The sequence below is a fragment of the Dama dama genome, chromosome 18 (genome assembly GCF_033118175.1).
Source record: "Dama dama isolate Ldn47 chromosome 18, ASM3311817v1, whole genome shotgun sequence".
Lineage (NCBI taxonomy): Eukaryota > Metazoa > Chordata > Mammalia > Artiodactyla > Cervidae > Dama > Dama dama.
Genome location: NC_083698.1, coordinates 58,425,222 through 58,569,400, shown reverse-complemented (window position 1 = coordinate 58,569,400; position 144,179 = coordinate 58,425,222). Strand labels below are relative to the sequence as shown.

The 144,179-nt window shown below is 37.0% G+C and overlaps 1 protein-coding gene, 1 non-coding gene and 1 pseudogene across 2 annotated transcripts; 1 reads left to right on the top strand and 2 right to left on the bottom strand.

Moving 5' to 3' along the window:
• Nucleotides 1–18,510: 18,510 nt before the first annotated feature.
• TRNAG-CCC (transfer RNA glycine (anticodon CCC)) lies at nucleotides 18,511–18,583 on the bottom strand. Its single transcript has one exon. It is a non-coding gene; the product is annotated as a tRNA-Gly (tRNA).
• A 45,341-nt stretch (nucleotides 18,584–63,924) lies between these two features.
• Nucleotides 63,925–65,352, bottom strand: LOC133072288 (large ribosomal subunit protein eL33-like; annotated as a pseudogene).
• A 23,511-nt stretch (nucleotides 65,353–88,863) lies between these two features.
• SEPTIN7 (septin 7) lies at nucleotides 88,864–143,651 on the top strand. The gene is made up of 13 exons (XM_061165379.1): nucleotides 88,864–88,902; nucleotides 90,012–90,114; nucleotides 103,494–103,600; nucleotides 115,543–115,643; nucleotides 116,472–116,606; nucleotides 122,674–122,791; nucleotides 125,785–125,877; nucleotides 126,898–126,994; nucleotides 128,254–128,305; nucleotides 132,597–132,722; nucleotides 137,098–137,233; nucleotides 141,449–141,588; nucleotides 142,590–143,651. The coding sequence occupies exons 1-13, from the start codon at nucleotides 88,879–88,881 to the stop codon at nucleotides 142,627–142,629; spliced, it is 1,272 nt and encodes a 423-aa protein (XP_061021362.1). The 5' UTR covers nucleotides 88,864–88,878; the 3' UTR covers nucleotides 142,630–143,651.
• The last annotated feature ends 528 nt before the right edge of the window (nucleotides 143,652–144,179 follow it).

The following is a 144,179-nucleotide window of genomic DNA, read 5'->3' as shown; positions in this document are numbered from 1 at the left end:
GTCAACAGGCCCCTTGCTTGCCCATTCTACAAATATGTATTGAGGGCATCCTCTGTGCTAAGCTCACAGTGGTGAGGAGAGTAAACATGAACTCTGCCTTTATGGGGCTGTAAGGAGAAAAGATAAGTAATCAGCTAATCAGCCAAGTCTCTAATTACAGGACTACGAAGGAAAAGTTCAGGGTCCTACTAAGAGTGTAGGATGAGAAAGCCTAGTCTAGTGGAGGTGACAGGAAAGACTGAAGGATTCCTTCTTTCAACAGTTATTTTTGAGTACCTACTCTGTTCTTTCAGTCCTAAGGGCCAGGATAATGGTAAGGAAGAATTGCAGCTTCCCTGCCTCCCTCCACCTCTCTCTCCAGGGGGAGGCACTTTCACAGAATCAGGTTGCACCTATCTGTAATTGACCATCTGATGGTGGCCTCCATGAAAGCATAATGCAGATGAATATGTGGGCATGTGTGCAGAGGGTTGGTACAATAGGACAGGCTTTTTGAAGGGGCCACAGTGCCATGAGAACCAGAGGCAGAGTTAGCTGCTGGATGAGAAGGCGGAAGGGCTTAAGGATATTCTTCTAAGCAAAAGGAACTGTAGGAGGAAAGGCCTGGGGACAGGACTTAGGACAGAGCACACGGGGAAGAGAAAGACGAACGGAGACCAGTGTGGCTGGGACAGCTCCGAGGGAGGGCAGGTATGCCTACATGGGGCTGGAAAGATAGAACAGATTCATATGCCTGACACAGATGGGAGCCAACAACAAAATAAATGAATAAAGGAACAAATAAAACCAAACAAATACAAACACGTAGATACAGAGAACAGAGCAGAAGGGAAGAAGGGAATTGGGGGGGTGGGCAGGGGTGAAATGGGTAAAGGCAATCCACATCTGGTGACAAATAGAAACTAAATCTTTGGTGGTGGCATGCTGTAGTGTATACAGAAATAGAAAAATATTGTTGTACCCGTGAAGCTTATATAATATTATAAACCAATGTTGCTGTTGTTCAGTCATCCAGTCGTGTCCGACTCTTTGTGACCCCATGGTCTGTAGCCTGCCAGGCTCCTCTGTCCATGGGATCCTCCAGGCAAGAATACCAGAGTGGGTTGCCATTTCCTTCTCCAGAGGATCTTCCCGACCCAGGGATGGATGCTGTGTCTCCTGTGCTGCAGGCGATCTCCTGCATTACAGGCGGATTCTTTACTGACTGAGCCACCAGGGAAACCCCAGTGTTACCTTAATAAAAAAGTTATTAAACCTTAAAAATAAATAATAAGTTAATAAATAAATCCGAAGATTCTGAGGAGTGAAGAAGCATGGCCGAACTGGCACTTAAAAGGGTCTCTGTGGCTGCAGAGAGAATATTGGATTACAAGGGATGCTTTGCCAGTAACTGCATCTTAATTACTTCCCCCTTTCTCACTTTCCTTTCCGGTAGCTGCAGAGATTCAAATAAATGCATGCCCGATATGCAGTTCAAAGCTCCCTGACACTGAAGGGCTGGCCACGTAGCCTGGAGAAGAGCACACTGCCTTCAGTCAGGCAGACGCACTTTAGATCCCTCCTCTACCTCCAGTCCGCTGGTGGGGCTAGACAAGTTATTTTCCCTCTCTAAAACCCACTCTCCACCTCATCTACAAAGTGGAAGAACAATGTCTACTCCACTGAACTGAATGAGTCACAGAACAACTGTGTGCAAGTTACCAGGCATTGGCAGAACTCAAGACCTGCAAGCTGTTATTGGAAGTAACTGCAAGATGGTTAAGATAGTAAGAGTAAGATTTCTAACCAAAAACTGTACTAGTAAAAGCCCTGGGATTACAGCATGTTCTTGCCTATTGAAAAATATATAGGGTTTCACTGATGGTCCAGTGGTTTAGAATCCGCCTGCCAGTGCTGGGGACGTGGGTTCAATCCCTGATCTGGGAAGATCCCATATGCTGTGGCACAACTAAGCCCATGTAGCACAACTACTGAGCCTGTGCTCTAGAGCCCACGAGCCGCAATTACTGAAGCCTGTGCGCCCTAGAGCCCGTACTCTGCAACAAGAGAAGCCACCGCAGTGAGAAGCCTGCATTCTCAACAAGAGAGTAGCTCCTGCTCACTGCAACTAGAAAAAGTCATCCCACAGCAACAGAGATCCAACAAAGCCCCCCAAATTTTTTTTTAAAGATTCCTCTATGTCTTTAAAAAAAAAAAAAATATATATATATATATATATATGGAAAGTGAAAGTGAAGTCGCTCAGTTGTGTCTGACTCTTTGCAACCCCTTGGACTGCAGCCTCCCAGGCTCCTCCATCCATGGGATTTTCCAGGCAAGAATACTGGAGTGGGTTGCCATTTCCTTCTCCAGGGGATATTCCCGGCTCAGGCATTGAACCTGGGTCTCTCCGCAGGCAGACGCTTTACCCTCTAAGCCATGTATATATATATATTGGGACTTTCCTGGTGGTCCAGTGGTTCAGAATCTGTCTGCCAGTGCAAAGGATACTGGTTTGACCCCTGATTCGAGAAGATTCCATATGCTGTGGGATAGATAAGCCTGCAAGCCACAAACTACTGAGCCTGTACTGTGCAACAAGGGAAGCCACCACAGTGAAAAAAAAAAAGCCTGTAAAAGGCAACAAAGACTAGCCACAACTTCTGCAACTAGAGAAAGCCGCACACATCAATGAAGCAAAACCCAGTGCAGGGAAAATAAAATTTTAAATATATATAAATACATATATATGTAATATTATACATTTACTTAAATACTACATTTTTAATGAGAGCTATCTAATGAAATCTTCCTAGTACTGGTGTTGGAAAACAAGCCTATATTATTTATGCAATTTTAAAAAATATATATACCCAATAAAATTTAAGTTTCTGAGTAAATTATATTGTACATGAATTGCCTTATCTCTGGTCTTTTCCTGTAGGCAGTTATTTTCTAAAGAAACTGAACCCATTTGTTAGCCTGTCCATCCCCCAGACTGAACATTAGCTTCTCAAAAATAATTTTATTTATCTTATTTCTCCAGAATCTACTGAGAGTCTAGCACTCACTCAGTAGTGGGTGCCCAATAAAAACTTGCAGAATGGAAAGATGAAGAAAAAATTAATAAATTTAACTTATGAGTCTGGCAGCTGTATTGTATGAATCAAAATCAAGATACATTTGTCTGACCTACACAGTATGAGTGTCTTAGAGAGAATTTGGCATGGAATATTTGCTATCCAGACTGTCCTGAAAAGTTCAGGATGTATGACAAAAATATACCTCAACTAGCTGCATCTGTTTTAAAGGAGCTACAGCAAGCCACTATAACAAATTCCACTGTCTGTGTTCTACTAATTTTTTATTATAAAAATTGTCCCATGCTCTTTGTTCATAGTAGAAGGAACAATCCAGAAGATTTTAAAGGATGTCTGTTTAACCTTTAACACAAGGACTCTGGATTTGCTTTTCTCTTATCTCACTCACTATTATTAATTAGTTGCACTGCTCAGACCTCTTCCATCACACACACACAAAACAGCCAAACATTTTGTTTGTTAAGCACAGCTGAGGCTGGCTCAACAGAGTGTCTATTCAAGAGAGGGAAATAAAATATGCAGCAAAGCAAGGAGACAGGGAACAAAGAACCCAGTATGACAATTAACAGGAGAGCTAAACAAACATTCAGAACACCATCAGGAAGGTAAAAAGCCTCAAGTGTCTAGAAAAGAGAGAAGCTGGAGGGGAAAGACTGAGAGGACCTGAAAGGACCAATTTAAGTCAATAAAGAAATTTAGGACTTTGTTATAAAGGATTATTTTTTTAAAGTCAGGTTTACTGAAGTATAATTTTTACACAGTAAAATTCACCTTCTTAGAGTATAGTTCTGAGAGTTTTAAACATCACATATAGATGTGTAGTTACTATCACAATCAAGATATAGAATAGTTTCACCATCTCGAAATTCTCTCTTGCTCCTTTTTAATCAACTCCTCCCTCATCCTTAGCTCCTACCAACCACTATCATGTGTTCTGTCCTTCTTGTTTTGCCTGCTTTAAAGGAATTTAATAAGAGAACTTAAAATGGGGGAGAAAGGAACTGAGACTTTTTTTCCCTATACCCACTCACTTTCTATACCCATCAATATATCATTTGCTGAACTTTTATTTATTAAGTATCTATTATTTGCCAAAGATTCTACATACCTCATCTTTCATTTTTATAGCTTGTCCATGAAGGAAGTTATGTCCCATTTTCCAGATGGGAGCTAAGAGTCAAAGAGGTGCTAGTAAGAGGCAAAGCCAAGATTCAAAATCAAAGTTGATCAAAAATGCCACCATGGCTTATCTCTGGGTGTTAGGATTATAGCTCATCTGTGCTTTCTTCTTTGTACATTGTTTGTACTATAAAAGTTTTCAACAATAAGTTTATATTATTTTTGCAACCAGAAAAATTGCTTTCATAATATATATATACACACACATATGTATATTTGTACTACATACATACATACAAGGTTTGATTCTCTGTTGAGCAAAAAGGGGAAAGGTAGAAAAGAGTTTAAAAGAGGATAAAGAAAACACTCCTCTTAGCAACTGGCACTCAGAACTGAGAAACCAGAATCAAATTTACCAAAAGAACCAGAGCACAGCTTTGTTTTGTCTCTAGATCTCATCAGAGTCTAATAGCTCTACCTTTGAAAGTTCTGTAGCGCAAACGCCCTTCCAGAGCACTGAGGACAAGCCCTGGAGGCCTGTAAAAACCCATTAGGCCACTCAGACCCAAAAGACAATCCTCCTAAGCTTCTTCCTGCCCCATCTCCGTGAGATCCAGTAGGAACAAGCTATCGTGAATAAGTGAGAGCACAACAGCCTTTCACCACTCCAGGAGAGGCAGGAAAGTGAATAACTTAAGGCCAAGGCTAAAAGGGACACAGAACATCTTTTATTGTGGTAAAGTGGGGAGTTCTATTTTAATAGTCTTCGTTGGGAGAATATTACCCATCACAGCACTGTAAGAAGACTCATGAGGGCATCCTTTGGCCTTTAAGCAGAATCCAGTTGTTGCTTGTTTCAAAAATATTTGAGTAATCTTACAAAAATGTATAAAGTACAAGATTTTAAAAAAAAATAACAAATTGGGTATTGGGACTAGGTGCTTGTGTGCATGCTAAGTCACTTCAGTTGTGTCTGACTCTGTGCAACCCTATGGACTGTAGCCCACCAGGCTCATCTGTCATGGGATTTCCCAGGCAAGAACACTGGAGTGGGTTGCCATGTCCTCCTCCAGGGGATCTTCCCGACCCAGGGATCGAACCCTCATCTCTTAAATCTTCTGCATTGGCAGGTGGATTCTTTACCACTTGCACCACCTGGGAAGCCTGGGACTAGGTTCAGCTCAGTTCAGTTCAGTCCAGTCGCTCAGTCGTGTCCTACTCTTTGTGACCCCATGAATCGCAGCACACCAGGCCTCCCTGTCCATCACCAACTCCCGGAGTTTACTCAAACTCATGTCCACTGAGTCAGTGATGCCATCCAGCCATCTCATCCTCTGTTGTCCCCTTCTCCTCCTGCCCCCAATCCCTCCCAGCATCAGGGTCTTTTCCAATGAATCAACTCTTCGCATGAGGTGGCCAAAGTATTGGAGTTTCAGCTTCAGCATCAGTCCTTCCAATGAACACCCAGGACTGATTTCCTTTAGGATGGACTGATTGGATCTCCTTGCAGTCCAAGGGACTCTCAAGAGTCTTCTCCAACACCACAGTTCAAAAGCATCAGTGCTTCTGCACTCAGCTTTCTTCACAGTCCTACTCTCACATCCATATATGACCACTGGAAAAACCATAGCCTTGACTAGATGGACCTTTGTTGGCAAAGTAATGTCTCTGATTTTTAATATGCTATCTAGGCTGGTCATAACTTTCCTTTCAAGGAGTAAGCATCTTTTAATTTCATGGCTGCAACCACCATCTGCAGTGATTTTGGAGCCCAAAAAAATAAAGTCTGACACTGTTTCCACTGTCTCCCCATCTAGGTACTGAAATAGAAAAACAATAAACATTGACACCCCACCCCACCTCACATGACACAATTAATTCAAGAGGGATTGCTGACCTAAATGTAAAAGTGAAAACTCTAATGCTTCTGGAAAAAAATAGAGGAGAGTATCTTTACAACTTTGAATAGCAAAGTTTTCTTAGATAAGGTAAGCAAAACCATTTAAAAATTGATAGATTATACCAAAATTTTAAACTTTTGCTCATAAAAAGACAGTGTTAATGGAATACAAAGAAATATATCATAGACTGATATAAAATATTGGCAAGACATACCTTTGACAAAGTTTTAGTATCTAAAATATGTAAAGAACTCCTATATCTCAAACATTTGAAAAACCATACAACTCAATTTGGTTTGACTTAGACACTACACAATGGAAGATATATTAATGGCCTATAAGCAGTTTAAAAGATACTTAATATCATTAATTATCAGGGAAATATAAATTAAAGCCACACTGAGATACTACTATGTGCATGAAAAACTAAAATAATTTGAAAAAACAGACTGGCAACACTAAATGTTGGGAGAACATAGAACAACCTGAATTCTCATATAGTGTTGATGATACAATCACATTGGGAAAAGGACTGACAGTTTCTTATGAAATTAGACATGCATCTACCCTATGACCCAGCAATTCCACTCCTAGGAATGTGGCCAAGAGTTATGAGAGCATTTCTCCAAAGCAACTTGTACAAAAACATTCATAACAGTTGTAATTGCTAAGCAAACTGAGGTATATTCATACAATGGAATAATAATCAGCAGTATAAAGAAACAAATTCTGGTGCACATAACAGTGTGGATAAATCTTTAAACATTATGTTGAATGATAAAAGATTTATATAAGAATACTTACTGTGTGATTCCATTTATATAAAGTTCTAAAACAGGTAAAACTAATCTACAGTGGGAGAAAAAATCAGAACAGTAGGTGCCTCTGAGGTTGTAAGGATGAAAGAAAAGGCATGAGGGAATTTGCTAGACTGATGGAAATATTCTGTATCTTGATCAGGATTTATGTTACACAAATATATTCATTTCTCAAAAATCTTTGAATGGTATATTTAAGGTACATGCATTTTGTTGTATGTCAATTTTATATTACTCAAAAACAGAAAAGAATTATAATCAAATATTGAATTTGTGTTAATGATATGCATACTAAAACATATAGGGGTAAAGTGTATAGATGTTTGCAATTTACTTTGAAACACATCAAAAAGTAATTGAAAAGAAGGATGTATACATGGACAGGCATGTGATAAAGCAAGTACAGTAAAAGGTTAATCATAGAATCTAGATGGATGGTATATGGATGTTAATATAAAATTCTGTCATCTTTTTCTAGTCAACAAATTTTATAATGAAATATTGGAAAAAAATAAGTTAGGATTTAGGAGAAAAGAAAAGTTCAGGCAAAAAGGACGAAACTGAAGTTAGGACCTTATAAGGAAGTATAGGTCTGTCTTATAGTTTCCTAAGAGCCAAAGCAAAAGGGAAAAGTGGATGACGTGCAGGAGAGGAAGAGGAAGAGATAAAAGCAAAGGAGGAAAAGAGAGCAAGATCTCATTTACACAGTTAGCAATGCCCATATGGTTGAAAAAAAAATGTTCTAGTAAAGCACCATTTTTTCCTGATATAGGCAAGTTTTCATGAAGAAGGTACTGTGTGCATGTGGTTCTATTAGTTAGGATAAGGACTTGAAACAGAGATCTTTACTTCTTAAACAAGTAAAAAACTCATTCCTCTCTTGTATAATAGTCTACAAGTAGTGCTCTAGGGGGCTTCCCAGGTGGCGCGAGTGGTAAAGAACCCGCCTCCCAATGCAGGAGACACAGGTTCAATCCCTGGGTTGGGAAGATCCCCTGGAGGAGGGTATGGCAACCCACTCCGGTAGTTTTGCCTAGAGAATCCCCATGGATGGAGGAGCCTGGTGGGCTACAATCCATCGGGTCACAAAGAGTTAGACATGACTGAAGTGACTTAGCATGCATACATAGTGCTCTGGGGCCAGAATGGTGGCATTATTCAAAGGAAAGTAGGTGGTTGGAGCTCCAAAATTCTACAACATAGAAAAAGGCTTCAATTATTTTATCCAAGAAGAAATTATGTACAAAAATAGACTCAAGAATCTCTAAGAAATACTCTTATCACTTGTCTTATTGATCCACTCCATTGTATGCTGCTGAATCCATTCCTCTCTGAACTGTATACTACTTAATAGAGCATATGTAGCAACATACTCGGAGAAGGCAATGGCACCCCACTCCAGTACTCTGGCCTGGAAAATCCCATGGACAGAGGAGCCTGGTAGGCTGCAGTCCATGGGGTCTCGAAGAGTCGGATACGACTGAGAGACTTCACTTTCACTTTTCACTTTCCTTCATTGGAGAAGGAAATGGCAACCCACTCCAGTGCTCTTGCCTGGAGAATCCCAGGGATGGCGGAGCCTGGTGGGCTGCCGTCTATGGGGTCGCACAGAGTCGGACACGACAGAAGTGACTTAGCAGCAGCAGCAGCAGCAGCAGCTACATACTAGAATGACAATACTTGCTTTCTTATACCATATTTCAACAATTCTGAGATGCATAATTTTTTCCCACATTTTGACATCTCTGAGACTGACATGGATCTCACAGTCAATGGCATGTCATTTTTTAAATTTCTTAATAGTATGTAAAATAATGGTGTTTCTTAAAATCAATGGCATGTTACATTTAATAAGAGAATTATCCAGTGCTTCATGGTTCAAAGTATTTTCATCCTATTCAATTCTTACAACATCATATTTTGGTGAGGTGGGTAGTTATTCCTATTCCAAATATAGACATTGAGATTCAGAGAGTTTAAATGACTTCTCCAAGGTCCTCTGCTAGTTATAATGAAGCTATAACACTAATCTGAATTCTCTAAATTTGAAATGTCCTGCTTTCTCCCAATATTACGTAAAATATTTAGAGAATGAAATCTCCATGGAAACAGGAATTTTGTTTTATTCGCTACTTTAGCACCAGAGCAGAGAACATTACTTGGCACATAGCAGATAGTCAAATGTTTATTTAGTGAATTAGTATTACAGAAGGGAATGAGAGGTCAGGATGGGAAGAACCTGTGGACTGTGGTGAGCTGGGAAGTTTACACAGAGGGTAGCTATCCTGCCATTTTTTCTCTGCTTTGATGAACTTATCATGCATCACGCAAATAGCATCTACTTCATGGTGCCTTCCACAGGTTGAGTTAAACATATTAATTCCCTAATAACTTGAGAGGCAACCTAGTATAGTGCAAAGCATCCTGATTTTTGCATGAGAAGACCTTTGCATGAGAAGATTTTTGCATGATTTTAAATTCCTTCTGATTTTAACTACGTATTAGCAAAAAACTTTGGGAGAAATTACTTAGCTTCAGTTTTCTTACCCACAAAATTAGAAATAATAAAACCTACTGGATTGCATCATTGTGAAACTTAAATGAGACCAGAATGTGAATGTACCTGAAACATAGTAGGAGCTCAATAATAATACTGTAATTCTTTTCTCTTTCTTACATGTACGTGCTCCACTTGAACTTGATAAATACTTCCATTTTTTAACTTCATGTTTTTCTCCCCATGACTGTGTTTCTAAAAGAACCGCACCTCTCCAGAACCCAGGAGAGTGCCAGACTCATTCTAAATGCTCTTAAGTATTTTCAGAGCTTATTCATTCACTTATTTAATTCATAAATATTTATCATATTCCTATTATGTGCCAGGTTCTTTTCTAGTTGCTGACACTCCACCAATGGACAGAACTAATGAAAATCTCTGTCCCTTTGGAGGCAGATAAACAATACAGGAATAAATAACATGGTGATAAGTCCTGTGGAGAGAAATAAATAAAGAGAAAGGATAGGGATAGGAAGTGTGGGAGATGATCAGGGGTGACTTTTTGTAATATTAATATTAGTATTAAAGAGTGTTAAAGAAAAGCCTTACTCATGTGGCGATATTTGAGAGAGACTTAAAGGAAATGAGGGGAATGCCATGCAGTAATCTGGGTTAAATTAGACGAGCAACATGAATATTTGTAGGAAAAATAAATAGCAAAGCATAGAACATTCCAGAATGTGAGAACATTTGACCAAAAACCTGATAGACTTAAGTAGACGGCTTGCTTGGGCAATATAAAATGAACCAGTCCAACTGGAGTATCAGGACTTTGAATGCCAGGAAAAGAATCTGTATTTTATCTTATAGACAATGGTGAACAGCTGGAGCCTTTTATCCTAGAGGATGTGACAGAAACCAAACAGTACTATAGGAAGCTTAACCTGTTAGAGCAACCCCTGCAGAAAACGTTAGAGGGAAAGGATAGCAGTTCCAGCATGGACATCTTGAGTTTGATGCCACCATGGGTTTTCAAGAAGATCATGCTCAGAAAACAGTCAGAAATGCAGGCCTGGAGTCAAGAGAGAGAGTTGAGGGCTTGAGATTTGAGGGGTTGTAGCCCATCTAAACCCTGACAGCTGATTGTAGTCATCTTCCAAGAGTCACCGACTCTGTGAGCAACAAACAGACCTTGTTAGAATTTTACTTCTGGCCTAAAAACTGGTAGGACATTACTCTCTGGAATTTTCCAAACTTACGCCAAGACTACAGATTCAGTCAGCAGTAATGAGAATGACATGCAGGATCTGACAGGGAGACATGCCAGAAAATTAAGTAGGAAAAAAACCTGAAAGGTGGGGCACAACGTGCCTTGGGAAGCTCAGACTCTTGAGAAATCTGGAAGAACATATATCAAGCCAGATGCTTCAGCCTTATGGGAGGGCTTTTGTTTAAAAGTGTGCTATGTGCAATGATTTAGAAACCCTTCAAAAAGCAGCATGCCAGTGATTCATCCTGTCTGAAAAAACAAACAGCCCCTCACATTTGACTTTTCAATCTCACCACTGATTGGAAATAACAAAAGTGATCTCTTTGCTATTTGGAGTAATTTCTCTTTCACCCACCAACAAGCAGGATGGGGGAAGGGATATCTCTGAAAACCGAGGAGTGGGGTTTATACAATTTGGGGAGAAAAGTTGCAGGAGGCAATTGTACCCTTATGTAAGATCCTTGTATAAAGACCACTCATGTGCCTGTGGCTATGTGACAGTGGAATCTGTCACTGTGGGTTTTCAATTGAGAAAAAAAGGGGGAAATTACTTTATTGAAATAAACTTGATTCCTATCCACAAAAGCAAAGGGCTGCCATTATTCTGGAATCCTAATCAGGTGTCTTGTGTGCCTATAATTAGCCACTGGCTCCTAGAAAGGAAAAAAGCAGGGCCTCCTTTACTTGAAGTGTATTTTCTTAGCCCAGGAATCTTTAAATATGTTGCTTACATAACCCCCAAAAGAATTTTTAAGACTATGTAACTCCTCACATATTTTAAGTTGTCATTGAAAAATTTTCATCAGAGGATAAGATGATGATAAATTGTAATTAAGATAAATATTTCATGACACTATTTGGTAAAATAGGTTATAACTTCCCAAAGAATAAAATACCTCAAATCTTAAGGAGGTCATGTAAAAATTTTATAAACCAGTTCTATCCAAATCCAAAAAATTTGCTTGTCTAGCAAGACATTCCAGTTAACTTTAAGAGAATCAGCATCACTAACTTACACTGTTCAGCTGTTCCAAATCTAGAGCTTCCCCACAGAGGTTCCCCAGTTATTCTACTTCTAATGCCAACTTCACTCATTACAGAAATACAAGTAAGACAGGCAAAGGAGGGAGGCTCCGTGCATGTAAGGAAGCTTGATTAATAACAAACAAACATATCATTACCAAACCAATATTTCTTTCTTGATTTTTACTTCTATATGTATCTACAAAAAATGAATGCTTTCCTACACAGCCAAAATAGCACTGTAGCCCTTAACGAAAATAGCCTGTCCATGTTAAAATTTCTCACATGTCCCCCAAATGCCCTTTATGAGATGGTTTATACAATCCAGGATTCAATCTTGCGTGTATATTGCATCTGGTTGCTATATTCCTTAAGTCTCTTTTAATCTAGAACATACATTCTACACAGGGGTGATGTTGTCCACAAGGGAGTGAAAATTGGTTCTTAAGAGATGAAAAAACTGTTACTCTTTTTATGTAGAAAGCACAGTACATTTAGTCATAAACATATACACAGTATGACTGTGATATTGGATGGTAGGGAGACAGGAAAAAATGTCTAAAAAGGCCTTTAAGGGGTAGGGGAATGAACAATAATGAAAAAAAGGTTGAGAAATACTGATCTAGAATGATCCCTCTTTCATTACACCAAGGGATTGATGAATTGGTATCTAAATCAGTATTTCAGTGTATTCCCTCCTTGGTCCTAAAAGGTTTTCATAGCCCAGGGCAATACCCTATTGTAAGATTTGGGTTGAGTAAGGTGGCAGACATGGAAATGTGCTGCTCAGATATCCCTCCAAGAAAAAACTTGCTGCCCAACTAGGAGGAGTGTGTCTAGCTGAGATTCCTCAGTTTCTCAGTGGAAGTCATACTCTTTGGGGATGACCCCCACCAATAAGCAAGGCTGCTGCACGGGGGCCTGGCTATTTCCACCCTACAGGAATACTTCAAAGGGGCAGTCTTGTCTCTGGAGCTCCCCAATTATCTGGCAGAGATGTTGTGGGATCCTTATTATAGTCTGGCAACTCCAGCTGCCCAATCCTGCTTTCTCCTTTTTTCTTTCATGAGTGCTACTTCCCTGTAGAACATTTGCACTCTGAACTCTCAGCATCTTCTTCCTGGAGAACCAAACTGGCTTATTCTTAGCAGATCATATTTATGAACGAATTAGGAGGTTGAAGATTTGGAAACTGATTCTCTTGAAACTGTATCCTCGAATTCTTCCCCTATCCCAGATGTAAGGAACTAATCAAGGTTCAATTAGAAAAGCAGAACATTAGGAAATATATATATTTAATATGGGATTTATTATAGGAATGTAATATCAAACAATTGGGGGACCTGGTTACACAGCTTATGTGAGCCTTTTGGTTCTGTGTTTGGTGCTGAAGCCTGAAATACTCAGAGAAAGCATTTGGGAAAGAAAACTGTGAAGTGAGGAAAGCAAGGGCCTCTGAGCCACCAGTTTTCATGATGTGGTAATCTCTAGGAGAAGCTGGTGTCCTTCATCAGGGAGCTAAACATGTATCTGGCCCAGGAGTTGGGGAGGTTGGAGAAGCTGGAGGCCTGGCTTCTCTTCCATCCCAACACACGCCAGCAGGTCAGCCACAACATGAATCAACTGCAACGGCACCTGTGCCTACAGCAGCCTTCCATGTGCAAAACAAATCAAGCTGCTGCTCCACTGCGTTACATCCCAGTTCACCTAACGTGTCTCTCAAAGCCCACACTAGCCTGGGGCTATGTAGGCAAGAGAGTGCTGGGTGCCCTAGTTTCAGTTTAGCTGAGTTGGTATGAAAATCCACCCAGTAGGGGGTCTCCAAATGCAGTTTAAGGACCGCTGACTAAACCAATGGCAAGGCGTCAGAGAGCCTTTCTAAAAGCTGTGCTTGGGAGTTTAGGATTAAATTTCTAGCTTTGTTGTGTATCCCAAAAGTGAATGTGCTAAACCTAAAACTCTATCAGCAAGGGAGGCTGTTAGTCATTTACTCCAGGACTAGAGTATGTGGAGGGGTAAGGGGAAGTTTTCAGTCTTACAGGCCTGGGTGTGGCGCTGTTGACTATTAACCTCTTGGAGTTTCAGTTTCTTCCTCCATTAAAGGGGCTAATAATCCCTACTTTGATGGATTTGATAAGGATTACATTACAGTAGCCTATAGGAAACCCAGGTGTACATTACCTGCATATAGTAAATGCTTAGTAAATGTCAACTATTCTTTCAAGTATGTCAGAGCTTCCAGATTAATAAAAGCACATTGAGATCTTAGATCTGCTAACTCTCTAGAGGATCACACAAGTCAAAGTCTGCCTAAGCCATGGTTAGAACTCAGAGAACCATCAGTTTGTGCCCCATAAAACCAGAGTTCTCCATGTCCTTGAGTTTCAAGAGTAGGAAGGAAAACTCAGAGGGTCTGATTGGTTACCTTTCTACTGATGAAGGCCATCAGTAGCTGCAGGCAAAGACAGCAGTCAATAGGAAACCAGGCTTCATGCTGCTATTGCAATTCAATATTTCCTGAAGGCAGGGGCCTCCTTCATGCCTCAGAGAGTTGAAATTGACCTGAGAATTATGGAGGCAAATAAAGTTATGAAGGATGAAAGAAGGTCATGCCTGTCCTCTCATAATTTGATTCTCTTCATCCCCTGCTCTCTTACACCAATATATAACTTAAGGGCCACAAATATCCTTCATGGTCAGAATGCACTTGATCCTGAATTAGTCAACAATCTGGTTGCAACAAACAGAAACCCAGGCTTCCCTGGTGACTCAGTGGTAAATGAATCTGCCTGCCAGTCCAGGAGACACTGGTTTGATCCCTGATCTAGGAAGATCCCACATGCCACAGAGCAACTAAATCCGGGTGCAACAACTACTGAGCCTACGCTCTAGAACCTGGGTGGGGCCCGCATGCCCTAAACCCAGGGATCCCCAACAAGAGAGACCACCACCGTGAGAAACCTGCACAGCACTAGAGAGTAGTCCCCGCTCTCTGCGACTAGAGAGAGCCCACACAGTAAAAAAAAGACCCAGCACAGCCAAAAATAAAGAAATAAGTAACATTATTTTTTTTAAAAAAAGAAACAGAAACCCAAGTCAAACCAGCTATTAACAAACAAGTAAGTAAACAAGGATGAAAGAAAAAAGGAAAGATGGAAGAAAGGAGTAAGATTACCATTTATCAGTTTATTTTTATTTGGTTCATGCAATTGGAAGTCCAGGAGGAGTGGACCTCAAAGGACTACAGAGACTTAGCAATGCAGTTATATCTCTGTCTCTGTTTCTCTCTCTTTCTCTGTCCACTTGCTTCACCTGTCTGTTCTGTTTATATTATCTCTTACTACAGATGGGCTTGCCCTACCTCGCTGTGGGGAAGAAGAGCATGATTCAGACCATTACTGGTTTTATCATCTCAGTCTAGTGATAACAACCTCCTTTCCCCAAGCCTGATATAAAGTCCCAGGGAAAGACCCGAATTGGCTCAGCTTGATGCACCAACACATTTCTAGCCAATCCCTGTGGCCAAGTAGATGGAACTATGTTGGTCGAGTCTGGATCTCAGGTTCACCAGGCTGAAGACTGGTTTGGCAACCCATTAAAGCTACAAGAAGGGGTGGATCATTTCTCCCAAATGAAATAATATATAGTACTGGAAGAAGATAGGGGAGGAGATGCTGAATAGACACAATTGACAGGTATCCATTAAAGATCCTTTGTGTTTCAAGGTTTTGTTTTCAAATAAATGTTTCTTTCAGAGACAGAGACTTTTACAGTTGCAAAGAAGAAAACTCTTTGTTGGTAGAAAGAGGAGAAAATGTGCAGGAGGGAGGAGCTAGGGGAATAAGGTTGTCATTAAAACTCTTTTGGAAAGTATATCATCTCTTTGACTTCAGGTATTTATCTGTGGGAGTATGACTCTCGTATTTTCTTCTAGAGCCTTTAATCCCAGTATCTAAGCCTCAGGGGATAAAGGTAGCACCTACCTTATAGTACTTCTATGAGAAATACATGAATTAATCCAAGTAAAATATGTAGTGTAATACCTAATACACGGAAAGCTATTTTTACAAATAGAAATGTAATTTCTGTTTACTTATGTAGCACCGATTTCCCCACTACACACTGAGGGCTCTTGGTTGCAAATAGTTGCAACTCTCTTCTTAGGATTCTTTTTCTGGCCCAGAGAGACTCATTTGGAGAGCGAATGCCCCTCATATCAACTCTCAACTGACAGGAGTTAGTGGATAAATACTCTAGCTTCCTCATCTCTCAGTGAAATAACTCTGAATTCCCCAACATGACTGCACTCCAATTGATTCATCTGAGAACATACCCCTTTTTTGGCTTCTTTTCCTCCCATCTTACTACTTTCACTCCCCTAATGGTGTTTTCTGGAATCACCTCCTAAATAAACTACTTGCACTTGAATTCTAATATCAGGATCTGCCTCTGGGGAATCTAAACTTTGAAAAAAAGTTTTTGAAAGAAAATGCACCACAATGTTCTGCATCATTATTCTGTGACTAGTGGGATTATAAAATATAAATTATAAATCCTTTTGTCATCTATGTCTAAAACATTTGTTCATAAATATGAACATGGATAACAACTAATTGATTATTGGAACAGTCTGAAACATTACACTTACTTTTAGTTTCTTCAGAACCTGAGCACCTTTTCCTTCTGTTAATAATTCTAATTCTTTGTAGCTAATAAATAAATCTTTTTTTACACTCACTTTTTACACTAAGTCCATGCCCAGCCCTATGCCTTTACTCATACTTTATCTAACACTTTCTATTACCTCTTCATCAAACCCCCACTTCCAATTCATTCCAGCCCATAAGCCATTTTGTGTCCATTTATTCTACGTATTACTTAATTGACATTATTAGTTCTTCCCATACTTTGCATCATTTTAAAGAGATACATGTAAAATACTGCTTTGCTATAGGCCTCTCAACTTTCTAGAATATTTGGATCAGCAATAGAACTACTTTCAACACAAAAATGGTGTTAGACCAATTCAAGATAAAATACTCCCTCCCCAATTATTTACGATAATATCTGAGCTGCATCTGCTGTTTCAGTCTTTAACAAAGGAGCTGTTTTATAGAACCACAGCAATGGGGGAAGAGAAGGAAAGAACAGAAGCTGGCTCTGATGCACTCATTCCACCATCCATAAATGATCTTTTCATGAGGACACAGCCGATAAGGAGAGAAGGAAAGACAAAAAGCATTCTTGACTGTGGAATGGAATAGCAGCTCCCCCTCTGTGTCTGATTCAGTCGCTCAGAATGGCTTTCTTATGGCTGCGCCTCTTGTGAATTATGAGTCTCTCTCCCTTTCTCTTCCCCCCAGGCTTCATATTAAAGACAAGACGCAGCTGCCAGGGCCTCCAGAGATTTCCCAGCAGTCTACTATGGTGAAATAAAATACCATGTTATGCTGGAAAACTAGCCAGTCCTTTTTTCACATGGGCTGTGCTATCTCATGGCCTGGATAAAGGATTCCAGGCCTGGACACTTGCTACTTTTTCTGAGATTTGTGGGATGACCTTCTAGACGACAGTACTCAATCTTTTGGTGTTTCAGCTTCCTAGCATAATATTTATAATTACCTCTTAAAGAGACTATATACATTTGTATACCATTGGAGCAACTATTTTACTTCCAAGGAGGGAGAGGTTCTGTGGCCCTGTTGCCGCAGATGATTTGGGACTTTGACAGGCTTGTGATCTTCTTTATTTGCATCTTTTGTGTCATTACTACCAGAAGGATTGCATTATATAAATGGGCTGAGGTTTATACATAATGATTGGTTGAACTGCTTCTGATATTTCAATCTTAGCTTTATCTGCCCAGAGGAAAATAAATCCAGCTAAAATAGGTTTGTAACCTTACATGGAGATTTGGAATACGCTAGTAAAATGTTGGAGTATGCTGGTGAAATCAAACTGGAGACTATCTTTAGTTAAACAGTTAAAACCCTATCACAGACTGAGGCCGAAAGTAAATATGATGCCCCATGTTTTCCTCATATCCTGATTTCAATCTTTAAATAATAGGATAGATTTCAAATCCCAGCAAAGGCTGGGATAAGTCTATAGACAAGGAGAAGGAAGAATGTGAGAAATGACTGAGTTGTTGATGACAGTAGCTCTCCGAGTGTGGACAGACAGTCCTCCATGCACATTCCTTTCTCTCTCTTCTGTTTCACCCTGCTTATTAGCTAGCAAATAGAATAAATAAACACCCTTCCTCTTGTATATACTTTGTTTTCAGAAGCCTTTAATAGATTAAAATCATCAGGTGCCAAGTATCGAATTTCTTTCTAACCTTTTTGTGGGGTGTACATGGAAGAATAGGTAAGGATCAAATTAGTCATACAAAGGTTAATTTTTAATATGCAATTGGATAAATAGGTCCCTTTGGGAATACCCAAGTAAAATCAGAAAGTAGTTCAATTTACCAACTGATGGGTAAAGATGGAATCTTAATTATTTTTCTATCTTTTTGTAATGCATGCTCAGTCACTTTAGTCGTGTCTGACCCTGCAACCACATGGATCATAGTCCAGCAGTCTACTCTGTCCATGAGATTTTCCTGGCAAAACTACTGGAGTGGGTTGCCATTTTCTTCTCCAGGGGATTTCCCAACCCAGGGATTTTTTTGTAATTAGTGTTCAATAAATATAGTTGGGTTGAATTTTTTTTAGTTTTTAAAAAATATTTATTCATTTGGCTATGCCAGGTCTTAGTCGTGGCATGCAGACTCTTAGTTGTGGCAAATGAGAACTAGTTCCCTGACCAGGGATTCAACCTGGGCCCCTAGCATTGGGAGTGCAGAGTCCTAGCCACTGGACCACCAGGGAAGTCCCTGGGTTGAATTATTAAATTGAAATTATCCATGCCTATCTTGGAGAACATCATCTGCAAGGAAATATTCTATTAAATGCAATGAATATATAAACTATACCTTGAACTTTTCTCCTTTTCAATTGTGAGGTTAAAATGCTTTCCAAGTATAACACTGATTTTTCAAACTATAACTATCTCTAAGGAAGGAAATTAACATCATTTCATTTTACAGATGTGAGAACTGAAGTGTAAGGTGCTCTGGCCAGCATGAGTCAGTCAGTCGGAGTCAGAATAGAATGATGTGAAGATGGGGACAGAGGGAGCAGAAATGAAGTCTATCATCTACTTTGAGGTTCCTTTCTCTCTCTTTCCTCACTGACTATATAACAACTTGGGAAGGCCTAGCATTGCCTTCTGATACAATGGGAGAAACTTTCTCCTGCCATCAGAGGGGTAGGACAAGGAGGAAAATCTTTGGACTCAGTCAGGACAGAACCTCTGTTTAGTTCCCCCCATCCACCCCATACATTCTGAGGCCTACCTAACTTGACACTTGACTTGGCCCTAGTGAACCCTGGTCAAGTGAAAGAATGAATGAATAGAAGCCTTGTGACTCCAATTTAGGCATTTGAACCATTGAATCAGTATTTTTAAAAATGGTACAGTCATCCCCTTTAAATGCCCCCTAGCATCATTTATTTTCAACTGTCCCTGCAAAAACAGCAATGAGAATCTCTCCATGTGTTAAATAGGACCATATACATTAGATTCTAGTGATACCCTTTTCTAATAAACAGATACCTAAGTAAATAAATAAACACAAATACCATATATGAGGAAGGGTCTTCAACACAGTATGAAGTGAGAAAGTTTTAAAGCAGTCCATTCACTGGGCTATATGCTTTTAAATGCATTATCTCATTTGATCCTCACAAAAATCTGAGATGGGTGTTCTTTTTTGCTCCTTTTTATAGATACAGAAACTAAGACTGAGAAGTTAAGTAATTTGCCCAGAATCACACAGCTTGAAAATGAAGATTTAAAATGAAATCTGTTTGAATCTAGAGCCTGGCATCTTACTTCCTCTCTCTGGTTCTTACCCCTATGCTGGCTTTTTGAATCCTCTCTTGCTTCTCTTCTGTCCCTTTTTTCTCAGTTTCTGTATCTGTCTATCTGTTCTTTCTCTCTCCTCTCTCTTTTCTCTCTCTGTTTCCCTCCTGCCACATATGATAAATAGCTTTCTTCACATTCTCCAAAGGGTCCATGATTTAGAAAAGTTTCATTGCCAGAGAGCCTTGCCAGGCCCAGATTCACAGGCCCAGCAGGGTGTCTACAATTCCAGCCACCAGGTCATTGCCTCAAGTCACTGCCCAGCTTCTGAGCACACCCCAGCCTCACAGATGCTGCCTGGGCTGGGGCTGTTCATGCATTTTGTCACTGGGATTTAAAAATGGCAATTATTAGCTTTAGAAGCAGTGTTTAGAAATGGCTGCCACTTAGATTTTGTCAACTAGTTTGTATGAACATGGGTTATCAATATAAATAATTTGCATCAGAGATTTGCTTGGGTTCTCCTGTAAAGACCCTCTTCATGCTCCAGAAATTATGAACATCAAAAGATTATCCAAGCAACAGTGGCATGCCTTGCAGAGAGCTCTCCAATACAGGTGTGCCTCAGGTCACATCCTCACGTCTCAACCCTTCTGCTCTCAGTGGTGGGGGCTTGACTATCCTTGACAGAGATGAAAACAGCTCAGCATGGAACTTGGAACCCAGTAGCAAAGATTTTTTAAATGTTCACAAGGATAACAATAAAGGATAGAATGCAACCTAATATTACCCTCTCAGGGCAATGGATAAGGAGTAGTAATGATTAAGGAGTAGTAATGATTTCTTTAAAGAGAGAAAATCCTTAAGTTGTGTGTGATATTCTTTTTTTTTTTTTTTTTTTTTTAGGAGGTTGGAGAAAAGAGGAAACCATAGAGCATATTCTGAGATGGGCAGCCTTCCAAACATCACAATTACTTCTGTGGAAAAGCAGAGTTAAGACTGAGAGGGTAAAAGTCCAGAAAGTCAATGGCTGGTCTGGATTTAAAACTTGTTTTGTACATCTGGAGATAAAGAAGTCAAGGGGCCAAGGAAAGAATAGAGTTAATGACCCACATGGCAGTTAACGAGTGATACTGGCGGTGTGGCTGCTGCTATGGGAAGAGAACAGAGGCTGAGAATTGCAGAATTAACCACTAACACGGAAGGGTCCTTGGGCTGAGACCTTTCCATGGTTTATTTTGTTTTAGTATAAATCATTTACTTAATACACTGTAGTTCTTAGGATAGTACACTCTGTATTAATTTATGACCATTATCAAGTTGAAAGAGAAAACACAAAGTTTGTATATGAAAGAAAATATGTCTCAAATTGTTTTCTTTAGATCCAGGACTGAATGTAGGAAATCAATGCCAAGACTCATTATTTAAGGGTTGCCTAAACTCTAGCAGTTTTTGAATGATCTTAAACCCTAGTCAAATTGGCAATAGAGTAGTTTGCCCCCCTCCCCCCCCCCAAATCCTACTTTTTGTAAATGTCTATCCATTCTGACTTTAAAATATTCTCAAACATTTTGGTAGAACACAGAGCTAGGGAGTTCAGTAGCTTGGTGAGAGAGTTGTAAGAACTTGACCCTCTTAAATATATGTTCATCAAAAACTCAGTTTTTTCAGTAGAACATTTATTCAGAGAACATTTATTCTTCTAATTCATTTTCCACTTGCAATCCTATCTCTTAGATGGGATGTTTCAAGGAATGATTTAAAAAAATAAAAAAAGAAAGCTATAATGCAAGCATTTCTGAAAAAGAAGTTTGTACTACATTTGCCCTTTATCTGATTGCAAAAAAATCCAAAAAAATCTTGCTAGAACTTGCAAAGTTCTACAGAAATTGGTATGGAGTAGTCAGGCAATGGCAAGTACAAGAGTGAAAGAAAACAGCAAGTTCTGACTTTGAAAAGTATTTACATACATTCCAGTGCATTCCAAACACATAAAGAATAAACTTAGTAGGGAAAGGCATTCCATGCCCAAAGCTGAATCTTTGAAACTGGGATCCGAGAAAAAGAAACACTTCATGTTACTGCTAAGCATAGAGAAACAGAGCAGAAATTATAGGCCTAAATGAAGTGTTCCTGGAAGATTTGTGAGAGAGAAGGGCAAGCATCCACCAAGTAGATACTTCTCATAAGGACATGCTTTGCAATTTGAGCATTTTTGAACTTGCAATGGAATTTTAAAGCCATCCAGAAACAACAGATGTTTGAACGCAAATGATCCAACGTCTTGATGCCAAAATTAGGACTCTGATGAGGAACATTAGAATTGTAACATATGAAGGACTACTTCAGGAACTCTTCTCCAGGGGAACAGTTGAAAGAGATTTATTCTGTGACTTGCTGACCCATCCTTAATCTTTGCCCGTTTATACTCTAAGCGATAAACATTTCTGTCAAATGGAAACAAATTAAAATGCAAGTCTCTTTCCTAGGTCTAACTTCAATCTCCTCTCTCTCCCCTTTGAGCACTCAGTCTCTAAATTGAATTATGAAACTAGGAGGAGGACTCGTCTAAACTTTTACATATGAAAACCAATAATAGGATATCATTGAACATACACAGCACAGAATTATCTAGCTAATTTAGTAGTTGTAAGCAGCAAGTCAGATAGATATTTCAAACAAGCCAACTGGCCGATATCAACTCCCACCAACAATAAATAAGCAGACTCCACTTTGCAAGGTACTTTCCCCCCCCCAGATTAACTTGGTAACAGATAAATGCCAACTCTCTGCTTTTATTTAGTTTTAAGGATATATTGAGGTTTTAGTATAATTCTAAAGCAAGATAGTTGTTTTCTCATTAGCTTGTCAGATCAACTTTTCCCCCACCTCTCTCTGTTAAACAAGTAAATGCAACTTAGACATCAAATCCCCTTATTCAACTTTCAAAGAAACTTTTTGTACATCTCACTTATCAACTCAACTTCCCAACAGGGTAGCAAGATTTATTGGTTTCCAGAAGGATGTTAGCATATTTCATATTTCTTATTTCAGCCACATAAATACTCTAAAATAGCTCCTGTGAGGAGAAAGTGGCAGTATGGTCATGGTTCTAAAAGGGAGCCAGGAGCTCAAACTGAAACTGCATTTTAAAAATAGCATAGCAGCTATGATTATAATTTAGCTCCACAGCATGTAAGCGTGGTATGAACAGGAAACGGGAATACATCTTCTGAGCCTGATAAGATTCTCTAATGTAAGACATATGCTCTGTTTCTTAGCTGGAGAACTAGACCTAGCCAGAAAGAAGAAAAGCATATATGTTTATCTTTAACCCAAAGATTAAACCTATCAACCTTGGAAGACTTTTTGAATTACTGTTGAATTAAGTGATGAAGTCAAGAATTGCCACATAGATTTTCAAATCCAAAAAAAAAAAAAAAAAAAACTTTCTAGAAAATTGAAGATTTGAAGTAATTTCCAGAGGAAAATTAATTAAGTGAGCTATGCATCCCAAGACTGTGTTATCTCAGTGCAGCCTCCACAGAGCAGAGACACTGCTTAGAGAAATCAGTGCTAATCAAGGGGACACTCCTGACAAAAGAATCTCCATTGTTTATAAAAGGCCGAAGTTGAATTCACTAAGGAGCGCGTGTTTTAAAAACATTCTACAATATCAATAATTATTCCTAATTCTACTTATGACGAATAGAAACATGACAAAATGCCCTTGAGATTGCTCTTCCATTCTAGGAAGGAAGTGATGGTTTCAACATATATTTCCAGGTTAGCATTGAGGAGAAAACGTAAGATAAGGAAAGCAACGTTACTCAGCATTGATATGTGGCAGTACATCAAGGTACATATGGACTTACTATTCACCTATGCTTATAGTCAACATTGGGAACAGTGGAAAGGAGCTGATACCAATGCCTGTCATCAAAATGCAAATTTTGATTTATTACCCTTTGATGCAAATTGTCATAAAGAAAACCTATAACAGCTGGAAAAGAAACAAACAAAAAAAGAGTAGTTTCCAGGCTCTATTACTTTACAAACAGAAGGCTAGGGAGATTTGTCTGGTTATTCAGAATAAGAATGAATTTGCTCATTCAACAAAAATTTATCAAGTGCTTCCTTTGCATGAGGCACTGTTGTAGTTGCCGGGGATCTAGCAGTAAGAAAGACAGAGAAAGATCTTACGTTCCAGAAGTCATTCAATAAATATATAAACAGGAGACTGTGAAGGGTAAAGAGTGCTGTTAAGGGAATGAAAGGGTGATGTGTAGAGAAAAACAAAATAGGTGGTGACTGTTTTAAGTAGGATGGTCAAACAAAGATTTGCTTGAGCAGAGACTTGAATAAAGAGAAGCCAAATGGGTAAATATACAGGAGAATGTTCTAAGGGTAGAGGCAAAGCTAGTGCCAAAGGTCCTGAGGTCAGAACAAAGTTTGACTTCTTCAAGGAAACGAATTTAGTGAGGTCAAAATGTGGTGCTTGACAGGGAGATGGGAAGAGAGGTGGTTGGGAAGGCAGTAAGGGGCCAGATTGTACAGGACCTGTTGTTGTACCTTGGTAAGAGGTTAGAATTTCATTTGAAAAACAGTGAAAAGTCACTGGAGAATTTTATGTGATCTTGATTTATTTTTAATTATAAAATATTTCAGGTATCTGAGAATCTATGTATGGATAACAAGAGAATGAATACCTCAAGAAATTAGACTGTGTTGAAATCCCCCCCTTTTTGAGCCTAATCCCCTCTCTCTTTAAAGGTAACTCCTGTTCTGAATTTTATGTTTACAATTCTCATGCATGTTTTGTGCTTTTACCACACACACACACACACACACACACCACACTCATACATATCCATAAACAATATGTATAACACTGCCTTGGTTTTTTTAAAAACTTAATGTGTAATTGGCTTTGCAAGTTTTCAAACTTTATATGAATGGTACCATGCTGTATCAATTCTATGACTTGCTCTTTTTCCCCTCTGTTATATTTTTTTGAGATTTGCTCATTCACATAGAGTTCTTCTTATTCATTTATTTTTAACAATTGTTTAGTATTCTCTTATATTAAAATACTGCAATTTATTCATCCTTTGACTGATGGGCATTTATGTTGTCTTTAATGTTTCTATTCATATCTCCCTGAGCAGGTAATGGAATACAGAGAGACAAGAGTGGAAACATGTAAACAGGTTGGAAGACTCTTCCGAGTGCAGCAGAAAGCCAGCAGTGGCTACAGTTAAGGTAGCAGCAACTGAAATGAAGAGACATGGAGAAATTTGGTATATATTTTGGAAATGGAGCTGATTGGACTTTTGCATAGATTTAATAGGAAGGTGGAGTTGCAGAGAGAAGGTAAGAAATCAAGGAATAATCCTAACTTTTGGTCTTAAGCTATTTTTGAGGCATCTAAAGGCCCAAATCTTAGAACTTCATAAGGTAACATGTGATGTGATACCTTCCTTCTCTAGTGCCTTGAAATGTACAAAATTTTGTTGAATGAATAAATAATGGAGTTTATAATTGGTTCTCTATGGTACATTGAGATTATATTGAGATTTACTTACATGGCAATCTAGAATATTTTCAGGTAAAATGAAATGAATTGAGGTTTTGTTAAAATAATCAAAGGGGGGCTATTTGTGTTTGAGGGTTTTTAGTAAAACAAGATTGACTATTAAACATTTTTTTAAGCTGAGTGATGGGTATATGGGAGTTGCACTTTTGTAAATATTTGAAAATTATCATGTTAAAAAGTTTAGGAACAGGTAAGAAAAAATTTTAACTTTTTCTCATCAAGATGAGAGTTGTCTCAATATGGCTCTTTAAATAAACATCCAAATACATAATAACCACTCCTCCTAAGTATGTTGTCCAAGAATTCAGGAAGCCCAGGCAAAGTTCGTAACCTTTTGGGATTTATGAACTCCTTAGAGAATTTGATGAAATATGTGAACACTTTTCCCAGGAAAAAAAGACGCAGATGCACAATTTTGCATAAATATATCAGGTTGTTCTCTTTTTTTTTCAAGCTGTTGTCATAAACCAGGTTAAGAAATCCAAATAGATTCAGGAAAAGACCCCACTAAAGTTCTGACTTTAGGACTACAAGTTCTCAGGTAATTTGTTAAGATGGAATTTTGTCCTATTAGTTTTTTTAATGTTCTACTTTCCACACTTAGTGCTTACATTCCTACCTGGAGTTTGCGGTTGGATGATTGAAGTCTGAGTCTTCTCTTTGCCACTTTCAAGCTATATGATCCTGGAAAAATCACTTAACCTTTCTAAGTTTCACCTTCTCTGGAATACACCAAGTACTATTGGTGAAAAAAATGAGCTAATATAATTGAAAGTCCTTTGTAAGATTTAAAGAGCACTATAAATTGGTGGTAAAAATTTATGCTTATGTGCCAAGAACTCTTCTAAACATTTTAAGTACCATTATTAACCTCATTTTTACACATGAAGAAACTGAGACACACAGAAATTAAGTAACATGCCTAATGTCATATGGCTCATCAGGGGTTGAGTTAGAATTTGAGCCCAGCCAATCTGACTCTAGAGTGTACATTCTTAATCTTTAAGCTGTGAATTTTAGTATTGTTCACCCTGCATATAATACCCCTCCACTGCTCCATGATATTATATTGTGCTCATCAGATGAATACTATCAACCTAGGACTGAGAGAGAAACTGTAATTCAAGTAGCAGCCAAATTCCAAGAGGAAAAGATGATGCCATCTTGTCTTATTTTTTAATTTAAAAAAATTAAAGTTTTAAATGAAAATTAAATTTTTATGTTTTTAATTTTCTTCTGTTTAGTATTTATACTGTAAGATTTGATTTGATTTAAGTTCTTTTTCTGGAGCAGTTGTTAACTCCAGAGTTGGGGCAGAGAAAATAAAAGGTGAGTCTGGAGCATCTTGTGATGACAAAAACAGTAAGAAAGTACTCAAAACCCAGTGGCAGCATATGAAAAAGACATAGGGTTCAACCAGAAAGGACTCCCAATAACTAAAGATGAAACAATCTGCGCAAGAAATAAAATAGCAATAGAACTGGATTATGATCCAGAGTAAAATATTCATGAATCTTACTAATATTAACAAGTGAATTTTAAAATAAGTGGGGGATGAAAAGACTGTCTATCTTACAAAAAAAAAAAGGAAAATAGAAGTGAGGAAATAGAAAACTGAACACCGAACGCCACAGTAATATTTGTTTCAGGCAAGGTCCTTCAGTGGATACTAAAATCAGTGGAATAGAAACAGGATGTTTTCATAATCTCAAAGTGTCTCCCCCAAATATTTATTAATTATAAAGGTAAAACTAGTATTGTTATAGTAGAGAAACCTGGCAAATAGCACCTTAATCAAGTGATGGGACTTAACATCACTGGCAGAAGATACCAACTTTGTGAAGTCCTGGATTATGATGTCCTGAGAAGGGTACATCACTTCAGTGAACTCTGATAAAAAAATTTATAAAACTCAATTTAATCAAGAGAAAATAGCAAACCCAGCAAATTGTACAAAAAACTGACTAATATTCTTCATAAGTGTCAAAGTCATGAAAGACAAGGAGAGGCTGAGGAACGGTCCACGTAGTTGGAGACTAAGCAGAGCTGACAAATCCACGGCATTTGGGAAAGGCATCGTGGGAAAGGACCATAGGGTAAACAGGGTATCCCAGTGGATGTCTGCAGATTCGTTATTTGCTTATTAGGTATTATAACAATGCTAATTTCTTAATTTTGATTATTATGCTAGGGGGTCACATAAACTGTTGAACTCTTATGGGAAACTGGATCAAAGGTACACAGGAACTCTGTTCTATGTTTGTAACTTTTCTATAAGTCAAATTGTTTCAAAACAAGAAGTTACAAACAAAACATAAGCCCTGATCTTGCATTGTTTTAAACATTTGTTTGAACTGTCTATTCTAGTTTCTCCAGATTCAGTCATTTGAGTACCAATTTCAGGATTCTTACCAGTATTCCCAACATTTAATGATTTCTCACAATATTTTACAGGGGAGGAAATTGAGGCATAGTGAAGTGAATGACTCAACATCACAGAACTAACAGGTTGTTGAGTCAGGATTCACTTTTAAGTAGCTTAACACAGTCTATGGTAACTTCTCTAGACTACCTTCCAATACTGCTATCACCTCTATCATTATTTACTTGGTAGCTTCTTTAGAATTGACCCAGTTTATTTCAAACTCTAAAATTAAACAAAATGGTAAGCTATGTTATAAGGTCCTCAGGATAGAAATTTTTGTTTTCTCCACTGATGTACCACAAGTTCATTGAATAGTGCGTGGCACATTAAAGATATTCAATAAAAATGTATAATCAATGAATGAATTTAAAACTTTATATCAGAACTGTAAGTGGAAAGTCAGCATCATTTTACAGAAATAGAAAGTAATATCTTCAAAATAAATATAATGAGAATAATAGTGTTATTAAATGCTGTTGCTTCCTGATTGCTCTGGACCTGAGGCTTGGTATTTCTATATTTAAAAAGTAGTGCAAGGGAGGGCTTCCCTGATGGCTCAGTAGTAAAGAATCTGCCTGCCAATACAGGAGACACGGGTTCTACCCTTGATCTAGGAAGACTCCACATGCCTCAGAGCAGCTTAGCCAGTGTACCATAGCTACTGAGCCTGTCCTCTAGCGCTCAGGAGCCACAGCTACTGAGCCCATGCACAACCAGCCCTTGCGCCCTAGTGCCTGCACTTCACAACAAGAGAAGCCACCACAATCAGAAGCCCACACTCTGCAACTAGAGAGTAGCCCCTGCTCCCCACAACTGGAGAGAAGACCACACAGCAACGAAGACCCAGCACAGTCAATAAATAAATAAATATAAAAAACTTTATATGATAACAGTAAATGGAAAGGCAGCGTCATTTTCTAGAAACAGAAAGTAATCTTCAAAATAAATACAATGAGAATAACATAATGTTATTAAATGTTGTTGCTTCCTGAGTGCTCTGGACTTGAGGCCCAATATTTCTATATTTAAAAAGTAAGGCAAGGGGGAAAAAAAATTACACAAATATTAGTGTTAGTTAGTGTTAGTCACTCAGTCGTGACTAACCCTTTGCGACCCCATGGACTGTAGCTCACCAGGTTCTATGAGAAGGTATTAAAAAGGATACCAGTTACAGACTTTCTCCTTGATTTAATCAGAAAATTTCAATGAGAATGACAAAGAGAATACTTTTCTGAGTAAATTGGCTTTATCTAAAGTATCAATTTGTACATGACCAACATAAGGGACCATTCTTTGGGGAAGAGGGTTCTGTTCTAAAGGGACCAATCGACTGAGGGTTCAATGTGAGATTAGACAACTCAGTCTCTCTTGACCATCTTCATGCCTTAAATGTCACTCTTATCTTCTGTAGTCTCCTTCCTCTTCTTGTTTACATCTCATTTCTATCTCTAATCCCCTATAGAATTATTTTTAGTTCTTGTAACACTCCTTAGTGCATACCTCTTTAATAGCACTTAAAATATAAATTCATCATTATTTTTCCCAAGTCTGTCAACTTCACTTAAATTATAATTATGTAGGACATCAGGGAGTGTGTAATATTTACATCTCCAGAGCTCTTACCAGTATCTAACAAGATGGTAGGCCCAAAACAACCTGTTGAATTATTAAATTAAGAAAATTACAGAAATAAGAGGGGAAGAAAAGAACCGTGTGATTTTCTATCATCCTTGAAGCTGTGATTTTGTCCTCACTTGTGTTTGAAGAGCTTATTATTCGGATCCTTTATAAAATCTTCCCAGGCGCACATGCAGGTCCTCCATGAAGATGAAAAGTAAATAGCAATCGTTCCTTTCAAAAACTCTTAGAATTAATTTGCTTCCTTGAACGATTATAATATATCACTCTTCCTTTGCAGAATATTTGCTAAAACCTGATGGATGCTTCCCTTGTAGACATTACTGATGTGTTTTTGTCACTGACAGGAAGGCAAGAGTAGGCTCTTCAAAAGTTTGAGCTCAGAGTCAGGGTCTTTTCTCATCCTAGTCTAAGGATGATACCGCTTAGTGATCAGTCATCAGACAAGGGGATAGAGAGAAGTTTTCATTCTTCTGGGTCTTTTTGAATATCACTTAGCAATGGAGCTTTTTGACTGATTGATTTCGTTTGATTTTGATTACTATTTAGTGCAGTTTTTAGTGTGTGATTTCAAAGGTAATGTCTAGAGAGGAGGGTGGGAACGTAAAGAGAAAGAAGAATTTTACCCTTCAGTTGGAACCATTCTTAAATGTTGGATTTTTAAATGTTTATTTATTTTAAAAGTCTTTATTGAATTTGTTACAATATTGCTTCTCTTTTATGTTTTGGTCCTTTGGCTACAAGGCATGTGGGATCTTAGGTCTCCACCAGGGATCAAACCTGCACCCCCTACATTGGAAGGTGAAATTGTAACCACTGGACTACCAGGGAAGTCCCTGGTGGATTTTTTATTTTTAACATGTAGATATATTGCATTTACATTAAAACAACAACAAAAAGATTTAAAGATCTTCTAATAGTCCCTGAAACAAATTTAGAAGTTTGAGTGCTAAATTTAATTATCATCTATGCTTCTTTTGGTTTCCAGATGAAGCATTGCCAACACAACATATTAGGTAATGTGATAAATACAGAAATTCTATTTTTTCTTAATGGCAACATTCACATTTGAAGCAAGCTGTCAGTAGCAAACAGCTTTGCTTGAGTAGCCTGGTTTAGCAGATGTCTTTGTTAGGAATGTAACAATTATCACCATTATTTATTTCACTGAATATCAAGTGGTACAGAGGGAAGCCAAGTCTTCATCAATAGTGCACGTGGTTAATTACATCATTCTATCTCCTCACATGCCTTAACCTTTGTTACTTGCTCTCAAAATAATCATAAAAGGACATATCTTACTGACTTAAAACCAAATGCAAAGTTACTATCAACTGTCACACAAAACTATGTAGACTACAAGAGAAAAGGAAATTATTTTTTCCAGCCACTTATTACTTGCTATTTAATAGTATTAGGTAACATTTACCCAGCACTTAGTCTATACCAGAGAATGAGTAAGCATGTTACATGCATTATCTTTTTTAATTATAGTCAATCTTCCCTAACATTTGCATACATTCTTTCATCTACACTGTACTATTCTTTTAACATGTTATTATTGGTTACAGTAGTCCATGACTAGTTTTGATATGAATATCATGAATTTTTATCCATTGAATATTTCCAGCTATAGAAGTTCTATTGTGAATGGAAAATTTATACTATAATAAAGACCAAATCAACGAAGAACAAAATAAAAATCTTCCTCATCAAAACAAGCTAAATTTTCTTCTGTAAATTAAGTCAAAGCAACTCTTGCTATAGAATTCAACAATTCAAAAAATAATAAAACACCCACTGTAGGAGCACTTTGTATTCATTATGTTGAATACAGAAATGAATTAGTCTGTCCCTTTCTTCTAAGTGCATGGTCTAATGGAGAAGAGAAACAAACAATTGGATACTAAGACTGATTGTGGTAAATTCTGTGTTCCAAATAAAACCAAGTACCTAATAATGTAGGGAGGCTCTTGTTTGGATTTTGGTATTGGGGAAAGAGCATTTTGGAGGAGAATGATGTGAATTAGGCTTTGACAACCAGGTAAACTTGCAAAAGTTTATCTGGAAGGAAGGGCAAGTGACAAAGGCAATAATTTCATAAAAGGCAAGTGAACACAGGGCCTGTTTCGTGGGTGGGGCTGGGGGGGTTGTCCACACGACTTGTCACACACCAGGGTGCAAGAGCTGAGTGGGATTTAAGGTTAGAGTGATGGATTTGGACCAAATCACGGAGAACTTTGACTACAGAGGCAGTGGGGAGGAAAGGAAAATCTTTAAGCCCAAAGTGACCCACCTAAATCTAAAGATTTGGAAGATGACTCCAGCAGTGATGTTCAGAAAAGCTAACATTTAGGGTATGAGTAGGGGGAGAATTAAATGAGCCAAAGAAAAGGAAAGAGCTTTTGTTATTGTTGTCTTGTTTTCGTGTTGTTTTTAATGTAAAAGTAGTTGACGTGTGAATAGCAAAATTGATTTGCTATTATTCCACTAAATGGAAGAGAAACAAACGGAAAGTAAGGAAACTGTTTAAGAGGCTGGCTATGCAATGGTCCGGACGAGAAAAGTGAGTTTCTGAAAGAAGGTAGTAAGCAGAGGAGATTGATTTGAAATATAACGGTGCAAAGAGACTTCACTGGATTGATTAGAAGATAAAAACCCAGGAATGAAAAGTGATGAGTTTAATTTAGATCAGACTTTAAGATGTCTGTAATACCTCAATGTGTATTATACTTTGATCACATGTACATCAGCATATAATTAGGAACAGAGTGATTAAGGGAAGACGGATGAGGGCTAAAGGTACAGAGCTGAGAGTCAGTCTCATAAAGGGGGTAGCTAGGTAGATCAAACTGTTAAATACTATGAGATTGCCAGGACTGTCAAGACTTAAGAGGACTGAACACTGAACCTTTGGAAAGTTTATATTTAAAGGACTTGTTTTAAGGTAGGGAAGGTGTGGGACAGGTTAGGAATTTTGGAAAAAAGCTAAACAAAAGCAGTCCTTGAGACAGAAGGACCAAAACAATATAATGTGGGCTCCAGTGGAGATGACAGTTCTAGTAAGAAGGTGGTGGTGAATATTGTCAAATTCTGCTAAAAACAGAATTTGAGCAGAAGATCTAAGAGTTTGGCTTCAGGACTTTCCATAGGCTGATGATGCTGAGGATCAAGAGGGAGAAGAAACTAAGATAGAAATTAGAATCAAGGGAGAGGATTAACCCAGGAGAGAAAGGTTTGTAGGTGTCGAGGGAGGCACAGAAATGGAAGGGGAGTAGATGAAGAGGAGAAGATGGAAGGGGATCAAAGTCAAGAAGGACCTAGGGAGGGAGGAGAGAATAGGAGAGATGGAAACACTAGCCTTAGAAGGAAATTAGGAAAAATTTTCAGAGGTTGGAAAGAAGACAAAAGGAATGGGTGATAATTTGAACAGAATGAAATTTATGTAGCATTCATATCAGATGATCTCCAGCTTCCCAAGGTAGCAAAAAGAGGGTGGAGGTAGGTGCAGAAATTTAAAGGAAGTGCAAAAGACTGGAACAACAGCTATGTTTATTTTCTTTTTTGGGGGGTGGGGGTGTGCCCCACAGCATATGGGATCTTAGTTCCCTGACCAGGGATCGAACCTGTACCCCGTGCATTGACAGTGCAGGATCTTAACCACTGGACCACCAGAGAAGTCCAACAGCCACATGTATTTTAAGGGTGAACTGATGAGAGGGAAGAAAGGGAATTCCCAGGGTTATTGAATTTCCAGGCAAATTGGAAAAATATATGTTAGAGCATCCAATCAACCCAGTTTTGTCCATTTTCACCAGAATTGTTCAGCTGCCTAGAAAAGGAACAAGAAACAGATGGCTGGCCTAACCAGGGCTGGAGATTGGCAGGACAATTTTGACCCAAGATGAGTGACGTAAGTCATTGGGATGCAGGTGCAGCAAGCACAGTGGAAAAACTGTCCCTGAGAAAAGCTGTCCTAAAGTAGGTGCCTTGGGACATCCTGAGAGGCCAGGAAGGCTGACAAAAGGAAGAAGAGCAAAGGGACTGGGCCTGAAAATTTGAAGGGGGGAGGGGGTCAGAAAAAGTGAGGTAATAGAAGAGAGAAATAGGTAGAGGTCAGAGGAAGCTTCACTTTGAAAGTCTCAGATATGGAGAGGTTATGGATGGTGGTAAAAACTAAGGTGTGGTGATACTAAGGAATATCTGAGGCAGAATGAGATGGAGTCACAGAGCTCAAGGTAAAGGAACTAATAGGCCAGAAAGAAAGATTATCAACATGGAATTTGAATCCCAAAGGAAAATACACTGGAGATAGGTAATATTTTTTGTATGACTAAAACATATTAATGTGATATTAAAACACATGAGCAGCTAGAAAAATACTTGGAAGGAAGATATGTATTTTTGAACAACAACTCAATCTTGTTCATTCAACAAATACATATTGATCTGTGTGTGAAACTATATGTATTAAGCATGATATGGTCAATTCCTCCCTAGCAATGGTTTCACTAAGATTCAGCCTTCACTTTCCACTGTCGAAGAGTACAACGTAGCACTCAATGACTTTGTACTAAAAACTGAAAATACAGACTGGTTACTTGGAAAAAGAAATGGTAGAAAAGCTAAACCTTGACACACTACCATATACTTAAATAAATGGTTGAGTCAAGTAATAGTGATTCCCAGGAAATTACTTGTATTCAACATGAAACTACTCATCTTAATATTTTGCCTTAGAGTATAAACTTTCACACTCAGAGACTGTCTTCAGTTGATGAACCCAGACCTCCAGCCTGTCTTGCTCTGGATTGTCATAATACTAGCTTGGTGGTGGAATATCTGTGGCCACAAATGTGGAAACCACAGTAAAGTAGGCTCACTGGTTCTTTGTAGCCCAGATGGGGAAACAAATTCACAATTTTCTAAAGTTCTAAAAATAAATAAGTTGTTTTTTTAGAGACAAGTACTCTATTATATACACTCATTAGGAGATTGTGCAGAGTTTGGGATGCTCTAATCATCCAACTCAAAGCTGAATTGTTAGCCAGATGTTGAAAAATATATCTAAGTGGGCTCTGGGAGTACATGTTATCTCTGAATCTTCCCAAAGAATGTTGACCTAGTCCTAAAGCATTTATTTACACGTTCTTTTCAAATGTTCTTCAAACCCAGAAGCCTTATTTTGTATCACGTAGCTTGGTCCAATATAGACAAAGTGTTGATAATTGTTGAAGCTGCGTGATGGGTATGAAGATTTACGATACTCTTCTCCCTACTTTAGATATGTTTGAAATTCTCCACACTAACAAATTTTTTTAAAAAGGAGATAGGTCCTTTTATTGTGCTTGTAGAGCAATGAGACCCCTTTCTTGCTTTTCCCCTTCCTGCTGACATACACTGTAACCTATCAGAAAGTACTTACCCCAGTTCCCTTTTTTCTAGAACAAACTAGAATGTACTACCCAACCCTAAGATTTGAATGACATAGCACCATTATTATTTCAAATATTCCTTCATGCTTCATAAAACTCTTCCATATGCTGTCATTTCATTGACTTTCATGGAAATTCTGTACTCACAGGCATTCTCCCAAATAGTTGCCTTCCCAGAATACATCCCAAAAGAAAACAGGCTTTAATCATTCAGAAACCAGTCTTCATTGCACATATAGTATGTGCCATTATTTTTAAATTCCATGGCTAAATATCTTCGTAAGGAAAAAAATAACATCCAACAACAAACCTTCATTTGTTCTATAAACATGTATTAAGCACCCACTATCTGCAAGGTAGATACTTCAGTCTTGGTTTCACATCATGCTGGCAACTTCTGCATGGAATCAAGAATCGGTGAAGATTAGTGAGATGGCCCTTCCAGTGAGGGAAGAGGAGCTTTTTTAAAAATGCATCTTCTCTGGCTCTACATACAGTGAAGTTTTAGGTCTGGGTGGTTCCAGGAAGTGTTGAGAACCAACCCTTGGTTTAAATCACCAAGTCTGAAGGGGACCAGAGCAGCCTCCAGTCTGACTGAAACTGGTACTGCCACTCATGGAGTGTAGTTGGTAGATATAAAGCAGGTAAGATACGTACCTGAAGCTTCATCCTGTTACTGGAAAGTATAAGAAAAGAGGGTGCAAGCTTAGATAAAAATTCAGCAGGATTTGGGCAAGCAGTTAGGACTCAGAACTGACTGGGCTTAGGTTCAAGGCTGGGCTTTTGTCCTGGTGTTATTTTCAGCAGAGACCCAGAAAGAACTGATTGTATATTCGATCCCTTTTGTGTAACAGGCACTGTACAAAGCTCTTTACTTACAAAATCACATTACATCCTCCTGACTGCCCTGTGAGACTGGCTAACTTGCTGAAGGTCAAATGGCCAATAAGCGGATGAGTTGTATTTGAACCTAAGTCTGTTCTGAATGCAAAACCTTTACTCTTTCTTTCCATCCATGGTATGCACAGAGACTGGGGCAAAGGCTTGCTAGGCTCACCCAGGGGTGATAGCTAGGAGGATCATTTGACTATAAAGGACTCTGCTAACATGAGGCATTAGGCATCTATTTCCTACTCACTTTATTCACTAGTGGTTAAAATAAATTCCCCAGGACTCCTGACCGACAGGGTTCTCATTATCCCCAGATTATGTCCTAGGCAACATAGTGAAATTGACAAATTTGTCTTTGTGTCCCGAGCCTCCCCAATTTTACCTGTTTCTTCCCCAGTCCTTTAGGAGGGGACTATTGTTTTCATAGTCTTCACCTCCATTCACATCAAGTAGTACATGTCTGATGACAGATGAAGACTTGTGCTTTGGGGACCTACCGCTTTTGAAGAGTAGGCACTTAGAAGAATGATGTCGATATGAGAGGAAGGAGCTAGGAAGGATTTGGAAGATATGCTGAACTCCCTGAAATCACGCTTGTAGGCAGGTGGTAGCACATTTAAATTGATCCCATTGCTATCTGAAAAGAAATGATAACATTTCAGGGGGGTGTGATGATCAAGAGTCCTGCTGCTCCAGAGATTCTCTTGAAGCACTTTTCATCCCACTGTACAGCCTATCTGTACAAAGTCTTCATTTTACAGGGAACAATACATATGTGTGTGTTTCTCACAGAGATTGTAATCAGAGGGCACAATCCATCAAAGCCTCTTTCTTTTGATAACTGAAGTTATAGACCCAGACTCTGCTTTATTAGTATTCCAAATACCAGTACTGCCCTACCCTACAATAAACAGAGTAAACAAGAGTGGCTCTCCTGGTACTCCCCCACCACCTCTTGATCATTGTTAAGGAGAGCCCAAAATTATGGAATTTTTTCTTTTACTTATCAGAATCACTTGTAAGTGCAAAAATGTTCTGGCAAATATTTCTGATTAGTGACTATCAAATATGGAGAGATGGATGGATGGGTGGATGGATGGATAGATACAGAGATAGAGTTTATTGAAAGGTGGTAGTTTACTGAAAGAATATAGTAATGACCTGTAAATGTGATAAGATGACATTAAGCTGGAAGACAATTTTCTGTATCCTGAATATGTAACAGAGCCTTGATTTCTGCCATGATAAAATCAAAATTGTAAAACTTGCCTCAAAAAGTTTTTTTTGAGGACTGGGTGTAATACATGTTAGTCCCTAACAATGCCTAGGATTTCAAAGATCTTTGGATGTTTGTGAACAATTTGTTTTTTGATGTACCTCATTCTGGTATAGCTGGAAAAGGTCAGTTTTCATTCCAATCCCTAAGAAAGGCAATCCCAAAGAATGCTCAAACTACCGCACAATTGCACTCATCTCACTCGCTAGTAAAGTAATGCTCAAAATTCTCCAAGCCAGGCTTCAGCAATACATGAACCGTGAACTTCCAGATGTTCAAGCTGGTTTTAGAAAAGGCAGAGGAAGCAGAGATCAAATTGCCAACACCCGCTGGATCATCGAAAAAGCAAGAGAGTTCCAGAAAAACATCTATTTCTGCTTTATTGACTACGCCAAAGCCTTCGACTGTGTGGATCACAATAAACTGTGGAAAATTCTGAAAGAGATGGGAATACCAGACCACCTGACCCACCTCTTGAGAAACCTGTATGCAGGTCAGGAAGCAACAATTAGAACTGGACATAGAACAACAGATTGGTTCCAAATAGGAAAAGGAGTACGTCAAAGCTGTATATTGTCACCCTGCTTATTTAGCTTCTATGCAGAGTACATCATAAGAAACACGGGGCTGGAAGAAGCACAAGCTGGAATCAAGATTGCCGGGAGAAATATCAATAACCTCAGATATGCAAATGACACCACCCTTATGGCAGCAAGTGAAGAGGAACTAAAAAGTCTCTTGATGAAAGTGAAAGAGGAGAGTGAAAAAGTTGGCTTAAAGCTCAACATTCAGAAAACTAAGATCATGGCATCTGGTTCCATCACTTCATGGCAAATAGATGGGGAAACAGTGGAAACAGTGTCAGACTTTATTTCTTGGGCTCCAAAATCACTGCAGATGATGATTGCAGCCATGAAATTAAAAGACGCTTACTCCTTGGAAGGAAAGTTATGACCAACCTAGATAGCATATTAAAAAGCAGAGACATTACTTTGCCCACAGAGGTCTGTCTGGTCAAGGCTATGGTTTTTCCAGTGGTCATGTATGGATGTGAGAGTTGGACTGTGAAGAAAGTTGAGTGCTGAAAAACTGATGCTTTTGAACTGTGGTGTTGGAGAAGACTCTTGAGAGTCCCTTGGACTGCAAGGAGATCCAACCAGTCCATCCTAAAGGAGATCAGTCCTGGGTGTCCATTGGAAGGACTGATGTTGAAGCTGAAACTCCAATACTTTGGCCACCTCATGCGAAGAGTTGACTCATTGGAAAAGACCCTGATGCTGGGAGGGACTGGGGGCAGGAGGAGAAGGGGACGACAGAGGATGTGATGGTTGGATGGCATCACTGACTCGATGGACATGGGTTTGAGTAAACTCCGGGAGTTGGTGATGGACAGGGAGGCCTAGCATGCTGCGATTTATGGGGTCACAAAGAGTCGGACACGACTGAGCAACTGAACTGAACTGAACTGAACTGATTCTGGTATAGCACTAACAGGAAGAAGTTATTATAAGGTATTTTCCTGTTGAATTATCCTCCATTTTCATTATGTGAATCATGAAACAAAAAAAATTTTTTCCCACTTAATTTCTCTCAGATTTCTTCCACTGACTGATGGGAATAAATAGCTCACCTTTGCAGAATATTTTAAGTTCATTAGATAAATCTTTAGATTAAGATAATTATATTACCCTATATTAGCCTAGTGGCTAGGTTGAGTTCACAGATTTCTTGAGACTGTATGTTAACACATTCCCTCTGCCTGACCGTCCCCTCCCCATCAGCCTTCATTATATTTATGTGTGTGCTTCTCAGAGAAAGAAGTAGGGAGGAAACTTGAAATTACCAGAGGATCCACATTCTCCTCTGCAGCCAACTTCAGTAACTTTTGCATATTTGACATAGTTTCAATTTCCTGAAGAAGAGTGACTCACCCAGAGTTACACAGCCACAGTAGCTGGAATAATTGGTCTCGAGGTCTCCTAATATTTCTTTCTTCCTTCAGCAATTCCTTTTACTTATAAAGTGAGAGATTGCTTTGCTCAAGACTGCTGCATGTTAGATACAAAAGGAAAGGATGAGGGAGAGTACCTGCCTGTGATTGAAAAAGAGGCTTTTACTTCTGTGATCTCTTTTTTTTTTTTTTTTCTGTGATCTCTTCATTCTCTTTTTTTTTTTTTTTTTCCCCCCCAGAGTACATGTTAGTTGCTTATACACCACACTGAACGGTAGGTTTGGGGAGCTTGAGCTTACTTTTCTTCAACAGGTTAGTATCTTAGGAAGCAAAGAGTCAGGCCTGCCTCTATTCAGAACTGATCAGGACTGAGAGAGAAGTAAAGGTGGACCTCTTTCTCTCTGCCGAACTTAGCCAATAGCAAAGTCAGCTAAGCCTTTCATTTGAATGTCAGGAGGATGCCAAAAGAAAACAGACAAACCCAGAAATCTCATGGTGAGGCTAAAAAAAAAAACCCAGAAAAATCTCCACCATTTCAAATCTGGGAGGAGGGGGGAATTGCGTAGGAAAGTGTTTTTTGGTTTTGTTTTTTGCATGACTTTTTCCTCAATGTGTTTGTATGTGTGTGTAATGGAAGTTGAGGATAAAGATCAAACATGAGGATGAGACAGCAATCTCTTCCTATTTACAATAGTTTCAGGTTTCTTTCTTTTTTTTTTTTTTTTTTGACCTTTTTTTGGTGTTGCTTTTTCTACTCTATTCAGTTTCCTAAGACACATATGAATCCTAAAAACATATGCAATTATTTCCAAAACATTTTGGTATTTTCCAAAAATTTGGGGTGTCTACGATATGCAAGGCATTATGCTAGGTTTGCATAAGATGAAAAGATAGCTAAGTTTTAGTCTATCTTCAGGGTCTGCAGTCTCATAGCAAAAGTAATTCATGGTCATGTTTGCTCACTGATTTGCAAAAGCAGCTACATTTTACAAGAGAAAACATTTTAATTGTCTGATGCTCATTGACAGCATTTAAATGTCATGGACAATGAGGTCAAACCAAAAACATATTTTGAAGTAATAAACAATTAAATGAATGCTTTTATCAGAAAGAAGGATTTCAGAAGAGTTTACTCATTTGTGTATTATAAATTTTAAAAGGAAAAGAGTTACACTCATGCCATACGTGAACTATAGGCTATAAAAAATATAATATCATCTGCAATACATCTGCTTCATTTAAATGCAGATTCTAACATTTATAGTTTCAGTAGTTGGTGTTGTGGCCTTATACAGAACATGAAAAAATAATACTTGAGGAAGTTCTTGAATTTGTAGGTGGCTGATGTAGTTAGGATTCTTCCAGTTCTTAAGATAGTAGATTCTATTAAGACACAAATGTAGCCTTTTGAAACAAGAACTCTAGGGGGAAATACCTATAATTAAGCATTAGTGTTTGCTGCTGTGTTGCTACTATTTTGGATGCTAATAATGGCCATTATTTTTGTTTCATAAAATCTGTTTATCTGTTTTTAGTGGTTGACTGGCAAGATTTATCATTTATTGCCAAATTTCTAGAAGCAAATCAAAGAAAAAAGAGTATCAAGTAAAACCTATGAATAAATCTCAATCATAATTCCTTCCATGAGTTGAATGATACCCGTGGGTGAAAATCACAAACATTATCATTTGATCTTTTTTTTTTTTAAATGCATATCTAAAATGGGATCCAATGAACATCAAATGATTAAAGGTATAGTACAAGAAAGAGTCTTTTAGTTGTTGGAAACCTCATAAAGGAAGTGATGACAGACTGTTTTAACTAAGCATTTGTCCTCTACCAGTAAATCTCCATGGTAATCCAATGCGATTGCTTCACATAAAGCAAGCACATTAGTCTAGCACAGGCATTTGCTTCCTCTCTGAATTTCCTGTTTTCCTGGATGTGAGATCTCGGAGGTGCACCTTCAGGAAACAGTCAGTCACTCAGAGGTCTACTAGGAAAAGTGATTTTGAGAGGGTAAGTTCCTACTGCTTAAAGTGACAGCCTTGTTCTAATGTAACACATTCCATCTACACAAACTTACTTAAGTACTATTCAATTCACTTTTCAAACCTCTTATATAGCAGGAGGCATTCAATCATTGCCAAAGTCAATATATTAAGTCTGGTTGTTGAAGGCAGCTGGTTTCCCATAAAACCATGTGTTCCTATTTCCTATTTCAGTCAGTTTGTGATTCAGTGGTAGGAAATGCCAAAGGGAGTTGGCAACAATGGCATTTTCCACTTATAATAGATTTTTTTTAATGTACTTTGGATTTTTCTCCAATATTGTGCTCAGTGGTATTTCTACCGTGTAATCAGATTGGATGGTTCACAACAAGGTGATGACTGGCAAGAAAACCTCAAGGTAAATGGCTTCCTCTTTTCCCTCAGCCCCAGGGGCAACCGTGCTACAGATCTATTATCAGGAACATGGAGTCCTAAGAGGAAAGTGGGACTCTCATCAACATTAGAAGTAAATTTCCAGGAGAGCCCTGGAATTTGAAAATTCTTTGAGGCTCCAGTGATATGTTGAGATAAATCAGGCCTCCTGGGGCAGTCTGGATTCAAACATCCTATTTCTGTGCTGCTTTCTCCCCAGTCCCTCCTTGGCTGGTGGGAAAAAGAAAAACTCCTCCTTCTAAGGTAAAGAATTTAAGAATGAGAGCTGTTTGCTGTTTTTAAAACATGATTCTCTCATTCTATTTTATCTTATTTTTGTTTTGTTATCACTGCTATGTCTTTTGGCTCCTCTTCCTCTGTGGGGTAAAGTTTGATCTTCACAAAGAAAGAGGAAGTATGAGGCTTAATTTTTTTCTAATTTCTGTTCACTCCTTGTATAACCTTGCAAATGTCACTTGACTTCCTGTACTGTGTAGATTCTTAATCTATAAGAGAGCATGTCAATATCTATTCTGCTTCATTTGCAAAACATTAACAGTCCATCATTTTAGTTACATTATTTGACCTCAACAGAACTTTCTTCTAATAACTAAGCTTTTTAGTCATGAATTTAAACACTAGAATGCACTATTGTTTTTCAAATATTTAAAATTTAAATACAAAAATATTTAAACCATACTCACCTTGATTCCCTATGTTTATATTTCATTACACTTAAAAGAGATTTTGAAAAAAAAAAAAGATTTTGTAGGTGGTAGAATATTCCTTTTGAGAAATACCTTGAATTACGAGGCTTCATATTCAAAATTTGACTTGAATAAAATATATTCCCATATTCATTAATAATATGAAACTAAACTAGCTTCAGTCTTTGCAAGTTATGTCTTTATTTTCACAAGAAAAAAGTTTTAGTCAGTTAATGACTTTATTTTACATATCATTTCTCAGTTCACTTCAGTTCTTTCAGTCGTGTCTGACTCTGCAACCCCAGACTCTGGACTGTAGCATGCCAGGCTTATCATTTCTCAGTGCTCTTCCACTTTTCTTCAAAGGTGGAAAGAAAAGTACTCAAGGGCTTTTTGAATATTAGGACATTACTGTTCACAAACAGATATTGCAGAGTGCCTGATCCACTTCATAAAATACGCATCTGAAATTTAAAGCTCCACTCCTATAACCCAGCCTGACTACGTCTGCTAAGTTTTGGCAATGTAGTAAACAGGACAAACTTGTTCTATAAGAAGTGCCATCTCATACTGTCACTTTCTTTTTTTAAATATTTTTTAAAATTGATTTACTTTTGGCTGTACTAGGTCTTTGTTGCTATGCAGGCTTTTCTCTTGGAGTGAGCAGGGGCTACTCTTGATTGCATTGTGCAGGCTTCTTATTGCAGTGGTTTCTTCTGTTGCAGAGAACAGGCTCAAGCATGTGGGATCTTCTTGGATCAGGAATTGAACTTGAGTCTCCTGCATTGGTGGGTGGATTCTTTACCATTGAGCCACCAGGGAAGCCCCATACTGTCACTTTTTGAGTTGGTCCTTAAGGAAAATCTTTGGGTAGACCTAATATCATTCATATGTCTTTTTTCTTGCATTAAAGGTAGAAGTACCTGCAAATTATAAAAAAACAAGCAAATGAAATGCCTTCTTACCCTTTCACGAGACCAAATGTCTAACAAATGAGAATAGGATTCAGGACAACAGAGGAACAAGTCTCTTCATATGAGGTTTTGTGTATTGGAAAGCCATGAAGTATTTGAAAGTTGTCTCAGGCTTTTACAAATTCTGAGACCTTGAGTAAATCACTTTACTTCTCTGAACATTGGTTTCCTCATTTAAAAAATAAGGGTAATATCTATTTCACACTGTTTTATTGATTAAATTTGATTGATGTGAAATGACCAGCTATAAAAATTCTTATCTTCAAGTCAACTATCAGATTGTGATAGGTAGTCCTGGTTCTATTACCAAAGCTAGAAGGTTAGTCCATATTTATCACAGATAATTACCAAAACAATTACATTTGTATAACATTCCATAATTTACAAAGCACATTCACCTAAAAATTATATTCATTTATGTATATTCAGATAATTAGCCTGGGTACTTTTTTTTTTTTTTTTTTTTCCCAGCTGGGCTATTTAAAATACTAAAAGATGATGCTGTTAAAGTGTTGCACACAATATGTTGACAAATTTGGAAAACTCAGAAGTAGCCTCATGGAACTGGAAAAACTCAGTTTTCATTTCAATCCCAAAGAAGCACAATGCCAAAGAATGTTCAGACTACCATAAAATTGCACTCATTTCACATGCTAGCAAGGTCATGCTCAAAATCCTTCAAGCTAGACTTCAGCAGTACATGAACCAAGAACTTCTAGATGTACAAAATAGGTTTCAAAGAAGCTGAGGCACCAGAGATCAAATTGTCAACACTCATTGGATCATGGAGCAAGCAAGGACGTTCCAGAAAAACATCTACTTCTACTTCATTGACTATGCTAAAGCCTTTGACTGTGTGGATCACAGTCAAACAAACTGGAAATCCTTAAACAGATGAGAGTACCAGACCACCCTGTTTGTCTTGTGAGAAAGCTGTATGTGGGTCAAGAAGCAACAGTTAGAACTGGGCTGGGAACAACAGACTGGTTCAAAATTGGGAAAGGAGTACAACAAGGCTGTATATTACCACCCTGTTTATTTAACTTCTATGTATGCCAAATGCCAGACTGGGTTAATCACAAGCTGGAATCAATATGGCCAGGAAAAATATCAATAACCTCAGATATTCAGATGATACCACTCTAATGGCAGAAAGCGAAGAGGAACTAAAGAGCCTCTTGATGAAGGTGAAAGAGGAGAGTGAAAAAGCTGTCTTAAAACTCAGCATTCAAAAAATGAAAATCATGGCATCTGGTTCCATCACTTCAGGGCAAATAGATGGGGAAAAAATGGAAACAGTGATAGACTTTATTTTCTTGGGCTCCAAAATCACTTCAGACAGTGACTGCAGTCATGAAATTAAAAGACTCTTGCTCGTTGGAAGAAAAGTTATGACCAACCAAACAGCACATTAAAAAGCAGAGACATCACTTTTCTGACAAAAGTCCATATAGTCAAAGCTATGGTTTTTCTACTAGACATGTATGGATGTGAGAACTGAACCTTAAAGAAGGCTGAGGACTGAAAAATTGATGCTTTTAAAGTAGTTCTGGAGAAGACACTTGAGTGTCCCTTGGACAGTAAGATCAAACCAGTCAATCCTAAAGAAAATCAGCCCTGAATATTCATTGGAAGGACTGTTGCTGAAGCTCCAATACTTTGGCCACTTGATGTAAAGAGACAACTCGTTGGAAAAGACCCTGGTGCTGGGAAAGATTGAGGGCAGGAGGAGAAAAGGGCAACAGAGGATGAGATGGTTGGATGGCATCAACAGTTCAGTGCACATAAGTTTGAGCAAATTCTGGGAGATAGTGAAGGCCAAGGAAGTCTGCCATGCTGCAGTCCATAGGGTCACAAAGAATCAGACACAACTTTAGAGAGTGAACAACAACAAAAATGGGGATAAGAAGTTACCTTGTCCAATCTTGGTACATCAAGGAAGGTTTTTAGAAACAATGATGACGCTTAAGGGAGAAAACCTGGTAAGCAATCCAAGTATAAAAAGGAGAGTGAAGTAGCCCAAACATAGTGAGAAGCAAGATTTGCTAGAGTTTAGAGAAAGGCATGGTAGTTTGGCCATTAATAAGAAAATGTATCATGTAAGTTTCCTGAAGGATAATTTGAAGATTTCAAACAGGGGACTGACATAGTTAAAGTTTAGAAACGTCACTCTGGGTACAATATGAAGAATAAGTTGGTGTAGAACAGGGTAACAGGCAGACAAGACTATTGCAGGAGGTATTAATAACATTGGTCAAGCTGGAATAGTAGTCCTGGTGGTATGTGTGTGTGTCGGTATGCTCAGTTGTGTTCAAACTGTGTGGGTATGTTGGTGTCACTCTTTTGACACGATGGACTGTAGCCTGCCAGGCTCCTCTGTCCATGGAATTTTCCAAGCGAGAATACTGGAGCAGGTTGCCATTTCCTACATGAGGAGGTCTTCCAAACCCAGGGATTGAAACTGCATCTCTTAAATCTCCTGCACTGGCAGGCAGATTCTTTTTTTTTTTTTTTGGCAGGCAGATTCTTCACCACTATGCTAGTAGTGGTGGAGATGGAGAGAAATGGAGAAATTAGAGATATATGAGAAAGGAAAATACCAGGACTTTGTGATGGCTGTAGGAGGTGAGAGAGAGGGAGAGGTTGAGTATCATACCCACATTTCTAGCTTAGGCAGTTAGTTTGATTATGATATCACTTAGAGACTGGGAACATAAAAGCACATATAATGAAAATGAAGGGTTTAATTTCAGATATACTGTTTTGAGATACCTTGGAACATCAGGACATATATTTTGAGCGCAGAATTGTAGTAAGGAGAGAGAACTGGACTAGAAATATATTCTTAAGAGTTATCAGCATATACATGGTCACTGAGCCATGGAAGTGAATGAACTCACTGAAGGAGAGTATAAAAAGTGAGATAGGAATAAATTGATTAGGATATAACTCTGAGGTATATGGACAAATAAGCGACAGGCAGAAGATGAAGATCCTAGAAGGTAAAATAGAGAAGCCAGAGATCTAGGATGAAAGCTAGGATTGTGTGGTTTCACAAATCAAGAGTAGTAAATACAGCAGGCCATAGGCAATAGTGTCAAATGTTCAAGTAAAAATTCTTTAAAAATGGTCCGCTTGGTTGAATGAAAAAGTTGTTCATGACCTTGTGGAGAATTTCAGTGGAGTAATAGGGACAGAACCCAGAAGTTTATTGAGTAAATAAATAATCCATTGAGTGAAGTTACTGGGAAGACAATCCAAAGAATAAGCTAAAGAGATGGAATACAGGGAATACGTAGAAATATGTGCTTCAGATGGGAAGGGGAACCCGATCTATTGTGATATCTGAAAGTTATCATAAGACTACATAAGACATGTAGTCTTATAAAAGTGGGGGCGGAAGGTTCTTGGAGTTCCTCTCTGATGGGTTCTATTTTTTGCTGAGAGTGAATGAGGGAGATGGTTTGAAAACAATGGAGCAAATCTGAAGCGGATGTTGTGGAAAAGAGTGCTAACTAGGGAAACAAGCATTGCTTGGCAAAGCTGAGACTGGACATTGTAAATATGCAGTTAAAACAGATTACATAGTCTATTCAAATTTCAGATGAGTTTTTGGTTTTTATTTTTTTTTTAAGTTGGCAAACCTATAGTTTTGCTTTTTTTTTTTTTTGGTTATGCTAGGTCTTCGTTGCTGCTCACAGATTTCTCTAGTTGTGGTAAGCAGAGGTTACTCTTTGTTGAAGTGCATGGCTTCTCATTGGGTTGGCTTCTCTTGTTGCAAGCACAGGCTCCAGGCGCAGGGGCTTCATTGGTTGCATCATGTGGGCTCAGCAGTTGTGGCGTATGGGCTTTAGTTGCTCTGCAGCATGAGGAATCTTCCTGGACCAGGGAATGAACCTTTGTCCCCCGCATTGGTAGGTGGATTCCTGTCCTCTGCATCACCAGGGAAGTTCCAGTTCTTTGTTTTTAAAAAACTATTTCTGAATCAGAAGGTTAAGGTCTAGACTAAATTTTCTTTACAAATATAATACTGCAGACAGTTGCAGTAGAGATCATGAAACGAATACTATAATTTTCTATCTCTCCATTCCCTCCTTCCCCATATAATTTATAATACACAGGTGCATGCACACAAACATACACATTATATTATCATTTACTATTAGAACTCCTCAGAGAGGAAGTTCCAAAAGATGTCATCATCTCACTGCCTATAATCTTCCCTTTAATTTTCAGTGGAAAGTGGTAAGGAAATTATTGTGTGTGGTGGAATTTGTAGGAGAGTATGAACAAACCCAGGCAAAGAACTTATTAATATTATATATATTAATAATTTATCCATTTCCAGAGAGCAAAATAACAAAATTCACCTCTTTCACATCCATTAAGATATCCGCCTCAAAGAAACATATCAATAGAGATGGTAGACTTTCTTCCTTATAAACTATTAGATTTTATTAAACAATAACAGTATTCAGCATAATTTTATATTTTAAAATAATCCATTTGTAGGTAATTTATTAAGCATATACTGTACTATTAACTGAGCACATCTAACCCTCACAAAAACTCAACTGGACAAGGATTATTCCCATTTATAGGTGAGGAAATTGGATCACAGAAAGGTTAAGCAAGTTGCCCTCAGGCATTTGGCTAGTCAATGGTAGAGATGGGATGTGAATCAAAGCAGTTTGACTCAAGTCACACATTTAAATTATCTGCTGCACTGCCTTCTCCACAGAAGAAATTTAACGAAAATTTCCAAGTAAAGCACTCCTGTGAAGTTTCAGAAATTCAACAGGATTGGTTGAGCAGGCAAGTTGTAACACACTTAATATATAGAAGCAATTTAGTATAAATGGAGACTTAAGAAACAGTATCAGGATACAAAATGAGCTGTTTTCTTAGATAAAATTTTTATTAAATTACTTGGAAACGTTTCAAGTATAGAAACGAGTACAGAAAATAATTACAATTTAACATCTGTGTATCCTCCACCTACCTTTAAGGTTTTTTGCCACATTTTCTGCAAATTATTTTTGGTAGAAAATAAAATATTCTATGAAGTGAAACCTATCACATTCTCTTCTCTCTGGAACTAATCGCTATTCTGAATTTGGTATCTATAATTTCCTTATGTGATCTTCACAGTTTCTTATTGTTAAATTATTTGGTATACCGTATACATCTTTCTCTAAGTTATTTTCCTCAATATTAATGAACTCTAAATTAATACTAGTAGCTTTAGTTCATTAATTTCGTTTTTTTAGCATTCTGTGTATTTCAGTTTGTCCAATAACGTCACTTGTTCATCCATTCTCCTGAGAGTGAATATTTAAATTGTTCTACTAATATAAGTAATGCTATGAGAAAGATAAACACCAATACAGTGTGCTAACGCATATACATGGAATTTAAAAAGATGGTAACGACAGCCCTATATGCAAGACAGAAAAAGAGACACAGAAATATAGAACAGACTTTTGGACTCTGTGGGAGAAGGCGAGGGTGGGATGATCTGAGAGAATAGCACTGAAACATGTATATTATCAAGTGTGAAACAGATCGCCAGCCCAGGTTGGATGCATGAGACAAGTGCTCAGGCCTGGTGCACTGGGATGACCCAGAGGGATGGGATGGGGGTTCAGGATGGGGAACACATGTAAATCCATGGCTGACTCATGTCAATGTATGGCAAAAACCACAATATTGTATGGCAAAAACCACTCCAATTAATAAAAATAAATGAAAAAAAATGCTATGAACATTCTTGTGTGAGTTCATGATAATTACATACGCATACAATTCCATAACATGCAGTTTAACAGGAAACATAATACGTGTGGATGAATTATACAATGAAGATAGCGATTAGTTTTTATGAAAGGTACAAAAGATCACGAGTTGTTCTGAGCAAAAGAAGGCTACTTTCACTAGAAAATAGCTGGGGAAGGCGCCAACGACCGAGCAACATTCACTGCTAGTTAACAGTAGGAGACCACACACTTTAACCCATACTTTTTAACTGATACTCAATAGTTTCACGTGTGTCCATTCATTTTCTCAACTACGGTGTGAGCACCACGAGGACAAAACCGGGCCCCAACAGGCTGAGCCAATACGAGTATGATCGTGAAAAGTCCGCAGTGGAAGCTGCAGCAGTCGACCTCTTCGCTGTGCCAGGCCACTGGAAAGTGACAGCGCGAGGGCAATGTCGGGGTAACCAGGGCCTAACCTCACTTTTCATTCCGAACGTGAAGGAAACTGAGGAACCGGGGACGGATGGGGGTATATACACCAGCCTCGAAGTATCTCTCCACTTGCATTCACATTACTGCCAGGTCAGTAACCTGGAGCCAAAGCTTACATGCTACCCCTACCCAAAACGTCGCCTCCCAGCCTGGCCTCTTTCAGTGGCGCCTCTTTGCCTTACGCCAATTTCGTAAGTAAGCGCTGAGACCAACCCAGAGGCTCCTCCAGCTCCGAAACCTGACGTGAAAACTCGCGGGGCTGCACTGACGGCAGCCATCTTTGATTCGGGCAAAACCACACCCTCGCACCCCACGGACCACTCCCTCTCAGCGTCCCCAGGCTTTTCAACGACTAACGTAAGGCGTTAACCTTAGCGGCGGTGTTGAAGAAACACGCACAGAAACCTGACTATCCATGACCCCGGAGGTGCCAGATCCCGCCAATGTTAACATGGCGGCTAAACCCGAGCAGCAGAAGAGCGCTGACGCCAATGAAGTCATGCTCGAAAAACGAGCAAGTCGGCGGGGCAGCGATGAAGTAATCTCGCGAGATCGAAGCCAGCCTCCTCTCGGCCCGGAAGCCTCGTCTGAGGGGGCGGAGGGGCGGAGGAGGGAGCGGGAGTCCGGCGAGAACCAGTGGAGGAGTCCGCCCGCTGTTGCCTGCGTAAGCGGAGCAGCGACTCCGGGCGGCTACGCCGCGGAATCGGCGTAGGCGGCTTTGGAGAATCGGCGGGCTGCGCTGCGCCCGGGCTGGTCGCGGAGGGGGGAGGGGATGTCGGTCAGTGCGAGATCCGCTGCTGCTGAGGAGAGGAGCGTCAACAGCAGCACCATGGGTGAGTCTCAGCTTTGGGCCGTCGCGACTCGGGTCGGAGGCTCGGGACGCTGGGGGGCTCTGCGGCCCCCCGATCGGGTGGTGGTGGGGGAAACGCCCTGAGGCGCGGCGCGGCGCGGCGCTGGGGCGAAAGCAGGTGAGGTGGGGGGCGACGGCGGGCCCGGGGCGCGGCGTTGGCCGCGGACCCGGGGGGAGGGGAGGCGGCGGCAGTGACAGTTTGAATTGAATGTGCGGAGAACCGAGGCGGCGGCATTTCCTGTGCCGCGGCGGGCGGTCCCGGGGAGTGGAGAGACGTGAGCCGCGGCCTCCGCCGCCGGACCCCGAGCAGGGTCTCCTTTGCCGGGCCTCCGGCTCCGCGGCCCTGCTTCTTCGCGTCGGCGGCCGCGGCTCCAGCGGCGGAGCTCCCCTCGTGGGGGAGTGGGCCTGGCGAGGAGGGTGGGAATGTGTGTGCGCGTCCGGGTGAGGGTGCTGTGTGGGCCGGCCCCGGGAGGGCGGCGGCGGGGAGGGAGGAAGAGGGATGCATCAGGCTGAAGCTGCGGTGCAGGCGGCGGCGGCGGCTGCTGCTGCAGCGGCTCCAGCGGCTGTGTCGCCTCCTCGCTCCCCCTCCCCGCCTCTAGGGCTTCTTTTCCTCAGGCGCGGCCCCGGAGGCCGGTGGATGGCGGGCAAAGCTTGAATAAGGAGGATAAGGAGCCTGGTTTGGGCTTAATTTTTAAGAAAAAGGGAAAAGAGAACGTTTAGGAAGGGCGCCCTCCGGAGGAGCTGAAGGGCTGGGAAGGGTCTTTGAAAAAGGGAGGGAGTTGGAGATACGGACTGGCGATGTTTAAGGAAATTAAGTTTTGAAAATATTTAAGTATTCTCATTTATTCTCTTAAGAAGCCCTTTCATTTCCTTTTCGCCTCCACGTATTGGAAAAAGAACGAGGCCATTTCATTCACATTTTCCACTCCCGAGTTCCATTTCATACTGTGTATATAGTAGGAAATAGCAACTGAAATTTTTCTAACACATTTCCATTTGCTGAGTTACATTTTGAGAGTACACGGTTTCGTATCTGGGTTGTGAGGTCCAGGTGTTTAGATACTGAATTAGTTTATTCTTGCGACTTTATTGTTCTAGTTCAACTTTATGGTTTCTCTTGGTGGTGTTACTTTGATGAAATGGAAGGATATTTTTCTGAGTACCCTTGGTAATCGAAATCAACAGGTAATCTAGATTCTAAAGCATTTTACGTATTTATTAAGGTGATGAGTAAAGTCAGTTCCCTACCGTTATAAAAAGTTGTTTATAAGCAAGTTTAGGAAGTTTTTTGGCATTAGGTGCACAGGTAGAGATGAACTTTATGAAATCCTGATAGACTGAAGGATACTGCCTTAGCAGTGTATAAACAATTACGAATCTAGTTAATGCTTCTTGGGTCTCTTATTCTTTCAAATGGCAAGGGAAGGAGCAGGGAGGAGGGGGGAATGGGGGCAGGAAACAATCTTTTATCCCACCCAGCTGTTCAGTGGGTGGGGCTAGAGGAGATTGGGTTGAGTGGAACTATGAAATAAATGTGGAAGCTCCGTAGATGGTTGTATGGTAGCACTGTGTCCTTCTGTGTTTGGACAGCATGACGGAGCCAGGTCTTCTCAATACAGTTATTAAAAATATCACGTGCTCTTAGGCTCACAGAATTGAAGCTCATAACTGAAAAATTTATTTTGAGTTTATGGCAAGTAGATTTTAATTTGCAGAAACTATTATAATTGTGTAAAATAAAAGTGTCTGGTTTCTGATTTTGATTTTGAGGTATTCGATACATAACTACAGAAAAGGTAATTTATGTATCATATACATATCAGTTACCGATAGATTGTTTCAAAACTTTGTTATAAAATTGATTCTTTGGATTTGCATATTTTCACATAGAAATAATCTTAAATAACTATGTCAGGACTTTTGGGCTGTTCTGAGACAAGATAGGACCCCTGAAAGACCTTAGAGCAATTGTAGAGGGTTAAAAATGAGAACTCAGGTGGTAAAGAATCCTCCTGAGATAGGGAACAGGAGGGTTTGATCCCTGGGTCAGGAATATCCCCTGGAGAAGGAAATGGCAACCCACTCCAGTATTCTTATCTGGGGAATCCCATGGACGGAGGAGCCTGGCGGGCTACAGTCCATAGGGTTGCAAAAGAGTTGGACACAGATTAGCGACTAAACAGCAACAAAAAATGGAAGGAAGGAGGAAGAGTTAGATTTCCAAGATCTCAGTAATGGGGAGTGGTCAGATGAGTAGACCACTTGGTGTGAAGATAATGGGTTGAGCAAGTTGGTTTCAGGCTTGTTAGAAATTGATGGTATATGTATTCACTATAGACTCTATTCTTGTATTTGCCAATAGAGTATTATTATCTAATTAAATTATCAGCTGAGAACATGGTTCACATTTTAAGCTAATAAACTATCTTCAGTTATTGATTAGAAGTAGAAACTTAATTTAACATTTATACATTTTACTAAATTTTGAGACAAACTTTTTTATTTTTCTATACAAAGTTTGGACTCTAAAGGACAAGATCTATTGCACAATGAAACTGATGTAGAAAAAAATGTGTTTTTGAGGAGTAGAATTTTAAGGTAGTGTGATTATAGGTTAGGCTTGCCAGATGAGAGCGCACTGTTAAATGTAGACCTACATTTGGTCTCTACAGCAGTGTTTTGCAGACTGTGAGTTGAGACAAGTGGATGTTGAAATCAGTTTTGTGGATTTCTACCAATATTTTACAAAGTAGGAAAGAAAAAATAGTACATTGTAGAAATTTGGAGTGGTAAATTTTGTTGTGCTTGTATTGTGTTGAGATATAACTTTTTTTTTTAATTGAGAATTGTGATCAAAAAAGTTTGTAAAAAACACTTGGGGATGTGCAGTATGGATTGGTGAAGTTGAAGATCTTTAAACTTTACGATAGAGGTCGTAATGTGAGGATGTAAGACTAAATGAAATTAAGTCTTATTTTTGATTCATTTATTGTGTACTTGATGTAGCTGGTGTGGTTAGAGAGATCTGAGATCTACTTTTCCTTGAGAGGAGGTCATCTCCCACAGTTATATAGAAAGCAGGGTGGGTCGCAAAAGAAGATAGTATATCATTCAATGTCTCTGTTCTTGACTTTGAGGAGAAAAGAATGTTTTTGGTCTTGTCCTTTTGCATTATGGAAGATGTGGAGAGCCAGATTTTGAGCATGAGCTTGGGTAAAAGGGACCAAAAAGGCAGCTTGGTTAGCATTCAGCGTTGAAGGCCTTAGGTGAGACACACAAAAGGTCCTTGTAATTCATACTTGGTGCAGTGTAACTCTACAGAGATAGGGATTACAGATAGGGATTTGAGTTCAAAATATTAATAATAACAGAAATAGAGTATCAGGACTAGGGTGTATAGTATAAGGACTTTGGTGTCAGACAGACATGCAGTCAAATGCTGGCTTTGCCACTTATTAGATGTATTAGTCAATGATAGGTTTAGGTTAGTGCTTCTCAAACTGATGAAGGGTGTTTTTTTATTTTATTTTTTAAAATTTCCAATTCACTGTTGATTGACACAATTGTAAAGTACAAGTTATTGCAAGTTACTTTTACTAACTTGCTTTATTTTTATTAATGCAGATGAAATTTAAAAAGGCAAAAATAACAAGCCCCAATTTTTAAAGATCCAATAGACATAAAGTTATTCTGGTATAAGAATTTTCATTTCTGTGTTCTACATTTGTATTTCTCTGGTGTAAACCATTGAACAATCAGACTGGTCCCTCCATAGACTATACTTCGAATAGTTCTGGGTTAAACCATGGTGCAGTAACAAATAGCCCTAAAAATCTTAGTGGCAGTAGTTTAAAGATGAGGTCATGCCTGTCCTGAAGTTCATGTATTTTATTTTAAGCAATTGTTTTTTAATTTCAGAAGTACTTTGAAGATTGAGAAGAGTACATAAGTATCCCCTGAGGTTGGGGAGTAAAGCCTAATTTTGCTTACATTATTCTGAAGTGTATCTTAGGTATTTATGTGACATTTATTTTAGATATTCATGTGACATTTGCATTTTATCTGTATTTGTTTGACTTATATATAAGTGAAACTCAGACATGTCCAACTCTTTTGTGACTCCATGGACTGTTTCCTACCAGACTCCTCTGTCCATGGGATTCTCCATGCAGGAATACTGGAGTAGGTTGCCATTTTCCTTCTCCACCGGATCTTCCAAACACAGAGATTGAACCTGGGTCTCCATTGCAAGCGGACTCGTTATCACCTGAGCCATCAGGGAAGACCCATATACAATATAAAGATAATTTCCCCCCCCCCCCCCCCCCCACCAATGTGGGATTAAAAATTGACTTTCCTGAAGATATGTTAGTTCTATTCCTTTGTTTACCTCTGGGGCCACAACTGAGTACTTTTGATAGCTTCATTTGAGATGGGGCTCAGATCAAGGTTTCTCAGACTGGGCAAGAGTGCAGTTTGGCTTTTTTAATTGGGAGGGAGTGGGCTGTCTTGTGCATTGTCCACTGTTGACCAGCATCCCTGGCCTCTACTAACTAGATACCAGTAGCAGTTCATCCTCCTCAGTGATGACAGGGGAAAAAAATGTCTCCAGACATTGCCAAATGTCACCTGGGAGGGCCAGTTTGAGAACCACTATACTAGGTGATGGAGAACCCTTTGAAAGATCATCGCAGATGAGGAAGAAAAAAAGTCTTTGTTAAACATCTGGTTCATAATTCTTCCTCCTAGAACTCTTACCACTTGGTATTTCTCAAACTTAGAAATCAGAATCACCTAGGTAGCTAGTGCTCATTTCACATGCTAGCAAGATAATGCTGCAAATCCTTCAAGCTCGTATTCAGCAGTACCTGAACCAAGAACTTCCAGATGTACAAGCTGGGTTTAGAAAAGGCAAAGGAACCAGAGATCAAATTGCCAACACTCATTGGATCTTAGAAAAGCAAGGGAATTCCAGAGAAACATCTGCTTTTGCTTCATTGACTATGCTGAATTCTTTGTGTGGATACTGGAAAATTCTTAAGAGATGGGAATAGCAGACCACTTTACCTGTCTCCCAGGAAACCTGTTTGCAGGTTAATAAGCAACAGTTGGAACCAGTTATAGAATGATAGATTAGTTCAAAATTGGGAAATGGGTATGTTAAGTCTGTATGTTATCACCCTGCTTATTTAACTTACATGCAGAGTACATCGTGCAAAATGCCTGGCTGGAATCGAGATTGCCAGGAGAAATAGCAACAACCTCAGATATGCAGATGATACCCCTCTAATGGCAGAAAGTGAAGAGGAACAAAAGAGCCTCTTGATGAAAGTGAAAGAGGAGAGTGAAAACCTGGCTTAAAACTCATAATTCAAAAAACTAAGATCATGGCATCTGGTCCCATCACTTCATGGCGAATAAATAGATGGGGAAAAAGTGGAAACAGTGACAGACTGTATTTTCTTGGGCTCCAAAATCATTGTGGATGGTGACTGCAGCCATGGAATTAAAAGAGTCTTGCTCCTTGGAAGAAAAACTATGACAAACCTAGACAGCATATTAAAAAGCAGAGACATCACTTTGCCAACAAAGGTCCATATAGTCAAAGTTGTGGTTTTTCTAGTAGTCCTGTGTGGATGTGAGAGTTGGACCATAAGGAAGGCTATGCACCAAAGAATTGATGCTTCCAAATTGTGCTGGAGAAAATTCTTGAGAGTCCCTTGGATAGAGAGGAGTATCATTTCTTGAAACAGGTAATTTAAAACATGAAATTCAGAGTCTGTGGGACAGCTAAGTGAGCATAGTAGAGTCTCAATACTAGGAGAGACATCTAGGATGGAAAATAAGCATTTTAAGGTTTTTGTAAATTTATTCATTTGTGCTTTGAATTTTTATGTTTAGTAATTGAATGTCTATGTTGAAGAAAAGCCGTACTCTAGTTTGGTGAATAAATTTTTTGATATTTTTATAAGACTTGATGTTTTTAGTTTGGTGAGCAAACTTGAAGGAAATTGGAATAAAGTGATTTGTGTGAAACTTATGTGTTCTTCACAGCTAGACAGACTGAGGTTAATAATTTCTTAAATAGTACTAAAATGTCTAGCTATTAAAAATTTGTACTGATACTTTCAAAGCAGTAGCTGTTTCAAACTGTTTGCTAGTGTTTCTTTATATCAGTGACATTTTTTTTATCCTTATATGTTCAAATTGTTTATTCAGATTATAATCAGAGTTCTTCCTTTTTTGAGGAAGATTTTGGTATATATTGTCAATCAGTTTTCAAAAATACTAGAAATATTTTGAGTGAGGTAATTATTTGTGTAAGAGGAGGCAAAACCTTCATAGCAATCTTAGTGCTTTCTGGTTATTCTATTATAATGACTAGGGTACTACCTCATTTGTTACATGTTTTTGGGTCGATACAAGGAAAACTTTTTCAGTAACTAGTCTTACCTTAAAGCATCAACATTTTATACCATTTTTAATTTTAAAAAGTTTAGTAGATATATTTATTTCCTTTTGTGATTAAATACATTAACCAAGAGGGGAAAAAAGCCACTAAATTATTAATATTTCAATCACTGAAGTTTGATTTGTTTTCTTAATTACACACTTTTTCATGGTTGTGATTAGTGGTATATTAGTGACTAGTTGTTCTCAACCCTGGTTAGGCATTGGAAACACTTTCAGTTTTTAATGTACCTGGAGGCTTGTTAATTCACTGGGTGTGAGGTGGGGCTCAGAAATTTACTTTTTTTTTTTTTTTTTAGTATTTTAGGTAGTTTTGATGAGCAACCAGGGTTGATAACTTCTGATGTGAATTATGTGGGGTAATATATGTAAAAGTGCTCTGTAAACTCTTTAAAATTTATACAAAACCAAGGTACTATTCTCTTAATATTTAATAATATTTTTGGTGTATTAATCTATATACAGGTTATTTTGAGTATGTATATGGTGTTTCTAATATTGATATTCTAATTGTCTAGACATTTTATTATTTCAAGATGTTCAGTTTCATTATTTTAGAACTATAAATAGTATAAAAAGAGTATGGTTAAGCCTCTTCTGCCTCCCCCAATTATTTTCCTAGGGCATCTGTTAGTTTAGTATCTTAAACTTGTTTTTAATTTATATTTTTCATATTACTGGAGAGAGACATTTGTTATGTATAATCCAGTTAGCTTCCCTTCTTTCCTAAGAATATACTGAATTTGTTAAAATCACTATCAGGAATATTTGGTTTTGTGCTGTGATTTATATATGGGACTATTAAATAATGCAATATGAGAGTCATTTTTGTTTTTAAATTATACATAGTTTTTCACATTTTTGTGCTCTCAGGAATGTACCTAACTTCTCCTGTCCTTGAAGTTTGTAGCTGTTCAGCTTGCTGTTAATAATCTTTGTATTTTAGCTGCTCAGTCATTATTTCTTGGTTCATTTCTTTATTGAAGTTCTGCTCTCTGTTAAGTATTGGGTTAGATTTCCATTTTAATTCCCAGCTATATTGTGTTTTTATTTTTTTAATTAAAAAACAAACAAACAAACAAACAGAACATGGCAGCCCAGACACGGTGACTAACAGGTCAGGCAAGACAGCAAGATGGAGAGCACTATCAGGTTTGGAAACACAATGCGTTAGTTCCCTAGAGGCAGCTCTGAACCTACAGCTTGTATTTCATTTCTACATCAGCTAGTGCTTTTGCTGCAGGAAGGGGAACCCCTTCCAGGGCCCAAGAGTGGGCTCTTGTCTAACACTTGGAAATGAATGGTCTGAGGACACATTCTGACAGAGCAAGAGACTTTACTGGGAAAGGGCGCCCAGGTGGAGAGCGGTAGGGTGAGGGAACCTAGGAGAACTGCTCTGCTTCCTGGTTGTCAGTCTCAGGTTTTAGGGTAATGGAATCAGTTTCCAGATTGTCTTTGGCCAGTCATTCCGACTTGAGAGTCCTTCCTGGTGGCCCTCCTATTGCTCAGCCAAGATGGATGCCAGAGAGAAGTATTCTGGGAAGTTAATTCCCAGTTATATTCTGTGCAATATATTCTGACACCTGAGTGAAAAGGGAAGAAATTTAAGTAGAAATGATTTTTGTTTTATGAATGTATAAAATAATGTGCAAATAGAAAAGAAAACCAAAATACAATTTCGTTGTATAATTTGCAAAACCAAATTTGCTCTGAGTACAACTTGTAGTAGTCTGTTTTCTGATTGCTGAGAAGGGCAAATTGAGTAAACATGAGAACTTGGCATGAAAGAATGAAATTGTTGCCATTTCCTTCTCCAGGGAATCTTCCCTACCCAGGGGTCAAACCCAGGTCTCCTGCATTCCAGGCAGATTCTTTATTAACTGAGCCACCAGGGAAGCCCCAATCTTAGAACTGTAGTCAATCCTGTCACGTTTTGTATTAGAATATAAAAGTTGATCTAATACAGAAAAGTAGGAGTTACTTAACCAGTTGCTTAATTCAGGTGTGAGCCTAAAAAATAACTAGAATGACTTATTTGGTAAGTTATTGTTTTTTAGTCTTAAAGTTATGTCCAACTCTGCGACCTCATGGGACTGTGTAGCACAGCAGGCTCCTCTGTCCTCTAACTATCTCCCAGAGTGCTCAGATTCATGTCCATTGAGTTGGTGGTGCTGTCTAACCATCTCATCTTCTGTCATCACTTTTTCCTCCTGCCTTCAATCATTCCTAGCATCAGGGTCTTTTCCAAAGAATTGGCTATTCTCATCAAGTGGCCAAAGTATTGGAGCTTCAGCAACGGTCCTTCCAATAAACAGTCATGATTGATTTCCTTTAGGATTGACTGGTTTGATCTCCTTGCAATCCAGGGGACTCTCACGAGTCTTCTCCAGCACCACAGTTCAGAAGCATCAATTCTTCGGTGTTCAGCCTTCTTTATGGTCCAGCTCACATCCATGCATGACTCTTGAAAAAACCATAGGTGAACCTTTGTGGGCAGAGTGATGTCTCTGCTTTTTAAGATACTGTCTGGGTTTGTCGTAGCATTCTTTCCAAGGAGCAAGGATCTTAATTTCATGGCTGCATTCACCATCTGCAGTGATGTTGGAGCCCACAAAATCAAATCTGTCCCTGCTTCCACTTTTCTCTCTTATATTTGCCATGGAGTGATGGGACCGTATACCATGATCTTAGTTTTTTTTTTTAATCTATTTTTAGTTGAATGATACTTGCCTTACAGAATTTTGTTGTTTTCTGTCAAACATCAAAGTGAATCAACTAGATCTTAGTTTTTTTTTATGTTGAATTTCACAGTAGCGTTTTCATTTTCCTCTTTCATCCTCATCAGGAGACTCTCTAGTTCTTTTTCACTTTCTGCCATTAGAGTGATGTCATCTGTGTATCTGAGGTTGTTGATACTTCTCCCGGCAATCTGACAAGTAGACCCACCAAAAATACTTGTTTGTGTTTGATCATGGTGCTGTGCTGTTAAAAAAGATAATTACACAGATGTAGTTCCTTTTTTTACATTTCTGAAAGTTTGAAATAATTGTAGACTTGCTGAAAAGTTGCAGCCTGTATCCTTTTGAAACTTAAGTATTTGGTGAGCATGGAGGAAGTGCAAAGATAATACCAAAAACATGCATGTACAATGTGTTACATGAGATAAATATGCCATCAACATTAGTACTGGCTAGGAACAAGTGACTCAAGATGGACGGGTCATGGCAGAGAGGTCTGACAGAATGTGGTCCACTGGAGAAGGGAATGGCAAACCACTTCAGTATTCTTGCCTTGAGAACCCCATGAACAGTATGAAAAGGCAAAATGATAGGATACTGAAAGAGGAACTCCCCAGGTCGGTAGGTGCCCAATATGCTACTGGAGATCAGTGGAGAAATAACTCCAGAAAGAATGAAGGAATGGAGCCAAAGCAAAAACAATACCCAGTTGTGGATGTGACTGGTGATAGAAGCAAGGTCCGATGCTGTAAAGAGCAATATTGCATAGGAACCTGGAATGTTAGGTCCATGAATCAAGGCAAATTGGAAGTGGTCAAACAGGAGATGGCAAGAGTGAGTGTTGACATTCTAGGAATCAGCAAACTAAAATGGACTGGAATGGGTGAAGAACTCAGATGACCATTATATCTACTACTGTGGGCAGGAATCCCTTAGAAGAAATGGAGTAGCCATCATGGTCAACAGAAGAGTCCGAAATACAGTACTTGAATGCAATCTCAAAAATGGCAGAAAGATCTCTGTTCGTTTCCAAGGCAAACCATTCAATATCACAGTAATCCAAGCCTGTGCCCCAACCAGTAACGCTGAAGAAGCTGAAGTTGAATGATTCTGTGAAGACCTACAAGACCTTTTAGGACTAACACCCCCAAAAGACGTCCTTTTCATTATAGGGGACTGGAATGCAAAAGTAGAAGTCAAGAAACGCCTGGAGTAACAGATAAATTTGGCCTTGGAGTACGGAATGAAGCAGGGCAAAGGCTAATAGAGTTTTGCTAAGAGAACACGCTGGTCATAGCAAACACCCTCTTCCACAACACAAGAGAAGACTCTACACATGGTCATCACCAGATGGTCAACACTGAAATCAGATTGATCATATTCTTTGCAGCAAAAGATGGAGAAGCTCTATACAGTCAGCAAAAACAAGACCGGGAGCTGACTGTGGCTCAGATCATGAACTCCTTGTTGCCAAAATTCAGACTTAAATTGAAGAAAGTGGGGAAAACCACTAGACCATTCAGGTATGACCTAAATCAAATCCCTTATGATTATACAGTGGAAGTGAGAAATAGATTTAAGGGACTAGATCTTATAGACAGAGTGCTGATGAGCTATGGACGGAGGTTTGTGACATTGTACAGGAGACAGGGATCAAGACCATCCCCATGGAAAAGAAATGCAAAAAGGCAAAATGGTTGTCTGAGGAGGCCTTACAAATAGCTGTGAAAAGAAGAGAAGCGAAAAGCAAAGGAGAAAAGGAAAGATACTCCCATTTGAATGCAGAGTTCCAAAGAATAGCAAGGAGAGGTAAGAAAGCCTTCCTCAGCAATCAATGCAAAGAAATAGTGGAAACCAACAGAATGGGAAAGACTAGAGATCTTCAAGAAAATTAGAGATAGCAAGGGAACATTTCATGCAAAGATGGCCTCAATAAAGGACAGAAGTGGTATGGACCTAACAGAAGCAGAAGATATTAAGAAGAGGTGGCAAGAATACACAGAAGAACTGTACAAAAAAGATCTTCACGACCCAGATAATCATGATGGTGTGATCACTCACCTAGAGCCAGACATCCTGGAATGTGAAGTCAGGTGGGCCATCACTATGGACAAACTAGTGGATGTGATGGAATTCCAGTTGAGCTATTTCGAATCCTGAAAGATGATGCTGTGAAAGTGCTGCACTCAATATGCCAGCGTATTTGGATAACTCAGCAGTTGGCCACAGGACTGGAAAAGGTCAGTTTTCGTTCCAGTCCCTAAGAAAGGCAATCCCAAAGAATGCTCAAACTACCACATAGTTGCACTCATCTCACACGCTAGTAAAGTAATGCTCAAAATTCTCCAAGCCAGGCTTCAGCAGTACGTGAGCCGTGAACTTCCAGATGTTCAAGCTGGTTTTAGAAAAGGCAGAGGAACCAAAGATCAAATTGCCAATATCCGCTGGATCATCAAAAAAGCAGGAGAGTTCCAGAAAAACATCTGCTTCTGCTTTATTGACTATGCCAAAGCCTTCGACTGTGTGGATCACAATAAACTGTGGAAAATTCTGAAAAAGATGGGAATACCAGATCACCTGACCCACCTCTTGAGAAACCTATATGCGGGTCAGGAAGCAACAGTTAGAACTGGACATGGAACAACAGACTGGTTCCCAATAGGAAAAGGAGTACGTCAAAGCTGTATATTGTCACCCTGCTTATTTAACTTCTATGCAGAGTACATCATGAGAAATGCCGGGCTGGAAGAAGCACAAGCTGGAATCAAGATTGCCGGGAGAAATATCAATAACCTCAGATATGCAGCTGTCGCCACCCTTATGGCAGAAAGTGAAGAGGAACTAAAAAGTCTCTTGATGAACGTGAAAGAGGAGAGTGAAAAAGTTGGCTTAAAGCTCGACATTCAGAAAACTAAGATCATGGCATCTGGTCCCATCACTTCATGGCAAATAGATGGGGAAACAGTGGAAACAGTGTCAGACTTTATTTCTTGGGCTCCAAAATCACTGCAGATGATGATTGCAGCCATGAAATTAAAAGACACTTACTCCTTGGAAGGAAAGTTATGACCAACCTAGATAGCGTATTAAAAAGTAGAGACATTACTTTGCCATCAAAGGTCCGTCTAGTAAAGGCTGTGGTTTTTCCAGTGGTCATGTATGGATGTGCGAGTTGGACTATGAAGAAACCTGAGTGCTGAAAAATTGATGCTTTTGAACTGTGGTGTTGGAGAAGACTCTTGAGAGTCCCTTGGACTGCAAGGCGATCCAGCCAGTCCATCCTAAAGGAGATCAGTTGTGGGTGTCATTGGAAGGACTGATGCTGAAGCTGAAACTCTAATACTTTGGCCACCTCATGCAAAGAGTTGACTCATTGGAAAAGACCCTGATGCTGGGAGGGATTGGGGGCAGGAGGTAAAGGGGACAACAGAGGATGAGATGGCTGGATGGCATCACTGACTCGATGGACATGAGTTTGAGTAAACTCCGGGAGTTGGTGATGGACAGGGAGGCCTAGCATGCTGCGATTTATGGGGTCGCAAAGAGTCGGACACGACTGAGCAACTGAACTGAACTCAACTGAAGGTCCTTGTTTAAGAAAAAAAAAAAGGAAAAAACTTATTTCCTAGGCCCTACCAGCAATATTCTAATTCCCTACTTCTAGACTTAGGACCCAGGTATTTGTTTTTATCAAGCTTCCCAGATGTTTCTGATTATAGCGAGGTTTGGAAATCTTTTAACTGCAAGATAAAAGTCCAGAGGCCTTGATAATAGCTGTTGTCTATTGCACAACCACTGTAACAACTGTCGTTTATTGTGCTTATTGTATCTGAAGTGCCAAATATTTCAAGTATTTCATATATATCTTACAATAACCTCATAAATACGTTGTCCCAGTCTAAGGCTCAGAAAGGTTATGTGGCTTACCCATCCAAAGTGTAGCTCCAAGTTACAGCAGATACTAGATTTTTTATTTCTAGCTTTATTTGTACAGTGCTCCACAGTCTTATCTATGGAGGATATATTCCAAGGTCCCCAGTGGATGCTTGAAACCACAGATAGTAATACTCAAGCCTGTATGTATTGTTTTTTCCTATACATACATACTTAGGATAAAGTTTAACTTATAAATTAGACACAGTAAGAGATGGACAACAATAGCTAATAATAAAGCAGAACAGTTGTAACTATACTGTAATAAAGGTTGTTATAAAAAATGTGGTCTCTCTCTCAAGTTCAACTCTGCCAGAAATGTGGCAGTGGCTTCTTCATTGGCAGACTCAGCCTCTCTAGTAATTTTTATATTTTTCATTTGAAATCTATTCTTGAGTCTGTGTAACCATTTCATTTTTGAGTAAATGACTTGGTATCACTTGTTTTAGGGGATCCCTTGCTTGCTAAAGGTGTCATACAGGGTCCATGCTTTCCGGTGTGACCTGTTGCCATCATTTGTAACTATGTTCATGTCTTCCACCCATAGGTTTAATGCCTTTTCCATCCTGACTTTTCCATTTGTCTTGCATTGTGACTTTTCCTTTTCCATTTATCAGGCGCTGTGGCTGTAACTTTGCAGTTTGAGGTGTATCAGCAAAAGTAGCATAAATTTTTTTTTCCTTTTTCTCAATTTCGTGGATAGAAGATTCCTTCTTACAGTGAATCTTAGCAACCTAAGGTACAATTTCTTTTTCCTTATTAAGTCAAGACCTTCACCTTTTCATTTTTGGGAAGTACTTTATAGCTTCTCTTGCATATATGTAAATTGCCAGAATTCCAACTCCTGTTCTTTGGCGCCATTATTAAGAAAAATTATGAAGTGAGGGTTACTTGAACACAAGCATTGCAATATCACAACGGGTGATCTGATTATACTGAGAAGTCTAAGTGACCAATGGGCAGGATATACAGAACAGAGGGATGAATCACATCACAGGCTGGACAGAGCAGGACAGCACAGGAAGGTGTGAGATTTCATCATGCTATTCAGAACAGCACACAATTTAAAACTGATGAATTGCTTATTTCTGGAATTTTCCATTTCATATTTTCAGACCGCAGTTGACAGCTGGTAGCTGAAACCTTGAAAAGCAAAACTTGAGGTGAAGGGGGACTCTTCCTGACCTATGATTATCTTATATATTTTTTAATTAAAAACTTGGGTAGTCATTTTAGGGTCTCTTTGCTTGGCTTTTTCCTTCTATTTAGATCAAATCATGTTTTGTATTCTTCTTTGCTTATGCTGTTCTTACCTATCTTGAAGTCACATCCATCCATTAAGGAAGGCCCAGCTCAAAACTACTGATTCTGGGAAGCTTTTCCCATCTTTGATCCTTTCCCTAACTTGAACTCTTTTAAGACTGCTCTCCTAGTAGGTAACAGCATTGTCAATTTGTAGAAATATATTTTCAGTTATTGTTTATGCTTAATATTACAAATATTGTGGGTGGCGTAGTTAGTTGCAGTATTGTGATGGGTAGCATGCTTTTTTGAGCCCTTTACTGATCTCTGGCATTACTACATATAGTACTGCTTTTGAGTAGAATGTAGTTTGTGTGTGTGTGTTTTAGTGAAAACACAAGAGAACAAATCCATACTTTTATTTATTTACTTTTCAATAAGTTTAAATCCTCAAAGGGTAAAGCATCACACAGAGTCTGTGTCCAGTGGCCTTAGCGAGAAGGTTGCTTTGGAATTTGGCACAAACCATGCCACTGTTTACATGAGCATGAGTTGTCTTTCCCCAGATTACTCTGTTTTAGTTAGGTTTTCTGCCAAGAGTTACCGTGTTGTTCTTTGCTTTGTACGCATAAGTACGTCTCTTGCCTAGATAGAATTCAGTTTCATCTCAAGCACATACACCTTCGATTTTCAGGAGAGCTGTGTACTCCCTCTTGGTTTCATAGACCCGGCTTATAGCCGGCAAAAATGGCCTTGGGCCACAGCCTTCCAGACATATTTGTTGCTTTAGAAGTCCTGTTCCCAGCGGGCCTCCACAGGGTCCAATATGGCTGAAAGAGAAACCATTATTTTTATAATGGAATACATTAACAGACCTTGGTTATGGAAAAAGTTAGAATTTTCTGTTTTGAGGTTTCAAATTACTTTGGCTGCTTCAGTAGCTCAACAAGGCAGGCTTTTTAAATCTTCTGTTGTAGAGTAAATTTATAAACATACAGAAACATTTATCATCATAAATTAATAATTTCAGCAGTAATGTAATTTAGTTTGCAGTACAGTTTTTTTTACTAGTATTTTCATGGAACTTTATTAGTCTGCTAGGACTGCCATTACAGAAAACCACAGATGAGGTGGCTTAAACAACAGACATTTGTTTTCTCACAGTTCTGGAGGCTGGAAGTCCAGTATTAAGGTGCCAGCAGATTTGGTTTCTGGTGAAGGGTCTTCCTGGATTACATATGGCCACCTTCTGTCTGTGTCCTCACGTGGCCTTTGTGCAACCTGTGGAGGAGAAAAGTTTATCTCCAGTGTGTCTTCCTCTTCTTGTAAGGATACCAGCTCCACATGATGGGCCCTACTCGTATGACCTCCTTTAACCTTAGTTACGCCCTTTAAGGCCCTGTCTCCCAGATACAATTACATTGGGATTAGGGCTTCATCAAAAGAATTTTGGGTGTATGCAGTTTGGCCTGTAACAGGAATAGAATTTCTGGTTTCCTGTGTATGGTGGTGTAATAGCTATAGAAAAAAAATTTTTTTTTAATCAGATAATAAATACTTTGTTTCTACCTACCTTTTTATTAGGCAAGTAATGTTAAGATGAATATCAGTTGAACATTTTATGAGTCATAGGATTCAATATTTTGGCAGGAAATGGCTTTAATATCTTTTAGAAGCTGGCTTGAGAGGTATATGCTGGAAATAATTTGAACTCTTTGATAAAACTGCTGTGTTATGTACAGAATGCATATATATCATGAGTTCACAAGGTATGGTAGTGACTGATTAAAATGAACTAAAGTTAATCCTTTAAACATTTTGCCTATGTTCTTGAAACTTGTTTTTTCATCCTTCTATTTTCACAAGATCTCAGGATTGGAAGATGTATTGTCATTTAACCTAATTATGCAAATGGTACTCTTAATTCCCCCTGCAGCATGCCTGTGACTGTAACTCTGACTAGTATTGTAGCCACAAGCATATATGGCTGTTGAGCACTTGAAATGTTGCTAGTCTGAATTGACATTTGATATAAATGTAAAATGCACAGAGGATTTTGCAAAGACTTAAAGAATATAAAATATCTAATTCATTTTTATATTGATTACATGTTGAAATAATGTCTTGGATATACTGAGTTAAGGAAAATATATTATTACAATGGAGTTTTTGTTGTTGTTCAGTTGCTAAGTCGTGTCTGACTCTGTGACATTGTGGACTGCAGCACACCAGGCTTCCATGTCCTTCACTATCTCCTGGAGTTTGCTCAGACTCATGTCCATTGAGTCGGTGATGCCATCTGATTGAGTTTACTTGTTTGTTTTTACTTTTTTAAATGTGGCTTTTAGAAAATTTAAAATTACATATATGTCTTGTGTTATATTTCTAACAAACAGAGCTGATTTAGTCTGTTAAAAACTCAGCTGCCTACTGAGATAACACATTTTATCTTTGAATAGCTGTCACTATTAATTTTTTTCTTCCTATTTTTATATATATACCTGTCTTGATATTTGCATTCAGATATTCTCATTTACTCCCTAGGACCAAAAAGATAAGTCTGATTTCTCTTTTTAATATTTTTGCTTAGTAGTTTGAAGACAACTATCTTTTATTGTGACTTTTAGTCTTTCCATTTCCTTTAACAACGTTTACATGGTAGGGAGTCATATCCCTCCAGCCATTTTTACTCCCCTTTGAACTTCATTTGGTACATATCCCTGCTAATACCAGGAAATGAAATGAATATCTTGTGATCTTAAAATTGCAGATTGAATCTATCTTTTGTGACCTTCTACGTGCTATATAAATCTGTTAATGAGGCCTAGAGTTAAGTTACCTTTTAGGGAAACCTTAATTCTTATACTAACATAGGGAGTATAGTGTCAACTCAGATGTCTCTACCTTTTTCCCTTGTGCTGCCATTATTTTATCTTGCTTCTTCAGGACTGTTTTTTTTTTTTTTTTTTTTTTAGACATACTTAATTGAGTGGGTGTAATGTGTCCCTCCTCCTCATTTGCAGTCCTATTTTATAGTTTTAACTGAAACTTTATCTTTTAGATTGTGGTTTGAGGGTGGGAAAAAGGACACGATTTGGATCCATATATTTCCATAGCAGATTTCATTTGGGTTCTCAATGTGTCATATAAAGTATTTATTACCTTTTTCAGCTTTTATCATGTGTATACTTAAAGTGTATCTTTTGTTTTCATCATAATATTAAATAATGTTCAGTTCAGTTCAGTTGCTCAGTCATGTCTGACTCTTTGCAACCCCATGGACTGCAGCACGCAAGGCCTCCCTGTCCATCACCAACTCCTGGAGTTTACTCAAACTCATCTCCATTGAGTCGGTGATGCCATCCAACCATCTCATCCCCTGTCGTCGCCTTCTCCTCCTGCCTTCAATCTTTCCCAGCATCTGGGCTTAATTAAGGATGGATTCTTGTGGTATATAATTTTGCTGAAGTTGATATACAACTAATCCATCTTATTTTATTGGTCCTCCAGGTTTTATTTCTCTGCCTTGCCCCTGTTCGCATCATGATTGAAATCTTGTCTGAATTACCTCGTATAATTTCTTCCTTTGCAGTCTAATGAATATGTCAGCAATGGAAAATAAGATCTGATTTATAAAGAAGAAAACCCACACTAACTTGTAAATGACTTCATTTTCTTTCTGTGTGATTTTTTTTTTTTAATGTAAATGCTTCAGGTTTCTTAATAATAACTTTGGAAAATAGAAATAGTATAAAAGTGAATTACCCCAAATCCAGTTAGCAAAATATAACCAATGTTAAAATTTGTATGTATCTTCTTTTTGGCTTTTTTCTTTGTCAGCTTAAAAAACTTTGATAGTGGTGCATGGTTACACTTCTCTTGGGTAAATAGTTAGCCTAAGTTGTAGGTAGGTGTACATGTAACTTCTTAAGAAATTGCCAAACCATTTTGCAACATAAATGTTAACATTTATGTTTCCATCAAGAGTGTGTAAAAATGTTTAGTAGTTTCACATACTAACTCCTGGGATGGCCACTCTTACTAATTTTAGCCATTCTAGTGAAATAAGTAGTGGATAAAACATTGTGATTATAATTGTCATTTTACTAATGAGTAATGATGTTGAGGATCTTATGTGCTTGTTTGCCATCTATATGTCTTTGATGGTCTGTTGAAATATTTGGTCCATTTTTAAGTTGTATTGTCTAATTAAGTTGTATATTTTAGATACTAGTTCTTTGTCGAACTATGCAAATAACTTATTTCTCATCATATCATTATTTACTATCAATAATTCTTATTTGCCACAAATATTACTGTATTGCTTGCCTTAGTAGTGATTTTCTGGGGTTTTTTTGGCTGCTCTGCATGGTTTGCAGAATCTTAGTTCCCTGACCAGGGATTGAACCCATGGAATTCCTTTATAAGAAATAATTGTTCTATCTCATACATTCATTCATTCAGTTATTTATTAATACTGGTAGAATACATGAATATTAATTTTGTCATTGTTTATTGCTCAGATTATCCTGAATCTGACTGTCGGGAGCTCTTTGCTGTTAGCTCATATTCATCTTTCAGCATGCCTCATCATTTGTTTTGGAGCACTTCTTTATTTTCTGGTTTGTCTTTCAGGTTCCTTTTATCTCAGAATAGTGTTTAGAAACCAGGGTCTCAGCTCTAAAAGTGCTTGTTGCTCCTGCTTCTAGGTGTTTTGAACAAATAGATCTAAGGAATTTTATTTTTTGTGTACATTCACACATCTGTATTTCTATACCTATCTTTGTGTAAATATATTTGTTTATATATATTAAAAAACATGAATTCATACTGATAAACCAGTTCCTTATTTGTAACTCCTTTCTCCAACAGTGGAAAACTTGGCTCTCATCTACAATTTATTTATTAGTTGTTCAGTTCTGGTATACATGTAAATGTAATTTCAGAATTACTATTATAAATATATTTACTTCCTAGAGTGTAGTATTGTGTACATCTCTTTTGGTAGTTCAGTTCAGTTGCTCAGTCGTGTCCGACTCTTTGCGACCCCATGAATCACAGCACACCAGGCCTCCCTGTCCATCATCAACTCCCGGAGTTTACCCAAACACATGTCCATTGAGTCGGTGATGCCATCCAGCCATCTCATTCTCTGTCGTCCCCTTCTCCTCCTGCCCCCAATCCCTCCCAGCATCAGGGTCTTTTCCAGTGAGTCAACTCTTCACGTGAGGTGGCCAAAGTATTGGAGTTTTAGCATCAGCATCAGTCCTTCCAATGAACATTCAGGACTGATCTCCTTTAGGATGGACTGGCTGAATCTCCTTGCAGTCCAAGGGACACTCAAGAGTCTTCTCCAACACCACAGTTCAGTCTCATACTATATAGGCAGCATACTGTTTTCCAATGTTCTGTTCTGTTCTTACCCATTTTGTTCATTGCTGTTATGTTACTCATTTGAAATATAGTTTTGTTACTGTTTCTAGTCCATTTTGAGTTCTTCTCACATTCTGGCAGGTTTTGGTTCTTTTTTTCATTGGGATATATGAAATGTTGTTCAGTTGCTAGCTCATGTCTGACTCTTTGTGACCCCATGAACTGTAGCTCACCAGGATTCTCTGTCCTCCACTATGTCCGGGAGTTTGCTCAGATTTATGTCTGTTGAGTTGGTGAGGCTATCTATCTCATCCTCTGCTGCCGCCTTCTCCTTTTGCCTTTAGTCTTTCCCAGCATCAGGGTCTTTTCCAGTAATGAGCTCTTCGCATCAGGTGGCTGAAGTATTGGAGCTTCAGCTTTAGCCTCAGTCCATCCAATGAACATTCAAGATTGATTTCTTTTAGAAGTGACTAGTTTGGTCTCCTTGCTGTTCAAGGGACTCTGAAGAGTTTTCTCCAGCACCACAATTTGAAAGCATCAATTCTTAGGTGCTCAGCCTTCTTTATGGTCCAGCACTCACATCCACACATGGAAAAAAGCTGTGGAAAAACGATAGCTTTGATAGTATGAACCTTTGTTGGCCAAGTATTATGTCTCTGCCTTTTAATACACTGTCTAGGTTTGTCGTAGCTTTACTTCCAAGGAGCAAGTCTCTTTTAATTTCATGGCTGCAGTTACTGCAGTGATTTTGGAGCCCAAGAAAATAAAGTCTGTCACTGTTACTCCACTTTTGCCCCATCTGTGGCTTCCCAGGAGGTGCTATTGGTAAAGAACTCTCCTGCCAGTGCAGGAGACATAAGTGACAAGGGTTTGATCCATGGGTCAAGAAGATACCCTGGAGAAGGAAATGGTAACCCACTCCAGTATTCTTGCTTGGAGAATCCCGTGGACAGAGGAGCCTGGTGGGGCTACTACAGTCCATGGGGTTGCAAAGAGTCAGACATGACTGAAGTGACTTAGCACGCACACATTTGCCAAGAAGTGATAGGACCAGATGATCTTCATTTTTTGAATATTGAGTTTTAAGTTAGCATTTTCACTCTCCTCTTTAACCTTCATCAAGAGGCTTTTTAGTTCCTCTTCGGTTCCTATCATTAGAGTGGTATTATGTGCCAACCTGAGGTTGTTGATATTTCTCCCGGCAATCTTGATTCCAGCTTGTGATTCACCCATCCAGGCATTTTAGATGATGTACTCTGCATATAAGTTAAATAAGCAGGGTGACAATATTCAGCCTTGATGTACTCCCTCCTACCATCTTGCTGGGGCTTCTCCTTTGCCCTTGGACATTGGGTATCTTTTTTTAGTGGGATCCAACATTTTCCTATTAATGGTTGTTCAGCAGTGAGTTGTATTTGTAGTTCTTGCAGTAGTTAGAACTGGACATAGAATGACAGAAGTAGAGGAAAACAACAGAATGGGAAAGACTAGAGATCTCTTCAAGAAAGTTAGAGATACTAGGGAACATTTCATGCAAAGATGGGCTCAATAAAGGACAGAAATGGTATGGACCTAACAGAAGCAGAAGATATTAAGAAGAGGTGGCAGCAATACACAGAAGAACTATACAAAAAAGATCTTCGTGACCCAGATAACCACAGTGGTGTGATCACTCATCTAGAGCCAGACATCCTGGAATGCGAAGTCAAGTGGGCCTTAAAGCATCACTGTGAACAGAGCTAGTGGAGGTGATGGAATTCCAGTTGAGCTATTTCAAATTCTGAAAGATGATGCTGTGAAAGTTCTGCACTCAATATGCCAGCAAATTTGGAAAATTCAGCAGGGGACTCAGAACTGGAAAAGATCAGTTTTCATTCCAGTCCCAAAGAAAGTCATTGCCAAAGAATGCTCAAACTACTGCACGATTGCACTTACCTCACACACTAGCAACGTAATGCTCAAAATTCTCCAAGCCAGGCTTCAGTAATACGTGCACCATGAAATTCCAGATGTTCAAGCTGGCTTTAGAAAAGGCAGAGGGACCAGAGATCAAATTGCCAACATCCGTTGGATCATTGAAAAAGCAAGAGAGTTCCAGAAAAACATCTACAAAGTGGAAAATTCTTAAAGAGATGGGCATACCAGACCATGTGATCTGCCTCTTGAGAAATCTGTATGCAGGTCAAGAAGCAACAGTCAGAACTGGACATGGAACAACAGACTGATTCCAAATTGGGAAAGGAGTACATCAAGGCTGTATGTTGTCACTCTGCTTATTTAACTTATATGCAGAGGACATCTTGAGAAATGCTGGGCTGGATGAAGCACAGGCCAGAATCTAGATTGCAGGGAGAAATATCAATAACCTCCGATATGCAGATGACACCACCCTTATGGCAGAAAGCAAAGAAGAACTAAAGAGACTGTTGATGAAAGTGAAAGAGGAGAGTGAAAAGGTTGGCTTAAAACTCAGCATTCCAGAAAACTAAGATCATAGCATCTGGTCCCATCACTTCATGGCAAGTAGATGGGGAAATAATGGAAACAGTGACTGACTTTATTTTTTTTTTGGGCTCCAGAATCACTGCAGATGATGATTGCAGCCATGAAATTAAAAAGATTCTTGCTCTTTGAAAGAAAAGCTATGACCAACCTAGACAGCATATTAAAGAGCAGAGACATTACTTGGTCAACAAAGGTCTGTCTGGTCAAAGCTATGGTTTTTCCAGTAGTCATGTATAAATGTGAGAGTTGGACTGTAAAGAAAGCTGAGTGCCGAAGAATTGATGCTTTTGAACTGTGGTGTTGGAGAAGACTCTTGAGAGTCCCTTGGACTTGAAGGAGATCCAGCCAGTCCATCCTAAAGGAGATCAGTCCTGAATGTTCATTGGAAGGACTGATGCTGAAGCTCCAATACTTTGGCCACTTGATGTGAAGAACTAACTTGTGGTAAAGACCCTGATGCTGGGAATGATTGAAGGCAGGAGGAGAAAGGGATGACAGAAGATGAGACGGTTGGATGGCATCACCGACTCTGTGGACATGAGTTTGAGTAAGCTCCGGGAGTTGGTGATGGACAGGGAGGCGTGGTGTGCTGCAGTCCATGGGGTCACAGAGTCTGACACAACTGAGCGACTGAACCTGAACTGTATGGTAGTTTGGACATTCTTTGGCACTGCCTTTCTTTAGGATTGGAGTGAAAACTGGCTTTGCCAGTCCTTTGGCCACTGCTGAGTTTTCCAAATTTGCTGACATATTGAGTGCAGTCCTTTAACAGCATCATCTTTTAGGATTTTAAATAGCTCTTTTGGAATTCCATCACCTCCACTAGCTTTTTTTTATAGTAACGTTCTTTTTTATTTTATTTTTTAAATTTTTTTTAAATTTTTATTTATTTATTTTTTTTTTATTAGTTGGAGGCTAATTACTTTACAACTTTTCAGTGGGTTTTGTCATACTCTATGGCTGATTCATATTAATGTAGTAACATTCTTAAGGCCCACTTGACTTCACACTCCATGATGTCCAACTCTAGGTAAAACATTACTATGGTATTAATCGTCATTTCTATAAAACAGTATGTCTGGAAGTGTCCCTTCCATGTCTTATCTCTTTTACACTTTACCCATCTCATTTTCCTTTTCTACCATTTAACCACCCATCTGTTTGGGTGACCAGTCTTAATAGTTTCTTGCTTAGTTTTTAATTTCTTCCTATCATCTTACACAGATGAGAAGATACACATAGGAAAGCAGATATAAAAATTATATTGAGTTGGCCAAAAAATTCTTTTGAGTTTTTCTATAAGCTGTTACAAGAAAATGCAAATGAACTTTTTAGCCAACCCAATATATGAAAAGTAGTGTATTATAGACACTACATATTTGATTTTATGACAGCTTTATTAAGATACGATTCACATGCTGTAAAATTCACCCCTTTAAATTGAACAATTCTGTTATTTTTAGTGTATTAACAGAGTTGTGCAACCATCGTTACGTCTAATTTGAGGACATTTTCATCAACCCCAAATGAAATCGTGTATCTTAACAATTACTCCCGTTCCGTCCTATTCCCAGGTCTTGACAAGAGCTAATCTACTTTCCATCTCTATAGAATTTCCTATTCTGAGCATTTCATATAAATGAAATCATATAATTTTTTTTGTAATTAGCTTCTCTCACTTACCATGATGTTTTAAGGTTCAACCATATTGTAGCATCCATCAGTATTTCATACCTTTTTATTATTAAATGATATTTTATTGCATAGGTGTGCATGTGCACGTGTGCTCAGTCATGTCTGACTCTTTGAGACCCTAAGGACTGCAGCCTGCCAGGCTGATATGTCTATGGAATTTTCCAGGCACGAATACTGGAGTGGGTTGCCATTTCCTCCTCCAGGGGATCTTCCAGCCCCAGGGATTGACCCAGTATCTCTTAACACATCTCTTTCATTGGCAGGTGGGTTCTTTACCACCAGCACCACCTGGGAAGCCCCGTTAGCCATTAGAGAATTGCAAGTGAAAACAACAGTGATACTGTCACTCTAGCAGTGATAGTTTAAAGGGACAGACTAATAACAAGTGTGAACATGGATGTGGAGAAACTGAAACCCTCTCACATTACTGGTGGGAATGTTAAATGTCACAGCTGCTGCAGCAAACAGTTTGGCAATTCCTCAGAAAGTTACCCTAAGATGCAGCAATTACATCCCTACATATATATATCCAAAAGAGGAAGCATAAGTCCATATGAAAACATTATGAATGGATAAACAAAATTATGTATTATTTATACAATAAGGCTTCCCTGGTGGCTCAGTGGTAAAGAATCTGCCTGCCAATGTAGTATTCTTGCCTGAAGAATCCCATGGACCTCTGTGGACCATGGACCAATCTCATGGACCATGAGCTTGGGAGGCAACAATCCATAGGGTGGCAGAGTCGAATGTGACTGAAGTGACTTAGCATGCAAGCACACAATGGCTAATGATGCTCAACATCTTTACATGTGCCTGTTGGCAATTTGTATATCTTCTGTGGAAAAGTCAAAGTGTTAGTTGCTCAGTCGTGTCTGACTCTGTGACTCCATGGACTGTAGCCTGCCATGTTCCTCTGTCCATGGGATTCTCTAAGGAAGAATACTGGAGTGGGTTCACGTTCCCTTCTCCATGAGATCTTCATGACCGGGGATCTAACCGTGGTCTCCCAAATTGCAGGCAGATTCTTCACCATCTGAGCCACCAGGGTAGCCCGTCTTCTGTGGGGCAATGTTTATTAAAGTGCTGTGCCCGATTTTTAGTTAGGTTATTTATCTTTTCATTTATTGCCCTGAAGATTACCTTTAATAACTTAAAACATTATAATTTGGGTTATTACCAGCCTAGTTTCAGTAAAATACAGTAGTTTTGTTCCTGTGTACTTTAATTTCCTTTTACCTCCTTCGTGCTCCTAGTGTCATACAAATTACTTCTTTCTAGTTTATAAACCCCAAAACAAAGTTCAATAATTATTGCTTTGTAATTTCAGTCACTTAAAAAAAATTTTTTTTTTCAGTCACTCAGTTGTGTCCGACTCTGCAGCCCCATGGATTGCAGCACGCCAGGTTTCCCTGTCCCATTACCAACTCCAAGAGCTTGCTCAAATTCATGTCCGTCGAGTTGGTGATGCTGTCCAACCATCGCATCCTCTGTCGTCCCCTTCTCCTCCCGCCTTCACTCTTCCCCAGCATTGGGGTCTTTTCCAGTGAGTCATTTCTTTGCATCAGGTGGCCAAAGTATTGGAGCTCCAGCTTCAGCATCAGTCCTTCTAATGACTGTTCAGGACTGATTTCCTTTAGGATGGACTGGTTTGATTTCCTTGCAGTCCAAGGGACTCTCAAGAGTCTTCTCCAACACCACAGTTCAAAAGCATCAATTCTTCAGCGCTCAGCTTTCTTTATGATCCAACTCTCACATCCATACATGACTACTGGAAAAACCGTAGCCTTGACTAGGTGGATCTTTGTTGACAAAGTAATGTCTCTGCTTTTTAATATGCTGTCTAGGTTGGTCATAGCTTGTCTTCCCAGGAGCGGGCATCTTTTAATTTCATGGCTGCAGTCACCATCTGCAGTAATTTTGCAGCACAAGAAAATAAAGTATGTTTCCACTATTTTCACTGTTTCCATTATTTCCCCGTCTATTTGCCATGAAGTGATGGGACCTGATGCCATGATCTTAGTTTTCTGAATGTTTAGTTTTAAGCCAACTTTTTCACTCTCCTCTTTTCACTTTCATCAAGAGGATCTTTAGTTCCTCTTCACTTTCTGCCATAAGGGTAATTGCTGTGTAAAGTGTGCCTTTAAATCAGGTAGAAGAGAGTTGCAAATAAAAATTATATTTGTGCTATCTTTTGTGTTTACTTGTTATGTAGTGTTTTTATCTGATTGTGAGGAATTTTCAGTTTTTGCTTATCAGAGAATGTCTTAAGTTCAGCTTTATTTTTGAAAGATGCCTTTGGTAGATACTGAATTCTTGGTTGACAGTCTTTTTGTTTTAATGTCTTCAATATGTCATCCATCTACTTTCTGGCCTATGTGGTTTCTGATGAGATGTTAGTCATTATTCATATTGAGTCACCTATATATGGTCATTTAAGTCCCTTGCTGCTTTCCTGATTCTTTGTCTATTTTTTGGCAGTTTGATTGTGATGAGTCTATCTGTGAATCTCTGCTTTTTCTCTGTTTGGAGTTGCTGAGCTTTTATTGTGTTGACCTGTTTTTCTTCAGATTTGGGATGTTCTCTGCCATTGTTTCTTCAAACATATGTTTTGCCTCTTTCTTTCTCTCCTTGTCTTTTTCCCTTTGTCCTTTTTTTCCAGTACTTCATGGACTCCCATTATATGTATGTTGGTATGCTTGATTTTGTTCCACAATTTCTGGCTGTGTAGTTTTTTATTCCCTCTCATTATTTCTGTTCCTTAGCCTGGTAAATGTTATTTGACGATGTTATTTTGCTAGCTCGTATCAGTTTTTGAACCTCTTTCTCTCTAGTGAAATTTCATTTCAGTTATTCTACTTTTTAAAAATAATTTTCTTTCTTTATTTTTGCTTGTGCTGGGTCTTCGTTGCTGTGAGCTTTTCTCTAGTTTCGGAGAGTGGGGCCCTTCTCCTGCTGTGGTGTGCAGGTTTTTCCTTGCGGTGGCTTCTCTCATTGTGGAGCATGGGCTCTAGGGCACGTTGGCTTCTGTAGTTGGCACACGTGGGCTGTCGTTGCAGTTCCCAGTCTCAAGCACAGAGTGAGTAGTTCTGACACACCAGCTTGTTTGCTTTGTGGCTCGTGGGATTTTCCCAGACCAGGGAGCCAACCTGTGTCCTCTGCATTGGCAGGCATATTCTTTACCACTGAGCCACCAAGGTAGCCCTCTACTTTTCAACTTGAAGATTTTTATTTGGTTCTTTTTAATAATTTCTTTCTGTTTGTTAATCATCTCTATTTGGTGAATGTAGTTCTTACACTTTCTTTTAGTTTTTTAGAAATGATTTCCTTCAGTTATTTGAATGTATTCAAAATAGCAGATTTAAAGTTTTCGCCTAATGTCTGAGTTTTCTCAGGGTTAGCTTCTGTTGATTGCGTTTTTTCCCCCCATGAATGTGGGTTATACTTTTATACTTTCTTGGTTTTTTTTTTGTTTTGCATCTCATAATTATTTGTTGAAAACTGGGCATTTTAAGCAAAACAGCATGGCAACCGTGGTCAAATTCTCCATCTCTCTTCTTTCCTCCACGCCAGGGTTTATTATTGTTTTTTGTTGTTTAGTGACTTTTGGGGAACTAATTCTGTAAAGTCTGTTTTCTTTGTCTTGTTTTGTCACTGAAGTCTTTAGTTATTCTAGTGGTTGTTTGTGGGGTCTTGCAAGGAGTCAGACAGGTCAAATAATCTTTTTTGGGAATGGAGCTTTGAAGGAGCCTGTTCTCTTCCAGTTGCTGACTGGGTGCTGATTTTTGCCATGATTGCATGCTGTTGGTTTTCAAGGCTACTGTAAAACAGGTGAGGGAAGATATGAATGGGCAAGTTAAAATGCAACAAGAACTGCTGTTTTTACTGATATCCAGCCCTTTTTCTTGAGTAAGTGTTCTTTGAATTGCTGTAACCCTTTTGTTCATTTCCAGGGTTCAGAAGAAATTGATTTTGACAATTTTGCCTCTTACCGCTTTTAATGAAGGAGAGAATTTTCTTAAGTCTTTACTCTGGTAATTTCTTTAATGTCACTCCATTGTACATCCTTTTGTTTTCCAGTGTACATGTAAGAGAGCTTTAAAAGTAAATATTACTGTGCCAGCTGTCTAATAATAGTTTTTCCATTCGGTATATTACTGTCTGTCATGTCTGTTCTTCCAGAAGTTTTAATGGCTGCATGGTGTTTTAACACATGGGAGTAACACAATATATTATTTGTTTCACTTGTTTTTGAAACTTTGGTTTTTATGATTTTTCATTATCCTTAACAGTGCTTTGTTGAATGTTGTTTTATCTAAACCTTATAAATTTATAAGGTATAAATTTGTGGAAGTGGAATTTATTGAGTGTGAGAGCATGAAGACTTGTTTTCGATGCATGTGGCCAAGTTGATCTTTAGGGAAGTGGTTTCATTTATATTCCACCAGTCATGTGTGAAAGTGCCTGTTTTCCCACATCCTTACACACTATTGGGTACTACTGTTCATTTAATTTACTGCTTTCCAGTAGATCTTTTGTTATGAAAATGTTCTATATCTATGAAATTTCTATTTCTATATCTAGTAGGGTAATCACTACCAACATGTGGCTCTTGAGCACTTGAAATGTAGCTAGTCCTAAATAAGGTGTGCTGTATTTCAAAGATTATTACAAAGCAAAAGCATGTAGAAAAATTAATAATGTAAAGTGAGTTATAACTTTTTATCTTGACTGCATGTTGAGATGTTAATATTATATATACTTGGGTGAAATAAAATAATGTTGTTAATTTCACCTTTTTACTCTTCATGTGTCTACTGGAATATTTATTACATAAGTAATTCATCTTATATTTCTATCAGTGGTTGTCTAGACTGTAGACCATTCTTCCTTTTAAAAAAAAACCCTGCTTCTTTAAAGCTTATGCTATTTAATAGCAGCATTTTCTCACCCTTCTTAAATTTGTCAGATACCTTATCCCTGTTTTCTCTTTATTTGTTAAAGATGGCACCAAACAGTTTTTCTTTCTACTCCAAGCCCTGTTATCATTCTGGGGCATATTTAGTGACCATGTGTAAAACTTGTTCAGTAATTTACTTACACATTATCTGGGTTTATTGTTGAGCCTGGAGAAGGAAATGGCAACCCACTCCAGTACTCTTGCCTGCAAAATTCCATGGATGGAGGAGCCTGGTAGGCTACAGTCCATGGGGTTGCAAAGAGTCGGACACGACTGAGCGACTTCACTTTACTTCATTGTTGAGCCATCATTTTAACGGCTCCATGTGGTCATCATCTGGAACTTCTCTTCCACCTCTGAAGATGTATATGGCTTTTTCTGTCTATAACTTTATATTGTTTTAGCTGTCTCATTTCCTTACTTCGTACCTTGGATCCTTGACCCTCTCCATTTTGTTCAGTGATTCACTTCAACCATACTTGTCAGCTCTCTTGATGCCTTGTAGTTTTTGAGCGCCCTTTCTGTGAAATAACAGCTTCAGATAACAGTCTTGGCTTACATTCAATTACAGGTTGCTACTGGAGTAAAAGATCACACAGTTCAGTTCAGTCACTCAGTCGTGTCCAGTTCTTTGCGACCCCATGGACTGCAGCATGCCGGGCTTCCCTGTCCATCACAGATTTATCCTAAACTAGTGGACAGAATTGCTTGGCTGCCTGCTGTGTATTCCTAGCCCTTCTTTTTGTTTTGATGGTTGCTGATTCAAATCTTTGTCTCTTAAAATTCCCTGGTAAGTCCCTTTAGGATTAGCAAATGATTTTTCTCTCTGATGTTTAAAGAAAATCCTTTCAACTCCAGAATGTTATCTGTATCCTAGTTTACCTTCCTTTCTTTAGCCACTTGTCTAGGTAATGCTTTTTTTTTAAAATTTATTTTTATTTTAAAAAATTTATTTGTTGAACTATAGTAGATTTACAATGTTGTGTTAATGTCTGCTGTACAGCAAAGTGACTCATTTATATACGCATATGCATTCTTTTTTATATTCCTTTCCATTGTGGTTTATCCCAGGGTATTGAACATAGTTCTCTGTGCTATATACTAGGACCTTGTTTATCCATTCTATATGTAATAACTTGCATCTACTGACCCCAAACTCCCAGCATTGAAGCATGCAACTATCTTTTTTTTTAAAAATTCCTAAAACCCCACCTTAACCCTTTGTTGTTCTCTAAATTCTACTTTATTGCTCTTCTGTTTGCAGATAAGCATTCAGAAAGAATTGACTTGTTTATGCTCACTGTCTGCAGTTACTATTTATTTCCATTATGCCTCCATCTATCTTTCCCTTATCTGTCCACTGCTCTGACAATGGTCCCTGATAATGTTAAATAGATTCTTTTCTATCTATTGACCACTCCAGAACAGTTGACCACTTCTTAAAGGAGGCCACTGCAGTTGACCTTCTTGAACTGCTTCTAAAACTATTTTCGTCATTCTTTTTTCACCTTTTTCTAGGTTGTGTAGGTGATAGTGGTGGGGTTTTGTTGTTGGTTGTGGCCTGCTTCCTACTTTGAATACTGTATTTGGATTCATAACCCATGGCCTTCGTACCATTTAAATGTTGATGACTTAAAATGTTAATATCTGCCTTAAAATGTTAGTATCTGCCTAACCTAGACATTTCTAGAACTTCTAACTTTTATATATATAGCTGCCTACTAGGTATTTGTTTTCCTAAAGCCCATTTTTTAGCACCTTAAACTCAAGTGAATTTTGCTTTTAGTGACTGGAACCACCATTAATCCAACTCAATCTAAATTCATAAATTTAGAATTTATGTCTGTTCCCCCCACAAGTTACAGAGACTTGTCACTTCAGCTCGTTAATATCTAATCCAGAATTGTCCATTAGAAGTTAATGTAAGTCACATACGTAATTTAAGCTTTTCTGGTAGCCTAGGCTTCCCTAGTGGCTCAGATGATAAAGAATCTGTCTGCAGTGCAGGAGACGTGGGTTTGATCCCTGGGGTGGGAAGATCCCCTGGAGAAGTAAATGGCAAGCCACTGCAGTATTCTTGCCTAGAGAATCCCATAGACAGAGGACCCTGGCAGGCTATAGTCCATAGGGTCACACAGAGTTGGACATGACTGAAGTGACTTTGCATGCAGACATGTTAAAAAGTTGAAAAGAATGAATTTAATTTTAGTATCAGATTTTTATATAGCCCAGTATAGCTAAAATTTTATTTCAATATGTAATCAGTATAAAAATTGACATTTCATTCTTTTTATTCATAATAAATCTTTAAAACCTGATTTGTGGAACTTCCCTGCTGGTCCAGTGGCTAAGGCTTCATGCTCCCAGAGCAGGGGGCCCGGGGTTCGATCCCTGGTCAGGGAACTAGATCCCACATGCTTCAACTAAGACCCAGCACAATCAAATAAATAAATAAGTATATATTAAAAAAAAAACATAGTTTGTATTTTATGCTTAGTGTGTGTGTGAAAGTGGCTCAGTTGTGTCCGACTCTTCACAACTTCGTGGACTGTACAGTCCATGGAATTCTCTAGGCCAGAATATCAGAGTAGATAGCCGTTCCCGTCTCCAGGGGATCTTCCCAACCCAGGGATTAAACCCAGGTCTCCTGCATTGCAGGTGGATTCTTTACCAACGGAGCCAAAGCATATCCCAATTCAGACTTGCTAAATTTCAAGTGATCCATAGCCACATGGAGCTAGTGGCTACCGTAATGAACAGTAGTGTTCTAACTTAATTTCTCTTAATCCTTGCTACTTCTGTCATGGTTCAGGTCCTAATTTCTTCCCTGGGCTACTGCAACAGATCTTGAAATTGCTACCAGTATCTCCTCAATATTCTTGTTAGTTGTAATTTTCTAAAATATGAATGTGACTTGACTTGTGAATTAATGTGATAGTGCAGTTTTCTGCTTAAAATCCTTTAATACTCTTCATAAGTTTTCAAGATGATGCCTCATCTGAGTTCTTTATTGTGGCCTACAAAGTCCTCTGTGATCTGAATTTTGCTTGACTTCGTGCTCTGCGTCTCCTGGACCTTGATTATGAGGTGTACTGAACTGTTTTTAGTTACCATAAAGATCTGTACTTTCTTCTCTTGCTTTTGGGCCTTTACAGCTGCCAGTTTGCTTACCCATATTGTGCAGCACCTACCCAAATTTCTCATCAGACTAAGGCCTGCTAGTCCTTCAGAATCTGAAGATTCTGACAACAGGATGGGTTTCTCCTTTTTGTTCTCATAGCTGTCTTCCTATGCTTACTTCCATTGTAGTGTTTATCACTGTGTTAATAGAATTGCCTTCTAACTTCTCTGACCTCAGATTCTTAGTTTCATAAGCAGGGACCTTGTTTTCATTAACTTCTATATCCCTAAGTGGTAATACATACATTATGTGAGTCCAGTAGCTATGTTAAATGAATGAGTGTAGCCAGTAATTCTATAAGAAGAGATTTAAATTCCAAGTTCAGAGCAAAGAAAAAATTTTATTTAAATTTTTAAGTTACCCTGTTTCTTAACATGTGTTCATACAGATATTAAAATCTTTTAGGTAGAGTAACCAAGAATCCAGAATAAGATTAAGAAAGTAAAAGTTGGTTCTGTTTGTACACAGTTGTTCATCTCAGTAAAAAGGGAGGACTTAGGGGCATGCAAACTAAAGAAAATTGCGGAGGAGACAATAAAGTTAATATTTAGGAACACTTATGTGATCCTGTAACATCTTAGTAGTATTGTTGTATTAAGTCTAGAATCTAGGTACTTTTGCACCAGTTATATTTAAAATAATTAGGTAGTGAAGTTCTGTAACTTTCCCCTTGAATTAAGTAAGAGATGGTAGGAATTTCAAGTACTAGATAGTTTCGTCTATGAGTATGATGTAAGGCTTCTGTTAGAGTTAATAAGTAGACAAGTAGATTTATGTACCTTTGTCTTTTGTAGTGAGTGGTTGTTTTTGTGTTTAGAATTACATAAACTTTAGGAGAAAGCTTGCAGTTTTTAAAATTAAGTGATGCAGCTTGAATTTGAAATTATATGTAAAAGACCAAATGTTACCTTTGAAATTTTAAGTTACTGATGTAAACCTTCCTTGAATCTTTATAGTGGGATTTTTTCTTTCTTTTTTATTATAGTAGTTACTAAGTGGAGAAATAGAACCCTGGTCATATTTAGGTAATTTGGGGCTGAATATCTCTTTTGTAAAGTTGGAGAGTTCAGTTCAGTCGCTCAGTTGTGTCCGACTCTTTGCGACCCCATGGACTGCAGCATACCAGGCTTCCCTGTCCATCACCAGCTCCTGGGGCTTGCTCAGACTCATGTCCGTGATGCATCCAACCATCTATCTCATCCTCTGTCGCCCCCTTCTCCTGCATTCAATCTTTCTCAGCATCAGGGTCTTTTCCAATGAGTCAGTTCTTCGCATCAGGTGGTCGAAGTATTGGAGTTTCAGCTTCACCATCAGTCCTTCCAAAGAATATGCAGGACTGATTTCCTTTAGGATTGACTAGTTTGATCTCCTTGAAGTCGTAGTCCAGGGGACTCTCAAGAGTCTTCTCCAGCACCACAGTTCAAAAGCATCAATTCTTTGGTGCTCAGCTTTCTTTATGGTCCAGCTCTCACATCCGTACATGCCTCCTGGAAAACCATAGTTTTGACTAGATGGACTTTTGTTGGCAAAGTGATGTCTCAACTTTTTGATGGGCTATCTTGGTCATAGCTTTTCTTCCAAGGCACAAGTGTCTTTTAATGGCTGCAGTCACCATCTGCAGTGATTTTGGAGCCCAAGAAAATAAAGTCTGTCACTGTTTCCATTGTTTCCCCATCTATTTGCCATGGAGTGATGGGACTGGATGCCACGATCTTAGTTTTTTATATGTTTAGTTTTAGGCCAGCTTTTTCACTCTCTTTCACTTTCATCAAGAGACTCTTTAGTTCCTTCCTCTTCACTTTCTGCCATAAGGGTGGTGTCATCTGTGTATCTGAGGTTATAGATATTTCTCCCGGCAATCTTGATTCCAGCTTGTGCTTCATGCAGCCCGGCATTTCGCATGATGTTCTCTGCATATAAGTTAAATAAGCAGGATGACAGTATACAGCCTTGACGTACTCCTTTCCCAATTTGGAACCAGTCTGTTGTTCCATGTCTGGTTCTAACTGTTGCTTCCTAACCTGCATGCAGGTTTCTCAAGAGGCAGATAAGGTGGTATGGTATTCCCATCTCTTTAAGAATTTTCCACAGTTGTCTTTTACACAGTCAAAGGCTTTGGCGTAATAAATAAAGCAGGTGTTCTTCTGGAATTCTCTTGCTTTTTTGATGATCCAGCGGATGTTGGAATCTCTGGTTCCTCTGCCTTTTCTAAATCCAGCTTGAACACCTGGAACTTCACAGTTCACATACTGTTGAAGCCTGGCTTGGAGAATTTTGAGCATTACTTTGCTAGTGTGTTAGATGAGCAATTTTGTGGTAGTTTGAATATTCTTTGGCATTGCCCTTCCTTGGGATTGAAATGAAAATTGACCTTTTCCAGTCCTGTGGCCACTGCTGAGTTTTCCAAATTTGCTGGCATATTGAGTACAGCACTTTAACAGCATCATCTTTTAGGATTTGAAATAGCTCAACTGGAATTGCATCACCTCCACTAGCTTTGTTCGTAGTGATGCTTCCTAAGGCCCATTTAACATTGCATTCCAGGATGTCTGGCTCTACGTGAGTGATGGAGAGAGTTGAAGGTTTATAGTAGATCCTATAAAAATGTTTTAATTTTCCCTCAATATGAGGGAAAAATATAAGAATAAAAATTCTCACTTTTGTTGCTTCCAACCTATTACAACTCAGTTTTGTTGTTGTTCCCCAAAAGCATATTTAGCAGTTTTCAAAATAAGGTGCTTTCTCCTTTGTAAAATATATGTTAATTTACAAATATTAATATTTGTTGATATTCATATTCAAATTTTTAAAATGATAATAGGTTTTCAGATGCCAAGATTTTGATAACTTTACTTTGAAATAAGAACAAATGGTAGAGAATATAAACAAATTTTAAGAGTTCCAATAATCTGTTATTGAACCCTTTTTGAAGCATCTTGTTCTTTGAATATAATTGATTTCTAGAAGTAAGTTTAAGTAAGTTAATCACTGCAATTACTGCGTATTGAAGTTGGTTTTGCCACAGGTAGTGAAATAGCAAGCAATGGAATTGTAGTGTGATTTTCTTAAATGTGAATTTGACATAGAGATTTGGCATATCTTTTAGATAGTTACGGAAAGATTCAACATGTGCTTTTAGAGAAGATGATTTGATAACTGTTTCTTCTTACATAATTGATGATTGAAATCAAGTAATACTCTTAAGATATTTTGGGTGAAGCCTGGGTGAATATACTTTTATCTACATTTGCATGCTTATAAGTGTCACAGTTACGTCACTCAGGTCTATAAATAATGTTTCTTTATCCAGAGATTATATTTCACACTGGCACTGTGAGCATTATATTTGTCCAGAAAAAGAATCAGTGGGTGGTTAAATCTTCTGAATTACAGACTGTGGTTGATTTTAGAATTTGGGGAAGGCAAGATTCTTATGAAATGTGAAAAGTTTATGTGTTTTAGTCAGCCAATGTTATATTTTAGTATATTCCCTAAATCTGTCTTTTGTGTTTAGACACAGTTTCTTTCTCAGGAGAAATTTTCCTGAGAGTGTATTTTTGTTTATTTTTTTAAACAAGTCCTGTATATCAGCACTCTGTTAGGAATGTAGAGATGAATATGACATGATTTTCTTCCTCTGGGAAATCAGTCATATGGGCAAACTGGCAAATGACATGCTTAATTTTAAAATAATTTAAAACATGTAATTATTTTAAAAATTATATTAGTTAACATATACAGAGAATTATCTACTGTCAAACTAGTCAGTCTTCTTCCTCACTGTGTTACTAAGACTGCTCTTGTGTAGAGTTATCAGTAATCTTATTTCCAAATTTTATGGTCACATCTCTGGTATTTTTCATTTGACTTTTCAGTAGCATTTAACACAGTTGAGTAACCTTGAGCCAGTTCTAGTTTCCTTTCCCCCTCACTGACTGATCTCACTCTTTTTCTGCCTGACGTTTGTGTCGGAGTGCTCCGGGAAGCTGCCTGTGTGCGATGCTGTGCTCAGTCGTGTCCAACTCTTTGCGACCCCATGGACTGTAGCCCACTAAACTCCTCTTTCCATGGGGATTCTCCAGGCAAGATTACTGGAGTGGGTTGCAATGTCCTCCCCAAGGGGGATCTTCCTAGCCCAGGGATTGAACCCTCTGGTCTCTTGCATTGTAGGTGTATTCTTAAGTCAGCAGGGAAGCCCCAGGAAACTGCCTAGAACCCCTTTCATCTATAATCTCTCCTTGAGGATATAATCCTCTCCCGGTACTATCTATATGCTTATGTTTCCTAAATCTGTTTTTTTCAGCAACAACCAACCCTGGAATTTCTGAATTCATATGTTTAACTGCCTATGACCATTTCTTCTTAAATATGTAACAGAGTCTTCAACACATTCAAAGCTTTTTTTGATTTTGGCCCTCACCACTCAGTCTTTTCCTCCTCTTTCTGTGGAGATATCACTAGCCATTGAGTTGTTCAAGTCAAGTAGTGAGAGTTATCTTTTGTCTCTTTTACCAATCACATGTAATGCACCAGAAGTGTCCTGACAATTCTTCCTTCAAAACCTGTTCTGAATCTTTCTCTCTCTTTACATCCACACCATCAAAATTCAGTATACCCTTTCTTTCTTCAACTATTGTAGTAGGCTTCTTAGCAGTTTTCTTATTTCCATTTCTTCTCTTAGCAGTAAGAACTATCTTTAAAACACAAATCAGGTCAGGTCACTTGCCTGTGTAAAACCCTCCAGTGGCTTCCCATCACGCCTAAAATAACACTCAAATTTCCTGCTTTGACTGGGTCCCACGTTATCTGGCCCCTGCCTGCCTCCCTGACCTATTTTCTACCACTTGTCCCCTGGTCCACTACCTTACTTCTTTGGAGTTCATATACTTTTTGTTCCTGAAAGTACCAGGTTCACCCCCACTTGAGGGCCCACCGCTTTGTCCTAGAATGTTTTTCATTGTTTTCTCACTTCAGTTTCCCAGTTGTCCCTAAGACTGTTCTGTGACTTGACGATAAAGCAATGAATAAGACACAGGGGTAGACTGAGGCATTTTTCTTACACCTTTTGTATGGTGGGTTTCTTGAACATGTAACCTAAAATATTTTCTCTGAAACTTCTTCAGTTCTCTCAGATGGCTTCCTCCTTTTGATGCCACAACTTCTGTAATTCCTTTAATCTGTACCTTGATGGAGTTTACATTCTAGTTGGAGGTAGAGTGGGTGGAGATCACCATAAATAAGATCTGTATGTATGTTAAATGGTGATAGGTGCTAAAGGGAAAGAAAAACAGAAAGCAACAAAGTGCTGAGATGAGGAGTAGGTTGTAGTTTTAGGTAGGGTATTACAGAGCAGTCCTCTCTGTGGAGGTGACATTTAAATAATCACTGTCTTTTCTAGGTTGTGATATATAACTCATAGATTTGTTCAATATAGAAAAAAAAGACATACCCTTTTTACAGACATTTTGTCCAAAGATAGTCTTATTTTCTTCTCTGTGCTCTATTCATTGCCTTTTAGTTTTCATAGGTCACATTTACTTCATCTTTCCATTTGTTATTGTTTGAAGTCTTTAGCTTCCTTTCCTATATCCCCAGGTTTGCATTTCTTCCAATTTTGAACTTTAATTATTTGAAATATAGTAATACTGTAATAAGATCCTAGCGAAAATATTTGCATTTATCTGATCTGGTCTGTCTTAATCCAGTGACTGACAAAGCAAAATTGTATGAAATTTACATTTTTTTTTCTGCTTGGAATTTAAAGTTGGTCCTTGTATATCTTCTTGAAATTTCATACCTTACACTTTTTTCATCATTTCTTGTAAGACTTCAGGTGCAAGGCATAGTGATTGTCCTTTATGAAAAGATAGGAGGTCTTCGATTCTATGTTTTATCAGGAAAGCTGATAAAATGGACTCACTGGGCCTTATATCCAACAAAAAAATATTTCGTTGATGTGAGTAGAAAAAAGTCTACTTTCAGTATATTTGTAATTTATCTCTAATTTGTTGAGTTACATGTAAGTAACTTTCATTTTCCCCCCTCTTCATTTTACTATGTTCCAATGGATTTCTCTCCTCTGTTTGGACTGAATGTGCCATGAATGATTCTTGGAATTCCTCATTTACTGTTCCTCTGTGGATCTGTTCTGTTGGAATCTGGAACACTGGAATGATGGAAACATGTTCTTTACAAAGTAGCTGTGAGTATACTACATAATTAATACAGAGGCTTTTTTCTGGTCTAAGTTAAATTTCAGTTACAATTGGATGAAATATGAATCAAGGAAGCTTTAAATTTAATACAGTCTTAACTCTGCACATACTAGGCTTTCAAATATTTGACTTTAAAATATTCTGACCAGTGTCCTAACTAGTATATTTAAAATTAGCCTCTAATTTAATTGGCTTACTTATCTGCTCAACATTTGTCTTAAAATTAATTTATATGAATTTTAAAAAAGGGTAAAAGATTATGGATGGAATATTTAGTTATATATGTGATACTAGTGAGGAATGCAGGGTGCATTCCTTTGTTCAATCCAAATGTATTGAATTATTACTTTGATCACATATGAGTGTTTTTGGATGAGAATTTAAATGTGGCAAAAACCTTTAAGAGAAATGTGTATCTCTTAGGAATATTAATTTTAAATGATGAATGGCATTATGTTTTAATGATGAATAAGACCTATCTCTAAGTAAATTAATCAGTAAGACTCTACTCACTCAGATGGTCTGAACTATGGACAGTATTTCTCACCAATGGGTAAGTTGAAAGTCACACTGATTTTCTATGCCAATTTAGAAGTAGGTTTGTATGAATTACTCATGGAATTATTGGTGAGGTCATCAAAGAATCAAAAGCTACACAGAAAATGGAATTAAAGTTTACTTTAAAACCAGGGTAAATGTGATGTCCGGAAAAGCATTGAGGTGACATTACTGGACCTGGTATAAGAGTTTGAAAGATAATGTTTACTGATTGACATTGATCATGAGAGCATTTAAGGGTTTATGAAAAATTTTAAACTCCACATTTTTATTTTATTTCATGAATAAGAACGTGAATTTCAAGAAACTCCTGCCTGTGGTTTTTAGTATGAGCAAAGGGAATGATTAATAGAGTCCTTAATATAATTTTATATGAGATTATATATATAATATAACAGGGAATATATGTAATATAACAATATATAATAATATAATATATTGTTAATATAAAATATATAATTAATAATATAATATGATCTATAGTATAACAGGGAAGCCTGGCATGCTGCAGTCCATGGGGTCTCAAAGAGTCGAACACGACTGAGTGACTGAACTGAATATAATCTTAAGGGGATTTGAATTTTTTTATTGTGAAAAATACTTTGTTGTGTTTTTAGTTGCTTGATCAGAATCTTACTGTTAGTAACTTACTATAAATTGAAATCTTTGCTCTGAGGCAGGTTTTTTAAATTTTTATTTTATTCCCTTGGGTTTTTATAATTGACTCAGTTGAGATCAGTTCAGTTGCTCAGTTATGTCTGATTCTTTGCAACCCCATGGACTGACTGCAGCACACCAGGCTTCCCTGTTCATCACCAACTCCCGGAGCTTGCTCAGACTCATGTCCATCGAGTCAGTGATGTCATCTGACAGTCTCATTGACTTTTATAATTGATTACTATTAATCAACTTGTGCTCAATTTATTTTGTCCATTTCTTCGATTAACTAATACTTTTATTGGTAATACTATAAAATCAGTTTGATTCACCATGATAAAGAGTTTGTATGATTTTCTAAAAATAGGTTAATGAAGAGAATTTGAAATGTATGATGGAAGCATTTTGTTGACATATTAATAATTGAGCCCCTTTTACTTTTCTCAGCAACAGAAGAACCTTGAAGGCTATGTGGGATTTGCCAATCTCCCAAATCAAGTATACAGAAAATCAGTGAAGAGAGGTTTTGAATTCACACTTATGGTTGTGGGTAAGATATGATTTCTCACTAAAGTTGAATTTTGATCCAAGTTTCAAACTATTTCATGAGCTCTGAATGTTTTAAGAAAACAGTAGCCCAAGTAACTGCAGTAATCAATGTTATATTTTTTTTTGTTATGCAGATACACTTTAAAATTTAACTTGGTAGCATAGTGGGATTAGTATTTTCTTGCCTCTTTTTTTGTAGGTGGCGCAGTTTTGGAAACTGCGGGGAAGGGAAGTAGAAGTTGAAAAGCAGTGGGAGGTGGGCAGTGGAACAGAAAACTGGAGAAGTTCTCTTCAGTTGATGCTACAAAAGGAAATAGCATCTGGTGATTACTTATTACTCTAGGATAGTTTTATTTTTTGGCTTATGTAGTGCATTGAAGCCATATCATCTGAGTGTTTAACTTAAACGTATGTTCTCTAAATCTGAAAAAGAAGGATGGGGTAGAGGATCATAATCATGCAGTGAATACCCTGGGAGTTCATTCATTGAGTATAAGCCCTGGAATAAGTGAAATATGACTCTCCTTCTTCTTTGGTTCACTCATTTTTCTCTTGCGTGTGTTTCATCCTGTGAACACCTTTCCCTGCCTATAATTGATTTTAAGAGATTGTCAGGGGTTATTTTAATTGTAGTTTAGTAACATCATTCATATATGAAAAAACACTTTACCATGTGTAAGATTAGTTTTCTTAAATAACAGTCTTAATCTTAAATGATTTTATAATATTTTCACCTCATATAGGCTGACTTGATAACCTGGCTTCTCAGTTTGATGCAATTTATTGTATTTCTCTATTTGTTTTAAGAAGATGGAAGGCAGAATTATTGGATTAACTATCCTTGACAAAGAAAATTGAGTTGATGCTGGATCTTTATGTATTGTGCATTAAAATTTGCTAATTATATTCCACACCTGGTATTTTATTTTGGTGTTGAATTAGATTATTGAATTAGGTATGAAATACTCCTTCATTGAAGGGAAGAATATTTTATCAACTGACCAGAATATTTTGCCTGAGGGTATTTTATTTTGGTGTTGAATTAGATTATTGAATTAGGTATGAAATACTCCTTCATTGAAGGGAAGAATATTTTATCAGCTGACCAGAATATTTTGCCTGAGGGTCAGTTTGTGGCTGTTTGGAAGTATCTGGTTGTAATAATTCATAGTTAAAATGTGGTACACAATATGCAAACTTGATACTTGTCTGTCCCTGGCTGAATAAAAAATATGGTATACCTGGCTTGCAAATTGCTGCTGTAGAGCAGAGGTGTGGGTCTAGATAGGTGAATAAAATATGCAGGACACACCTCTTCATAGGCTGGTAACATAAATCGTTATACATGAAGAAATACTGCATATTATATTTACATTTACTGTGTAATGTTAGTGATCTTAAATGACAAACTGTAGACAAATAAAAGATCATTTTTTTAATTTGTAAAAAAAACCTCCTAGGTCCATTAGGAGAACCATAACATTTTTCAAAAAATTTTTATTATTAAAACTTAAGAGTGACTTTTTGAGTGTCTACTTAGTAATGTCTGGGAGTGAAGGCCAGATATTTGGTTTGAAATTGCTGTGACTTTTTTCCAGGTGAAAGATATTTAATAATCAGCTGATCTTGACTTTTAGAGGAAATATGGAATCTCTGAATGTAACTTACTAGTTTTTTTTGTTGTTGCCACAATTAACACTTGAACATTTTATATTTAACACGTACATTTTATTTAATTAAATCAGCCATTGTGCACGTTGCAGCTATGTGTTAGTGTTGTATTTTTTTTCCATTAACTAATGCATGCCGTCATCAATACATTCAGTCAGTGTTACCACCATGGGAATAAGATGCGGATTCTTACTAGTTTTTTTTGTTAGACCTTTTGTCAACTGTAGCTTGTTTTTTCTCTTTGATAAGACTTAAAATGAGAATAAAAGAGAATGGGTAGCAATATTATTATTCTGTCCTCGCCCCCCCCCCCCCCCCCATACCTTGAACATTATTGTTTAATTAGCTGTCTTTGTGTAGACTTGAGTACAAGGTCTGAATCTTTTCATCTACATAGTTGCAATGTGTGACACATAAAAGTCACCTTTTAAGTATTTTATACATTGTTTTTCAGACTGCAGGCCATATCTGACAGCTCTGTGTATAAATCATAGAAAACTAAAGTTAACCTTGCTATAACATTCTTGACTTAGAGACTACAAGCTATTCCTTATAAACTGAGTCCTCATTTTTGTGATTTATGCTCAGAGCAGCTTTGACTCTTAAAACAGTTTTTGGTGAGATTTATACATTGATACAAACTGAGAATCTATATTTAACAGTTGATTTCTAAATATCTTCACCCTTTGTTGGGAAACCTTTATCCAGTAACTTTGCTTCATAAGCAATATTTATTATTTACTTGAGGGACTTTTTTGCATAAAAGAGGCATATTTGTATTCCTGTATTTTCTTGCCTAAAGGAGCTTATAATATACATAATGATATAAAATATACATAAAAAGATAACGTTTTCAGGAAGTAAATATAAGTTAGTAGAGTCATATAGAAATTAAGAACAGATGTTTAAAGGTATAGGAGAGCTTATCCCTGGTTGGACATTATTACTGCCTTATTTGAGGAAGAGGTATTAGGGCAGATTTTTGAAGACTAGAATTGGGATAGACATTGAGTGGGCAGTCCAGTTGGAGAAACAATAGCCAACAAAAGTCAGCACCTACATAGCATTATGTGTCAGGCAGTATCTCAAGTACATAAAGTACTGACACTTTATTTCTGTAGCTCATACCGTCCTTAACGGTAATCTTATAAGTATTATTGTTTTCTCCATTTTAAAGATGCAAAAACTGAGGCATGGCGATATTAGTTACTTGTCCATGGTGACACTGCTATCAGATGCCAGAACGAAACCCAGTCTATCTCTGTCTGGTATGTTCTTAAGCACTATGCAGAGGCTCGTTTGGAAATACTGGATGTAGTGCATCCATTATGCTTTGAACTTGTATGATTTCAACTAGATATTCTGTTTTCCCTAAAAAATTAAAGAGACAAAGAAGGGCAGACAGAAAAAAGAATGAGAATTGTAGATAACTTAAATAATGCAGGCAGTTTTTTTCTGCCATTCTACTGGAATGAATTTCTGTCCTAGGGTCAGCATGAAGTGGTAGAGGTGGATTTTCTATTCCCCTAGTTATTTCAGCTTCCACATACTTTCATAGTGTGTGCATATCACCTTCCTCAGTTAGTCTAGGTGCCTTAATATAAACTAGTTACTACTTAAGTGCTCAAGAAAAATATATCTGTTTCAGTGCAGGAAGAAAACAAGTTGTCAGGTTATATGTAATTGTGCTTTATGGATGATATGGAGGAGCAGAGGGCAATTTAAGATTAATTGGCATTGTACATTGATTTTAGGATCCTATCCTGAAGAGTTCACTTTGTAATAGTTGGAAATAAGGCTGGAAGGGTAGGCTAGCGTAGATTTTAAAGTCCTTGATTGCCTCCAGGATGAAGAGATTGGAATTCCTGATTTTGAATCTTCATTTGAAAATTTAGTTTAAAACCCAGCATCAGCAATATTAAATAATGAAGATAGTTAGGTCTTTAATGTAGCAAAGCGTCAAACCTGTTTGGGCTCGGAACTTGACAGTCCTTTGTGTGCTTCTTAATTAGACTTGCCTATGCTCTGAGATGGAAATGGCAACCCACTCCAGTATTCTTGCCTGGAAAATCCCACGGATGAAGGAGCCTGGCATGTTGCAGTCCATGGGCTCGCAAAGAGTCGGACATGACTGAGCGATTTCACTTAAAAAAAAGCATGCTCTGAGAATAAAATGTTAAATTCGTGATTTTACTAGAATCTTCAAAGGGGTAGAACTAAAGTAGAATGCTTTATCTGACCAGAAAATATTTTGAAAAGCAAGTGGCATTAAATCTGTTACTTTGGATTTTTTGAAGATAAAATTCAGCTTAATCATTTTTATAATACTAAGCTTTGCAAAATTTTTATAGCAGAGGTTTTTTTTTTTATTGTCATAATTTAATTGACCTATATCCAATGTCTTTAGTAGTACTGGCCTTTTTTTTTTTTTGGCAGAAGGAGCTTAGAACATGGTGGTTTAGCCATTTTGGGGATTCAGAGTTTATCATAATGTGTATTGTATGTATGATTTATTAGTAAAGTTTAGGAGGTATTTAATGAGTGACAGAATAAACAATGATTGTCATAGATAATTTCCCCCCAACTTATTGTCGGTGTTTATATTACTTTAGTTAGTTGAAGAAATTGAAAAGTAGTATTGGCCATTTTGTATCTAGGTTATTGGGCATTTAGTGGAATTATGCTTAATTCTGCCACTAAGATATGTTGAATACTTGAAATGGTTTAATACTTCAGAATTTCCTGCCCTGAGCTCTGTATTTTTATTTTGCTTTTAGTTATAAAAGTAATGTAACCAATGATGATTGCACAACGTTGTGAATACAAAAAACCCACTGAGTTATACACTTTAAAATAGTGCATTTTTGTTACATGAATTTTATTTCAAAGAAATAATTTAGCCAAAGCAGAGAAAGTTTAGGGGGGAAAAAACTCACCTAGTATTTAGATTTTTGTATTCCTTCTAGGGGTTTCTGCTACATATTTTTAAAAGTGCTTTTGTAATAAAGTTAATGTGTTTCATTGTAGAAATTGGGAAAAGCAGAAAAGCAAAATGAAAATAAATATTACCATAATCTGTCATCACGTGGTAACTCTTAAGCATAGAAACATACAGTGTTTTTGTTTGTATGTATCTGTAATGTCTGTGATTGTCTTATAAAATTTAGCAGTAAATTATGATCATCTTTTAATATTAGATATTTTTTGATAATCTTGCTATGGTTGAGTTGCAGATTTCATTGGCTTTTGTAGGTTGGGTATACTAAAATTTGCCTTGTTGTCCAGTATCAATATAGTTAGAGTAAACATGGTTGTAGTTATATCTGTCCTTGCAATTTTATTTACTTCTTTAGGATAAAGCTTTGTCAGTTTGAATTGGTGTTTTTTTTTGAAGGCTTCTGAGTTGTTTTAAGGGTTTTAATATTAATACCAAATTGACCTAAGATAGATTGTATACCATTTTGCACACTAACCAGGTGTTGATAGCATACTGCCATCAGTGGGTATTATAGTGTTTCTTTGCCAATTTAATACCTAAAAATTGGTGTCTTATTTTCATTCTATATAGTGTTGTTGCTGGTTAACTTTTTAATTATTTATGTTTATCTTTTGTTTTATAAATCATATATTCTAGTTTAATTTTAAAAGCTATATTCCTTTTTTTCCTTATATAGATGCTCTAAGGGTATTGTTGTGGTTGTAGTTGGGTATTGACTCTGTTTCTCAGAATTTTTCTTGTGTCATGTTATATATTAACCTGATTTTTATATTGTCCATGTAGTCTTTTTTTCTTTTGGCTTGTGTCTTTGATACCTGCCTGCTTGATTCAGTCTTATTAGGGATTCCACTGTATATAAGTATATAGACTAAGGTTTACTTTTTTTATTTTGCAATTTAGATCCATGTGAATTTTTTGATGTGAGATGTGAGACAGGAATTTGATGTTTATTTTACCTTATTTTTTAAATGGTTAATTAGTCTTCCTAAAACCATTTATTACAAACTTGAATTCTGAAGATATATGTGTTTGCTTAGTTCTCTTTCTCAACCTTTGGTTTAGTTCATTCTAGTTCTTCCTATATGAATGCTATATTACATTATTACAGTTATAAATTACAGTAATTATGTTGTTTCTTCTATGAGAAGATCACTGGAGTTTATGCTTATTTATGGAGCTAGATATATAAGTAAACAATATGTAAAATAATTAGATTGTATTATTGTACAGGAAGGAAGTAAACATGGTGGGGTCTGTTTAGGGCCTCAGTAAGATGCACCTCTCAAAAAGGAGACTTTTCCATAATAATACTTGAAACTTGTGAAAATTAAGAAATACTAAAAAAATGAAATGACTTACCAGCAAGAGATAATTATCATTAACATTTTGCTATGTTTATCCTCAGTGTTTTACTTTTGACAGCTGCATATTTCCAACTGTGGCTATATCAAATTTTAGACTCTCATTTGACTTTTGAATGATTTGTGTGTTTAATTTTATAATAATGCTGCAGTAAAAATTTTAGAGAATGGAAATTTTGGTCAACATTTTAACTGAGATGTTTAATGACTACATTGTATTCTAATTTGTGACTGAATATGTGATAGTTTTCATAGCTTATTTCTCCATTAATGGACTTTAAATTTGTTTTTACCCTTGTTACAAATGACAGGGCAATGGAGATCTTTAAACAGGTAGGACTTGTGTATATGTATTGGGAGCAGAGGGCAATATCACTGTTTATAGTCCCTGAAGTTGGATTTTTGCAGCAAAGTGTTTGAATATTTTGTGGCTCTAGAAACATTAGCAAATTATTTTCTTAAAAGCTTGTGCTACTAAATATTTTTTTTAAGGGAAAATATATTTTTTCCTGAATTTTAGAAGATTGATGGTATGTTGAGGATATTCCATTCCATGTATGCTCTAACTGTTACAGATGCTTAATGGCAAAATGTAAAGATAGGTGAAAACACTGTAAGGGAATATAGTAGAGAAGAGCAAAAGTCCAAGTTAACTATACCACGAATCATTAAAGTGTTATTATCCACCTTACCTGCCTCCTGAGAAACCTGTATGTTGGTTAAGAAGCAACAGTTAGAACCGGACATGGAACAACCAACTGGTTCCAAATTGGGAAAGGAGTACGTCAAGGTTGTATGTTGTCATCTTGCCCATTTGACTTACTTGCAAAGTACATCATAAGACGTGCCAGGCTGGATGAAGCTCAAGCTGGAATCAGAATTGCTGGGAGAAATATCAATAACCTGAGATATGCAGATGATATCATCCTAATGGCAGAAAGTGAAGAGGAGCTAAAGAGCCTCTTGATGAAGATGAAAGAGAGTGAAAAAGCTGCGTAAAACTCAACATTCAGAAAATTAAGATCATGACCTCTGATCCTATCACATCACGGCAAATAGGGAAAAAAAGGAAAAAGTTACAGACTTATTTTCTTTCTTTCTTTTTTTTTTTTTTTTGATATTTTATTTATTTATTTTATTAGTTGGAGGCTAATTACTTCACAGCATTTCAGTGGGTTTTGTCAAACATTGATATGAATCAGCCATAGATTTACACGTATTCCCCATCCCCATCCCCCCTCCCACCTCCCACCTCCCTCTCCACCCGATTCCTCTGGGTCTTCCCAGTGCACCAGGCCCGAGCACTTGTCTCATGCATCCCACCTGGGCTGGTGATCTGTTTCACCATAGATAGTATAGATGCTGTTCTTTTGAAATATCCCACCCTCACATTCTCCCACAGAGTTCAAAAGTCTGTTCTGTATTTCTGTGTCTCTTTTTCTGTTTTGCATATAGGGTTGTCGTTACCATCTTTCTAAATTCCATATATATGTGTTAGTATGCTGTAATGTTCTTTATCTTTCTGGCTTACTTCACTCTGTATCAGGGGCTCCAGTTTCATCCATCTCATTAGGACTGATTCAAATGAATTCTTTTTAATGGCTGAGTAATATTCCATGGTGTATGTGTACCACAGCTTCCTTATCCATTCATCTGCTGATGGGCATCTAGGTTGCTTCCATGTCCTGGCTATTATAAACAGTGCTGCGATGAACATTGGGGTGCACATGTCTCAGATCTGGTTTCCTCAGTGTGTATGCCCAGAAGTGGGATTGCTGGGTCATATGGCAGTTCTAATTCCAGTTTTTAAAGAAATCTCCACACTATTTTCCATAGCGGCTGTACTAGTTTGCATTCCCACCAGCAGTGTAAGAGGGTTCCCTTTTCTCCACACCCTCTCCAGCATTTATTGCTTGTAGACTTTTGGATAGCAGCCATCCTGACTGGCGTGTAATGGTACCTCATTGTGGTTTTGATTTGCATTTCTCTGATAATGAGTGATGTTGAGCATCTTTTCATGTGTTTGTTAGCCATCTGTATGTCTTCTTTGGAGAAATGTCTGTTTAGTTCTTTGGCCCATTTTTTGATTGGGTCATTTATTTTTCTGGAATTGAGCTGCAGGAGTTGCTTGTATATTTTTGAGATTAATCCTTTGTCTGTTGCTTCATTTGCTATTATTTTCTCCCAATCTGAGGGCTGTCTTTTCACCTTACTTATAGTTTCCTTTGTAGTGCAAAAGCTTTTAAGTTTCATTAGGTCCCATTTGTTTAGTTTTGCTTTTATTTCCAATATTCTGGGAGGTGGGTCATAGAGGATCTTGCTGTGATTTATGTCGGAGAGTGTTTTGCCTATGTTCTCCTCTAGGAGTTTTATAGTTTCTGGTCTTACATTTAGATCTTTAATCCATTTTGAGTTTATTTTTGTGTATGGTGTTAGAAAGTGTTCTAGTTTCATTCTTTTACAAGTGGTTGACCAGTTTTCCCAGCACCACTTGTTAAAGAGGTTGTCTTTTTTCCATTGTATATCCTTGCCTCCTTTGTCAAAGATAAGGTGTCCATAGGTTCGTGGATTTATCTCTGGGCTTTCTATTCTGTTCCATTGATCTATATTTCTGCAGACTTATTTTCTTGAGCTCCAAATTCACTGCAGATGGTGACTGCAGCCATGAAATTAAAAGACACTTCTCCTTGGAAGAAAAGCTATGACAAACCTAGACAGCATGTATTAAAAAGCAGAAATAACACTTTGCCACCATAGGTCCGTCTAGTCAAAACTGTGGTTTTTCCAGTAGTCATGTATGGATGTGAGAGTGGGACCATAAAAAATGCTGAGTGCCGAAGAATTGATGCTTTTGAACTGTGGTATTGGAGAAGACTTGAGGGTCTCCTGGACTGCCCGGAGATCCAACTAGTCTATCCTAAAGGAAATCAGTCCTGAATATTCATTGGAAGAACTGATGCTGAAGCTGAAACTCCAATACTTTGGCCACCTGATGCGAAGAACTGACTCGCTAGAAGAGACCCTGATGCTAGGAAAGATTAAGCGCAGAAGGAGAAAGGGGAGACAGTTGGATGGCATCATTGACTCAGTGGACACACGTATGAGCAAATTCCAGAAGATAGTGAAGGACAGGGATGCCTTGCATGCTGCAGACCATGGGTGGCAAAGAGTTACTTAACAACTCAACAACAACAAAGATACTAAATATTATGGAGCTGACTTTTTAAGGGGAAAATAAGGGGGGACTAGGGCTTTCCCAGTGGCTCAGCAGTGAAGAATCCACCTGCACTGCAGGAGACACAGGAGATATGGGTTTGATTTCTGGGTCAGAAAGATCCCCTGGAGGAGGAAATAGCAACTCACTAGAGTATTCTTGCCTGGAGAATCCCATGGACAGAGGAGCTTGGTGGGCTACAGTTCATAGGGTTGAAAAGTGTCAGACACAACTGAGCATGAGGGGGCTCTAAATGGGTTCACTGGCAATAAATGCTGGAGAGGGTGTGGAGAAAAGGGAACCCTCTTACACTGTTGGTGGGAATGCAAACTAGTACAGCCGCTATGGAGAACAGTGTGGAGATTTCTTAAAAAACTGGAATTAGAACTGCCGTATGACCCAGCAGTCCCACTCCTGGGCATACACACTGAGGAAACCAGATCTGAAAGAGACACGTGCACCCCAGTGTTCATTGCAGCACTGTTTGTAATAGCCAGGACATGGAAGCAACCTAGATGCCCACCAGCAGATGAATGGATAAGGAAGCTGTGGTACATATACACCATGGAATATTACTCAGCCATTATAAAGAATTCATTTGAATCAGTTCTAATGAGATGGATGAAACTGGAGCCCGTTATACAGAGTGAAGTAAGCCAGAAAGATAAAGACCAATACAGTATACTAACGCATATATATGGAATTTAAAAAGATGGTACCGATAACCCTATATGCAAAACAGAAAAAGAGACAGATGTGCATACAGAACAGACTTTTGGACTCTGTGGGAGAAGGTGAGGGTGGGATGTTTCGAGAGAACAGCATCGAAACATGTATATTATATAAGGTGAAACAGATCACCAGCCCAGCCTGGATGCATAAGACAAGTGCTCGGGGGGAAAAAAAAAAGACAAGTGCTCGGGCCTGGTGCACTGGGAAGACCCAGAGGAATCGGGTGGAGAGGGAGATGGGAGGGGGGATCGGGATGGGGAATACATGTAAATCCATGGCTGATTCGTGTCAATATATGACAAAAACAATATTGTGAAGTAGTTAGCCTCCAACTAATAAAAATAAATGAAAAAAAATTATTAAATAAAAAACAAAACAATATGAAAAAAAAAAATGGGTTCACTGACTGAGCTTCCTGAAATATAGTTGAGGTTTTTATCATTTATTTTCTGGGGAGAGATTGTGTATTTGGATTTTCAGAGAGGTGGTTAATTCATATAAAAATTGAGAACCATTGGTACAAAGTATTTTGTATAATTGGAAGTGTGTGACACTGATTTATTGTGATTCTTGTGCTGAGATAGTGTTTTAATTAATTTTGTAACATTTGTAAAGACAAAAATTACAAGTACAGTACACAGTTATTTGCTCTCTGTAACATTTGCAATGCACAATGCCTCATTGCCCCTTAAATACTTGCGCATTTCTCTTCCTCAAGGATCTTCTACTTCATAGCCATTAATATACCATCAAAATCAGAAAATAGCAAATGTATGTTTGTGTACATACATATATATAGAAAGTGAAAGTGTTAGTCTCTCATTTGTGTCCAACTCTTTGCAACCTTATGGGCTGTAGCCTGCCAAGCTCCTCTGTTCATGGAATTCTCCAGGCAGGTATACTGGAGTGGGTAGCCATTCCTTTCTGCAAGGGATTTTCCCAACCCAGGGATTGAACTTGGTCTCCTGCATTGCAGTCAGATTCTTTACTGTCTGAGCCACCTGGCAAGCCCCACATATATATGGACACAAAAACATTAATACTTTTGTATCTATAGTGTATCTGCATCCATTATATTTGTTGAAAATCATCAAGTTTACACTGGTATTTCCAGTTTCAGTTCATTATCACAGCATATATTTACTTTTTAAAAAAATTGAATTATAGTTGCTGTACAATATTACATGTTATAGGTATACAATATAGTGATTCATAATTTTTTAACTGTCCTTACTTATTTGATCAGTTTTTCTGTATGAAACTAATCTTCTGTCCAGGCTTTTCTCTTCCTCCCTGTGGTGGAGTATTACTACTCACCCCTCTCAAGTGCTGTGACACCCTGTGGCAAGCCATTCATGCCTTCCTCATCGTTTTTGAGTTCAGGCCTTCTCCCAGACTCCTTTGGAAAGCTGTCTTTATATTGTAGATTCCTATTAGCTTGCCCTGGACCTGATGTCCTCAGCCTCAGATAATGATTTCTGGACTGAATTTTTAGGAGGAAAGTGGAAGAGAAAGAGCTGAAATAAGTTTGAAGGGTTTAATAACTAATATTTAACTGTTATAGAGTTAACTGGCATATGAATAGGAGAAATTTTTTTATTCTTATGTAACACAGGTTAAAAAAAATGATAAAATTGTAGTTTGGGGCTGCCATAGGAAACAAGTGACTAAAAGGAGATAAAAGTGTGGAAAAAATTTAGTTTGGAAATGAAACTTACTTGCAGAGGTGTTTAGCGTTTCAGTGGTTACATTTACATATATTTTGACAAACAGAGTTTGTAAAACCTTTGAATGGCCTCCAAATTTATTGAAGGTTGAAACTAATAGATTAATATTTAGAAGGGAGAAAACTTTAGATTTTGGGGCTCTGTTCTTACACTGCCCAGAACTCTCAAGTAAGTGGATGATATGAAGATGTTTTCTTCATTAAGCCCAAATAATAACTTCCTTGACTCTTTACATGGCACACTAAATGTGTACTACTGAAACACTTATTAAATTAAATTGTAATTAGTAGTGTGTATTACCCTAGAAATGCCTTTGAGAGTTGAAGTAGTCATTTTCATTTTTATATTATTAGCTTAGTCCATAACTCCTAGTACTTTACTGCTAATCAGTGTATGTCAGCTAAATTACTGATCATTCAATTAAAATCTGTTCTCAGGACTATGACAGAAATACTGTGGAAATCTTGTTTTATGTTATCACTGTAAATGTTACTACCTGTAACAAAATTAACAATTCATAGTCTTCTATCATAAAAATTTGAGTTAGTTAACAATGAACCACCAGTCATGTTACACTTCTGATTCCTTGGTATCCTCTCTGATATTTTGACAAGATCTTACTTTTTATAATTCACATATTTTAAAACTAGCTGTTTCCCTCCAGATGAAAACTCTTCATTTTCCTTAGTGAATGCTAGCCACAGTTGAAAATTATAGAGGGAAAAGTTTAATCCTTCCCCCACCATATGAAAAGACTGATAGTAGTCATAAAAAACTTGTGATATCAGTTATACAGGATAAAGATGCCTATTAAACTAACTGAACTACTAACAACTGGTGCCATGTTAATTGATAATTATTATATGATTTTTAATTTATTTTGACTTTGTATTACATATAGTCTGAAGTTGTTGATGTTTTAGTAAAAATTAGCTGTACATTGGTATGGTCTGTTAGACTTGACATGAATGGTTAGAGAAGTAGTATGTGAATCTTAGTGGAAATTGTCTTACCTCCTTCCTTTCTCACTTTAGATAGAAGCATTTTTATAAAAAGTTTATAGAAGTATGAAAAGTATGACTTTTTGGAATCTAGTTTATAGAGTATACTTAAATTGATTGGTATATGGGTAAATTAGAAATGGGTTTTTTTGGTGTTTTTTTTTTAAACATACATTGTGATTAATTTTTCTTCTTTTTTTGTCAGCAGACTTCTACTTTTTCGTACTTACCTGTACTTTCGTACTTTCTTGCCTTGATCATTCATTAATTGTCTGTAATAAGCATTTATACTTCTTTTATGCTTTATTGCACTGAAGTAGCAATATATAATCCAAGTAGGATGTTTCCTTCATGACTTTCATCTCTAGGAATGTATCACTGTTTAATTGTATCAGATACATTACTTTTTTTTTTTTACATTACTTGTAAAAAGCACAGGTTGTAGAATTATGAAGCTAAAAATCCTTTCCAAATACGAGTCTGACTTGCTGGCTAAGAAAATTAGGGCTAAGAACTTATTCTAATAGGGAGTCTTTATATAGCATATTTTGTAATGTCACTTCCTTGTCCTCCAAGAAGTAATTGGATGAAAGCAATTTTGATTATAACACTGGTTGAATATTTAAGCTTGATAAGTTGACTGAGTTTAACAGATTTCCCCCTCTGTTTCTTTTAGGTGAGTCTGGACTGGGAAAGTCAACATTAATCAACTCATTATTCCTCACAGATTTGTATTCTCCAGAGTATCCAGGTCCTTCCCATAGAATAAAAAAGACTGTACAGGTATGTGTATTGTTAATTGATGATAAGATGGGGTAATATTAACAGATACAAAACACATTCTATAAATTATTTTTTATAGATACTTTGTTATACAGTCCATCTGGTTTGTTACGGACTGAACGTGGTTAAAGGTCTCTATTAATATGTTCTCTGTGTTATTGTTGTTTTAGTTTCTTAAGTCACGTCCAGCTCTGGAGACCCCATAGATGGTAGCCCGCCAGGCTCCTCTGTCCATAGGATTTCCCAGGCAGCAATACTAGAGCTGGTTGCCATTTCTTATGTCAAGGGATCTTCCTGACCTAGGGATCAAACCTGCGTCTCCTGCATTGGCAGGCGGATTCTTTATCACTGAGCCACCTGTACTTCCCCACAAAACATATTCTGTGACTTGTATTATATTTATATATAGGTAGATTTCAAATTTGACCTTAGCCAGTGTAAAGTGTTAGTAAACATGGTTGTTGAAAAAGAGAGAAATTGATTGATTGAGAAGGGCATGTAATTAGAGGGACTTTCTTGATTTAGAACCTTATGAATTTGTCTTAAGGATCCTCCTAGAGATTATACTGTGATACAGTAAATGATAACGTTTAGAGTTATGCTGCATTATGGTAACTACTTGCCATAAGTAGCTATTTAAGTTTAAATAAGTTAAAAGTCATTGAAGCAAAAAATTCTGTTTCTCAGTTGCACTGGGTACATTTCAAGTAGTAGTATGTGGCAAGTAGCTGCCATTTGGAGCAGTGCAGATTATCTCCACCATTGCAGAAAATTCTGTTGGACAGGGTACAGAAAACATGACTTGTGTCAAAGCCATTAGTATTTGTTTTAGTGAGTGACGTGATAGTTAAATGGCAGTAACAATTGGTTAATACTTTAAGCTATGTGTGGTCTAATTTAGTACTTTTCAATCTTTAATGTACATTTAGATCATCTGAGGAGCTGGTTAAACTTAGTTCCTGTTCTAGTAAGTCTGAAGTGAGGTGAGATTCAATGTTTCTAACCAAATCCAATGCTAATGCTGCTAGCAAAGTGTTAGACTCTCTAGTTCTAGTGATGTGTTGTCCAGGACAGTAGCTGGTAGCCACATGTTGCTGTTGAGGTCTTAAAATGTGAGATGTCTATGTTGAGATGCAAGTATAAAATATACCCCAGATTTTGAAGTCTTAGTTTGTTTTAAAAAAAAAAACATTATTTTATTAATAAATTTTTCTACTGATTACATTTTGTAATAATGATTAATTGGTTATATTGGGTTAAGTAAAATTCATTAATTTCATCTGTTGCTACTTTGTAAAGTGGCTACTGAAATTTTTAAAATTACTTATGTAGTTCACATTACATTTTTGTTAGGCAGCACTGCTCTAAACTATTGATTGAAAGATTTGTTGGTAGATTGATGCAGTAATACACAGCACATAAGCAGAAAAGGAGTGGAGTGAACAGTTCTAGCAGAAGCATGTCTGGTCTTATTGAGGCAGTGATGCTGGAGCTGGATATTTTGTTTCTTCTTTTTAAAGTTTTCTGTTTTAGGAATTTTTAAAATACCCTTTATGGAGCTTGAGATTTCAAATTACCTGCAAAAAAACTGTGTTCTGAAAACTTGATACTATACTACATTGCTTATTTATTTTGTGATATATTGGATATTTCAACCTAATCAAGAAGATAAACTTTAAACTTTCTTAAGTATTTAAATCCAGAATTAGTAACTAGTTATATAGAAATGTTAAGGAAACCCCACAGTGTATATTCCTAAGTTCAGGAATATTTAGTGTAAAATGTCTGTTAAGTATTAATGGTCATATATCTACCAGTGGTGTTCTTGGCAGTTAGTGCTGGTGAGGAAACTTTCCGAGTCCTCTTTTTGTAGTTTTTAGCACGTGGCATAATGCAAGGTCGACATTAATAATAAAACAACACTTAATGAATCATTAACATCTTCCAGGTACTATTCCAAACACTTTAGATGCGTTTATTTAATTCTTGCAGTAATTTTTTCAGGTAAATGGTGTTATTATCCCTATTTTACAGATGTGGAAATTGGGGCACAGAGATGATGATATGCCTAAGGATCGTGTAGTTAGCCTACCAGAACAAGGATACAAATCTAAGCACTATGGTTTAGTCTGTATTGTATAAAACTATGCTATCTCTCTGTAGAAACTTAATAAGTGTTAGTTTAGTAGATTAACGACTTCTTAATACATGGATTAGCTTTACTTTTTAATGATATTTGGTCCAAAAAATTGTCATTTTTCTTTCATTTATGTTGCCTTTTCCTTGAAAAATCTTATGTATGGAGATAGATTTTCCAGTTAGGCAGTTTAGACAAACTGAATTGATCTGTGAGGTTATTTCTTCACAGTTAGGTAATATATGAGTTTAGTTTTAAAAAATGGAAAATTAGGTCATAAGGTAAAAAATGGAATTAAGTCTTAAGCTGATCTATCTGATGCTAGCTAGTGAGGAATACCTAGTGTTGTTTTTACTTTTAAATGGTACACACATGATGTTTGTTATTGCTTATTATATTTGAATTTTCAAGCTGGACTCTGGAGGGTATTGACTGACCATTATGTACTAGATTTGAAATTGCGGTAAACTTCTTGGTGGATGATGGAAACCAATTATGATACAATTAATCATAAAAGTTTCATACCTTACCATGTTTTATTGTATTTTATTTAAACAAAATAGGCAAGTGGACAGTGTTTTTAGCTCTTTCGATTCACCCAGTGCAGTGATTTTTGCTAGTGTCTCAACAGATGAAGTGTATTGACACTTGCAATCTAAGGAATTCAACACATGGAAATCTAGTTTAACATACTTTGCAACAAAGTATTTGCTCAAACAAGGAGAGTTTGCTTTACCCCCATCCCTCTTCCCCCTCCCCACCCCCACCCCCATCCCTCAACCTAGTTCTTACACTTATCCTGCTTTGGCCAAACCAACCTCTTTGCTGTCCTTTGAGCAGGCTGATCTCTTCCACTCCAGGGGCCTTCCACTTTGTTTCTCTGCTTGCAGTGGTTTTCCTTGAGATATCTTCATGGCTTGCTTTCCTAATTTTCATCAGTTCTCTGCTTAAAAGTTACTTTCTTAATGAAGCCTTTCTTGACTACTCTCTAAACTCTGTAAGGGTAGGGACTCCTTTTTATTCACCCTTACAAGCTAAGTTCCTAGCACTGCGTCTGTTAAATGTTAGCATCCAATATTAGTTGACTGACTGACTGAACAATTTTTAAAAATTTGTTTGAGGATCTTTGAAGTTTTGTTTCTACTTTTTTTTTGGTCTGAAATTTTATAAAACACTATCGTAGATTAAGTGGAATGATTTCAAATTTGAGAATCTTTGAAATTTTAAATTTGATCTTTTTTGAAATTTTGTTAATTATTTTTGTCTTAAGCAGAATTATTTTGCATTTAATTTTTAAGTTGCTATGTAGTTTGTATACTAAAAGGGCACAAATTTAAGCATAGAACTTGGTGAGTTTTATATATGTATTCATATATCTGGGTTTCCCTGGTGGCCAGTGGTAAAGAATCTGCCTGCCAAAGTAGGAGACATGGGTGTGATTCCTGCAGAAGGAAATGATGACCCACTCTAGTATTCTTACTTGGGAAATCCCGTGGACGGAGCCTGGTGGGCTACAGTCCATAGAGTTACAAAAAGTTGAACACGACTTAGTGACTAAACAGCAGCATTAATTCACATATCCAAGTAACCACTTCCCAGATTAAGATACAGTATTTTTCTAGAAACCTGGAAGGCTTCCTTGTGTCTCCTCTCACTCAATATTACACCCACCCCACTTATAAACACCTTTCTGACATCTCCATAGATTAATTTCTCTGTTCTTGAACTTCATTTAGATATATTCTTAAGTCTGGTTTCTTTCACTGAGGATTATGTGTGTGGTATTTATTCATGTTGTTTAGCTGTAGTTCTTTTCATTGTTTTATAATAATCTACTATATGACTATATCACAGCCTGTCCTCTTCATTGTAGATAAGCCTATGGGTTTTCAGTTTTTGACTGACATAAATGTTCTTGTATATATCTTTTGGTGGACATAAGTACTCATTTCTGTTGTGTATGTGTATGTATATGCACCTGTGTGTATACATAAAGACGTTTCATTTTTTCCCCTTTGATTTCTTAAAGATTGAACATGTCTTTTATACTCATAAATTGTTCAGATTTCATGAAGTGCTTTGACCATCTTAATACTTCCTATTTTTTCCTTCTTGAGATTTGCAGATGTTTCTTATCGAGATAACAATCCCTTACATTTCAGTTATTGCAGGTAGTTTCTCCTAGGCTGGTATCTGTTAAAAGATGGGAGAAGCTCTCAATTTGTCAGAATTATATTTATATTGGTCTGTCTCCAGAATAATGCTATCTTAAACTCACTTTGCCTTCTTTTAAGGTAATACTTCAAAGGTTACCTTAACCTTCTGTTGTGAATGTTTTCCCAGCTCTCCCTTTTTTGAAAACAAAGGCATAATTAGACTAAGGCTATCTCTAGTAATATTTTTAAGACAAAGGCCTGTGTACCACTATTAAATCTCCTTTTACCAAAAGTGAGACCTTTAACATTTGAGAACTAGATTGATCCTTATTAAAATCCCAGAGAAGTGTATCCTTTGATATACTGGAAACAAGATGAAGGTCGTCTGAACTCTTTTCTCCACTTATCTAGGAGAGAACATGACATGTTCCTAGTCATTCAGTTGTTAGAGAATAGAATGTAATTTTCTTTTACAGTTGAGTGGTTTTTCACCAAGCTCAATAATCTAGCAGATGATCTACTCCTGGAAGCTCTTAAATTCTCTCAGTGAAGAGTGATCAGAAGTATTACATCTTAGCCCAGACATATTAGACCAGGAAAAACATACAATCCTGAGTTTCAAAAAGCAAATGGCTGCAATTTCCCTGACCTGAAGGCTTTCTGGAACACTTCCAACTGTCAAAAAGAAGAGGAGAAGTAACATCCTGTGATGTGGCCAAATAGGGAGTGAAATTTCTATAAAGACCACAATCTCATAATCTCTTCACCGAGCATTATTTATTTACAAGAGGCTTGTATCTTAAAGAAGAAATTCCTTCACATTCACAGTCTTGGAAGAAAGGAGAAAAACTATCTACTCTGAGCAGACAAATGATTCTGAGTTTCCAGTGTATCAGTGGTTCTGATCTGAGTGAACTTTACAGTAATAAATAGAAGTCTTCTGAGATTAACTCCCAACATCCTATCTTTGGCCTTAGAAACCTAAGCTGTGCATTTCCGAATGTGAGCTGACATTCTGGTCCTGTAGTTCTTTATACCAGTCTTCTCAAAGTACACTGTGCTTCACAATCATTTGGAAGCCTTGCTCAAACAGTCTGTCAAGTCCCCCTCCCCATATTTGAGGCAGAACCCAAAGAATTTGGCATTTCTTCTAAGTTTCCAAGCTATTCAACTGCCAGTCTGGGTATTGTACTTTGCTGACCACTCCTTGTGTTTCTGGCCTGCTGTGGACTGATTTCATCCTATCTCTGTGAAAGAAAGTAAGAGAATGAACTGTTTTTCCGAGTTCTTTCAGAATATTTCTAATTGAATGAAATGGCACCATGCTACTTTCACTTTGATCCATATATATATTTTCCCAATAGACTAATTAAAGTTATAGAAAAAATTTGAACACTTAAGTCCTACTTCAAATTCTAATCTCAAACATAGATGCTTAGATTAACAGTTTTCAAGAAAAACATTATTAATACATACAATGTTATATACATGGTAGCAAATTTTACGATCTTCTTATATTTGAAAATTTTTATATCATATTTCATTTCAGCAAAAGTTTGCCAGCTATCTCCTAGGGAAAGGAGATAGTTGGCAACCTTCCTCAGGAAAGACCATCCTTTATTCTGAGACTAAGTCCATTTCAGTTTCTTTTGTGAAATGACAGTACTAGATTTGTTTTTTCTTTCAGTTTTTTTTTTTTTGAAAATTTTATTACTTTTATTTGGCTTCGCCAGGTCTTAGTTGGAGCATGTGGGATCTAGTTCCCCAGCCAGGGATTGAACCTGGGCCTTTTGCATTAGGCGTGTGGAGTCTTAGCCACTGGACCACCAGGGAAGTCCTTTTTATTTTTTTTTCCCAGATTTTTAGTTGGCAGCCTTATGTTGGTCATCTTTAAAACTTTTTTCTTGGTTTATGAAGTTTAATAAATCACTATTTTAGATTAGATGGGTACAAAAGTTTTGGAGGTGAGAAGAAGTGAAAGCAATGCATCCTGTCCCTGAGATAACTTCTTATGACTCCTTGAAACATCTTTTAGAGTCCAGTTAGGAAACTCTGCTGTTAATGTTGGTCCAGTTTTGATAATTTTTTTGAAGCAGTCATACACAGAGCAGGTATTTGAATACTTGTCTTTTACCAGGTTTGGGGGCTAGAAGGGTGATGGACACAGAGTTCTCAAGATTGTCACAGTCATGTGAAGGATATAGCAGTCAGTCATGATATAGTGAGAGAGATGCTGCTCTAGGGTAGTATAGAGGTGGCTTTGGCAAGGTGTATTTTAGTGAAATAGGAATAGAGGGCAGGGTGACAGTGAGTTGGGAAGTGACTTTGTGAGTCAGTGAAGATGGGAATAGCTCTGAAGGAAGGGATGAGAGGGAATACCTAGAGGTCGAGTGTAGGGGACAGAGACAATGGTTTGGTTTTTATTTCTAAAAAGACCTGAAAATGTTTGTATCCTATGGAGAATCAGTTCCTAAGAGATGAGAGATTGAAGGTATAGGGGAACTAGTCTAAGTAGTTGTCAAGATGACTCTGAAATGGAAATTGGTCAAATCTCCACCACAGATTGAGAAATTAGCCTCAGGGAAAAAAGAAATCTATTCCACTGAACAGGAGAGAACATTCAAAAAAGCTTCAGAAAGATTGGGGATGGTCTTGAGAACCCTCCTACACTGTTGGTGGGAATGTGAATTGGTTCAGCTACTATGGAGAACACTATGGAGCTTCCTTAAAAAACTAAAAACAGAGGTACCATATCATCCAGCAGTCCCATTCCTTAGCATATATCTGGAGAAAACTCAAATTCAAAAAGACAGATGCCACCCCAGTGTTCATGGCAGCACTGTACAATTATCAAGACATGGAGGCAACTTAAATGTCCACTGACAGATGGATAAAGAAAATGTGGGGTGGGGGATGTGTGTGTGTGCGCGCGCACGTGCACGTGTGTAATGGAATATTACTCAGCCATAAAAAGAATGAAACCGCCATTTTCAGCAGCAGATATTACACTAAGTGAAGTAAGTCAGGAGAATGACAAGTACCATATGATATCAATATGTGAAATCTAAAAACATGATACAAATGAATTTTAGTTATAAAACAGAAACAGACTCATAGAAAACAAACTTATGGTTACCAAAGGGGAAAGGAGGAGGGATTAATTAGGAATTTGGGATTAACAGATATGTACCACATTATATAAAATAGATAAGCAGCAAGGACCTACTATATAGCATAGGGAGCTATATTCAGTACCTTGTAATAACTTATAATGGAAAAGGAACTGAAAAAGAATGTATATATCCATTTGAATGTAAATAAAATGTAAATAAGAAGGATTATATATTTACATACTTTGTCATGAACCTGAAACATTATAAGTCAACTGTACTTCAGTTTAAAAAATTTAAAAAAATATATAGCAACAACAAATTGGGGATGTTTTTGTCTTCCAGTGAAGATCAAGTACTTTGCTGAGCATGGTGGCAGAGATGGTAAGGTAGAGCTTGTGTGCATGTGTGCTTGCTCAGACACTTCAGTCGTGTCCAGCTCTTTGTGACCCTGTGGACTGTAGCCCACCAGGCTCCTCTGTTCATGGGATTCTCCAGGCAAGAAGACTGGAGTGGGTTGCCAAGCCTTTCCTCCAGGGGATCTTCCTGACCCAGGGACTGAACCCACAAAAGTCTCCTGCATTGCAGGCAGGTTCTTTATCCGCTGGGCCACCTGGGAAGCCCCAAGATAGAACTTGGGAAGAATCATACTAGAAGAGGCATGAGTTGAAGGAGCAAATAAAATAATTATCAGATGACCTGGAAATTCCTGTCAGAGTTGAAGTTAATGAAATTTATGGAAAAGCATTTTAGCTGGAAAGGAAAAGAAAGGATTTGGGAGGGGTTTGCTAATAGAAAATGAAAGGGACATGGGAATTAAGATTTCACTGTAAGGAGACAGGGGAATGAGGTATATAGTGGTTCAGAGAGTAGAAGGCAGAATTACAGTGTTTGGATCAAGTTTCTTCTCAGCTCTTTCTCAGTCTTGGTGAGAAGGAAGTAGTCTTTAAGCATAACTATTCTGTTGGTCATTGCCTCTCTTAAGTATCTTGTTGAACATAATGAAGTATATATTATGATGCTTGTCTTTTGAGTTATTAAGTAATCTAGAATAGATTTTGTGTTTGAGCCAAGTGGAATATCGCAGGCTGTTCAAGTTTCTACTAGTCAAGTCTGCAGAGCTTTGGCTGTAATGCCATCTCCTGAGCAAGTATAGGTGGAGGTAAGCTCTTGACAGAAAATTTTAACCCTCTCCTCAAATGTTAATATAGTTAGAAAATTTTATCTTAAAAAATGACTCAAACATTAAGTTAGAAAAGTGTAGTGTGTTTAATAGTCTTTCAGAAATGGAAGACTTGAAGCTGTATGAACAGTGAAAGTTTGATGTTTTCTCAAACTGAAAAACTGTAAATATTAGAAAAAGTGTGAGTTTCTGGAATCTAGGAATCCAAAATAGCCCTTAATTATTATACATAAACAATATAATAGGCTTTAATTTTCTTTTTCAGAGAAAAGCTCATTTGAAAGTGCCTTTGATTCATTCATTCCTTTGGTATTAAATTATGTGTTTAATCTTTGAGAACTCTGAGTGATGCCAGAAAATATGCTGATGTGACCTGCTTAAGTAAAGTGCATGGGAAAGTGGCCATTTGGAATAGATTTCTTAAGAAAAGTTTGAAATTCCTGGACTTGAACTAATTTGTTTTCCATGGATCCCATGAGGATACGTGCAAAACCAGATGATAGGATACAGTTGGATCCTGTGAATGGCACTAGTTTACAGTTATGTTTTCTGGATTTCTTCCACATGTTGCCGTCTTCTTTGTATTTGACCATGTATGGATACACAGAATTTCATAGGCCAAAGAAGAAAAGAAGCTTCCGTATAAAAAGCAGATCTTCATTTGTCTTATCACTCCAGTAAAGTTGTTGAACTAATTTTTTTTTTTAAACAAGGAAGCAAAAATCTTAAAATTTAAGCTGTTGTGGTGTGTAATTAGTATACAGCCTAGTACTGGAGGTAGAAATGTGCTTTGTTTGGTAATGAGAGAACCAGAAATGGTTTGGAGTAAAATCAGGAGATGATTCATGTAGAACAGTTATATTTTTGCATCAGTTCTAATACACGATACCATGTCATTTAAAATAATTTTTGAGAATTTTTAGGTGAAGGGATGGTTACTTTGGATATTTCTGCTTCAGTGACAGTTACCATAAATATTTTTATGAAGGAGATGGAGGTGAATTACATATATATTGAGATGTTAGATTTGAATAGATTGTTCTTTTTTAAAAAATTGTAATATAATTGACATATAACCAGATTGTCCTTTTTAACTATAGGTAACTAGTAGATATATAGAATGTGAATTTCTAAGCCACATGAAGTAATATCACTCAATTTTTTTTAGTTTTGATAATCTACACTGAGTCTGATTATTTCCACAGTTATTTTGCCTCTTTCAGATTATTAGAGTAACTCAATATCAGACAGACTGTATTATCTTAGCTATGTGGTGTGAAATAGTATTCTCCCAAGCAGTGTGCAACCATCGTTGATATTGAAGGTGACCAGAAAATATTAGAGCCCGTATCTATTGATGTTTAACTTTTTTAATTTACAGAGAAATTGACACTTCCTGCTATTTAATGTTCAGATAACCAATTTTATATGTTTGGTAGATAAATAAATGTACTTACATTTGGGATATCTAAAATTTTCACTGAGAGTTTACATTAGGGTCAAAGCAGCTTAAAAACCATTGGTCTAAAAGATAAGAACTTTGTCTCTTATTTGTCTAAAAGATTGGAAGCCTTTCTATGAATATGCATGTCCAAATTACAGTTTCAGCAAGTTTCTTTTTTAATAATGCTCTTTTAACAAAATAATCTTTTTTTTTTTTCCTTTTAACAAAATAATTTCTGATTGCTATCAATCTTCACCATCAAATTCAGTAGTCACTAAGCCACATGTGGATTGGGAGGATCCCCTGTAGAAGGAAATGGCAATCCACTCCAGTATTCTTGCTTGGAAAATCTCATGGACAGAGAAGCCTGGGAGGCTACAGTCTGTGGGGTCACCAAAGAGTCAGACACGACTTAGTGAATAAACAGCAACAATAACAGCAAAGCCACCTGTAGCTGTTTCAGTTTAACTTAACTAAAATTGAACATTCAGTTGCTGTAGTTGGATTTCAAGAACTTGTTAACCACATGGGTAAGCAGCTAGTATGTATTGGATAGTGTAGATAGAGAACCATTTCCGTCATCTCAGTTCTGTTGAGCAATGCTGCTGTACACTTTTCACTCAGCAGTCTTAGCTTCAGCTCTTCAGTCTCTTCATCCATCAGCTAGCATCTGTAAGAAAATGTCAGAGAGTAATGGAAAGACATCATCAATTTTTTAATCTGTAAAGGTAAACCAAACTTTTCCTACCCAGAAATTAGTCGCTTTTCCTTTCCCAACTCTGTTAATCAACATAGATAGTTGAAATTGTTTTTCATGTGATTACATTTCCCTCTTAAGTCTAGTAGTACTTAATTGGTACCATCCTATGGCATGTAACATTCAAAGTTTAATTCTTGCCTCTTAAGTTAGCCTATCAACATATTTGGAACCTCTAGTCTTACTAAACACTATAGATAAATTAAATGAAAGCCTATTTTTTTTCTGGGAGAATGATTCTCCTTTTCTGTTTTAATGAGTGTTTGCTTTATGTAGGAGCAGCATATGTCCAAGATGAATGATTTTTACATTCTAAAACGGAATTTGGGGTTACAGAATATCTTAGATTGTAGGAAGAACTGCTGTTATTGTTTAAGTCCAATTCCTTTTCTTAAATAGAACATTTTTACAAACTCTAAAAGAACTGAAGATTTTAATCAGAGTTTGTAGCCTGGTGGGCTGATGCCTATGGGGTCACACAGAGTCGGACACGACTGAAGTGACTTAGCAGCAGCAGCAGCAGTAGGGTTTTACCCTACCAGGATACATGTTTTTTCAATGCCTGGATCTTTGCTGGTTGCTTTGACCTGAATGGACAATAACACATTCGAGAAGAAAGTTGTCTCTTAGTCATGACATAAACACAAATGTAAATAATTATAGCCATGCTGAGAAAGATTTGGGGATGGTAATAAGTTCACTTGAGTATTGGGACCAAAGTAGATGGAGATAGTCCAGAAAACATTTACTGCAAATGGTAGATTAAATGTACTTTCTGATAAATCATATTTGATCTCTGTGAATTACTTGATCATTCAAGCACATTGTTTATTTGTATTATTAGATGTGCATTTATGTTGTTTAAGTTTTATATGGCTTTAGTAATTAGTAATATTTTATCAGTTCCTATTTTCCTTCTCTATACCAACTATGAGCCGTAAACCCATTATTTATATATGTACTTTTCTTTTAAGTAACCTGTACACTCAACAGCTACAGTAATTGATTCTAAAGAAAGTGGCTGGGTGGGTAGATTTACTTTACAAAAAGCTTCCTATTTGGTTTTGATTAACACTTGTCTACCTACATCTTACCTTGTAGGAAACCACAGATATAATGTATGTTATTAATGTCTGTACACAATGACTCTTACAGGTGGAACAATCCAAAGTTTTAATCAAAGAAGGTGGTGTTCAGTTGCTGCTCACAATAGTCGATACCCCAGGATTTGGAGATGCAGTGGATAATAGTAATTGGTAAGAAGGGTTTGTCCCTACTGCTTTCCATTGCATTTGGGAATAGGGCTGGTTAGACTTTTTTTAATATTTTAGATCTTCTCACCTATGGTTACTGAAATTTAAGTAATATGGCTTGGGTTCATATATCAACTTTGCCACTTACTTGTCATTGTTGCTTAATTTCTTTGAAATGATTTCCTTTTCTATAAAATGATGATAACACTTTTCATAGAATTATTTTGAAGATAGACTCTAAAACATAGATAAAAGAATTCTCATTATTATAAGAAATTTGAAACTTTCCATTCTTTGCTATTAATTTTATCTGTTTTCTGTCACACCCTAATTTAAATATGATTTTAGACTTTCAGTTTTTCCGTAAGTTGTAAGTGGAGAAGACATCCATGAGTTTCTATTTGGAAATAAGATAATAGGAGCTTATAAAAATATTTTAATTTTTCTTTGAGTTCTGCATTATTTTTGAAGTAAATTTCTTCAACTTTTGAAATTCCTAAATAAATTCATCATGAGGCTTCTGTGTTGTTTAATCTTTTCATTTGAAATCTAAAACTCCCTGGATGTAATTTTTCATGTTGTAAAGTGTGTTTTTTGTTATTTAATCACTTAGTCATGTCTGACTCTTTAGTGACCCCATGGACAGTCTGCCAGGCTCCTCTGTCCATAGAATTTCCCAGGCAAGAATACTGGACTGGGTTGCCATTTTCTTCTCCAGGAGGTCTTCCTTACCCAGGGATCTTGGTGGATTCTTTACCACTGAGGTATCTGGGAAGCACCGTTCATATGTGGAATCTCAACTTAATTATTTTACTTATTTGCATTCTACAGCTGGCAGCCTGTTATCGACTACATTGATAGTAAGTTCGAGGACTACCTAAATGCAGAATCTAGAGTGAACAGACGTCAGATGCCTGATAACAGGGTGCAGTGTTGTTTATACTTCATTGCTCCTTCAGGACATGGGTCAGTACCTGAATACTTCCGATAATCTTTTTGTTGTTTTATTATTACTCATCTTTGGGTGCATGTGTTAGTAATTCTCATCTCTGTGGAGTACATTTAACTATACAACTTGTGAAGTTCCAAATTCCTCATAAAAATGATTTATAAAAAACATAAGCCCTAGCTATGCTAAAAATGATTTTACTTTTTAGTTTCTCATGTGTAAAACTGTGCTTCATGGAGAGGAATATTGTTTTCATCATGGTTTGGTGTCTCATTGTGGCTAATTTAGCTTTCTTGTTGACCAGTCTGCCACATTAAACAATCAAGTAAGGAGAAACACACACAACAATTAGCTTAGACATATTCTAAGAAACTGCAAAGATATTATTTATTATACATCTGGTAGAGAACATTGCAAAAGAACTTGAGTACCAAGGTTATCATGTGCCATTTCTTTCTTCACTAAATCTATTTCACTAATCTTCTATTTTACCTTAGCTGTCACAGTCAAATTGTTTAAGTATCCTATCATCAGTACTAACCTTCTACTTATTAGGAGTTAAAATTAAGATCTGAGTATTTAGACATGTATCTGATCTGATTGTTCTGTTTGTTTGTATGGCCAGCTTGTACTTCTGTTTTGGTTGTTTGTATTTCTTTGTCATTTTGAGGAGATATGTCTGTCATCATCAACTGCAGATGTTTGTACCTACTCTTCTTTAAAGTGAAAGTGAAGTCGCTCAGTCGTGACTAACTCTTTGCGACCCCATGAACTGTAGCGTACCAGGCTCCTCCGTCCATGGGATTTTCCAGGCAAGAGTACTGGAGTGGCCTGCCATTTCCTTCTCCAGGGGATCTTCCTGAACCAGGGATCGAACCTGAGTCTCCCACATTGCAGGCAGACCCTTTACCATCTAAGCCACCAGGGAAGCCCTCTTCTTTAGTCTTTGGTTAAGTGACTTAGCATAACTCCGCCCCCTGATGATTGTAACTTGACCATCTCCACCAAAAGGGACTGGACTGTTTTATAGCATTAGACTAAATGGCATTAAGTCATCTAACACCCAAATTACAGTAGTGTAAACCAGTTCCTTCAAGTGAAAGTGAAAGTCGCTCAGTCGTGTCCAGCTCTTTCTGACCCCATGGATGTCCATGGGATTCTCTAGGCCACGATACTGGAGTGGGTACCTTTTTCCTTCTTGGGGGATCGTCCCAACCCAGGGATCAAACCCAGGTCTCCTACAATCCAGGCAGATTCTTCACCAGCTGAGCCACAAGGGAAGCCCAGGAATACTGAAGTGGACAGCTTATCCCTTCTCCAGCAGATTGTCCCGACCCAGGAATTGAACCGGTGTCTCTTGCATTGCAGGCAGATTCTTTACCAACTGAGCTATCAGGGAAACCCACTTTCAAAAGTGTACCTTTCTCTTGTTTTCTGCTTTCTTCTTTACCTTTTGCCTAAGATAGGCTAAGTGCCCATTATTACCATCTTGGTTGAATAGAAAGCCTTAATTTTATAGTTTACCATTTTTGCACTGTCTGATTGTAGTGGTGCAGCTATTTCTTTTTCATTTCTAATTTTCTTCTATAGTTTTCTCAGAAAATTATATATTTAAAGCCCAAAATTGACTTATCTACTTAAAAGGCTAAAAAAAAACCAAGCAAACTCAAAATACCATACTGTATGGTTTTTTTCTGAGAACTTGTTAGTTTCTTCTTGAATTTTTATGTATATATATATTTATCATTCTAATATAACTTGTTAGGGCTTTTTCCTGAAAGCCAGCAAAGTAAACTCTTAACCTGTAGTTGTCAATAGAAATTTGTCAGTTTATATCCACTTTTTATTATTTTAGATCTTTTGGACTCTCTCCAACATTTAGTAATTCTCATGAAATCACATTTCTCTTATCCCTGAGGGAAAATATAGTCCTTAAAATTGCATGGGAAATACAATTTTTTTTAAAAGAAAAAATTTTGATATTATGTATAGTGGCTTGGGACCATTTCTTGTTTGTCACAAGGGATGAGAGTTCCAGATTTTAATTTCTTATGTATAACAACGTGCTTTTGAGTAGTTTGTCAGCTTAACTATTTTTAGAAATGGAACAAAATTTTGCCCACTGGTATATGCTGCTGTGGATTAAGTGACATAATATGACATTGAATTTTCTGTAGAGAGTTCCAAATTCCATGCTCACTAAAGAGTGAAATTCCAGGCAGCATAGTAGAGGAATTATGACCTTTCTACCTGGGTAGTCCCTGGATTCCCTTTTTAGAGGTTCTGTTTTTGGAGTAATTATATATTGGTCCAGCAGTGTATTTTCTGTGTCCCTTACCCCACCAAGTGTCATCACTGAACAAAAGGTTAATATGTGATTTCAGCTGTTGTTGCTTCATTTCCTTTGTTCGGTGGTTGGTAACTGACTTGGAACTTGAATTTTTAAATGGTGTTTTTACAAACCTTTTGAATTTTGATTGCTACTTTGAAAAAAGTATCAGTTTTATATAAATTTTTTTTCCCTTAGAAATGTATATACGTATGTATGTTTAATAACTATTTGTCATTTGCCCTCTATTCATTTTATTTACTTTGCTGTAGGCTTTGAGGTGTTAAATAATTTTTTCTCTCTGTGAGTGTTTGATCGCTCAGTTGTGTTCGACTCTGCAACTGCATGGACTGTTATTCCTCTGTCCCTGGGATTTCCCAGGCAAGAATATGGAGTGGGTTTGCATTTCCTTCTCCAGGGTATCTTCCCGACCCAGGGGTCAGACCTGGGTCTCCTGCATTGCAAGTGGATTGTTCAGTGTCTGAGTCACCAGGGAAGGGTTTATCTTCTAGAAATTCTATAAAGGACTTTCCATTGTGTTTAAAAAAAAAAACAAAAAACTTAAAAATTAGATTTGTTGGAAAAGATGACCTGAAATAAAATTAATGGATAGAGGAAAAATTTCAACCAGATTGTAATCTGTTGTGAAATAAGTGTTTTCTGTTGGCATTTTGTAAGCTTTTAAAATATGTATTCTAGTGTAAGAGGGCAGAGGGTTTTATCAGGGCTTTTATAAAGGTTATATCTAAAGTTTAATTTTGTAAAAACCGATTTAATATTCTTCAGCCCTGTCATTTTATGTTTGAGAAGTTGACTTCCCTGATTTCATTGTCATGGCTCTTTTCAAGTATGTTTGTCTTGGAAAGTTGAAATAAGAAATGTTCTGTGAATGTTGTTTTACTTTAAGCGTAAAATCTTGTTAACTTGGATTACAATTTAGTGTTTTATATTAAGATTCATTAAAATTATAGATTAACTGAATTCTTTTCTGTCACCAGTTTAATGAGGTGGTAGTGGTAGTAATTTAACTTTGTCCTGCATATAATCTGGAAGGTAAACTCTAAAAATTTACAAATGTGAGATTTTTTAAAAAATATATAGTGGAAATAATTAAGTTTATTTTGTGTGCTCCATATTTCTCTCTTAAAATTTATTTTTTTGGCTCTGCTGGGTCTTCAGTGCTGCGTGTGGGCTTTCTCTAGTTGTGGTGAGCAGGGACTGCTCTCGTTGCGGTGCCTGTCCTTCTTATTGCAGTGCCTTCTCTTGTAGAACATGGGCTCTAGGGCGTGTAGGTAGTTTGGTAGCTGCTGCACATGGGCTAAGTAGTTGTGGCGCAGGGGCTTAGTTGCTCTACAGCATGTGGAGTCCTCCCAAACCAAGGATCAAACCTGTGTCCCCTACATTGGCAGGCAGATACTTAATCACTGAAACACCAGGGCAGTCCCAAGTCCGAGATTGATTGACTGAGCCATGGCTTTTATATTTAGTGTTACGGAATGATTGATGAAAAACAGGCAAAAACTTAAATATTTTCTCAAAATCAAAAGGTTTTTCAGTTACCACTAGTGAGATAAGTGTGCTGTTTGTAGATAAATATAGTGTTATTCTAGCCACACACTCTTTCTGTAGTGTTCTCGGAATCAAAATTCAAAGGATTTAAGATGAGAATTAGAATTGAAGCTGTCTCATTTCTCCATTTCTGCCTTCCTGCCTCCTTACCCTGTCTTTCTGCCAGTCAGCGCGTCACTACCACAAAGAAGTATAGTATTATTCATCAGTAAAAAAAGGAGTATCTCATTAGTCTCTGGACCCCCCAATACACCCAACAGTATATATATTAAACTATAGTATGCTAAGAGAACTCAAACAAGGGCTTTCTGTTTATTTTAAAATATTAGTCCATAAAATTTATAATGAAATTAGATCTTTATTCCATTTTCCTCATGTTTTATCAAAGCTAAGGAATACTGTATTTCTATGTAGAATACTGCTGCTATCTTCATTTATTTTGTTAAATATTAATTTTTAGTCTATAGTGTATTCTGCATGTGAGGAATAGCTGATTTTCATTTACAGTTATTCAAAGATGTAAGGAAAATTACAGCAGCTTAGTTTTTTAGTCAGGACATATTTGGACACCTTTCAAGTTTTGGCACTGTACTACATATTACAGAAGAGATGAATGAGACAAAGGCCTTTGCTCTTAAGGATCTTCTAGTGAGAAGACAAGTAGGTGGTTACTATATGACAGATTCAGTGTTGTGATCCCTTAGGCTTCTAGTCTTAGGTTGGAGAAGAATTCTCAGAGGAAATGAGAATAGTAAGCTAGGTCCTAAAGGACGAATAGGAATTAGGCAAGCCAGCTAGATTGGGGATGGGAATGGAGTTGTTCCAGGCCAAGGCAATATGGCCAAAGTATGGTGATTTCAAGATATTGTGAGAAGTTCAAAAAGGCTGACATATTGGAAGTAGAAAGTAGCAAAAATGCTAAGGGATGCTGAGAGATGAGGTGAGCTGAAGAGGTTATGTTTTCACAGGCTTTGTAGGCCACACTCACTTAAGGAATCTGGCTTTAGTAAGGTTTTCAGTCAGGGAATGACTTGATCAGAATTGGATTTTAGAAACATCATACTGACTGCAGTGTGCATGGTTTTGAGGGAAACTAGATAGATCCTTGTCATTATCAAAGTTTGGTGGCCTGAACCAAAGTAATGGAAAGGAGATAAATATATAAATATTTTTATTTGTTCAGCAGATTCTGGTGAATCTTTGGAATGGATAAATAGAGGAAGTTTATCCAATCTGAATCCTACATTTCAGCTTTGAGTAACTGGGTGGATTGAAGTGTTACTTACTGAGATAGAAAGCATAGAAGGGGAGTGGGTATTTGGGGGTTCAGATGAACTTTTGATTTTGAGATGCCAAAATGGAATGTCCGAGTAGTATTTCCATCAGGTAAACACAAGCCTGGAACATAAGAATGAGATCCGGGCTAGGTGTAAAGACTTGGGAGTTATTGACTCATAAAGGATATTAGAAGTTGTAGTTAATGATAAGCTCAGAATGTAGAGAAGAAAAGACCTAATAGAGAATTCTGAGTCATATACCTTTTAAGGGACTAGCTTACAAAGAGGATCCTGGAAATTACCTTAAGTGAACAGCTTGTGAGAGAGTAATGTCAGTGCTGCATAATGGGCGAATTAAAAAATACCATTAAATACCACAGTGTTTATGAGTTGGCTGTTGCTAACTAATTATATTAGCAGCCTGAAAGTATTTGATGACCTTAAAAGTATAGTGGCCAAGTGGAGGCAATAGTTAGAGTCTAATGAATAAAAGGGATGATGAAGAAGATGTTCTTTTGAGCCCCTTCTCTGAGAAATATACTGGGTAACAAGAAGTAAAAGAGGATTATAATTTTTCATTTAAAACAAGACAGATTTTCCAAATTTGAGTGATAAGTAGAGTCTCTTGTAGGAAAGCTTATTAGGAGCCTTTCTTAATTTTCTGATTTTACACTCGGGTCCACATGCTGTGACCAGGGTGTTAAAACACAGGAGTCAAAGGTTTCTTAGGCATTCCAGTGCTTGAAATCCTGTTCTTCCTAACTGTTGCTGGCCCAATATACATCTTTAGAGAGTGCTTCTGATGAGTAAATGAAGTAGTTCCAATGTATGTAATTTTAGCATTGGAATGTGAAAAATCTGTTCTCCCAAATTGGTCAATCCAGTCATATTAAATATTGTGTATTTCAGACTTAAACCATTGGATATTGAGTTTATGAAGCGTTTGCATGAAAAAGTGAATATCATTCCACTTATTGCCAAAGCAGACACACTCACACCAGAGGAATGCCAGCAGTTTAAGAAACAGGTAAGTAAAATGAGTTTGGGAATTCTTAGGATTCTGATACTCTTCATGTAATTTTCAGTTTTTCATATTTTCATTGTAATATTTACAGTGTGTTCCTCCTGCTACTTTACTGTGTGTGTGTGGTGGTTTACACTATGTTAAAAATAACTGTTGAAATTAGTCTCCTGCTTTAGTTTTCTCCTAGGAGCCCGTAAGTATTATCATAGTGCGCTTCTGTGTGTGTGCTCAGTTGTTTAGTTGTGTCCAATTGTTTGTGATCCCATGAACTGTAGCCTGCCAGGCTCCTCGGTCCGTGGAATTTTCCAGGCAAGAATACTGGAGTGGGTTGCCTTTCCCTACTTCAGGGGATCTTCTGACCCAGGGATCAAATCTCTGTCTCTTGTGCCTCCTCTGTTGTCAGGAGGATTCTCTGCCACTGAGCCACGTGAGAAACCATAATGCCCTTATCCTTTGTCAATTTAAATAAGACTATTTTAGATGTTTCTGTATAGCTTCCACCACCACCTGTCCCCACAAGCAGTCTCCCATATTGCAGGTGGATTCTTTACCAACTGAGCCACAAAGGAAGGCCCATTTTAGATGTTTCTGTATAGCTTGTGCCACTACCCTTCCCCACACCCTTTATAGAATTACTTTCCTAGACTGAATTCCTGGGGAGAGGATTACTTTTTAAAGGGTATAATTATTTTATTACCCCCCCCCCCCATTTTGTCATGGTGCTTTCTCAATAAAACAGTTAAAATTCTCTTTTTATATTTGTTCCAGTGCCTTGCCAGCATTGTCATTATTTTTTTTTTAACTTTTTTGGACTAATAAGGTGGTACCTAATAATTTCTTTAACTTTCAATTTTCCAGAACAGCAACATTTTAAATCAGGGGTTTAGTTTTCCCTCAGTGTTGTGTTTTTGGTTTACTATATATTGTATTTTATGAAATGTAGGATCAGTTTCTGGAACTACTTTGCTATTCTAGTAGCCTATTTTTAAATTTTAGGCCAGTGTTATGTCTTCTAAGAGCTTCCTTGGTGACTCAGACAGTAAAGAATCTGCCTGCAGTGCAGGAGACCTGGGTTCGATCCCTGGGTCAGGAAGATCCCCTAGAGAAGGGAGTGACTACCCACTCCAGTATTCTTGAGAATTCCGTGGACAGAGGAGCCTGGCAGGCTGTAGTCCATGGACACATGGACTATAGAGTTGGACACAACTGAGCATCTAGCACTGTATGTCTTTTGAATTGAGGCTAAGTTGTATAATATTTTAAAAGAGATTTTAGAGTTTATTATCTCTTACTGTCCTTCTAGTCTTCTGTAACAGTACTTTGGTTCGTCATCTTCTTCAGTATGAATTTTAGAATAACTTGAAAACTATTAGAAAAATGAAAACCTGTGGAAATTTGCTTTGAAATTGTGTTAAATCCATATAAATTTTTAGAATGTTTTACTACATCATTTTTACTGTATCTGATATTTCTACCAGGAAATTTTTTATTTTACATTTATTAGCTCCATTTTTATTTTGTAATTTGCTGTTTCTAAGTTCAGATACTAATCATATAATATAGTAATATTTCTCTTTTATTTTAATTTGGAATTGTACTAAAAATGAAGAAATAAAAAAGGTGAATAAGCAGTGATCTCTATTTCCAAATTGGTCACTTGCAGTGGTTGTCAATTTACTTTTTATTTATTTATTCTTTTGTTTAACCAGAGGTGTTTATCAGAGTCATGTAGAGAACTTTTTCAAAATGATTTATTGGACCATAGCTCTACTAGTTGGTTTTGTAGGTTAAGATACAACTTTGTATTTGTTATTGTGAAGATGCTCACTCAGGCTTTTTAAATATACAACCTCTGACTAAAAGTCATTGCTCTTAGAGCTAGCTGCTAGTCTTTCTTTTTTCTTCTAGTCATGTATCAGGTTGGCCAAAAAGTATGTTCAGAAAGTGTACAAAAAAACCTGAATGAACTTTTTGGCCAACATTAGGTTGACACATAATCTGACACCTCATTATTTATTCTTAGGTTTTTTTTCTAAATAGACACATAACCCAGTTGTAAAAGATATGTGGTCTTGTTTATTTCCATGGCAACTCTGTCTGCGTTGGTAGCCGTGTAGCACATTTTGTTTCAGGTCCCTTTACTGCTGCTGGGGACCCTGGTAGTGAGTGTAGCATTAAACTACCAGTACAGGCAGGGAGCTAGTTTTAGGTTTATTAGCCATCAGTTTGTTTCTTATAAGTTTGAATAGGGTAGGTATTCAACATTATTTGGGTGTCTGTATTCTTATTTGAATTTAGAGTGATTTTGGACTCAATAAATTAATCTGAGGTCATTTCTGATGTTACTAGTAAGTTATCTTTCTTTTTTTCTGTATTCTCATTGATTATTATTATGAATTCATTAGCTTCTTAATTTCCAGGGCATGTTTTCTCCCTGTGTGCTTGCCTGATCTTTTATCTGTTGCTCCTTGATGTGTGTGTATGCACATGTACATGCAAGGATATTTTCTGATAAGTGCACATTTTTTTTCCTAGAGCCAGTGCTATACTTAATTTTATTTACCTTTGCTCAATTCACTAAAAACTTTAGGTGAGTTTAAGCTCTGTTGATTCAGCTGAATAAAATAGTTGGTAAGAATTTGTCTAAAGTTATCTCAGTCATTATAAATAAATGACCCAAAACCACTAGAGAAGAAATCAACTAGTGAAGCCGTTTCTGGAATCTTACATCATTTTTAGAACTCTTTGGGTGTTGTAACCTTATAAGTTTAACATTTCTGAAGCAATTGGATTTAGAGAATGGTACTTATGTATAAACTTTATAGAAAAAAAAAACCAGCATACTATTTTGGTTTTAAATTACATTTTGCATTGTTGAAAAACAGTAAAGGAACTGGAGCTAAAGACTCAGGAATTTAAGAAGAGTATAATAAAAATAAAGCTAATATCTAAAATTATATATGGTGCTCTTTTACTAACTTTCTCTTTCATCTTAGATAATGAAAGAAATCCAAGAACATAAAATTAAAATATATGAATTCCCAGAGACAGATGATGAAGAAGAAAATAAGCTTGTTAAAAAGATAAAGGTAGGTTCATTCCCACACATACACTGACATGTTGTAGGGCCTTAGAAACACTATAATAGCTGCTGTAAAGGCCAGAAGTAGCAGTGTTTATCGGGGCTCCTGAGGGTCCAGTGGTTAAGACTGTGTACTTCTACCGCAGCGGGCCCAAGTTCAATCCTTTTTCAGGGAACTAAGAATCTCACATGCCATGTGGCATATGCATATATAAATGTTTTTAAACAATTGACTTAACAAAATAAATGGCATTATTGACTATTTAGTTCACCTTTATGATTAACTTTGTTGTTTGACTGTTATGTATAATAAAGCATTATATGGAATAGAGAGATAAGTAACAGTTCTTGTTTTCAGATGGTTTTCAATTAACTGATTTCATATTTTATAATTTCCCCCCTTAGAAACAAACAGGTAATGGGAATGAAAGGGGAAGCATAATGAGAAGACAAAGGATTTGCTCTTAAGCACTATTGTGCTTATTCTTTAAGAGCCAAAGATATGTTTTATTTTGTTCTTTTATAAAAATCAATCAAAAATCCATTCCAACATAATTTTCTATATTTTTAACTTATAGTGGTTTCTTAAGTACCCTGGATCTAAAAATGATACATTGATTAATAACGTTCTCTGCTTCTAGAGCTATTAAGGTTGATTTATGATCAAGTAGGCAAACTAGCCACAAGTCTCATTTTTTCCTTCTAGCTGCCAATATGTTTTTTACCCTTTAAAATTTTTCCAGTATGAAACACTTCTTTTTGGAATGATGCTTTAACAATCTGATCAGTATATGCCTTAATATTCTTAAATTTTAGTGAAAGTATAATTTTGTTTATTGTTTACATTGGTAACAATGTCATACAATGGCAATTTACTAAATAGTAATTGAATGACCTATAAAAGTGAATGCAAAAACTGTTGGGGTAATAATGTTTTTTGCTTACCTGCTGAGTAATGTAACTTCTTTATTATTGAATTTGTGAGGACTACAGAGATGTATTTGAACAAGAATACTTTGTTTTATAGGACCGTTTACCTCTTGCTGTGGTAGGTAGTAATACTATCATTGAAGTTAATGGCAAAAGGGTCAGAGGAAGGCAGTATCCTTGGGGTGTTGCAGAAGGTAAGGTTTTCTTCAGTGAATGGCTTTCTATAAGATCTCACAAATGTTATAAAAACTTTGTATTTAGTAAGTAGTGTAATATGCATACTGCATTGATATAGTCTAGATTTTCAGAGATCTGAATTCAGTTTTGTTGAGCCTCATCTCCTTATTAAATACATTGACGTTTCTCAGACCTTATGTCCTGCTGTGTCAGGCAAGTATATGTTAAATCTTAATGTTGTAGTACTTTAGAAGCCATTTGTCAGCATTCATCCTCCCACCTCTGCCCCACCATTAAGCCTATTCCTGTTTTCTTGTTTGAAAACACACTTACAGTGCAGGGGTTCTTTATCTGGGGCCCAAAAATTGCTTCCAAGGGATCTAATAAACCTTCTGAATCTGAAAACAGTTTTGGAGAAAAGGCCTGTCATTTTTATCTGAGTCTCAATTGGGTCTGGGACCCTAAAGAATGAGAACAGCTGTCAGAAGCCCAATTAAAACATTAGTGTTTTGCTTTCTTCGGGGGCAGAAGTTAGCTTCTTGGCATCACATCTTTAGAGCAAGAAAGTTTGTTATTAAGAGATCCTCTATACTAATTTTTTTAAGAAGTTTTAAACAGCAATATAATCTTAGTTATAGAGTCAATTCTTGGAAACCTTCTTGGCATTAGATATGTTTCCCAAAATTTGTGTTCATTATACTGGTTTATACTAATATTTAATCTTCAGTGTTATAGTAACTTGGAATGAAGATTGAGTTATGATTACAATTTGTTGATATTACTTTGAAAACATACATAATTTTTAGGATATTTTCCAAGTTAATGTTCTTACAAGTGACTTTCCCAACTAGAGATACTGTGCTCACTCTCAGCTCTTTTCATCACCACGTAACCTTCAGTTTCTGAGCTGAGACTTTAAAACTAGTGTAGACCTTAGAAATCTGCACAGAGGAAATTGCTTTGTATATTTAGTTTTAGGTTATCCCCCTCCAAGAGTGTTCTTTTAGTGATACATTAAAAAAAAAAAAAAAAGAACGTTGGAAGTTCTTGGCTTAAGTTTTCATTTTGGTTAACTTGAGGTTTTTCTAAAGTGATTCCTCACCCACCCTTGACCCCCAACATTAAGTACTATTTTACAGTGTTAAAGTCTTAATGAAACACTGACCTAAGATATCTAATACTTTGTATATTCTCTCATTGTTAACTCCCAGTTTCCTTTGAAAAGAATGGGTTTAGTGGAAGTAATACATATGGTCTGATTTTTTTTTTTTTGTAGTTGAAAACGGTGAACATTGTGATTTTACAATTCTAAGAAATATGTTGATAAGGTAAGTGTAAGCAGTGATGAAAATAACACAAATTTTTCTTTCCCTAAATAAAATTAGTCTCAGATTTAGTTTTTTGTTTTCTATAAATTTATCTAATTTAAATTGGTATCTTCATTCTAGCACTGGAGCAAGCACTGCCTAGAGACAAATTTGGATCACTTTGCTAAGGTTTTAAACTCTAGAGGAAAAATACAAAACAGGCTGTGTGACTAGAAATATATAGGAAAGTGGGTCTTTCAATCATTGTACTTTGTGTTGTGGTTTAATACTGAAAGAAATATGGAAGTAGACAGGAATAGGCTTTTGCTCCTCTTTAATGTGAAAAGCTCGTGGAAACTGGAAGAGAAGACTTAAGTTTTAGGTCAGAAGCTGGACTTCAAATATTTAAAAGATACAGAGCTTAGTAGCTGGTGAGTGGAGCATTTTTTTTTCTCCTAATGTTTTTAGGAAAAACATTAGTCCTAAATTGTACCTTGTACATCTGATGAAAGAGAAGGAAAGCATGTGAAAACAGGACAGTGAGTTAATTCTGATTAGAGGAACCAGGACCTGAATTAGAAAATTAACAGCAGAGAGGAAATTCTGAAGAAAAAGTTGAAAAGATCCAGAGATAAGGAACAAAAAGAGGATCAAAATGAACCTCATTGTTTTCATGTTGAGATAAATTCCTTCCTCATGCTATTTCATACCCTTTTGCTCTTTTTTTCCTCTTTCATCATGCTTGCTTCTCCAGACCCTCAATACATACTGTTCTTTTCAGCCTCCAGTTTTAGATGTCCATCTTAGGTTGATGTCTCTTCATTTTTATACTACTCTCCATTTTTCCCAGTATACAAGAATTTCTTTAGCTATGTGAAAGTAACAGGAATATTGATGATAATTGGAAATCATGGAACAACAAGATCATTCTTAAAAGTGAGGGGGAAAATTTGAGTCAAACTGCTACCTCAAGAAATATACAAGAGAGGGGAGTGAATGTTGAAATTGAGATTGCTGTGTAATTGATTTTTCTCAAAAGAACTCATGACTAGATACTCTGATAGAAAGTAGATGATGGTGTTAATTCAGCCACAGCGGTTGCCAGGCCTCACACAGTGGGAGAAGAGCAAATGCACATGAAAGGATGTTCATCTTCCTTGGTTTTGAGAAAACAATGCTTCAGGTTCTATTACAATCTCTTTGCTTTCTCTTCCATTTTGAAAATGTGACTTCAGAAGAACTAATAATCTCTGATGATTTTATATATGTAAAGAATGTTTCATAAATATTAATTGCCAGTGTATGCCCTCTGATTTTATTATTATTCTCAATTTTAAATCTATGCTACTTACCTAGTGCTTGAAGCAATGATAATCTTTAACTTTGTCTTATGTGTTTTTTATATATGCAATCAATAATTCCCTATGTACATAAAATACTATGGAAAGGGAAGCTAGTTAGTAGCCAGACTTTGAACATTTGAAGGTATGCAGCCTTCTCCCTGATGAGTGGGACTGCGTAGTATACAGGCATTACAAGCAAATGGACCATTCTTACAGGGAAGCAACAAGACAATCATACATGTGTGGAAATATTAAAAATTCTAAAATTACATAATATTACATAATTTATGTATATAATATATATAAGTAGATATGCTGTGTATGTTTACATGTATTAAAGAAATTCAGAGTAAGTATTAAGTGGTATATTTTCATGGAGCGGAACCAGGTAGAGAAGGACTTATGAAAATAGTTGGCCTTAAGATGGATTAAGATAAATAGAGTCATCAGATGTTTATATGTGGGATTGGGAGTGATCCTACTTAACTTTTTTATCAAGTAGAGTGAAGATATTGTCTTCAACTTCTTGAGGTAGATGGTTATGCAATTTTGCTTAATAAAAATTTCGTTTATTTGTTAAATTTGTTTTAGCACACTTGTTTTTTCTTTCCTAAGGCTTAAATGTTCACTTACACTTTGCTAGATGCTTTGCCTCTTAACATAATTTTTCATTTATAGTCTTTGAAACATGTAAAACATCCTTGATAAATACACTTTGAAAATAAGTTTAGGAATATTTTACTTTATTGCTTTTCCTTCTAAGTTCAGAGGAGAGGTAAGGTATATGTTAGCTCATGTCTTTATGATAAAGGCAACTAGTAGATATTTAATAAATACTTGAAGGAAATATCAATACCAATATTCCATATGTCTATGAGTTCCAAATAAGTGAAATCCTGCAGGTTAAAGTCAGTGTGGTTAAAGTAGTGGTTGCTTCCAAGAAAGACACAAGTTCAAAGCTATGTCATTTTGCTAATTTAGAGAACTGACTGTTGCAGGCAAAGCAAGGCAGACAATGGAAAAGAGGAAAACTTGATAAAAATAATTTCAGGATGTGGCAATAGACAGTGCCAAAATCAAATAGAGAAGGAAAACAAAAGGAGAGAAGAGAATGGTATAGTATCAGCAATTAGAAATGGAAAAGATAAATTCAAGAAACTGTGGAGAAAACTATATTACTAATTATTTTAAGTGTGGAAGAATGAGTTGATTTTTAAGAGTAAAGTAAAACGTCTTTAATCAAGTGGAAATAGAGACTTTTATAACCTGAAAAATACCAGAACCAAGTAATCATAAAAAAGGTTATTTTAGTGAAAGGGAAAAATCTTTCATCTAAAGTGTTCAGTGACATTAATGAAAATAGTTTAAGGCTAGTTAATAAGTCCACCTTATTTTATATATCTTGTATTTCAGCTACTAAGTACTTTAACTCAGGTCCTTTAATGATTTTTTAATGATGCATTGATGAGGTAATATATGATATTTAAAATTACAAAAAGATTGTTTTATACTGGCACGGTTATTTGTTTTTATTATTCTCTACGTAGAGAAATTGAAAACAGTAATATGTCCTAGAAAATCAGCAATGTTTATCATATCTCAGCTCCAAATCAGTTTTTTCCAGGGCCCATTATATGCTCTGTGTCAAGAGTGCAAAAGGTGATGGCACGTTTTTTGTAAAAGGGGATGTTTACAGTATAGTTGAAGAGGTTATATGCTGTCACCTATCACATATACTGGTACCATTAAAGACTGGCAGCCAGGGAGAAGGTGGTCTTGGGTTAGAGGGGCTTGACTTCAAGTCTGCCAGGAGAGCTCCCAAAGCAGAATGGAAGAACTCTGAAGTTTGAGAGTTTGAAGTTTGGATATGCTCGGAGTAAGAAACTGTCTGACTTGACAGAAGTAGAGAGGGATAGAGCTTTAGATAACTCCAGTGCCCATGGAAAGTGTATATTCATCAAGGGGCATATATTCATCAAAGGGCAGAGTTATAAAGGACAATGAGGCTTGTGGAAAACCCACTCTTAGAAATAGGAGGAGTAAACTATCAGAGAACTGCAAAAAAATGTCCCATAGAGAATGAATCATAGTAATTGGCCATCACAAAAGGGAAAAGTAATAGTAAATGTTTCTTGGCTATCAGAATAAAAACAGACTAACACCTTTATGTTTGTCTCTCATAAGGGAGTTTTGGTAAAGTGGTGGAGATGAAAGATAGGGGATTAGAAGTGCAGGAATGAATGATGGCAAAAAGGAAGATAAAATGATACAGAGTACTGCCACACCATGTACATCCAAGAACATTGCATTGGTAAAGGATACAATAAAGCAGCTCACAGGAGTCTTTTAGCATCTTGAAACACTAGGGAATGGTAAAATTGTTTCATGTATAGGTATCTCCTATACATTGATTTTATGTATCATAGATAATGTCTGCTATGAGCAGACATTGATTTAACCAAAATACCACATTTACAGGACAATTGGAATAAACAGGAATTTATTCAAAATTAAAATTTCACAGTTTGAAGCCAACTTGATGTGTAATCTGTGTATTCCTATATATTAACCTGAATAAAAACTCAAATATTAGTAATATTAAGGAAATATTAGGGAAAGCAACTTCTTTTAGGTTTGTGAACTTCAGTAGGAACTAATCTACCTTTCCTTCTCTAGTAAAATAAAATTATATACTATAAAGGTAAATACTCTTCTCTGGCAATGTCATTCTTTAGTAACTGCTTTGAGAGAATTTATGGCTTCTAAACTTTAATTTGGAACTTATATTTCCATTAATGTCAAGTTAGCTCATTTTGTATCTTGCTCTCCCTTACATGTAAGTGAAGTGTCTCACAAGTGTCTTCCTTGAAAAGTTTCAAATCTGAATTTTTTGTTTGCTAAAAGTTTGAATTTACACCAAAGCTTTTTTAATAGAAGCAAATTCTTTATGTGTCTTTTATTTATGACAGAACACATATGCAGGACTTGAAAGATGTCACTAATAATGTACACTATGAGAACTACCGGAGCAGAAAACTGGCAGCTGTGACTTACAATGGAGTTGATAATAACAAGAATAAAGGGCAACTTACTAAGTAAGTATACATCGATTCTTCCAGGAATGGTATTATTTATTTAGTAAAAAATCATATTATTTCATTGCCATCAAATTCCTCTTGGCTACTCAATAGAAAATTGGAATAGTGTTCTTTATGGGCTTCCCTAGTGGCTCAGATGGTAAAGAATCTGCCTGCATTGCAGGAGTCTCAGGTTTGATCCCTGTGTTGGGAATGTCTCCTGGAGAAGGGAATGGTTACCCACTCCAGTATTCTTGCCTGGAGAATTCCACAGAGGAGCCTGGTGGGCTACAGTCCATGGGTCACAAAGAGTTGGATACAACCGAGTGACTAACACTTTTACTTTTTCATACATTGTTTTTTTTTAGACATAATGCTATTGCACATGTAATAAAGTATAGTATAAACATAACTAACATGCCCAGGGAAGCCAAAAACTTGTGTGATTCCCTCTATTTCTATATTTGTTTTGCTTTATTGAGATGGTTAAGTTGTGGTTACCTTTTTCCCATATGTTAATTTTATCTTTGTTTTCTATAGCCTTTTCCATCTTTATCAATAACTGAATTCATAGAAATGACTGAAAATACAGGTTTTCAAAGGGTAATCCTCGTAACTCTTTTGGTACATGACAAAGTTTTCATTGATGTAAAGATATATAAAGACAGTTTTCTGAAATCCCCCCCCTTTTTAAATTACATCTTTTATTCATGTGTCCTTTCATGAAAATATGATGGTATTATTTTATTTATGTTTAGTTTTAACACTGTCACTTGGCAAAATAAAATGTTGGTAACTATTGTTTCCCAAAATGCTTGAAAATTTTGTTGCTCTTAGAAATCCTTAATTTAACTGAAATTCTTTTGGAAAATGACAATTGCTACATGTTTGTATACCTAGTGACCTACCAAACCACCAAACTAAGAAGCACAAGTAGTAAATGTACTTGCTTAAAGAGTTCTTCAGGAAAGACCACATATAATTTAAATGAACTTTGGTTGTCTTTTTGTTATACTCAAAATGTAATACATTTGAGCATTTATACATTTATATGACCAAAATGTAGGTCGTATAACACAACCACAGTAGGGTCTTAGGTCAGCCTTAAATGTGGTCTTTGCTGTGATTCTGTTATTGGTCACATGAAAAGGGTAAGTCGTTTTTCAGGATCCCCTTGAAAAGATCCCTAAAAGAAGCTAAGTTGCATCTTTGAGGATTTAATATGATGCTCAGGTTATGTTGACCTGTTTTTTAAAAAAACTTTTACCGGGTCTTTTTTTGGGTTGAGTTACGTTGAATTTCTCTGACAAGCTTAAGTTTATAAGCTTTAGCTTGTTTATGTGTGGCAGCAAGCGTTTTCATTAAAAAATGGGTAGACAATGAAATAATTTAAATGTTTTTTCTAGCTATCTAATAAAGTTTCATTTGAAAAAATGTGATGACAAAAAGTTATCCTTTTTCCTGTTTTCTACATTATAAACACATTTTTGTATTACGGTTTTCTAACTAGCACTTTAATAAAGATGACTAGAATTGAGATGCTAATTAATTTAACAGATTTATAAAATCATTTTGACTGGTAAGAGTCTTCAAAAAGTTAATTTTTTATATGTGTGACCATTTTCTTATAATACTGGAATATCACTCTTGGTTAGGAGGCAAGTATTTTTACAAGGCTGAAAGACAGAAAGTACAAGTGTGAAATATTTAGCATCTCTTTGAAAGTATGCATATGTTAAATAGGTTTAGAAATTTGAAGACTGTCAGGAGATAGTTGCATAGCATATTTACTTTCATAATGATTTGGTATAGGGATTATTAACAGAATTTGGAAAAGAAATTAACTATCTTCAACAAATTTGGCCATAACTTTTGTTTTAGGAACGTGAAAGTGAAAGTCGCTCAGTTGTGTCCGACTGTTTGTGACCCCACAGACTATACAGTCCATGGAGTTCTCCAGGCCACGATACTGGAGTGGGTAGCCTTTCCCTTCTCCAGGGGATCAGCCCAACCCAGGGATTGAACCCAGGTCTCCTGCATTGCAGGTCGATTCTTTACCAGCTGAGCCCCTTTAATCTGTGGATTTGCTTTTAATTGCTACTTTTATTTTGGTTTATTCTAAGTGTGTTTTGTTGTTGTTTAGGCACTAAGTTACGTCCCACTTCTGTGACCACATGGACTGTAGCCCTCCAGGCTCTTCTGTCCATGAGATTTCCCAGGCAAGAATACTGGAGAGGGTTACCTTTTTCTTTTCCATTTATGTGTGCTAAGTCTCTGCTTTTTATTCTTTTAGATATGGCACACTTGAAGACATTTCATTTGTTTTTCCAAAGACATAAGCAGTTTTAGTATGTAAAGATTTTTAATATTTAAAAACAAATTTTAAAACATCAAAGCTCTACAATCTTCTGTTTTCCTCCAAGAGTTATTTAAATGATAATTTAGGTGACAGTGTTCCACTCTTAGTAAGGTGGTAGGTAGCCTTTTCATGTGCAAAGTATACTACAGATTCTTTACATTTATATGGATTGGTTTATTCCTCCCAAGGATGAAATTAAAGAGTATTTTATAGATAGGTTATTATTAGTGGGAATATATATTTAATTTTAAAATCACAATTCCATCTGAATTTTAATTATTTTTTAAATTCTAGTGTTATAATTTATTTAATGTTTACAATATATTTTCGAGTTGCATCAGTGTTGTTGGATAATCTTAAATTGCTTAACATATTCAGTTATTTAAGATGGCCAATTCAAAAATCATTTTTAAGAATATTTTTTTCCTAGAGTCTAAAAATGTTTTGGGGAAGGGCAGAAGTGAGCTTTATAGAAATCAAACAAAAGCTTTGGACCCTTACTAGAAAAAATGCTTGTGTGAACACACAACACAAGCACACACGTTTGTTGTGTGATTTCAGGACTTCGTTGACACTCTGCCCAAGAGATTTGAGGCCCCTATATTAAAAATACCTGCCATAAATATATCAGCTTTTAGTGAAATAATGATATTTACACTTTAAAATTTATTCCAGTTTACCTAGCTTTTTGAATGTTGATTCTCCTAAGTTAATGTTTGGTTTATTTTCATTTTCAGAACTCCTGATTAATTGTTTAATTATTAAAACATACTGCAGGTTTGTTCTTTTGATGAAAAAATATCCTTTAGTTAAGTAACATTTTGTTCTAATTTACACTAATTGCAAAAACAAATCCTCTTGGTCACAATGGTACATCACATTTTTGTCTTTTCTTTTTGCTAAGAAAAATCAGTAGGCAGTGTTCTTCTGTCCTGTTGTTAATTTAATATATTCCATCTCGGTCTCTTGTTCTCCTCCTTGATAGGGAAGAATAGTGCTATGATGGTCAGAAATATTCAGCCTCATAAGGAGAGAAGTCACCATAATCAGAGTGTGTCAAATCAAGATCAAAGTGACTAGCCTTGAAGTTATAGATGGAATACAGAGCCTGATTTTGTTTTTAAACCATAATTTAACTTTTTTAACCACTTTATTCATTTAGGTTTGCAATTAAATGGTCAAAGCTTGTTTTTGTGGAAGCATAATATACGTGTTTTATCAACAAAGTAAGACAAGGGCCTGCCTCTTTTAATCTGTCCCAGTGTACGTGAATAGGTTTTTAGAGATCCTGAAGGCCACAGAGCCCACTTTTCTTTCTTCTCTGGGACTGTAGTAGGTTACTGATACTTTGCCATTCTCTTTTCTCTATAAGTATACTAACCTTCACATAAAGCATATTTGTAGTATTTTTCAACAGAAAATTTTGGAAAACACTGTGTAGAGATTTGAGTCTGTGAACTTGAATATAGTGGACTACTTTTTAATTTCTGTTTTCTGGCATTTCAGAAATATCAGGATATTCATTTGCTTCTGATACTCTCTTTTTCTGCCTCCCTCCCTCCTCCTCCTTCATTAGTTCAATACCATTTTTCATATTAAAATTTTGCTTAGAAATTAATTTTCTTCTAGTTTTTCTTTTTGAGAATGTATTTAGGGAATGTGTCTTTTCCATTTTCCTTCTATAGTCTGTTTTATGTGCTTTCTTTAGATTTGATATGCATTAGGTTTAGGGAGGCTTCAAGTTATGAAACTTCATGGAAGGAAGTTCTAGATTGTAAATATTTATAAATATTAAAAGTTTCTGAAGAATTTTTTCATATGTTCATACATAAAACTTCAAATCTGTGTTCCGTGTTATTTAAGGTGGTGTCAGAATAATTAAAAGCTTATTTTGAAGCTTGTTTTCAAAAAACAGAAAGCAGAGAATTTAGTAATGGCATACAGCAGCTCATTTGTTTTCATCACTGTTTCAGAGTTTTGTATTACACTTTTCATTTTTAGACATTTAAAGATTGTCTTTGATGTTCATAACAGGAGCCCTCTTGCACAAATGGAAGAAGAAAGAAGGGAACATGTAGCTAAAATGAAGAAGATGGAGATGGAGATGGAACAGGTGTTTGAGATGAAGGTCAAAGAAAAAGTTCAAAAACTGAAGGACTCTGAAGCTGAGGTAATTAACCATATATTTTCACCTTTGACAAAATACTCCTTTTCAAAATAATGTTGTAAATAAAATTCATAGATAATGTAACCATTCTATAGATTTTTTTCACATGTAATATGCAAATTGTGTGTGTGTTCAGTCGAACTCTTTGCAACCCCATGGATTGTAGCCTGCCAGGCTCCTCTGTCTGTGGGGTTTCCCAGACGAGAATGTTGGACTGGGTTGCTATTTCCTCCCCCAAGGGAGCTTCCAAACCCAGGGATTGAACCCTCATCTCCTTGACTCCTGCATTGGCAGGCAGAGTCTTTACCTCTGAGCCACCTGGGAAGTCAATATGCTAATATAATTTAAAAGAGAAATGAAAGCAAGCATTATGTGTACAATAATATATATTTTAATAATGTGTTTAGATATAAGTATACTTGGTAGGAAGACATAGTAGAATATCGAAAGTAAATTTTATTAGCTATAGTTAACAAATTATGAGAAATGAAATTTTAAGCCTTTCCATATAGTTGGTATAAGAAAGTAACAAAGTTTTGGGTAGATACAAGAGTAAAAAGTAGCTTTAGGATAGTAATAATCGACCAGACTTACTTGCATATGAATGGAGAAAGAAAGAACCCTAATTAAACTATGGGCATGCTGTGATAAATTACAGACAAAGAGGAAGAAATGAAGGAATGTGATTTTTGTAAATGAGTTGGGCCTTATGTAACCCTAGTGTCAGTGTAATTCCATTGTTGCAAAAATCAAGTAGGGTCGTGACAAAGCATTCCAGCAAGCTGTTCTACCACCTTAGAATCCGTCTACATGTTGAAGCGTATATTTAGTTTCTATTAATCAAAAAGATCATGAAGACATATCCATCTGTAAGTGATAAGAAATAAAAGATGGAGAAAATATACACTTAACACAAAAATCTATGGAGAAGGAAATGGCAACCCACTCCAGTATTCTTGCCTGGAGAATCCCAGGGACAGAGGAGCCTGGTGGGCTGCCATCTATGGGGTCGCACAGAGTCGGACATGACTAAAGTGACTTAGCAGCAGTAGCAGCATAGAATAAGTATTTGGCTTGATGTCCAAGAGCAGTAGAAGAAACTATAGGTAAACACAAATCAGCAATTTCAGTATGATGTTTTCTCAGCATAGATTTATTATCATTGTGCTGAAAATTACTTTTAAATATGTAGGATAATATTTAAATATTTAAATATTAATGTGAAATACTTTAAAAAAATGTTTAATTGGAAGATAATTGCTTTACAGTATTGTGTTTCTGCCATACATCAACATGAATCAGTCATACAATATGAAATACTTAAAAAATTACTTTTAATAAAATTCAGTGATTAAATGTGGATCCACTAATATAATAATATTTGTATTTAAACATTAAGAAGAGACTCAGATTTAGTTTGTTACATCTTACAGTTGGTCTCTTTGCTTTTGTAATTAATTACTACATAAAATACATAAGCTTTCTTTGACTAAATATATGTTTAGTCATACTTTAGTAGTACGACAAAAGTACTCTAATCCATTGAATAGACAGAATGCAGAGTATTCAGTAATTTTGAGGAAGTGTTTTTATTCCACATTAGATTTCTGTTAAATTACTGAGCTTTTCATGTAATCTCTTATCACAAAAAAAGTTACTTCCTCTACTGTTACATTTATAATATGTGTTTAATTCAGTGGGGATATAGAATAACTCCTCCAGGTTTAAGATTGCCAATTCTGCAGAACTAGTATCTTGGGTACCTGTTATTAAGATGACATTTAGGAGATTAAGTTTTTTTTTAATTAATTAGGTTTTTATTAAATCTATCCATTTGAGTCTCTGCCCCTTCACCAGTTAATAAGTAATCTGGAAAATCCCTATCAGAAAGTAAATAAAAACAGGAGTAATCAAGTGTGCATTATTTCCACACTTAGGTTTCGATGAAAATCTAAAAGGAGTTGAATTTACATTTAGAACAGACATATTTTAGGGTCTCCTCCTAAGAGTAAATGTCATAAGCAATTATGATACTGTAGATTTAGAACCTTTGAGAGTTTTTATGATTACTGTGAATGGTGAAAACAGAATTTTGTAACACTTAACTACTCTTTGAAGAATAGTCTTTATTAGCATTGAAAGAAACTGTAAAGCAAGGTGAGCCAAGTTTCCCCTAATTCTGTGAGCCATATAAGTATATAAATATGAAGTCTATTTAACCTTGTATAATATTGTTTTCTCAAGTGCTAGATATATTTATTTGAGGCATAGCTGCTAATATCTTGCAGCACAGTGTATTAGGCACAGTACTAAGCATCTTTCATAGATGATGTTTAGTCCACACCACAGCCCTACAAGGTGGGATATTATTGTCCCATTTCCATTTTTTACATGAGAGGAAAGATAAATTGACTTCGTCAGTGCTGCATGACTTAGTCATTATTTTAATGCACTTAACTGTACTCTTAATCCTAGACAAGTCTACAGTCATGTATCCACAATTTCGAATCTTTAAAAGCTCTGAAAACTGCAAAGTCAGAAACAGAACTAACAGTTTTACCCCCACTTGATGTGAATATTTATATACTTTGCTACAAAAATCAAGAATGTGTTTGAATATAGGTGCTACCTTAGACAGCCCAGGTGTTGGTTTGTAAATATAGTAAGTAGACCTTTCTAAGTGGAATTGGCTTTCAGAAATCTGAAAAATTCTGAACTATGTAATACATCTAACCCTAAGAATTTCTAGAAAGTAAAGGATTGTGACCTGCACTTTTAACCTACATGCAGTTAACACAAAAGAAAATGTATATGTGATAGAAAGGTACAGATAAAGAGTGATGAACACTTGTAAACCTACAGCCCCGTTTAAAAAAGAAGGCATCAGTTCATTTGAGGCAGCTGTGTTTCTCTCCCCTAGTGTATCCCTCTCTCTCTTCCTCAAAAGTAACTATGCTGGATTGTGTGTATATAATTCCCTTCCATTTTCTCTTTTTAATAACTAAAGGCATTTCCCTGTGTTCCTATTTTTTGATATTTTCTTAGTAATGTGTTTGCTATCATCAGGAAAATGTTACTTCAAATTTGATTCATATTTGCTTAAATATATCTTAGATGGTTTCGTTTTGTAGGAACTGCATGAAATATTTGGAATAGAAATGAATATGAAATCACTTTTTGTGGGTTTATGAAGTAACGAAGAAAACAGATTGTATGCAAAATTATAATCCAAATTCAAGATGTTAACTCATTGATGTAATACAGTCTTTAACGAACATAATTCCTGGACATCTGAAAGTTTTTATTTAATAAATAGTTGTTAAGTTATTTGATGTAGTTAGTTAGATTTATTTGTTTATTTTTTGCTTGATTGTTTTCCACAGAAATGGATTGACTAGTGCCTAAATGGACTATGTCATGAACCATTAGATAAACTCTTTGTTTCTACAGTTACTTTGCATGCGTGGTTTTTATCTTTCAGCCAGCATTCTTTTCAGCATTAATTGTCAATAGAGAAAGAATTATCTGTTTCAGAATCATGGGGGCTTGTTGAAAGGGTGGATTTCTAGACTTAAAAACCCAGAAATTCTAATCCAATATGTCTGGTTAGGTCCAGGATTCTCTTATTTTTAACAAGCGTTTAGGTGGTTCATACGAAGACTGACATTTGAGAACTACTGCTTTATAAGAATCCAGGGACCTTATCGCCTCATCTTGTAACTCTTATATTCTTACCTATTTGCTTTCTTTTCACTTGTCTCGCTTTCTTAAACTTGGAATTATGAGACAGGTTCAGATCTTGGTTCTGCCGCTTTTGGCTAATGACTTTGGGCAAGTGACATAGACGCTGCAGCTGTGACTGTTTGCTGCTCTAGGAGTAGGAACAGTGGTGTCTCCTCTGCCCAGCTTCCTATGTGTTTGTGAGTAAGGAATAATGAGATGATAAAGATATGAGTATGCCCATTATAAAGTGCTACACAACTGTAGCTTAGTGTACTTTTTTTTAACCCCTTGTTTCCCAAGATTATTCTCTTTGGTCACTGGCATTTTGGGTAGTAAGTCCTATAGAAAGAAGACTTTTAGACAGTGCTTTCCACGTGGTACTCTGAATTTATAGCATAAGAACTGAATGCTCAGCTTTTAACATTAGACTGCTCGGATGAAATGTATTTCTGATTTCTCAGACAGTTTTCTTTTATGTATTGTGTTCTGAACTAGCTCCAACGGCGCCATGAGCAAATGAAAAAGAATTTGGAAGCACAGCACAAAGAATTAGAGGAAAAACGTCGTCAATTTGAAGATGAGAAAGCAAACTGGGAAGCCCAACAACGTATTTTAGAACAACAGAACTCTTCAAGGTATCTAATGTCAGATTCCCAAGAAATATGTGTATTAGCTTTAAATAATTATTTTCCTATTTATTTTAAAAACATTAATATTTTAAGACATTGTCCATTATCATACATCCCAAGCACAAATTATTTTCACAGATGAATATTTTATATAGATTGATACACACTATTATAACAGTATTTTTTCCACTGTAAACATTTTCGTGACTTAATAATCTTCATAATTATAATTTAGTACCTTCACAACATTCTCTTCAGGTGACTCACCATAATTAGTTGTTTACCTCTTCCTGTCAAATATTGGACATAATGGTTATGTGTAGTTTTTGGCAAACAGAGAGCATTGCTGCAATGTTCTCTTTACATTTAGAGGTATATTTTTATTGTGTTGGATTATTTCATTAAGATAAAGTTTTAGATACCTAGTTTCTAATGCAGCTAGTTACTCACTCTTAATTTACTCAAAAATCGGGTAGTCTTTGTACTTTGTCTTCTTTTCCTCATTAGTCCCATTTAAAACTGAAAAGTTGCATCCCTGTAAGGATTCTGCAGTTTACCCTCACTGCTAAACGTTTTCAGGTTTAGACATTTGTTCTGTAACACTATGCGTCTATTAACTTTTCCCTTAAGAAAGATGAAAATTTATCTGTGAAAAAAGAGCATTTCAGAATGCAGATGGCTGTCGGAGAAAAGGATACCTTACTTGATGTCAGTTGACCTTTTTTGATTTGTACTATTTCCTTTAGGAAAAATTTTTTTGTGTAAAAAATGGGTTTTTGTCATATTTCTTACTGTTTGTCTTGGAATTTTGTCAAATATTTGTCCGAGAAAGTATTATAGATTAGCATTGTCCTTATTGTTAACTTCTAAATCTTCTAATTTTAAAATAAAAATGTAACACAATTGAAAATCCAACACAGTTGTAGTTGGTTTAGCTATTGGTATCATATGTTATCTATGTTTATAAAGTAGTTACTCATTTTGATTGTTTTCGTTCACTCATTTAGAACCTTGGAAAAGAACAAGAAGAAAGGGAAGATCTTTTAAACCCTCTATTGACCACCAGTTACGTATTAGTTGCCAATATGCCAGCTTGGACATCAGTGTTTGTTGGATCCGTTTGACCAATTTGCACCGGTTTTATCCTTAATGATGGATTTAACAGCATGACAAAAATTATTATTATTATTTTTTTGTTCTTGATGGAGATTAAGATGCCTTGAATTGTCTAGGGTTGTTGTGTACTTAGAAACTAACAGCTCTAAGTACCTTTCCTACATTTTCTTTTTTTTATTAAACAGATGTCTTCAATTTAATGCAAGAAAACATTTTACTGTTGTACAATCATGTTCTGGTGGTTTGATTGTTTACAGGATATTCCAAAATAAAAGGACTCTGAAAGGTTTCATTGAGGATAAATTGCCATAATATGATGCAAACTATGCTTCTTTATGATAATTATAATACAGAGGTTCCATTCAATGCAGCGTATACAATAATGTAATTTAGTCTAACACAGTTGACCCTATTTTTTGACACTTCCATTGTTTAAAAATACACATGGAAAAAAAAACCTATATGCTTACAATGCACCTAGAGCTTTTTTTATAACAACCTTTTTTTTTTGTTTGTTTTGAATTCTTTAAATATATATTATTCTCATTTAGTACCCTCTTTAGCCAGAATCTCATTACTGCTTCATTTTTGTAATAACATTTAATTTAGGTATTTTCCATATATTGGCCCTGCTAAAAAATAGAATATAGCATCTTTCATATGATAGGAACCAACAAGGAAACTTTCCTTTAATTCCCTTTTTACACTTTATGGTAAGTAGCAGGGGGGAAAATGCATTTATAGATCATTTCTAGGCAAAATTGTGAAGCTAACAACCAACCTATTTCTACCTATGTGCAGTCTCTTTAATTTTACTAGAAATGGGAATCATGGCCTCTTGAAAAGAAAAAAAAAGTCACCATTCTGCATTTAGCTGTATTCATATATTGCATTTCTGTATTTTTTTGTTTGTATTGTAAAAAATTCACATAATAAACAATGTTGTGATGTAATTGAGTGTGGGGTCTTAAATATTCTGCAGTTGATAGAAAAGACTAGAATGTGTTTGGAAAGAAACTTTCCAATTTGAATTTGCCTTCATGATTGTAACTCTTTTGTTTGTTTCATTTAGAATGTGTTTGTGCTGATTTTCTAATTTATGGAATATAGTTATCTATCTACTTGTTACTGTCTCCTATTAACACATTTCTCTGAGAACAAATTTCAACTCACCAGGTGAAGCCTCAAGTCCTTGGACTGAAATTTTTTAACTGGAAAAGAGAGTGGTATAATTTCTTTTCACTAAAGTCAAATGATAAGAGATTTTAACAAAATGCTTTGTGATATTTTAATGATTAATGCAACATAGTTTGTAACTTTAAAAAGTTTCACTGTATCTTTTGATGATCCTGTCAGAAGGAAGTAACTGATTATGATGATTACCCAATATTTTTGTTGACATTAGAAAGTGAAGGGTTTAAATAAAACAGGATGCTTAAAAGATCCTTGTTGCTTTTCAGAGATACATAGATATAAAGTAT

What these genes read in the sequence shown, in the direction of transcription:
- SEPTIN7 (XM_061165379.1), top strand. Translation starts at nt 88,879, where the DNA reads ATGGACAGTATTTCTCACCAATGG. An exon ending in GCAGTGGATAATAGTAATTG is followed by an intron (nt 115,644 to 116,471) that starts GTAAGAAGGGTT and finishes TGCATTCTACAG; the next exon opens with CTGGCAGCCTGTTATCGACT. An exon ending in GCCAGCAGTTTAAGAAACAG is followed by an intron (nt 122,792 to 125,784) that starts GTAAGTAAAATG and finishes CTTTCATCTTAG; the next exon opens with ATAATGAAAGAAATCCAAGA.